We start from the raw sequence: 144,179 nt of genomic DNA, 5'->3' as shown, positions 1-144,179 counted from the left end.
TAAACAAACCAAAATAAATTTACTATAATTAAATAAATTATTCCTATTTAAAACTAAATACTTACCTATAAAATAAACCCTAATATAGCTACAATATAACTAATAGTTACATTGTAGCTATTTTAGGATTTATATTTATTTTGCAGGCAACTTTGTATTTATTTTAACTAGGTACAATAGCTATTAAATAGTTAATAACTATTTAATATCTACCTAGTTAAAATAATTACAAAACAACCTGTAAAATAAATCCTAACCCAAGTTACAAATACACCTAACACTACACTGTCAATAAATTAATTAAATAAATTAACTACAATTATCTAAACTAAAATACAATTTAACTAAACTATAATAAAAAAACACTAAATTACAGAAAATAAAAAAAAACATTACAAGAAGTTTAAACTAATTACACCTAATCTAAGCCCCCTAATAAAATAAAAAAACACCCAAAATAATAAAATGCCCTACCCTATCCTAAATTACAAAGTAATCAGCTCTTTTACCCGCCCTTAAAAGGGCTTTTTTGCGGGGCATTGCCCGAAAGTAATCAGCACTTTTACCTGTAAATAAAAATACAATACCCCCCCCAACATTACAACCCACCACCCACATACCCCTACTCTAAAACCCACCCAAACCCCCCTTAAAAAAACCTAACACTAACCCCCTGAAGATCTCCCTACCTTGAGTCTTCATCCAAGCGGGCCAGAAGAGGTCCTCCATCCGGTTGAAGTCTTCATCCAAGTGGGGCAGAAGAGGTCTTCCATCCGATTGAAGTGTTCATCCAAGCGACATCTTCTATCTTTATCCATCAGGAGCAGAGTGGCAGCATCCTGAAGACCTCCGACGCGGAACATCCATCCTGGCCGACGACTGAACGACGAATGATGGTTCCTTTAAATGACGTCATCCAAGATGGCGTCCCTTGAATTTCGATTGGCTGATAGGATTCCATCAGACAATCAGGAATTAAGGTAGGAAAAATCTGATTGGCTGATCCAATCAGCCAGTCAGATTGACCTTGCATTCTATTGGCTGATCGGAACAGCCAATAGAATGCGAGGTCAATCCGATTGGCTGATTGGATCATCCAATTGGACTGAACTTCAATCTGATTGGCTGATTGAATCAGCCAATCAGATTTTTCCTACCTTAATTCCGATTGGCTGATAGAGTCCTATCAGCCAATCGGAATTCGAGGGACGCCATCTTGGATGACGTCATTTAAAGGAACCGTCATTCGTCGTTCAGTCGTCGGCCAGAATGGATGTTCCACGTCACAGGTCTTCAGGATGCCGCCGCCCCGCTCTGGATGGATGAAGATAGAAGATGCCGCTTGGATGAACACTTCAATCATATGGAAGACCTCTTCTGCCCCGCTTGGATGAAGACTTCAACCGGATGGAGGACCTCTTCTGGCCCGCTTAGATGAAGAATTCGGCTCGGCTGAGTGAAGACGACTCAAGGTAGGGAGATCTTCAGGGGGTTAGTGTTAGGTTTTTTTAAGGGGGGTTTGGGTGGGTTTTAGAGTAGGGGTATGTGGGTGGTGGGTTGTAATGTTGGGGGGGGTATTGTATTTTTATTTACAGGTAAAAGAGCTGATTACTTTGGGGCAATGTCCCGCAAAAAGCCCTTTTAAGGGCTGGTAAAAGAGCTGATTACTTTGTAATTTAGGATAAGGTAGGGCATTTTATTATTTTGGGGGGATTTTTTATTTTATTAGGGGGCTTAGATTAGGTGTAATTAGTTTAAACTTCTTGTAATGTTTTTTTATTTCCTGTTATTTAGTGGGGTTTTTTTTGTATTATAGTTTAGTTTATTTAATTGTATTTTAGTTTAGATAATTGTAGTTAATTTATTTAATTAATTTATTGATAGTGTAGTGTTAGGTGTATTAGTAACTTAGGTTAGGATTTATTTTACAGGTATTTTTGTAATTATTTTAACTAGGTAGATATTAAATAGTTATTAACTATTTAATAGCTATTGTACCTAGTTAAAATAAATACAAAGTTGCCTGTAAAATAAATATAAATCCTAAAACAGCTACAATGTAACTATTAGTTATATTGTAGCTATATTAGGTTTTATTTTATAGGTAAGTATTTAGTTTTAAATAGGAATAATTTATTTAATTATAGTAAATGTATTTTGTTTTATTTAAATTATATTTAACTTAGGGGGGGTTAGGGTTAGACTTAGGTTTAGGGGTTAATAACTTTATTATAGTAGCGGTGACATTGGGGTCAGGAGTTTATGGGTTAATAATTGTAGGTAGGTGGCGATGATGTTAGGGAGGACAGATTAGGGGTTAATAAAATTTATTATAGTGTTTGCGAGGCGGGAGTGCGGCGGTTTAGGGGTTAATACATTTATTATAGTGGCGGCGATGTCTGGTCGGCAGATTAGGGGTTAATAAGTGTAGGTAGGTGGCGGTGACGTTGAGGGGGGCAGATTAGGGGTTAATAAATATAATATAGGTTTCATCGATGTTAGGGGCAGCAGATTAGGGGTTCATAGGGATAATGTAGGTGGCGGCGATGTCCGGTCGGAAGATTAGGGGTTAAAAATTTATATTATAGGGTTTGCGATGTGGGGGGGCCTCGGTTTTGGGGTTCATAGGTAGTTTATGGGTGTTAGTGTACTTTGTAGCACTGTAGTTAAGAGCTTTATGTTCCGGCGTTAGCCCATAAAGCTCTTAACTACTGACTTTTTTTGCGGATGGAGTCTTGTCAGTAGAGGCTCTACCGCTCACTTCTTATAAGACTTGTAATACCAGCGTTAGGCAAATCCCATCGAAAAGATAGGATAAGCAATTGACGTAAGGGGATTTGCGGTAGCCTCGAGTCGCGGAAAGAAATTGAGCAGTAGACCCTTTCCTGCCTGACTCGTAATCCCAGCGTTAGATAAAATGCAGCATTAGGACCCCTTAACGTTGCTTTTTAACCCTAACACAGAACTTGTAATCTAGGCGAATATATATTGTGATCTAAGTATCATTATACTCTTCGACACAATTCATTTTCAAACATTATTAATACTATTTACTACAATGACAGATTCAAGGGGATATGAAACTCTATTTTTTATTTCGTGATTCAGACAGAGCATACTACATATTTTTAAAAAGTTTCACATTTTCTTCTATTATCAAATTTGCTCTGTTCCCATTATATTCTGTGTTGAAGAGATATCTAGGTAAGTGTCTGAAGCACTAAATGGCAGGAAATAGTACTGCCATCTAGTGCTCTTGCAAATGGAAAACATTCTTGCAAAACTGCTACCATATAGGGCTCCAGAAATTGTATGGCTCCTAAGCATACGTCTGTGCTTTTCAACAAACGATAACAAAAGCATGAAGAATTTTAAAAATAAAAGTAAATTAAAAAGGTTTTTTTTAAATGGCATGCTCAAACAATTAAAATTGGGGATAGCCCCTGGCCCAGATGGCTTCACAGGATGCTTTTACAGTATATGTGGAAATCTTCTGAGTCCATTATTATTAAGAGTCTTTAATGATATAGCCTCTTCTGGAACAATACTAAAAGAATATCTAGAGGCCACTATAAAAACATTACTAAAACCCACTTTTGTGCGGTAGCTATAGGCCGATCTCCTTACTCAACCTGGACACCAACATTTACGCCAAAATCAAAGCAATCCAGCTAGTTAATGTTATCACTAGCATAATTCACAATGACCAAGCGGGCTTCATCCCAGGGTGGAAGGGACCAGATAACATGCGGTGCATGCTACACATCTTAAATGAAGCAAAGAAACAGGAGATCCAATTCTTGGCCCTGTCTCTAGATGCCAAAAATGCGTTCGACAGGGTCAGATGGGATTACTTGTGGGAGATGGGATTACTTGTGGGAAGTGCTCAAATCTTTTGGGTTCCCCACATGATTCATATCAACAATACAAGTTATCTCTTCTCTTTGCATTATATATAGTGCCCCTAGCTCAGACAATCAGATCCCATAGTCAAATTTTTGGCTACCACACTGTGGAATCTTACCACAAAATTGCACTTTTTGCAGATGACATGACCTTACTGTTGACATCCCCCCTCCAGATCAATGCCCGCAATGCTTGATATAATTAAGAGGTTTGGTATGTTGAGCTTTTATAAACGCAATATAGGTAAAACTGAGGTTCTTCATGTGGTGGTAATTAGTACCAGAATATTAAACCAAAGGGGTTGTCCACTTTTTTAAAATTATTTTATTTGAAGACAAATAATATAGGTATGAAGATTAACAATTATCTATAAGCTACAAAATATAAAACAAGTCTGAAGAAATACCAAGAGCTACAACATCCAGTCCAAATTATGCAGGGCAACTGTGTCTTAAGCAAACCCAGAATAAGCAATATTAACTAAACATAGTGAACAAGAGAATTTTTCCCAAAGTAAATGCATAAGAATGCTAATATACTCAGCCAGTTCAGTCCTCCAATGCTCTCTCTCTCTCTCTCTCTCTCTCTCTCTCTCTCTCTCTCTCTCTCTCTCTCTCTCTCTCTCATCAGTTGCTTCAAGGAGTTGAGGAAGATAAAAAAAATGTGCATAGTAATTGTTGGCTCCCATTGTATACTTAATTCACTTAAGGTGTGTCCTATTAAACACCAATCAAAGGCTACATGGGAGTGTCCTTCTTAGACAAAGACTAGGCCAAAGGCCTAGTCTATATTTTAAAATATGTTTGTAAATTTAAGAATTAACTACTTGAACACTCTAGGGATAAATTCTCTGGTTTTATGACACCACATTCCCCCACTTTAATTTCTCTTATGTTGCCCCATTTTCTATTTATACCCATTAATACAGAAGAACCCAGTGGGAGCGAAAACCTTATAGGAAAAATTCAACCGACCATCCCTCTGGAATAAATCCCTTGGCAACTTGAGCTCTTCTATTCTTTCCTAGGACTGTCAACTGCTAACCTAAATGTTATACAATTAATAATAAAAAAACTAACTATTATTCTAAACACAATCCAAACAAATTTATACAAGTCAGAAAAACAAATTATCAGAAGATAGAGAGACATGTGGGTGCATGATGGTGGGTTTGGCAAAGCATACTTACCTGATGAGGGATGTGTATTTGATTGTAAGTGTGAATTTATGGATAAACTTTATTAGAGTATGCAGTCGTGCCTGAACAACAAGAATAACACTTAAATAAAGTCAATTTGTTTCCTTGCTTTCAGCTTCCTCTTCATCTTCTTTAATGTCACATAAAAAATACAGTATCACAGCTGTTGTTGGATAAACATAAGTATTAAGGAGAGAGTTCTCATTATCGGGTGTGTTTCTACATCAATGAGTACTCCCCACCATGGATGGATAACTTCTTCTTTAGTTTTTTCAAGTTCATTATTTTGTTGCTTAAGCAAATTGCTGATGGGGTATAGCTGCTGTTTAGTACGTTGTACTAGTTCATGTAACTGCAAAGTGAGCTTAGGAATAGGAGGAAAAAGCTTCAAAGTCCAATTCTCCCAGACAGTGTCCTCAGTAAAATTCATGTAGTCAGTAGTGAGGTTCCCTGATGGAAAGACAGCATGTGTTCCAACATGGAGGGGTGTTGTTACCCTAACACATGTCCCTTCTTCCACTGGGCATGTCTCATCTGATGTTTTGTATTCCTTATGGCCTATGAAACAGGCCATATCTCCAATATGAATGACCTCGTGTACCAGCTCAGCTTTTGTTAACTGCGGCCATCCATTCTCGATGTCTCTAGTTTCCCAGGTGCAGGTACATAGCCATCGATGTTGAACTTTCTTACAACAGCCTTCATCAATTACTACTTCTGTAATTGTTGCCAATTTTTTGAAGGAAAATGTTGCTTGTATTTGCTTTGGCTAAAAGTACCAATACTATGCACAAAATTCAATGGTTCCGCTTCTCCTTCCCAACGTGGAATTGCTAGGATTAGTCCTACTCTCCCAGATTCAGATTCTTCCGGTAGCCATTGTCCTGGTCCCTCAATATATGCATGTTTTAAATTGTCCTCTGTAACTATCACACCTTTTTTCCTTAATGTTGCTATGATCTTAGTTGCATTAAGTTTTCCTGTCCACTTGTTTCCTTTTATATCATTTATAGTATCCTTCAGATCAGATAATAGTTTATTCCCGGTCATGGAGCAAAAGATGGCAGCTCCTATGTCGGAAATGTTCTCCTCCACTAGTTGTAAATTGTGGGCAATGGTGTGTATGTCATCTACATTGTCTCCCAACTTCTCTACAATACTCCACCTGTTTTCATGGCATGGCAAAAACCATCTGTCAGAGAGTTAATTCTGCTATTAAGTCCTATGATATCAGCTGAGTTCCACAACCTAATCCGGTTCCGACTCCTCCCAAAATTGTTGCTATGGTATCTCGCTTGTCCCTTCTCTTTGTTTCTGTCCACTCATCACTAATCTCCTGTGTCCTTCCTTTGAACCATTCACGCTGCTGTCTTGAGCACCTTAAAGGAATCATGAAATAATTAAAATCTAACATTATAGGGTAATATGTCCATCCCACACCTTGTACCACAGTTTCATGTGTAGGGACTACGATTCCCCTTTTGGTCATGGAATTCTTATCTGATCTTCACAATGTTACCTTTTCTGTACTGAAAGTGTTACATCATCTACTGTTAATACACACCCCTCTCCAGTGTAAAGATATCATTTCAATTCTTTATTGGGATGTGAAGCTATAGTGGCAATCTCCCATTCACCACCCTCATTTAAAGAAATGTTGCTTACTATGATATTAATATGTTTATAGTGTCCTTGGGAGGTTGAAGTCAATTTCCCACTATCTATAAATATTCCATTAGCTGTTACCTGCCCATTTCTAACCACCTAGTTCCATTCTTGTCCCATGGGCACATTTATTGATGCCCTAAGAGCTAACCCCATACTATAATTTGGCAACATGATATTCAAATTTAAATCACCCATTTCTTTTGCTTTTAACTCCCTCAGCCAAATAAATCTATCTGCCTGTATATATCTATCCTCTATTCCTTTTAAAATAAGCCCCTTATATGCTGTATATGCTGTATCCTCTGGTCTAATTGGTGGTCTCCCTCTTCCCATTCCAATACAGTTTATACTCATCAGTTGTGCCAGAAAAAGACACTATCCTCCTTGGCTAGGTTTCATTTCTTCTGAACTCAATCTTCTGACGAGCCTGTGAATAAACTAATAATTTGTAATTAGTGAATGAGGAAATATATTTTTCTCATTTTCTTCTTATTTTTTCTGTATTTCCCTGGGTGAAAGAGAGAGAAGATATAAAAACAAAACACAACACAGGACCACAATATAGTTAGCATATAAACATAAGGCATAGAAAACAGGAAATGCACAGATCCTTATAGGAACTTCATGGTATGACTATTAAAATCATTTTCATCACTCTTCATTTTTATTTATTTTTTGCTACCCACATACTCAATTTCCCAAAATTAATTATCATTTGCTGCCTTTAACTTATACCCATTTTATTTTCCTGTCCTAACTATTATGATTTCCTAGGTCTTAGGGTGTATGTATACTTACTAAGGCATGTTGTTTGCTGGGTCCCTAACCTTGTCTTTTTTAAAAAAAAAAATTAATTGACTTGCATGCAGCCAGACATCTCCTTTTTCTGCATGGTCAATCAGGTATACTGCAGCCTCTAATCTATCTATGACTGTATATGGACCCTTCCATCTTGCTCTACCCCATGGTAGAAGTTCACCATGGTTTTGTACCATTATCCTGTCACCAGCCTGGTATATCTCCTGAGGCATCATGCCATCTCTTCTGTTGCTGGTACTGATTCTCATCTTCTACTGCTGCTGCTTTGTGCACAATTTCTAGATGTGTGGCAAGCTCTTTTACCCATTCATCTGTGATGGCTGCAGTTTGTAATGCCACTGGTGCTGGAATGGTCATTCAGTTGGTCCAGGATGGCATTGGCCTCCCCATAAGGATTTCATAGGGTGAAAATCCTGTAGATCTAGAGGGTCTGGCTCTAAGCCTTGCACATTCCAAATGTACATAGGTGTCCTAGGCTGACCGATGTTCTTCAACCAATTTCATAAGTTCTCTTTTTACAGTCCCATTCATCCGTTCAACTTGACCTGCTGCCTGTGGATGGTAAGGTATGTGATATTTCAGATGATCTATTCCAACCATTTTGCACATTTTCTTCATTACATTTCCAATAAATGCAGCTCCATTATCACAATCAATTACTTTTGGGACCCCCCAAACAGTAATTACTTCATTCACTAGTTTCATGGCAGTTGTTACCGTTGTACAGTTCCTTGTTGGGTTTGCGATCATCCATCTTGAAAAACTATCCACTAAAATCAAAATGTATTTATTCCCTCGTGTGGTTCTTGGCCGTGGTCCAGTATAATCGATTTGAATTATATCCCATGGTGGCTGTCTCATTAGTTCTCCCCTTTTCTTTCTGATAGATAGATCAAATCTAGCACAGTTGAGGCAGCCGTCCAAAAAATCCTCAAGGTCCGTATTCTGTCCATGCCACCATCCCATCTTCTGTATTTTTTTCCTTTGCTTCCTTTATCTTTGGGTGTCCTCCTGCTTGTGACCCATGTATCCATCTAAGGATGTCTTTCCTAATATGGAATGGTACAACCCAGACAGGAAGGCCATCTTCTAGTACACAAACCAGATCCTTTTCTTCCACTACCATTTTCCCTTTTTGATGTACTTCCTCTCCTCTTCTTATCCTCATTCTAAATTCTTTAATTTCAGCATCTTCATCTTGAAGTTATTGCAATTCCTGCATTCTCTTTTGTATCACTTTAGATTATCACCTTGTTGTTGCAGCTACAGTTAGCTTTCTTTCTTCATAGACTGGTTTCCATTCCTCAGCCCACTTTGCTGCTTGTTTTGCTTGATGATCTGCAAGGTTATTTCCTATTTGATGAGGCCCTGTTCTTTTGTGGGCACGTACTTTAATGATATTGATTCTTTGAAAGTTATGGGATAAAGTCTCCACAAGACCATGAAATTTCACTGTTGATCCATCTGTAGCCAAGAATTTATTGCTAGCCCACCATTTCAGCAACAGACATGTTCCTCTGAAACCCAGTCACTGTCCAACTTCACATTAACATTCCCCAGGTAGAATTTGCTCAGCTCTGTATTAACTATCCATTCCAGTGGTCCCAGTGTTACCTCAAACACTTGGGGATACCCTTATCAACCTAGTCATAACAAAAAACTATAGTGACCGACTGGCTGAATTAAAAAGAATGCTTGCAGGATGGGAATATAGGGAACTCTCGTGGACGGGGTGCATAGCTGCTATAAAGATTTTAGCAAAACTAACATACCTATTTAGATGTATCCCCTTAACCATCCCGAAAACCATTCTTAACAAACTACAAGGAATGATCTCTATTTCCATCTGGCAGGGATAGAAACCGAGAACCTCCAAGTCAACTATACAAAGACTCATATGACCCAAAAGCAGCAGAGGTCTGGCATTTCCAAATATTCTGCTATACCACGATGCTGCTCACCTAACTCACTTAGCTGGGTGGAGCTACACAACTTTACATCACAGGTGGCAGGAAATAGAACAGACATTATTACCGACAGGCTTTCGACTTTGGGATCTGCCATGGATCCCACCTTATGTCAGAAAGTCTTTGAAAATAACCCACCCAATCATACTAGACTTATTAAAGCTCTGGGATGATAAATGGCATACCCTTACTATCTCCCCCACCCCTCTCCAATTCAAAACATATATAGTTCCTTACTCTCCCTAAAACCAGCTTAGCTTTCTGTTCAGACTCATTAATCTTGTATGTTCAGGATCTCTACGAAGAAGCTGGACTTATAGATTTCCCTGGGGTACAGAGCAAATTCAAATTTTTACCCACACTTTTTTTTTCAAATTCATAAGACTACAAGACAGATTAAGGGCATAGGGATTCCCTAAGAAAGATCTAAGAGATAAGACAGCATGGGAACAGAGATGGTATGAAGGCTTACACATAACAGGGTCTCTGTCTCTATCCTACAACTAGAACCTCCTTATTTCTTCTTCAAGCTCTTCCAAGCCTACTCAATACATAGGCCTAGATTTAGAGTTCGGCGGTAGCCGTCAAAACCAGCGTTAGAGGCTCCTAACGCTGGTTTTGGGCGCCCGCTGGTATTTGGAGTCATTGATTAAAGGGTCTAACGCTCACTTTTCAGCCGCGACTTTTTCATACCGCAGATCCCCCTACGCCATTTGCGTAGCCTATTTTTTCAATGGGATCTTTCTAACGCCGGTATTTAGAGTCGTTTCTGCAGTGAGCGTTAGAGCTCTAACGACAAGATTCCAGCCGCAGGAAAAAAGCAGGAGTTAAGAGCTTTCTGGCTAACGCCGGTTTCTAAAGCTCTTAACTACTGTACCCTAAAGTACACTAACACCCATAAACTACCTATGTACCCCTAAACCGAGCTCCCCCCACATCGCCGCCACTCGATTAAAATTTTTAACCCCTAATCTGCCGACCGCCACCTACGTTATACTTATGTACCCCTAATCTGCTGCCCCTAACCCCGCCGACCCCTATATTATATTTCTTAACCCCTAACTTGCCCCCCACAACGTCGCCGCAAGCTACTTAAAATAATTAACCCCTAATCTTCCGACCGCAAATCGCCGCCACCTACGTTATCCCTATGTACCCCTAATCTGCTACCCCTAACACCGCTGACCCCTATATTATATTTATTAACCCCTAATCTGCCCCCCTCAACGTCGCCGACACCTGCCTACACTTATTAACCCCTAATCTGCCGAGCGGACCTGAGCGCTACTATAATAAAGTTATTAACCCCTAATCCGCCTCACTAACCCTATCATAAATAGTATTAACCCCTAATCTGCCCTCCCTAACATCGCCGACACCTAACTTCAATTATTAACCCCTAATCTGCCGACCGGAGCTCACCGCTATTCTAATAAATGTGTTAACCCCTAAAACTAAGTCTAACCCTAACACTAACACCCCCCTAAGTTAAATATAATTTTTATCTAACGAAATAAATTAACTCTTATTAAATAAATGATTCCTATTTAAAGCTAAATACTTACCTGTAAAATACATCCTAATATAGCTACAATATAAATTATAATTATATTATAGCTATTTTAGGATTAATATTTATTTTACAGGTAACTTTGTAATTATTTTAACCAGGTACAATAGCTATTAAATAGTTAAGAACTATTTAATAGTTACCTAGTTAAAATAATAACAAAATTACCTGTAAAATAAGTCCTAACCTAAGATATAATTAAACCTAACACTACCCTATCAATAAAATAATTAAATAAACTACCTACAATTACCTACAATTAACCTAACACTACACTATCAATAAATTAATTAAACACAATTCCTACAAATAAATACAATTAAATAAACTAGCTAAAGTACAAAAAATAAAAAAGATCTAAGTTACAGAAAATAAAAAAATATTTACAAACATAATAAAAATATTACAACAATTTTAAACTAATTACACCTACTCTAAGCCCCCTAATAAAATAACAAAGCCCCCCAAAATAAAAAATTCCCTACCCTATTCTAAATTAAAAAAGTTACAAGCTCTTTTACCTTACCAGCCCTGAACAGGGCCCTTTGCGGGGCATGCCCCAAGAATTTCAGCTCTTTTGCCTGTAAAAGAATAAATACAATACCCCCCCCCCAACATTACAACCCACCACCCACATACCCCTAATCTAACCCAAACCCCCCTTAAATAAACCTAACACTAAGCCCCTGAAGATCTTCCTACCTTGTCTTCACCATACCAGGTTCACCGATCCGTCCTGAAGAGCTCCTCCGATGTCCTGATCCAAGCCCAAGCGGGGGCTGAAGAGGTCCATGATCCGGTCAAAGTCTTCATCCAAGCGGGGCAGAAGAGGATCTTCCATCCGATTGAAGTCATCATCCAGGCGGCATCTTCGATCTTCTTCCATCCGGAGCGAAGCGGCAGGATCCTGAAGACATCCAGCGCGGAACATCCATCCGGACCGACGACTGAACGACGAATGACTGTTCCTTTAAGGGACGTCATCCAAGATGGCGTCCCTCGAATTCCGATTGGCTGATAGGATTCTATCAGCCAATCGGAATTAAGGTAGGAATTTTCTGATTGGCTGATGGAATCAGCCAATCAGAATCAAGTTCAATCCGATTGGCCGATCCAATCAGCCAATCAGATTGAGCTTGCATTCTATTGGCTGTTCCGATCAGCCAATAGAATGCGAGCTCAATCTGATTGGCTGATTGGATCGGCCAATCGGATTGAACTAGATTCTGATTGGCTGATTCCATCAGCCAATCAGAAAATTCCTACCTTAATTCCGATTGGCTGATAGAATCCTATCAGCCAATCGGAATTCGAGGGACGCCATCTTGGATGACGTCCCTTAAAGGAACAGTCATTCGTCGTTCAGTCGTCGGTCCGGATGGATGTTCCGCGCTGGATGTCTTCAGGATCCTGCCGCTTCGCTCCGGATGGAAGAAGATCGAAGATGCCGCCTGGATGATGACTTCAATCGGATGGAAGATCCTCTTCTGCCCCGCTTGGATGAAGACTTTGACCGGATCATGGACCTCTTCAGCCCCCGCTTGGGCTTGGATCAGGACATCGGAGGAGCTCTTCAGGACGGATCGGTGAACCTGGTATGGTGAAGACAAGGTAGGAAGATCTTCAGGGGCTTAGTGTTAGGTTTATTTAAGGGGGGTTTGGGTTAGATTAGGGGTATGTGGGTGGTGGGTTGTAATGTTGGGGGGGGGGTATTGTATTTATTCTTTTACAGGCAAAAGAGCTGAAATTCTTGGGGCATGCCCCGCAAAGGGCCCTGTTCAGGGCTGGTAAGGTAAAAGAGCTTGTAACTTTTTTAATTTAGAATAGGGTAGGGAATTTTTTATTTTGGGGGGCTTTGTTATTTTATTAGGGGGCTTAGAGTAGGTGTAATTAGTTTAAAATTGTTGTAATATTTTTATTATGTTTGTAAATATTTTTTTATTTTCTGTAACTTAGATCTTTTTTATTTTTTGTACTTTAGCTAGTTTATTTAATTGTATTTATTTGTAGGAATTGTGTTTAATTAATTTATTGATAGTGTAGTGTTAGGTTAATTGTAGGTAATTGTAGGTAGTTTATTTAATTATTTTATTGATAGGGTAGTGTTAGGTTTAATTATATCTTAGGTTAGGACTTATTTTACAGGTAATTTTGTTATTATTTTAACTAGGTAGCTATTAAATAGTTATTAACTATTTAATAGCTATTGTACCTGGTTAAAATAATTACAAAGTTACCTGTAAAATAAATATTAATCCTAAAATAGCTATAATATAATTATAATTTATATTTTAGCTATATTAGGATGTATTTTACAGGTAAGTATTTATCTTTAAATAGGAATCATTTATTTAATAAGAGTTAATTTATTTCGTTAGATAAAAATTATATTTAACTTAGGGGGGTGTTAGTGTTAGGGTTAGACTTAGCTTTAGGGGTTAATACATTTATTAGAATAGCGGTGAGCTCCGATCGGAAGATTAGGGGTTAATAATTGAAGTTAGGTGTCGGCGATGTTAGGGAGGGCAGATTAGGGGTTAATACTATTTATGATAGGGTTAGTGAGACGGATTAGGGGTTAATAACTTTATTATAGTAGCGCTCAGGTCCGCTCGGCAGATTAGGGGTTAATAAGTGTAGGCAGGTGGAGGCGACGTTGTGGGGGGCAGATTAGGGGTTAATAAATATAATATAGGGGTCGGCGATGTTAGGGCAGCAGATTAGGGGTACATAGGGATAACGTAGGTTGCGGCGGTTTACGGAGCGGCAGATTAGGGGTTAAAAGTGTAATGCAGGGGTCAGCGATAGCGGGAGTGGCAGATTAGGGGTTAATAAGTGTAAGGCTAAGGGTGTTTAGACTCGGGGTACATGTTAGAGTGTTAGGTGCAGACGTAGGAAGTGTTTTCCCATAGGAAACAATGGGGCTGCGTTAGGAGCTGAACGCTGCTTTTTTGCAGGTGTTAGGTTTTTTTTTCAGCTCAAACAGCCCCATTGTTTCCTATGGGAGAATCGTGCACGAGCACGTTTTTGAGGCCGGCCGCGTCCGTAAGCAACTCTGGTATCGAGAGTTGCATTTGCGGTAAAAATGCCCTACGCTCCTTTTTTGGAGCCTAACGCAGCATTTGTTTTAACTCTCGATACCAGAGTTAAATTTATGGTGCGGCCAGAAAAAAGCCCGCGGAGCGTTAACAGCCCTTTTACCGCCAAACTCTAAATCTAGGCCTTAGTGTGGGAAAGATACTTAAATGTCACAGCGGAGGCCAAGACATGGTATTGGGACCAATTGTTAGCTAGAAAAATTCTGCATTGTTCCACACTTTGGGAGCTTTACTATAAGATAACAGTAAGGTGGCATTTAGTACCCACAAGACTCTTCAACATATATATTTTAGCTTCTCCATTATGTTGGAGAAATTGTGGAGTGCGTGGAACTGTGACCCACATATGGAAGGAATGTCCAAAAATTAGGACACTATGAAACATTACGTTCACAACCGCCCATACACTTGGAATTCGAGTATATCCTGCCTCTGAGGTGGGTCTCCTGCATCAAGGTATACCAAATACCCTGAATTCAAGTGATTACCTGTTACAGTATCTTCTTATGGCAACAAAGTTGGTCATTGCAATAGCCTGGAAACAACTTAACTACCCTTCCTTTACTCAAGATACTTCATTAATGAAGTATTTCAAGTACATGGTTTATATACTTTGATTTGGACTCCTTGGACTAACATTTATGAAGGTCAAATTTACAAGTAATTTAGACCCAAGAAAAGCACCCAGATACCCTTAATAATATATTCCTCACCCCTCTTTTTGCCCCCCTTCTTCCCTCCTTTTTTTTCTCCTATACTATTTCACTTGCTATTATATATATATATATATATATATATATATATATATATATATATATAAAATACTGTATATGGCTCTTTAGGCTGCAGGGATCAATTGATGTACTTGACTTTTTAGTGTAAGTCATGAATATTGTTATCATAAAACAAATATAATACAACATTCATCAGAGTTAGGGTAATGCAGTGTTTCTAAACTCCTGTCCTCAAGTACCCATAACAGGACAGATTTACATGATATGTTAACTATTGCACAAGTGAAATAATCTGCTGATCAGTAACTTCTTTTCATCCATCAGCTGATTATTTCACCTGCACTCTAATTAAGATATCATTAAAATCCAGCTTGTTAGGGGTACTTGAGGACTGGAGTAAATATGTTTAAGGGCTAGATTTATTAAAGCTGAGACGTACAGGGGTGCGTATACGCGCCCCTGTATGCCTCAGCTCACCTGTGGTGGGGCGAAAATACCCGCAGGTATTCGGCATTGCCCCCTGCCCGCGCACAGCCAATCACGCGTGGGCAGGAGCTGTCAATCTCCTCGGTCTGACTAGACCGAGGAGATTGAATTTCGCCACATTAGAGGTGACGAAGAAGCTAAGGAAGTCTGGTGACCGCTGCTTGATAAATGACGGCGAGCAAATTCTTGAGAGAACTTGCTGCCTTATGGGCTTAATAAATCTAGCCCTAAGTGTTTTATATTCCTCTATTCATTATTTTCTCTAAGTAGAGGCTATACAGGTAATTTATTTTTATCACGCTTTACAATCAGTTATTTCAATACCCAGACAACTGCTGGCAAATCTGAATTAATTACTCCTAAGTTTGAGTGCATTTCTAATAACTTCCGTAGCGATCGTATTTGCTAATTATTTGTGAGGATAAATATAGCTATAATTATTCAATACTGAGTATGAACTGAGAATAGTAATTTGACTTTGAATAAGTGTCCATTGAACTGAATAACTCATACCTAAACTGATATGTTCTTTAAATTCATACATTTAAGGTTATAGCAACAAAAGAACTCTGCAGATGGGGTACACCCTTGGAACTTGCAGGGCCGGCTTAACCATGGGACCAAGTGGTTCCAATGGACCCAGGCAGCACTTGATAAGGGGAAGCACTTAATTGACTGAGTCAGTCACTGTCTAGCCCAGACCACTCCTGTCTTCTCTCTCCATGTAAGAATTCTTAGGCTTCCAGTAGCATAACATCCCCATGCACAAAGACACAGAATCAATCCCATTCACACTTATGCCGCAATTGTACATAAGCATTGGTTGCATGCAGGTAGGCAGGTCAGCGGCCAAGCTAGTAGGATATATGTTAATCAGTGATGTTACTATTGAGGAGTATCAAAGTATTCTCGGACCCAGGAAGCACAATGTATTGATCAGGCCCTGGGAACTTGCAGATTTGTAGCAAGTTGTGAACAAGCAAGAATGCCAATATTCCCTATAAATTTAGAGTTTGTTTTGGAATGAAAAACTTTTAGAAGGGTTGTGAGGATTTAGATGTTTTATACTCTGTACCTGTAAATAAACTATTTTTGTTTTTATCATTCCTAAATCGACACCTTTTATTTTAATATAGGTGACTCTCATATATAAATAAATAAATATGTTTTAAATATTATTCTAATTGCAGAACCTCATTCTATACCTCGTTCTACATTTTAATTAATTGTAGTGTGAATTAAACACAGTAGTGGGGATATATATGTAAAACATCATAATTTATAATAGTGGTTTATTGAAAACTCAGTCTTTGTCTGAGGAATTATACATTTTGGATTAAGTTTAAAGTTTATGAAGGTAAAATTAATTCTTTATAATGTTCAAATTGTTTTCAAATCTTATGGGCTCTATGACAACATTGACAAACAGCTTTGCATGGGTTTATTAGCGTCCCTCAAAATGAGAACAGAAAGTGTTTCTAACCCAACTTGATTGTTACCTCCATTAACATATTTGGTAGAAAAAAAAAAATCTTACTGTAAATATCATCCCAGATATTCAAGTTTACCTTATGCAGAGGTTATAATGATCCAAAACTTTTAGTTAACCTAATTTAGAAATAAACAATTTAATCATCTCAAAGTGCTTTTGTCTCTGTGGGATCACTTTACTTTGCTGTTTTTTGTTTGTTTGTTGTTGTTTTTTTGTTTTGTTTTTATGTGTGTGTATGCATACTAGTACTAATAATACTATTAATAATGATATAATAATAATAAAAATATATAATATAAATGCAAAAGAAAATCTTTCAATGTAGCGGCAATGACATAAAGTAAAAGTAACGAGAATTGCTTTATAGAGAATGTTAAGTTATTATTAAATATATACACACATGCTAAGGAGGAGTTGTAATCAATGAATGCCTTTCGATGCCACCTTGCATGCCTCCTTTGTAATGCTTAGGATTGAATGAGTGACCTAAACATCATCAGGGAAAAGAAAAACAGTACTCAAGACCATGTAAGTTTAATTAGATAATTATGAATACTTAAAGGGAGAGTCTAGGATAAAATAAACTTCTATGATTCAGATAGGGCATGTAATTTTAAACAATTTTCCAATTTACTTTTATCACCAATTTTGCTTTGTTCTATTGGTATTCTTAGTTGAAAGCTTAACCTAGGAGGTTCATATGCTAATTTCTTAGATCTTGAAGGCCACCTCTTTTTAGAATGCATTTTAACAGTTTTTCACCACTAGAGGGTGTTAGTTCACGTGTTTCATATAGATAACACTGTGATCATGCACGTGAAGTTATCTGGGAGCAGGCACTGATTGGCTAAACTGCAAGTCTGTCAAAAGAACTGAAATAAAGGGGCAGTTTGCAGAGGCTTAGATACAAGATAATCACAGAGGTTAAAAGTATATTAATATAACTGTGTTGGTTATGCAAAACTGGGAAATGGGTAATAAAGGGATTATCTATCTTTTAAAACAATAAAAATTCTGGTGTAGACTGTCCCTTTAAGTGTATTTTACCCATAAAATAAAAGCATGTCTGTTTTAATAAAAAGCTATTATTTATAATACTACTACAACTTTAATACCAAAATATCATTAGATGAAAATAAACACTGAAAAAAGCAAATGTAATACATATTTATATATGTTCTTAGTCAAGAAAAAAATGCTAATATTTTATTTTGTTTATGAATAAAATAAATCATATACACTGTGTTATCAAGTTTTGGAAAGATGCCTAAAATATCTTCAGATGTATTGAGAATAAAGTGAAACAATGCTTTCTTTTGTTAACTTGGTAGCACACAACACAGAGTAATTAGCATTTTAAATTTACTCTAAAAAGGTCTGGCAGATTGGATTATTGATTTGTCATGAATGGACAGAAAAAATATTGATCTAAATAAACATTTGAGAACAAAATAAGAAATTGTTATCTACATAAAGAAATGTATTTGTCACATTTATAGCCCACCCCCACCCCAGTAAATATGAAAAACAACATTTTTAAGTATATAACTTTGGAATGATAAAAATTCTACAATTCTAGCATGGTAATTTTATTTTTTATTACTAAGCTTTCAAAAAAAGTTTGCGTACCATAATGCTACAATCACCTGCAAAGCAATAAAATTTAAATCACAAATCAAAGTCTTACTAGAAATATTATTAAAGTATAGTATTAAATAAATGATTTCTGAAATACGTACTATAAAAGTTCATTCTAATTTGTGGTATTACAAGAAGTATGGACTTGACATTTAGAGAAAAATCAGCACAGCTTTGTGCTTGTTATGTTTGACTAACATGCCTATAACTTTGCAAAGTTAAGGACATTTCTATCTTTAGAACTTTATGTAAAAATAAAAATTGGCAATTAAATTATTTTATTCAATTATACATTGGATTATGGTTTTCTTAACAATAGAAATCATAGAGATAATATGATTAAAGAGTGAATGCAGAGAACCATAAAAAACAGTGCTTAAGTCATTCAGCAACTTCAAATAGGTTGTATCCTGGCAGAAAAGGGGATATTGATATCATATTAGAAATTATAATTCTGACAAAAATATACTTTGTGAGCTTTTATCTTTAAATAAAAATATTTGTCAAACTTTCTCCAAAAAAATATTGGCAGTGAAAGTTGTCAGAGATAGGTAACAAAACTAATAAGTAGATGTCAGTAAACCTGACTGGAATTAAAAGCTAAATCGTTGTCTAAACATCTTTAAAAAAATGCCTGTTTAAAATATATGTATGTGTTTTTAACATTATTATATTTAAAAAAAAGATCATAAAACTTGTATTTTTTGTAGAAGCTAGTAATCTTTCAAACTATACTTGAATACAAAGCAATGCTGCACAACTTCTTGTTTAGTATTTTATTGCTGTATTACTCCCAAAGATGCATGGTAGAGCAATGTTTCTGCCCCTGTAGGTTCCCTTTATAAAGCTGCGTATGCTGCTTTGGAGCCCATTAGCGAACCTACATTCAATAGTTGAGAACTACTATCTAGTTAAAAAAAAAATACTTTACAAATATTTCTAAAATATATATATATATAGCATCTACAGTATAATAGCAATGAGCCCCAATTATACAGTTTTATACATTTTTTAATTTATAGAGAGGAAACATTTCAAATAGTGGTAAATCATTTTCACTATTTAATCCCCTAGGGCATTAAGTATTTAAGGATTTAATCTATTTAGATTCACAAAATAATAGCTCTTATAGTCTACTTCCCCCTCTTCTATTCATTTCAACTTTTTCAAGAACCTGATTATTTTTAAAAATAACCTAAGTATTTATGGTCACATTTTGTGATCATTTCTACTTAATATATTCCTTATTTATTATTATTGGTTATTTTTACTTTATGTTAGCTATTCTGTAACATTTCTACTGCTTTTGCAAATCATTGTTATTATTTTTATTTTATTTTTATTATTTTTACAATTATTATTTGATTGGAGTTATATGTATGAGCTGTTTTCTAATTTGTATGTATTTAGCTAATTTTTCATTGTTAGTGAGTTTATCATCATGTATCAATATACTGCTGTACACATAGATATATGTATATATATATATATTTGCCACTCTCTGTCTTTAAGGGGGTGTGTTAGTTATCCTGCTTTTCTATTGGTGCAGCTCAGCTTTATTAGGGACTCACCTGTGGTGTCTTATCACCTCTGATGAAGCGCAGGTACGCATGCGCGAAACATGTCAGGTGTTTTTCTTTGCTGACTATGTCCTGTCTGGATGAATAAACGCTTTTGTTATTAACAGCACCTTGGTCGCCTAAGCAGTGTTTGCTTTTGTTTCTTATTTGGATTAATCCTACGGCTGCTGAGAGCTGTCACTGCACTGCCTGTGCCATAACTACCTAAACAAGTTCTGTTCTTGGAGGAACGCCCTACTCGTTACTCACCCCATAAGCCATTGTTGTGGTTTCATTGCCCTGTTGCCGGTCACGTACTCAGCTCCTGGTCGGACTTGGAGGACCCACCCCCGAGACGCAGGCGCGTTGACGTCATTGTGACGTATCGGCAACCAGTGTAGAAGACGCCGGGGCTATACCTGACGCCTCCATACTGGTGAGGGACTTACTCCAAACCCGGACTAGGCAGAGGGTGAGTTGAGAGACTGCTCTACCTCGTTAGAGAATATTATGGTATCACATTGTTCCATGAACATTAATACGAAGTTAATCTAACTCTGGACTCCCATAACTATCCGCCTATAAAAGGATAAATTGAGCTATCCGGTCACCTGACCTCTCAGCCTGGATATTAGACTTTTGTTTTTGGGAGCAGTTTACTTTTGTGGGACTTTAATTATTTTCACTGGAATTAACACTTGGCTCTAACTTTGTAATTGCTTTGGACTATTACTCAACCACACAGAAATGTTATATACATTATAAGGATTTATTTATGAGCTTTTCACATTGCCACCCCCCCCCCCTTTTTTGCATTTGAATCAAAGATTCTTACTCTGGGCATTTGACTAAGCTCACCTTGTTATTTACCACGGTGCTTTACTTATACATCCTAGTATTAACTATCTTTACTTTATTGCTTTATTCCCAGTTTGTATGTTGTATATTTTATACTAAAGTAACAAGTATTGTGACTACAAAATACAGATATAATATACACCATTCTAGTTAGGATATACACTCTATCAATTATTTTACTATAGACAAATTTATCTTTATCCTGAACTAGTTTTTTAGCTCAACATAATAATGGCTACAGAACATATACCCACAGGGGTTATAGATGTTACCAAACGTAAGACTATTATGTTGAATGCTTTAAAGGGACATACTCAGATCTCAGATTCCATATGTGAGGAAGATATATCCATGGTGTTCTCTTCACTAGAAAACTTGAGATATAGAGAGACTAATTTATGGTGGGATATTGAGTTTCTTGAATTATATATTGCTGAACACAGAGTACCTAGGGGACTTAGGATGAAAAAATTCCCCACTTTTGCATTGACTATACCTGAATTTATGGAGGAATGGAACACCAACTTAACCAATTGCTCTATTATATGTATGAAGCAATTGGTTAAATATAAAAAGAATGAGAGAGACACTATTTTGGTAGAAATAGACAGATTGTTTGGTTTACTCAAACCTTTTGATAAAACCAAACAATATAGTGATTACCATCTACAATTAGATGAAACTATTAACAAATTGGACTCTGATCTATCTGAAAGAAAAGTGAAAAAATATCAAAGGGATGTTAAAGATTATGAGTTAGATATTGTGTACTCTTGGCAAAAAAACATTAGGAAGAGTTACCAAACCACCAAGGACAACACTAACTCCAACCCTGACACTAAAAAAGATAATACACATAAAAATACGAGTAAAAATAAGAATAAAAATAGGAAACACAAAAGACATCAAAGACAACAATCCAAGAAAGTCACATTCTCTAGTATAGACACTGACCATCAAGACATTGAACCTACAACATCAGTAGAGAGTGACCAAACCGATGAGGCACCTGAACCAAGTAATAGTAACCCACCCATCAGACAAGATCTTAAGACACTTGTTCAACAGCCACAACAGACTAGCACACCAAAAAAGGGAGAGGACAACTACAGATACCCCAGCAGAATTCGGAAAAATTACAAAAAATAGGGGCTGTAGTTAACCTCTCCAAATATGAATTGAATGATGCACAAATGACACTATTGAATAAAGGTTTAAGTTTCTCACCAGTCACTAATTTTGACTTATTTCACACAATTTTAGATGTGAACAACTTTATACGTAAAATTGTTTTAAAAAAACATTTCTCTAATGCTGACACTGCAATTTTTGAGTCCCAAACTACCCCACCTTCACTTTCTCCCTCAGTAGGTTTAAAATACACAGAACTTAAAGATCTTACACATTTGATCACTTTATCTGCACAATCTACTATACACAAACAAATTACTTTGGATCACAAATTTAACTTTAAAACAAATCATACTTCTACCCGGTACATAATCGTGATAGTCATATAGATATGTACCAAAGGGCAGTTGAAAGGGATCTCATATCCCTTAATCAACATATACAAACTGAGACATATAAAATAAGAGATAACCTCTAGAGGTGAGAGAAGAGCACTATTTTCACTCAAAAATAACAAAGACATCATCATTACTCAGGCGGACAAAGGAGGAGCAGTTGTTATCCTAGATAAGGAACAATATCACAATGAAGTTATGTCACAACTTAATAATGCAAATCTATATACGAAATTATCGTACAATCCTACTTTGTCCTACAGACAAATCATGATGTCTTTGTTAGATACTGCATTGGAATACAATTACATGGATAAGGAATTGGTTGATTATCTATCAGTGGAAAATCCCAGAATACCATACTTTAGGATTACACCAAAAATACATAAAACTACTGTTGACCCTCCAGGGAGGCCAATAGTGGCTAGTAATGGCTATCTGTGAGAGACTTGGTGAATGGCTGGACCATATACTACAACCAGTTGTTCTAGCTCTTCCGGGCTATATCAGAGACAGTTCTCATCTAATACAACAACTCACAGAGATAACATGGGAAGAACAATATCTATGGTTAACAATAGATGTAACTGCTCTGTATTCCAACATTCCCCATGATTTGGGCCTTGAATCTCTATCTAATATGCTCTACAGACACACTGACTATGATAGCAGTTTTATAACTTTCATCATTACAATTGCTGAGTTCTTGCTATCACATAACTATTTTGTCTACAGAGAAGACTACTATCTACAAAAAAGTGGTACAGCCATGGGGGCAAAATTTGCCCCTGCCTTTGCAAATATCTACATGGGCTGGCTTGAATATTGTCTAATTTTCTCTGACCACTGTCCCTTTGCAGACAATCTAGTTATGTATGGCAGATTTATAGACGATCTGATAATAATATGGAAAGATGTAGGTTCTTATACTGTGGACAACTTTCTTGGGTATATGAATGCTAATAAATTTAACCTCAAATTTACCAGTCTCAGCAATAGGACAGAAAATAGACTATCTAGATATTCATCTTAACATTGATACTAAAAACCAAATAATGACCTCAATATATAGGAAACCCTTAGCAAAGAATACAATACTACATGCAAACTCTTGTCATATACCACATGTAAAGAAAGGTATACCCAAGGGCCAATATTTGAGAATACGCAGAAATTGCTCCAATTTGGCCATATACTTAAAACAGGCTGATGAATTGACTGATAGACTAATACTAAGAGGTTATAATAGACAAAGTCTTTTACACATACAACAAGTAGCAAAAATTGACAGAAATACTCTATTTCGTAGTACTAAGAATATTAGAACTAAAATACAGGATGACAATATATTATTTATTACCAAATATAGCCTACAATATAAAGAGATATGTGATATCATCTCCAAAAATTTACCAATATTACATGTGGATGACAATCTAAAATCTATAACCAATCACAGAAAATTAAAATTTATAGCGAGAAGAGCCCAAACTTTAGGTGATCTGACCAAAAGAGATATGTCAGATAGAGAAACCATTGAACCAAAATCAAAATGGCTCAATCGTACAAATGGCTTCTACAAATGTGGACACATACCATGTAAAAGCTGTGCATATACTCGAAAAGAGACCACTTTCAGTTCAACACATACAGGAAAAATATATGATATAAGAAGTAGAATTGATTGCACCTCCCAGTATGTTATATATTTGATCACCTGCCAATGTTGTTGTCTCCAATATGTAGGTATTACTACTAGAAATTTAAAAGAAAGAATTAGACAGCATCTCTTATCCTTGGAAGAGAAAGAACCTAAGACCCCAGTAGCTAAACATTTTAGAATACATGGCAAAGGAACTAAACATTTCTCATTTGTTGGAATAGAGAGTATACAGAAAACTGCTAGAGGAGGTAATAGAACAGATCTTCTACTCAAGAGAGAAGTTTTTTGGATAATTGAATTAAATATGAGAATTCCTTATGGTATGAATAAGAGGTTGGATGTGGATGCATTTATTGCATAAATAATTTTTATATCATTATGGATTGGTATTTACCGTGTTATATGACTATGGATTAGTATTTACCGTATGACTAAAATAGAAGTATCAGTTTTTACTAATAGCTCGAATATTCATTCAAGAATAGGGTGATAGTTACTATAATCTACCAAAAAGGTCTTATACTTACTGTTTTTACTGCATTGAGAATTTCAGATAGTCAGATATTAAGCTATATTATATGTTTAAATTCTCCAAATGAATATTTTGTTAAATCCTAGGTACTTCAATTTTTTGGTTGGTTTGGATGGACACATATAGATAGACAGAGTCTATTAATAACTAAGAGATTGTTTCACCAAGGTCTATATATATCAAACTTATCTTCATCAATCCCCAAATAAGCAAATCCAAATGATGAAACATAAAATAAAATAAAGCAAGATCAAATAGAATTTCTGATAATATCCCATGCACTTAATGTTAATAATAATCTTCTCTTCTCACCAATTCTTTGATATATTATATTATGATAATATACACACACATATAATGGTGTGTACAGTATATGGTTATATCTTCTTATCCCATTAATTTAGCTTTAATAGCTAGTTAGAGTTGAATTTAGTTAGAGGCATATACATACATTATAATGAAGTTACCATTCGACACACATCTTTCTCTTTGAGGTTAGTGTAGATTTATGTTTTTGGTATTTTTTTACTAGTGAATATATATATTTCTTTTACCAATTAAATCTGTTAGCAACAATTAGAATTAATATACCATATACAGATTACTTGCTAACCATTGGTATAGACTCTATATGCTTTATAACTATTATAATTTATTTTTATGTGATGTTTTCTTTTTTCTCATTTTTAAAAATAACCTAAGTATTTATGGTCACATTTTGTGATAATTTCTACTTAATATATTCCTTATTTATTATTATTAGTTATTTTTACTTTATGTTAACTATTCTGTAACATTTCTACTGCTTTTACAAATCGTTGTTATTATTTTTATTTTATTTTTATTATTTTTACAATTATTATTTGATTGGAGTTATATGTATGAGCTGTTTTCTAATTTGTATGTATTTAGCTAATTTTTCATTGTTAGTGAGTTTATCATCATGTATCAATATACTGCTGTACACATAGATATATGTATATATATATTTGCCACTCTCTGTCTTTAAGGGGGTGTGTTAGTTATCCTGCTTTTCTATTGGTGCAGCTCAGCTTTATTAGGGACTCACCTGTGGTGTCTTATCACCTCTGATGAAGCGCAGGTACGCCTGCGCGAAACATGTCAGGTGTTTTTCTTTGCTTACTATGTCCTGTCTGGATGAATAAACACTTTTGTTATTAACAGCACCTTGGTCGCCTAAGCAGTGTTTGCTTTTGTTTCTTATTTGGATTAATCCTACGGCTGCTGAGAGCTGTCACTGCACTGCCTGTGCCATAACTACCTAAACAAGTTCTGTTCTTGGAGGAACGCCGTACTCGTTACTCACCCCATTTCGTTGCCCTGTTGCCGATCACATACTCAGCTCCTGGTCGGACTTGGAGGACCCACCCCCGAGACGCAGGCGCGTTGACGTCATTGTGACGTATCGGCAACCAGTGTAGAAGACGCCGGGGCTATACCTGACGCCTCCATACTGGTGAGGGACTTACTCCAAACCCGGACTAGGCAGAGGGTGAGTTGAGAGACTGCTCTACCTCGTTAGAGAATATTATGGTATCACATTGTTCCATGAACATTAATACGAAGTTAATCTAACTCTGGACTCCCATAACTATCCGCCTATAAAAGGATAAATTGAGCTATCCTTATATATATATATATACCATCTACAGTATAATAGCAATTAGCCCCAATTATACAGTTTTATACATTTTTTAATTTATAGAGAGGAAACATTTCAAATAGTGGTAAATCCTTTTCACTATTTAATCCCCTAGGGCATTAAGTATTTAAGGATTTAATCTATTTAGATTCACAAAATAATAGCTCTCATAGTCTACTTCCCCCTCTTCTATTCATTTCAACTTTTTCAAGAACCTGATACCTTAGCAGGCTCACCCGATGCCCCTACACAGCAAAATGTGAAAGTACCATAATTGTTGTAATTTTGAGTTTTTAATATTTGATTTTTGTTATTTTATGCTATTGTTTTGCCCTTGCACTAATCTGTCAGTGGGGGTTTCTAAAACTTTAGAATATGTGGATACATGTCTTTGTAAAATTTCTGAAAAAAATAAATCCTTCTTTAAGTATAATTATCCCTTTTGCTTTATTTACACCATGCAATTGTTTACTATTCTATTCAACATTTGAATTTCCAGTTTCTTCAAATTATTTAGACATTTCCTTATACCGTATTTCTAGGTTTTCTGGTTCTAACACCCTTATATAGGAGACCTCATAAAATGGGATTTGGGAACTTTTTTAAACAGGTGTTTTTGGAGCAATCTCTTTCATCCAAACAGGTTTTTAATAATATTCATAGAAAAGATAAAAATATTTACCTTTACAACCGTATCCAAAAAATCTATCTTGTTTTTGTCATAGTTTGTTACTATCCTTAACTCTGGATTTACCTTTTCAGTATGTAACCTTAATTCCTCCATGTATTAAATGTCCCATCACATAATTATGAGCAAATCATCTATGTATCTTAACTACATAAAACACTGTTCTTTAAATATTTGTGATATATACAAAGACTACTCATTAACCTCTTCATGCCATTAGGACACTCCATGCTGTCCTAACCACACTGGCTTTAACTCCTTTAGGACGGCATGGAATGTCCTACATTTTTTGGCATCCTGAACCTTTCAACTTTTAAACAATGAAAAATACCAATGGGGGCATGCCTAGCATCATAGGCAGTCCCCCATGATCACATCTGGGCATTAAAATAATGTGATCAAATAGACAATTACCTTATTTTCTTTTTCAAGCAAGTGTTTACATTGGAACTTTGTTCCAATCTTCAGCACTTTGTTAATTGTGCTCATGAAAATAAGAGCAAAAGATAGGGTGGAATTTGATCCTATAGTGATATGCCTAATTTGCAAGAAATGTTCATTATGAAACTGGAAAACGTTATTGGTCAAAATAATTTATAAAAACTCCATAAAAATTATTTTGTTGTCATTAAATGTTAATTTTTATTGGAGTGCAATGTAGACACTATTCAGACTATTGTTGTGGGAAATAATTGTATAGAGAATAGTCATATCCCATTTGGCTAAAAATGTAATAGATTATACATATTTCTGCTTTTATTCTAAAAAATCCCCATTTGGGTTTGATAAATCTACCTTTATTAAGTAAAGGGATCAAATTTGAGCTATTGGACTAGAGTTCATACTAGATATTAAAGGATGGGTTGGAGGATTTAAATTGTTGTTATGGAGTTTAGTCAGAACACAAATAAAAGGAGTTATGGGATCCATTTGTTGTAAAAATAAGATAATTTATGTGTAATGATCCCTCATTTAGTGCCTTATTTAGCAACTCCCTCTTCAGTAATTGAAATATTGCATTTGGATCAGCAAGTAGTCTTTCTTATATATGGATGTCTGCAAGCTGTCTTTCTATTTCAACTATACATTTCGATCTATCTGCCCCAACCACCACAATACTTGTATCTACTGGTTCAATGGTGGATTTGTCTTGTGTTTAAGAATCCCTGGCTCTTCTCTTGATTAATTACACTGTGCGTTAATGATTTATTATTAAATGCAAAAAGATTTGTTATTTTTCCACCAATTTTTTATGAAAGTCACTATAGCATAATCTGTGACAGTTGGATTAATCTGACTCGTTTGTAAAAAATCCTACATAATCTAAATCCAAAATCCTCAGCGCAGACCTGTCATGATGTCCTATAGAATATTTATCCATACGCATTTTCAGTTTTAAAGTCCAGAAAAAAAACATTGGAAGTCTGTATCTAGTTGGAACATATCCAGGGTTTGTAATGGGCAATATTATAAGCTTTTTATTTAATACTGCACATTCATGTTAAGAGACAGTACATGCAGACAAATTAACTACATTTTAATTTGTTCCTTTTCTTCTTTATGGACTACTGTACTGGTTTGTTTTTTAGACCTCTTGCCGCATCCCTTCTGTGTGTGACGTCTCCACAGTTGAATATTTCTTCCCCAGAAATCTTCCAAGGTATAAGCATTTTAAAAGGACACAAAACTCAACATTTTCCTATCTTGATTCAGATAGAGCATACAATGTTACACAATTTTCCAACTTACTTTTATTATAACATTTGCTTTATTTTCTTGAATGTTGTTAAATGAGCAGCAATGTACTACTGGGAGCTAGCTGAACACATAGCGTTAGCCAATGACTAAATGCTTATATGTGCAGCCACCAATCAGCAGCAAGCTCGCAGTAGTGCAATGCTGTTTCTCTACCTTTATAGGTATGCTTTTCAACAAGGGATACCAAAAGAACAAAATAAATGAGATAAAAGAAGTACATTGAAAAGCTTTTGAGAATTGCATCTTCTTTCTCTGAATCATAAAATGTTAATTTTAAACTTTATCATGGAGGAGGATCAGTATTTATATTATACAATATAATTTTACAGCACCTATTAATACTGCATACATGAACAAAAGCAGTTCAAATTGTACAGAAAGAAAGAGGATGAATGAGTCTTGTGCATTTTGAACACAGCAAAACACTTTCAATATTTCCTAAGATTTTTTTTTGTCCATCAAAGTTGATTTCAGATGAAAACATAATCCTTTTTTAATTTAACTTATTACAACTGATTTTTTGACTTTATCTAGACTTTATATTTATACAATCATTTTGTTTATAAGATTACTGGATCCTAGGAATTATTTAAAACCTTAAATAGTGCAAAAGGTATAAGCAATGGTTCTACATTGAAGAATCTATAGTAAACAATCCTTGGGGGTATCGTTAGTTAAAACCTGGTTTCAGAAGCTGATAGATAGGGAATGAAGAATTGCTTTGTAGACTGACACCAGTCAATCTTTATCCAACAGGACTTGTAGCCAGTGGTGTCACTAGGGTTGGTGTCACCCGGTGCGGTAAGTTATGGTGTAACCCCCCTCCACCCAAAAAGCAGACACACACAAACACAAAAACACAGGCACACACACATACAAACACTCTCAGACACACTTAAAAACACACTCAGGTGCACACTCAAACACTCCGAAACACACTCAGACACACACACAAACACACACACAAAAACACTGACACACACACAAAAACACTCTGACACACACACACAAACACTTAAACACACACACACAAACACTCTGACACACACACACAAACACTCTGACACATACAAAAACACCCTGACACAAACACAAAAACACTCAGACACACACACAAAAACACTCAGACACAGACACGCACACAAAAACATTGACACACACACAAAAACACTGAGACATACACACACATACAAAATATGTAAACTGCACTGCATTAATTATAGAGTTCAAGCCTAGAGCTGCTCCCTTGCTCAGCAGTGCATCAAATGAAAGATAAACAGAGCACTCTAAAAATAAATCACTAAAGAAAAGGTTTAGGCACGCAAACTATGAAAATTCTGCTCTCTGACTCTGTTCCAAGTCTGTCAGTGCACAGTCATGGGCTGCGTGCCTACTGCTTCTTATGGCCAATCACCTCTGCACTCTGCCCACCCCCAGACCCCCGCCTGCCATCCCCTCCTACCTCTTCAGTGTGCACTTAGTGTACCATAACTATACCAGTCTGGTGGGCATCATACATGGCTCCTTCACTTTAGAGACAGTGTCAGACAGTCATGCGGTCAGTTGCCAGGCATCCCCCTCATGATTTCCCGTTTAGAGAGACAGCACAGCAGTGAATGACTCCACTGCTCCACACGTCACTGAGCAGTGTGCACAGATAGGCAGGCAGGTTAAGGCCAGCAGCGCAACTTTCGCAAGCCCTACGGCACGCTCACAGCATTCATAGTGAAGTTGGGCAGGGGAGGAGCAAAGTACAAACAAGCAAAAGCAGCCGGGAAAACTGTTTGTGGAAATTGCAGTGCTGGCTCAAGAGGCAAAAGAAATTAAGTGTCTACAACTTCCCCAGTCCCACTAATGTTCACAAATGCTGGCCCCTCTAATAAAAAAATCTATGCATCTCTACATTGTATTTCTTTGAATTTAAATAAAATTTATAAAAAAAAAAAATTGGGTGGTGTCACCCCCTGGAGGGTGTCACCCGGTGCGGCCCGCACCCCCCTAGTGATGCCACTGCTTGTAGCTAAATAATAAGGAAAATCCACATTTTTCGATTAAGTGTAAGCAGAGAAAGATTAAATAAGAAAACATGTTTTCTGGAATTGAAAAACTGCTAGAAAATAATATATCTTCTGTTCCACCATTCCAATGTTAATTACATTGATTATTTGTGGAAAGTTCATCCATATCTCTTCAAGGATAGTCTTCCAAGAAAAGAGATCATGACATGCATCAAGAAAACAATAACTGTCTCAAAGATTTAATTAAGTTATTTTAAATGAAAATAAATTTTCTCATACAATAAAACCCTATAAGCCTATAATTTATGTGATGAGAATGACTCTCAATCATCTTTCACAACTAATCTATGCTTGCACTTGATCTATGTTTTTCAGTCTGAGTGCAGAGAATATAATCCTTTTTATGATAATTATACTATCTTAGAACAGATTCTGAGGAAACATTCAGTAGACTTTTTACATGTTAGAGGGTCATTTCATGCCATTTGCAGACCAGAATAAGAGGATTTGTACAGTTTCCCTTATTTATAAGGAATATAGAGAAGTTGTCAAGAAAATATTGCTAATCAGAGGAAGTAAACTTTAAGACTTAGGGCTCCATTTTACTAAGCATTGAAGTTACCCTTTGTGTGTAATTTTGTTTCGAAATCCACGTGCGGATCAAAAATCATACATACAAAACTGCGATCTAAGCTGAAATGAATTATTTTTCAATAGCGAGCATCCTTTTCCGCAACTGCTCGATCCGGGCCCTTTTTTCACAAAATAAACCCTTGATCGTCATCAAATCTGCTATTAACAAAAATGATCAATATTACAACTAATCCGTTCACTCAAACTTTTGCGTTAACTTTGTGTAATTTGCTTCATAATCATTTAGATAATGAACACATTAGAAAACTATAGGGGTATGAGACTGACACCAGGTTGAGTATTATAAATAAGCGGCTGGACAATTCAAAATCAATTATTTGTTTGCCAGCAGTGAATGAAGATGGAGAAACTATTGCATTTGTTTATCTTTTGTTTTATTCAACTACAAGGAATAAGGGCTATCCAGGTACCTGTGGAAAATAACAAAGAATTGTATGATGATTTTTAAACCTTAAGAAATCGTCCAATAGGCCATAAACAGCTTTGTAACTTTGTACTTTTGTGCCAAGTGAAGCTTTAAAGTTATCAATAATCCAATTGTCTTTGAGACAGATTAGATGCAATATTTTACAGGTTGATTTTTAGCACCTTCATGTAACAAAGTTGATTCTGCTATGTGTGAATGCCGGTGGGTAAATTCGATACGTCTAATGCAATTTTTTTTTACGCCTTAGTACATGGGGTCCAATGATCATAAACTTGCCAGCATCGAGAGAAATTACATAAAATCTTTTGATTTTTTTTAGACCTTATATTGTAATGTAGGTTACTCTCCTTCACATTCAGATTCCAGCATAGCTAAATAAACATCTCTAAATCCACAATTTACATTTCTAGAATTCTATGAGATACCTCATCATACTGATGAGAAAAAAAGGCTTCTAAATGACAACTAAATATGGTACTTAAATCCTCTTTAAGGCATTTTGAATGCCTTTCATCAATAGTAGAAGACAGTCACAAATATGTAAATGTAAGAATTATAGGCTAGGCTACTGACTGCATCCATGTAGCCCTAAGACCTCTACATAGCAGGTAAGGTTAAAGGATTACAAGTAATTTCAGTTTCTACGCAAGAATTCCCTGTGTTTTTCCATTGTCCTCATACCTTTCAACACTCATTTGAGAAAAGTCTTGCTCCAGATTTGGATTATAATTTGGTGCCCTAAAGCAAAATTCTCTTGCTTGTATCATTCTGGTCAAGTTTTGAAATATGAATAACAAAAAGTGTCAGACAAGGCATGATACTTTTGTATTGTAAAATATGACATTTTTTTAGAGTGGACTTGGAGAAAACAATATAATCTTCAGACAAAAATGAAGAAGATGTGCAGAAAATGTGCCAGCTTAGTTTATAGAGGTTGGAACAACATCTCATATAGCAAACAATTTTATCTTCAGTATTGGATATTTCTTTTATTGTGTCTAATACTTTATTTCATTTTAAATGCTTCTAAATTTACTGAGTCCAAAGATTATTCTAATCATGTCATAATAATTAAGCTTAATTAAAATTGCTTAAATCCATGTTTATAATATCAGTCAGTTTATTAACTAAAACATAAATCTATATTTAATTTTGAAGCAATAAATAATTTTAAATTGGAAATATGAACTACAAATATACACATTGGCTATTGGGAAGTTCAAATACAACTGAAATTATTAAAGAAACTGATTCACTGAGTTTCAAATATCAATAAAAATAAAATTTTGTTCAAGTTAATCCTAGAATATTTTTTTTCTCTCTTTTTTCTCTTTCTGGTTTTAAATTGTGCATAAAATACTTGCTACTGTTTATCACTGTATTTTATTTCTAACATTTAAATTTATTTTTAGGATTATATTGTTAAAGTGCAAGATTTATAACTCAATACTGTTTGTCACTTCTCAAAAAGTTATTTTAGCAGATTTAGAATAATTTAAGTTATCAATATTATTTTCATTTGTTGTAATGGTATACTATTAATTAAATCAACCTATTACATATTTAGTTATGCATAATGAAACTAGTTACTTTCAATATTTATTTTGCCCCTATTTCTTGTAATTTAGCTCAGAAAATTGAGGATTTTCTGAATCCCAGTACTTGAAATGTACCCTGCTGAAGATTAAAAAAAAACTAGCCCACTTTATACAAATGTAATCACATTGGTTAGCATAGCAGAGTTTGACTATAGAAAAACAATCTTAGTATAAACAATGTCCATTTGTTTTAATAAAGTTTAGACATGCCTATAGGAATACAACAAAAAAATGTCTTGTAATTACAAGGTGTTTACTTACGCTTTAAATATTGGCAACATAGCCAGATATCATCTGACTTATGTGGTACTGGTTATTTAGCCAAATTTGCGCTACTTGAACATACTCTAAATTGTGATTGCTAGCTACACATAATGCCCTAGATGCAATAAAACATATTTTGAAATAAAATATATTGCTAAAAAAAACAAACATTGCAACTGGAACATTGTGGAATTTATGAAGATGTGTAATAGTGCTTACAGCACATAACTTACTTAATTCAAGCAAAAATCGCTCTAATAAACAGTCTATTCTAACATATCCACAAAAGAAAATGTGAAAACTGTCAAAAAGAAACAAAATAAAAATGGGACAAGATTATAAGATTTGAAATAGCAAGACTCAAATGCAAGACAAGATCTTCAACAGGGCAGACTTTATACATTCCACATGTTTGAACAAGGTGTAGGTGAAAAACCATGAGCTCACCTCCAGGACTCATCAGTATCCTGAAGGTCAGCCCCGTGTTCCAATCTACAAGGTTTCTGAAATGCCTTTCATTCAATCCTGAGACACTAATAAATAAACATGCACATATTTTACAAAGATTTATGAAACGTCTGTTTCTGAAGTGTTGCAGTTGTAGTTGTTCCAAATTGCTACAAGCATATTTTTGCTATGCAATATATTATGTAGTGGGGCATGTATCACAGATATATACATTATTGGCAATAGCACCGACTAACAAAATGCAGGGGAAGATAAGTAAATTATTTCCGGTCAACCATGTGCTTATTCATTGTAATAATGCATGCCTCTTTTTTTCTGTTGAGACATGTGAATGTTCCTAATAAATTACTTAAATAGAAAAAGAAGATAAGTTAAGTGAGCTTCAATTAATCTTGAACACCACCTCACCTTAACAATGAGACTCCTGTAAAAACCTAACCCAATAAGACAAGCCTTTTTGCTCAAAAGATAGTACTTACCTGAAACCAATAACAGCGCAGCTTTAGTTTCACTTGGTAATACATTTTATATCATGAAATACTGTTCATATTGAGTTGATTGGGACCAATATTTTTGAATTTACCTATTCCAATATTCCAAAAAGGTATGCCCTCAGCTTACCATAACACAAAGCATCTTTTAATTAGCATCAGTTAGCTTAATAACATTTTCATAGTTTTCTATTAAGGCAGTTCAGAAACATTTTGCTCACCTTGGTCTGGGTTACTACCATGAGACAGGAATTGATGGTGGCACTGATTCCTTTTTATCTCACTCCAATGGAGTTCTCTGCTATGAACCTCTTATCTGTCATAATGCATTAGGTGTGTGAGGAGATTCTGCCTTCTGCTTATCAGCAGACTGATATTGTAGATACATCAAGAGAATATGTTGGTCTAGCAGACCAGCAGGCTAATACCCGAGTGACACCAACTGGATGGGGTGAATATGCAGGTGAAAGAGCTCACTCTTTCTTGTTTTCCTAACATCACCATTGCAGACCTAGTTTGGAGTTTTGGAATTTAGATTTTTGGTTCCTGAATCCACTCGTATTGAACAGAAGTAAGGTTGCTAGAAATATTATTTTCTGGCTGACTAACTTGGGACCATGTCAGTTTGCTGTGTATTATATTGGAGCTGCAGTTTTGACCTCAATTACAGTATATACCACATATTATTTGAATTGCTGATCTTATTCTTTATGCCTACCAAATAACTTTTCTGACCACATTTCTGCTGGGAGGACTGAAGGTAAAAGTAAGCTCCAGCTGTTGGGACTGAGCAGTCTGATTAACCAAATGCAAGAAAGAAAAAATATATTTTAAAAAAAATAAAAAAAATACAGTTCTGTTTTGTATGTTTCAGGAGTTTTTGGAAAAACATATGGATTACAAAGTATTTCAGTAGTTATTCATATTCATATGAAAGTATAATATAATATTCTTAGTGCAAAAATGTACTTGAACCTGTAAAATGGCTTACACTGTAGTCCCAGATATTTAAACTATATATTTTATTATTGCCTAGTATTGCAATATCCAAAATGAAAATATGAATATTTCACATTCCAATTTTCTTCAAAAACAAGAATATGTTCTATTTATTCATAAATAAATATTTATTTCATGTAATTAGCAAGAGTCCATGAGCTAGTGACGTATGGGATATACATTCCTACCAGGAGGGGCAAAGTTTCCCAAACCTCAAAATGCCTATAAATACACCCCTCACCACACCCACAATTCAGTTTTACAAACTTTGCCTCCCGTGGAGGTGGTGAAGTAAGTTTGTGCTAGATTCTTCGTTGATATGCGCTTCGCAGCAGGCTGGAGCCCGGTTTTCCTCTCAGAGTGCAGTGAATGTCAGAGGGATGTGAAGAGAGTATTGCCTATTTGAATACCATGGTCTCCTTCTACGGGATCTATTTCATAGGTTCTCTGTTATCGGTCGTAGAGATTTCTTCTCCTACCTCCCTTTTCACATCGACGATATACTCTAATATACCATTACCTCTACTGATTCTCGTTCCAGTACTGGTTTGGCTATCTATTATATGTAGATGAGTGTCTTGGGGTAAGTAAGTCTTATTTTATTATGACACTCTTAAGCTATGGTTGGGCACTTTATTTATAAAGTTCTAAATATATGTGTTTAAACTTATATTTGCCATGATTCAGGGTAATCAGTATTCCTTATTTCAGACAGTCAGTTTCATTATTTGGGATAATGCATATGAATGATTATTTTTTCTTACCTTAAAAGTTTTTCAATTGACTTTTTTCCCTGTGGGCTGTTATGCTCGCGGGGGCTGAAAATGCTTCAATTTATTGCGTAATTTTTGGCGCAGACTTTTTTGGGCGCAAAAATTTTGTCATTTCCGGGGCCCTAATTTGACGCCGGAAGTTGTTCTTGGTTGCGTCATTTTTTTGACATTTTTTTGTGTTCAGATGTTTTTTTGCGCCAAAAATGTGGGCGTTATTTTTTTCAGCGTCGCCGGATGTGGCGTCATACTTAGCGCCAAAAAATATAGGCGTTGTACTTAGCGCCAATAATGTGGGCGTCATTTTTGGCGCCTAAAAATGTGGGCGTCATTCTTGTCTCCACCTTTTTTTCACATTATTTTAGTCTCATTTTTTATTTGCTTCTGGTTGCTAGAGGCTTGTTCATTGGCATTTTTTCCCATTCCTGAAACTGTCATTTAAGGAATTTGATAATTTTGCTTTATATGTTGTTTTTTCTATTACATATTGCAAGATGTCTCAACTTGACCCTGGATCAGAATCTAATTCTGGAAAGACGCTGCCTGATGCTGGTTCTACCAAAGTTAAGTGCATTTGTTGTAAACTTGTGGTAACTGTTCCTCCGGCTGTAGATTGTGATGAATGTCATGATAAACTTGCTAATGCAGATAGTATTTCCATTAGTAATAATCCATTACCTGTTGTTTTTCCCTCAACATCTAATGCTCAGGATGTTCCTGTTAATGTAAAAGAATTTGTTTCTAAATCTATTAGGAAGGCTCTGTCTGTTACTCTTCCTTTCAGTAAACGTAAAAGGTCTTTTAAAACTTCTCATATTTCAGATGAATTTTTAAGTGACCGTCATCATTCTGACTTGTCTGTTTCTGATGAGGATTTATCTGGTTCAGAAGATTATGTCTCAGATATTGACACTGATAGATCTTCATATTTATTTAAAATGGAATTTATTCGTTCTTTACTTAAAGAAGTGTTAATCGCAATAGATATGGAGGAGTCTAGTCCTCTTGATACTAAATCTACTAAGCGTTTAAATTCGGTTTTCAAACCTTATATAGTTATTCCAGAAGTTTTTCCTGTCCCTGATGCTATTTCTGAAGTAATTTCTAGGTAATTTCAAAGGTTTAAGAAATTGTACCCTGTGCCATCTGATAGCTTAGAGTTTTGAAACAAAATCCCTAAAGTTGATGGGGCTATCTCTACTCTTGCTAAACGTACTACTATTTCTATGGCGGATAGTACTTCCTTTAAGGATCCTTTAGATAGGAAGCTTGAATCCTTTCTAAGGAGAGCTTATTTATGTTCAGGTAATCTTCTTAGACCATGAAGTGTCAGACCATAATACTCATAGCATTGTTAAACTTCTTCAACATGCTAATAACTTTATTTGTGATGCCATCTTTGATATCATTAGAATTGATGTCAGGTATATGTCTTTAGCTATTTTAGCTAGAAGAGCTTTATGGCTTAAAACTTGGAATGCAGATATGACTTCTAAGTCAACTTTGCTTTCTCTTTTTTTCCAAGGTAATACATTATTTGGTTCTCAGTTGGATTCTATTATTTCAGCTGTTACTGGGGGGAAAGGAACTTTTTTGCCTCAGGACAAAAAATCTAAAGGTAAATACAGGGCTGCTAATCATTTTCGTTCCTTTCGTCAGAATACGGAACAGAAGCCTGACCCTTCCCCTAAAGGAACGGTTTCCATTTGGAAACTCTCTCCAGTCTGGAATAAATCCAAGCCTTTTAGAAAGTCAAAGCCAGCTCCCAAGTCCACATGAAGGTGCGGCCCTCATTCCAGCACAGCTGGTAGGGGGCAGGTTACGATTTTTCAAATATATTTGGATCAATTCGATTCACAGTCTTTGGATTCAGAACATTGTTTCACAAGGGTACAGAATAGGTTTAAAGGTAAGGCCGCCTGCGAGAAGATTTTTTCTCTCTCGCATTCCAATAAACCCAGTGAAGGCTCAGGCGTTTCTGAAATATGTTTCAGATCTAGAGTTGGCTGGGGTAATTGTGCCAGTTCCAGTTCTGGAACAGGGTCTGGGGTTTTACTCAAATCTATTCATTGTACCAAAGAAGGAGAATTCCTTCAGACCAGTTCTGGATCTAAAAATATTGAATCGTTATGTAAGGATACCAACATTCAAAATGGTAACTACAGGGAGTGCAGAATTATTAGGCAAATGAGTATTTTGACCACATCATCCTCTATATGCATGTTGTCTTACTCCAAGCTGTATAGGCTCAAAAGCCTACTACCAATTAAGCATATTAGGTGATGTGCATCTCTGTAATGAGAAGGGGTGTGGTCTAATGACATCAACACCCTATATCAGGTGTGAATAATTATTAGGCAACTTCCTTTCCTTTGGCAAAATGGGTCAAAAGAAGGACTTGACAGGCTCAGAAAAGTCAAAAATAGTGAGATATGTTGCAGAGGGATGCAGCACTCTTAAAATTGCAAAGCTTCTGAAGCGTGATCATCGAACAATCAAGCGTTTCATTCAAAATAGTCAACAGGGTCACAAGAAGCTTATGGAAAAACCAAGGCGCGAAATAACTGAGAAAAGTCAAGCGTGCAGCTGCCAAGATGCCACTTGCCACCAGTTTGGCCATATTTCAGAGCTGCAACATCACTGGAGTGCCCAAAAGCACAAGGTGTGCAATACTCAGAGACATGGCCAAGGTAAGAAAGGCTGAAAGACGACCACCACTGAACAAGACACACAAGCTGAAACGTCAAGACTGGGCCAAGAAATATCTCAAGACTGATTTTTCTAAGGTTTTATGGACTGATGAAATGAGAGTGAGTCTTGATGGGCCAGATGGATGGGCCCGTGGCTGGATTGGTAAAGGGCAGAGAGCTCCAGTACGACTCAGACACCAGCAAGGTGGAGGTGGAGTACTGGTTTGGGCTGGTATCATCAAATATGAGCTTGTGGGGCCTTTTCGGGTTGAGGATGGAATCAAGCTCAACTCCCAGTCCTACTGCCAGTTTCTGGAAGACACCTTCTTCAAGCAGTGGTACAGGAAGAAGTCTGCATCCTTCAAGAAAAACATGATTTTCATGCAGGAAAATGCTCCATCACACGCGTCCAAGTACGCCACAGCGTGGCTGGCAAGAAAGGGTATAAAAGAAGAAAATCTAATGACATGGCCTCCTTGTTCACCTGATCTGAACCCCTTTGAGAACCTGTGGTCCATCATCAAATGTGAGATTTACAAGGAGGGAAAACAGTACACCTCTCTGAACAGTGTCTGGGAACAGATCAAAACACTGACAGAATCCATGGATGGCAGGCTTTTGAGTGTCCTTGCAAAGAAAGGTGGCTATATTGGGCACTGATTTGTTTTTGTTTTGTTTTTGAATGTCAGAAATGTATATTTGTGAATGTTGAGATGTTATATTGGTTTCACTGGTAAAAAGAAATAATTGAAATGGGTATATATTTGTTTTTTGTTAAGTTGCCTAATAATTATGCACAGTAATAGTCACCTGCACACACAGATATCCCCCTAAAATAGCTAAAACTAAAAACAAACTAAAAACTACTTCCAAAACTATTCAGCTTTGATATTAATGAGTTTTTTGGGTTCATTGAGAACATGGTTGTTGTTCAATAATAAAATGAATCCTCAATAATACAACTTGCCTAATAATTCTGCACTCCCTGTATAAGGACTATTCTGCCTTTTGTTCAGCAAGGGCATTATATGTCCACAATAGATTTACAGGATGCATATCTTCATATTCCAATTCATCCAGATCACTATCAGTTTCTGAGATTCTCTTTTCTGGACAAGCATTACCAGTTTGTGGCCCTTCCATTTGGCCTAGCAACACCTCCAAGGATCTTTTCAAAGGTTCTCGGTGCCCTTCTCTCTGTAATCAGAGAACAGGGTATTGCAGTATTTCTTTATTTGGACGATATCTTGGTACTTGCTCAGTCTTCACATTCTGCAGAATATCATACGAATCAACTTGTGTCGTTTCTTCAAAGACATGGTTGGAGGATCAATTCACCAAAGAGTTAATTGATTCCTCAGACAAAGGTAACCTTTTTGGGTTTTCAAATAGATTCAGTGTCCATGACCTTGTCTCTAACAGAAAAGAGACGTCTGAAATTGGTTTCAGCCTGTCGAAACCTTCAGTGTCAATCATTCCCTTCGGTAGCTTTGTGCATGGAAATTCTAGGTCTTATGACTGCTGCATCGGACGCGATCCCCTTTGCTCGTTTTCACATGTGACCTCTTCAGCTTTGTATGCTGAACCAGTGGTGCAGGGATTATACAAAGATATCACAATTAATATCCTTAAATCCCAATGTACGGCACTCTCTGACGTGGTGGATAGATCACCATTGTTTAGTCCAAGGGGCTTCTTTTGTTCGTCTAACCTGGACTGTGATCTCAACAGACGCGAGTCTGTCAGGTTGGGGAGCTATATGGGGATCTTTTGTTCGTCCAACCTGGACTGTGATCTCAACAGACGCGAGTCTGTCAGGTTGGGGAGCTATATGGGGATCTCTGACAGCGCAGGGGGTTTGGGAATCTCAGGAGGCGAGATTACCAATTAACATTTTGGAACTCCGTGCGATTTTCAGAGCTCTTCAGTTCTGGCCTCTTCTGAAGAGAGAATTGTTTATTTGTTTTCAGACAGACAATGTCACAACCGTGGCATATGTCAATCATCAAGGAGGGACTCACAGTCCTCAGGCTATGAAAGAAGTATCTCAGATACTTGTATGGGCGGAATCCAGCTCCTGTCTAATCTCTGCGGTTCACATCCCAGGTGTAGACAATTGGGAAGCGGATTATCTCAGTCGCCAGACGTTACATCCGGGCGAATGGTCTCTTCACCCAGAGGTATTTCTTCAGATTGTTCAAATCTGGGGACTTCCAGAAATAGATCTGATGGCCTCTCATCTAAACAAGAAACTTCCCAGGTATCTGTCCAGATCCAGGGATCCTCAGGCGGAGGCAGTGGATGCGTTGTCGCTTCCTTGGAATTATCATCCTGCCTATATCCTTCCGCCTCTAGTTCTTCTTCCAAAAGTGATTTCCAAAATTCTAATGGAACGTTCGTTTGTACTGCTGGTGGCTCCAGCATGGCCTCACAGGTTTTGGTATGCGGATCTCGTTCGGCTGGCCAGTTGCCAACCTTGGACACTTCTGTTAAGGCCAGACTTTCTATCTCAAGGCCCTTTTTTCCATCAGGATCTCAAATCATTAAATTTGAAGGTATGGAAATTGAACGCTTGATTCTTAGTCATAGATGTTTCTCTGACTCAGTAATTAATGCTGTGTTACAGGCTCGTAAATCTGTGTCTAGAAGATTTATTATCGAGTCTGGAAGATTTACATTTCTTGGTGTTCTTCTCATAAATTCTCCTGGCATTCTTTTAGAATTCCTAGAATTTTACAGTTTCTTCAGGATGGTTTGGATAAAGGTTTGTCTGCAAGTTCCTTGAAAGGACAAATCTCTGCTCTTTCTGTTCTTTTTCACAGAAAGATTGCTAATCTTCCTGATATTCATTGTTTTGTACAGGCTTTGGTTCGTATCAAACCTGTCATTAATTCAATCTCTCCTCCTTGGAGTCTTAATTTGGTTCTGAGGGCTTTACAAGCTCCTCCGTTTGAACCTATGCATTCTCTGGACATTAAATTACTTTCTTGGAAAGTTCTGTTCCTTTTGGCCATCTCTTCTGCTAGAAGAGTTTCTGAATTATCTGCTCTTTCTTGTGAATCTCCTTTTCTGATTTTTCATCAGGATAAGGCAGTGTTGCGGACTTCATTTACATTTTTACCTAAGGTTGTGAATTCTAACAACATTAGTAGAGAAATTGTTGTTCCTTCATTGTGTCCTAATCCTAAGAATTCTCTGGAGAGATCTTTACATTCTTTGGATGGAGTAAGAGCTTTAAAATATTATGTTGAAGCTACTAAAGATTTTAGAAAGACTTCTAGTCTATTTGTTATCTTTTCTGGTTCCAGGAAATGTCAGAAGGCCTCCGCCATCTCTTTGGCGTCTTGGTTAAAGTCTTCGATTCATCATACTTATGTAGAGTAGGGTAAATCTCCGCCTCAAAGGATTACGGCTCATTCTACTAGGTCAGTTTCTACTTCCTGGGCATTCAGGAATGAAGCTTCTGGTGATCAGATTTGCAAAGCAGCAACTTGGTCTTCTTTGCATACTTTTACTGAATTCTACCATTTTGATGTTTTACTCTTCTTCTGAAGCAGTTTTTGGTAGAAAAGTACTTCAGGCAGCTGTTTCAGTTTTATTCTTATGCTTATAATTTCAGTTTTTTTCATTATTAAGATTAAAACTTTTGTTTTGGGTTGTGGATTATTTTTTCAGCGGAATTGGCTGTCTTTATTTTATCCCTCCCTCTCTAGTGACTCTTGCATGGAAGTTCCACATCTTGGGTATTTATTATCCCATATGTCACTAACTCATGGACTCTTGCTAATTACATGAAAGAAAACATAATTTATGTAAGAACTTACCTGATAAATTCATTTCTTTCATATTAGCAAGAGTCCATGAGGCCCACCCTTTTTTGTGGTGGTTATGATTTTTTGTATAAAGCACAATTATTCCAATTCCTTATTTTTTATGCTTTCGCTCCTTTCTTATCACCCCACTTCTTGGCTATTCGTTAAACTGAATTGTGGGTGTGGTGAGGGGTGTATTTATAGGCATTTTGAGGTTTGGGAAACTTTGCCCCTCCTGGTAGGAATGTATATCCCATACGTCACTAGCTCATGGACTCTTGCTAATATGAAAGAAATGAATTTATCAGGTAAGTTCTTACATAAATTATGTTTTCTAGATATATCTGATGGTATTTTAGTACAATATATCTTTATACAGATATATATGCATGATTATATATAGGTAACTTTAGATATATACAGATATAAATAGGAATATCTATTTAAAAATATACATAGAACATGGACATGCTAAATATTTACAGTAAACACAAAATATTTTTCTACATGTTTTCATCTACTTGAAAGGCTCCAATGCATTTATACATAAATATGTACACACACACACACACACACATATATATACACACAGTTGTAATCATAATTTTTCAACCCTCATTGCAAATCAGGTTTATTGTCAAAATTTGCAGATTTTTAATTGTTTGCAATGAACAAATCAAACACAAGCAATTAAAATAGCTCAACACAACGAATGCTTCAAGTGGTTTCCCCAAATTCAACTGAAAATGCAACTTTTAATGAATTCTGCAGTCTCAAATTGATTCAAGCATCTTCAGTAGAGCATCCTTTTGCTGTAATGACCTGCTGCAAACAAGACATCAGCTTCTGGCAGCATTCCTGGGGCATATTAGCCCATTTGTCATGAGCATTGGCCTCCAATCTGTCCTTCATACCCCACATCCAATCGCTCTCTTCATCCTGTCGCAACCACCTACACAATATCTCCAATATTCATCCTTTTCTGAGTGCTGAAACTACTAAAAAACAGATCCATTCCCTAGTAATTTCCTGGCTTGACTATTGTAACAACCTACTAGCTGGCTTTCCTCTCTCCCGCCTCTCCCCGCTTCAATCAATCCTAAATGCCTCTGCTAGACTAATCCACCTCTCTCGATGCTCTGTATCCGCTGCACCCCTCTGTGAGTACCTTCACTGGCTCCCCATTCACAGAAGAATTAAATTCAAAATTCTCACTCTGACCTACAAAACCCTTACCAATGCAGCCCCCCCTATCTGTCCTCACTCATCAACAAATATACTTCCGCCCATCCCCTAAGATCCAACAACGATCTACTCCTTGCCTCTTCTACCATCACCTCCACTCATGCTAGAAAATAAAAATAAATTGGATGCGCCTTCTCATAAAAAAGTGTATTATTTATACACTACAATCACACCAGGTGGTGCAAATCTGACTAAATCTGTGCAGCAATATGCTGTCAGGTCTAGCTATATAGAGAGTATATGTGTAGTGGCTCTCTGCTATAAATTTGGTCAGATATCAATATATATATCATCAAAACAAATGTATAGATACAAAACACTGCTTGTGTATACAATCACACACAAATGTGCAAATCTAACATATAGTGCAAATCAAACAAATAGTGCAACGATATAGTACCAGATCTAACTCAATATAGAGTATATTATTATTGTTCGCTATTAGATACTATATAAATATCCATAATGAGTACACAAATCATACATAAAAATGTGTAACACTGTTTGTATAAAGAGTCACTTATCAGTTCGAAATGTATCTCCACTCCAGCAATATAGTGATGTCCCCATGTATTAATAGATAATAACGATGCTGTCACACTTCTAGTAGGGAGAGGGTCTGTTGCTTCTTCAAAGAGTAGTTGGTGTACAATTCTGCAGTGTCAAAGAAAGAGATAAAAAGAAGGCGCCACAATAGTGCCGGGTCAATGGTGTCAGGTATACCCCTACTCCAATAGACCGTACTTACAGAATATAAGGCACTTGAGAAGTGCTACAAACGCCTTCTGGGCTCTTACAGTCGCCCAGCAAACTGCTCCTCATCACTTCACGACTTCTCCGTGTTTGTTACTCAATTTCCACTGAATCAACCAGTGTTGGATCCTTATAAATCCCAAAGCTCTATGTGTGTCCAAAGTGTGTAAGACAATCACACAGTGAGGATATTCGTAGAGTATAGTTCTAAAATATAAAGTATACAAGTCTGTGGCAAGTCTAATAGAATAAAAGACTTTATTAAAACAAAGTAACACAAAAAAGTGTTACTTTGTTTTAATAAAGTCTTTTATACAAGCAGCAGGTGGGATCCGGTTACCCAACTGCATACTCACACTACTGAAACCCGGCAGAAAAGCCCTGAGAAGGGGGAAGCATTATAGCATACAAGTTTGTATTTCAACAGTGGGATAACTTTTTTTGCACATTCAGCATCAACTGAGGTGTAAAGATTTATACTGGAAACACCCACCTATGGGATCACTGAAACCATTTTACTGATTCTTGGAAAGCTATTTACTATATACACTGTAGGGGACACAGTTTTCTTCTTTCTTTCTACTACTTTCATAAACAGCGCTGCATGTAAGATCTTTCACAGGACATGCTGAGGTAGAGACGCTTTTCATTATCCTCTCGGCTTTCAACTTTTAATGGTTGGCTTTAATATTTTACCAATACGTGCCTGTAAATGCTAATGGACAAATTCTTGACTTCACAAAGGATGTCGCACAGAAACAGGCCGCAATAGAGAAAGGGGAAGGGAATCCCTGAATCTATATTACAATCACCATCTGCGACGAATGATAATGTCCAAACTGAGGTTCCTTCACAACCGCCAGAGCAGCAGGTGAATTTTTTGCTTTTGACCAAGCTAGATAACTTACAAAAAGGTATTGACAACCTCACAACTGAAGTTAAGCAGTTTAATTCTAGACTGACAATTGCGGAACAGTGCATATCTGATCTAGAAGATGGTTATAACTCCACTTATAACCAATTACAAGATTTGATCCAACAAAATACTTTTCTCCATCAGAAAATTGATGATTTGGAAAATCATTCTTGCAGAAACAATGAAAGACTGGTGGACCTACCAGAGAAAATTAGACCCTCTGAGTTTCTATATTTTGCAGAACATTCCCTTCCTAATCTTCTAAATGTTCCAGCTGAATTTATCCCAATGAATTCAGAGAGAGCGCACAGAATTGGAGGGGATAGGACCCACTATTCTGAAAAGGATGCCCCGCCAAGAGGGGTAATGATCAAGTATCTGAACTTCAAGTCTAAAATACAGCTCTTAAGGGCCTATTGTAAAATTCAAATGCTCATCTATGATGATAAATGTCTCTACTTGTTTCAAGATTACTCATCCGAGGTAGTGAAAAGGAGAAAAGAGTTTTCACCACTGTGTACCCTACTTCACAAAGAGAATCGACAAGCTATGTTGCTCTAAAAACGGAAGGGGACTGCACTCTCAAACCGGACTGGGTACACATCCCATGACCCTGCAACATGCACAGCCCTGGGTACACAATAGCACTCTCAGGATGCTGCTCTGTCCCCAGAGTCACAGGCAGTTAACCCCAGACAGGTCTGGGTGCAAGGCCCATAGGATAATTACAAAACAAATTAAAACAGCACACAGAGAAAGTCCAGCACTCACTAAGATTAAAAGCAAAAATGGAAGAATTAGTTACCACATCTGGCCAAATGGGATAAGCCCAGGTACCACATCAAGGTCTCTTCCAAAACCTGAGTCCGTAAACAGCCACACAATGCAAGCTCTCAATCCAACAAACTGAGACAGTGCAGTTTCCTGAGGTTAACTGCCTGTGACTCTGGGGACAGTGCAGCTTCCTGAGAGTGCTATTGTGCACCCAGGGCTGTGCATGTTGCAGGGTCATAGGATTTGTACCCAGTCCGGTCTGACAGTGCAGTCCCCTTCCGTGTTTTGTATATGTCTAGGGTAATTACATAAGCCTGTGCACCCTTCACTTGTTCCCAGATTGTTGGATTGAGAGCTTGTATTGTGTGGCTGTTTAGGGACTCAAGTTTTGGAAGAGATCTTGACATGGTACCTGGGCTTATCTCGTTTGGCCAGATGCGGTAGCTTACTTTTCCATTTTTGCTTTTAATCTTAGCTGAGAGCTTGTAAGTGAGTGCTGGACTTTCTCTGTGTGCTGTATTAATTTGTTTTGTAATTTTCCCTATGGGCCTTGCACCCAGATCTGTCTGAGGTTTATTGCCTGTGACTCTGGGGACAGTGCAGCTTCCTGAGAGTGCTATTGTGCACCCAGGGCTGTGCATGTTGCATGTTCATGGGATGTGTACCCAGTCCGGTCTGAGAGTGCAGACCCCTTCCGTGTTTTGTATATGTCTAGGGTGATTACATAAGCCTGTGCACCATTCACTTGTTCCCAGTTTATTGTATTGAGAGCTTGCATTGTGTAGCTGTTTAGGGACTTAGGTTTTGGAAGAGACCTTGACGTGGTACCTGGGCTTATCCCATTTGGCCAGATGTGGTAACTAACGCTTCCATTTTTGCTTTTAATCTTAGCTGAGAGCTTGTAAGTGAGTGATGGACTTTCTCTGTAAGCTACGTTGCTCTACCCAGCCTGTCTTTGCATCCACACATTACGGGGTTCATGACTCTTCGACTCACCCAAAGAATCGCAACAGTTTCTGGACCAGCACAGGAGTGCCCTTTCACATTCTTCAGAGCACCAACGGGACTTTCCTGATTGATGCTTGAGATTAAACATTTACTCTTACACAATACAGCACCCCACTGATGGGGTAAGTTGGAAATACTCTACTTGATAAACATTTATGGAAGATGATCCTTTAAGGTCGTATGAAAGTATATATATAAATTGTTTGTTATGTCTTGTGTTGTTTAAAATGTTTTGGTTAGCAAATGGTTTAGATGTGAGAGATTGCCGGTTACTGAATAACAAATCCCTGACTGCCCACCTTTTCTGGAGGACCGGCGACAACACCCCCGGATGCCCTGTACTTATACTTATGCCTATATTTTTACATGATCAATTGTTAATACTATTCCAATGACGACTAAAATCATATCCTGGAATGGAGGAATAAACTCCCCTATTAAAAGAAAAAACAATTTTGGCCTATATTAAAAAAATCTAAAAGGTGAAGACAAAAACAAGAAAGCGCCTCATGGTGTGGTAATCACAAACAATTGTGAGAAGGTGTAATGAAAGCAAGTGAACAGGTACTCACAAGCGAGGTGGCACTCTTAATATAAGAAGTGCAAACAAGCAGGCTGGCCTTTATACAGCAGCCAGTACGCTGGATGGACGAATCTTGTTGATAACAAGGCAAGCTATTAATTTTCCACAGCCGAATGATTTGCTCCTGCAGTCTGTGTGTAGTTGAAGGATAGGCTCCTTATGCTTGCTGATACTTTGCTTGCTTATATGAACTTTTCTTTGGGACGTGTCTATCGGCACACAGGAGCCTACTAGATCACATAGGTCTGGCTTGTACTTTTTCTACCGCAGCACAGTCAGCGTTGTTTTCTCCTCCCCTGCCAGGAGCCTATCCTTCAACTACACACAGACTGCAGGAGAAAATCATTCGGCTGTGGAAAATTAACAGCTTGCCTTGTGAGAGGCGCTTTCTTGAGACGCTTTCATGAGGGGCTTTCTTGTTTTTGTCTTCACCTTTTAGATTCACTGACTCACCATTAGCCTCAAGAAAAGCTGCCCACATTTGAACTTTTTTCTTTACAGAGGATTCTCACGCTATCACCATTAAACTTTTTTGTTTGGAATATTATTGTATATTTTAAGTTTATTATAATCCTTCTCTACAGTGCACTCATTATCTCTTAATATTACTGTGTTTATATATACGAATATTTAATTTTGAAATCACTGTTCTATTTTTCCACGGTATTCCGATCTTCAAACAGACAAATAGGAATTGTTACATTGTATGTTTTATCCTTTTTTCTATCGATTCACATTATTTTTCACATATTTTTATATTTTATACATCAATATATTTAGGCGCACCCTATTTTTATGCTTTTAGTATATTTTTCTTATATCTTAAAAATCCCATGCAGATATAATGCTATTGCAAGAAACCCACCTTAATGCCCTTGAACATGAAAAGCTTAAAACAAATTTGATATCTGAAATTATCTGTGCCCCTTATAATAACTCCAGTAGAGGTGTGGCAATGTTACTACACAGCTACTTTAAATGTGACATTGAGGATAGGATTATAGATCCGAATGGCAGATTTACTATAATCAAATTTAAATGTCCAAGACCAATGATACACTGTGTGTAATGTTTATGGTCCTAATCAGCACAGTCCAGGTTTTCGGCAGACACTAATTCAGTTCTTAGTTCCTTTCTTAGACACTAGGCTTATCCTTGCTGGAAACAATAATATAACTCCTAATTCTGTACTTGATAGGTTTAGAGACACAGAGAGGCCTCATGTAGCATCACAGTCCTATACTCCAAACACATATTCACAGAAGATGTTTGATACTTTATATTCCACACTGGGTGTTCAGGATATTTGGAGAAAACAAAATCCTACAGAGTGAGATTATACATGTTCTTCTAGAGTGCATAACACACTTTCTCGTATAGATCTTATCTTGACATCAATCTCATTAGAACTCCTCATTACTGAAACTAAGATACATACTATCACCATCTCAGACCATGCCTCTGTTTCGATGAGACTATTCCCTTCCCCTCATCCCACCAATAAAAGAATATTTAATTTCCCCACATACTTACTGACCTCCCTGGAATTTCCCTGGGATGACTTTGCAAATAACAACATATCACATGTATATACCCCTTAACTCTATTGGGAAACTGCTAAGTCAGTTCTTAGAGGAGACGTCATTGCCTACCTTACTAAAAAGAAGGAAAGTAAGGAAAAGCACTATAATGAGGCAATGATGAGGGCCTTTTTAAAATACCGTTAATCTCCAAACACAACAAGAGACTTGAATATTTTCAAAAGAAAAAAGAAAGAGATGCATTTCTTCTTTAAAACACTATATACCAGGAAAATAGGAAACAGGGTAGATTCTTAAGACACGGGTACAGAACAGGCAAATTCCTTGCCTCGCTAATCAAAATTAAACAAGCCAATAGGGGTATTCCAGTGATTAAAAAGAGGAGACTCTTTAACCCACAATACAACTGACATAGTGGCTGAATTTACAGAATATTATACAAATCTATATTCATCACAACCGAAAAATCTAGAAGCTAAAAACAACTTTTGGAACAAAATTGTCCTGCCCAAACTATCTTCCGACCAAAATGATAAACTTAATGCTCCAATAACATTGAAGGAGCTGCAATTTACAATAAAATACCTAGCTTTGGGGAAAGCACCAGGCCCTGATGGACTCCCTACAGAATTCTATCGTATGCTCACTGATCAGATAACTCCTACAATAACTTACTTATTTAACCACTACTTTACTCACTCACAACGACCTTCCATGCACTTCTCAGCAGCCAACATATTGGTTATCCATAAATCGGGGCGTGACCCCACATCAACTGAATCCTACAGACCCATTTCCCTCCTTAATGCTGATTATAAGTTACTAATGAAGCTCCTGGCCAACCATCTTAATTTTTTTTACCTACGGTCCTGTATGCCGATCAGATGGGCTTCACAGTCCGTCGTACCTCTGTTACCAATATTGGATGCGTTCTTCATGCTGTTGGCCACTATTGGTTAGCAAACAGAGGGAAAAATAGTTTAAATTTGCCGGAGGCCTTCCTGCTGTCACTTGATGCAGAGAAAGCCTTTGAAAGAGTAGAGTGGAATCACTTGTTCTATGCCATGGGAAACTTTGGAATTGGTGACTGCTTCCTTGACTTTATAAAAATATATACACTAACCCCATTGCATACCTACTAATTAATAATCAATACTACACAGAGGCACCCAACAGGGATGTCCCCTATCCCCACTTCTATTTAACTTAGTCCTCAAACCCTTAACAATTTATTTGAAAGATATATTCCCAGGTATTAAAATACAGTCCAATAAAATGCAGATTGCTCTCTATGCTGATGACATGCTTTTGTTTGTCTCAGACCCTGAAATCTATATACCTAAAATACTAGAGGCCATTTAGATGTTTGGAGAGTTCTCAGGTTATAAAGTGAATATTGGCAAGTCAGAGATATTATGGCTTCGATATAGGAGGAAAGTCATTTTCATCTCCCTTCCATACGGTTGATAACTACTTAACTTATCTAGGGATCCACATCTCAGCTAACCCTGCCAAATGGTATAACTTTACCCCGATAATACGTAAAATAAAAAAATACTTAAATAATTGGCAGCATTTGCCTCTCTCACTGATGGGAAGAGTGCATATAATTAAAATGAATGTGCTGCCCAAACTACTTTATCCTATGCAAATGCTCCCAATTCTACTAAAACAAGGGGATACAGCAACTCAACAGCATGTGTACTGCACCTTTTTGTGGAAAGGGGGAAAACCGAGAATCAGCCTGGCTAAATTATATTTACCTTATATGAAGCAAGGTTTAGGCCTCCCTAACATCACATACTATAACTGGGCAGCCTTGACTAAATTCACCCTAGACTGGCTACTAAGCACACAGCACTTTTCCTCTGCACAACTGGAGGGAATATCTCTCCCACAGATTTCTTTATCTTTCATACCACACGCCTCCTATGCGTAACTACCCCAACAGATACAATCCCATCCTATGTTTTGAGATATAGTACGAGCGTGGACTTAACTGCATAAACATATAGGGATAGATTTGCACCAGGTTTGATATACCCAGTCTTCCATAAGTGGGAGCATTTGGGTATCACTAATATTAGCGTACTTTTGGATACTTCTACGAAATCTGTATTGCCATTTGACACACTATGCAGAAGGCATTCTATTGTTCCAAATCAAAGATGCACTTATTTTCAGTTATGCCATTATATTAATCCAATTTTACAAACATGTACTACATTTTGGAGTACTACAGATTTAAAATGAATAACTTTGCCATTTCCCCAATATATGAATTACTGATCCAGTACAGCTATGCCAAATCTCAGCAGGAAATGCTGCACACTTGGAATAAACATACAACACATATACACACAGCGGATACAATATACTTTAGTTTAAAATCAACTTGGGCTGCCACATTGGCGGCAAATCTTAGGGAATCTCAGATTAGTGTCATATATCAGGACTACCTCACCCCAAATAGACTGAGTAAACTTCTCTAATGTCTGTGGCAAATGCTCTTTCCAGACCCTGACTTTTTACACTATATGTGGTATTGCCCTAAAATTCGCAGATACTGGAATTGTGTTTCTTTTTGGCTATCAAAACTCATGGGTCGATCACTCTCTCTCACGTTGCATAATATATTGTTCTTAGATATGCAATCAGATGAAAAATGTAATCAGAAACTGTTGACTGTGTACTTTTGGCTAGAAAATTTTTATTTTGTAAATGGGTGCACAGTTGTGCACCATCCATTTCACTCTTGAAACACATGATACTGAAATATGTAATGTATGAAGAGCAGGACACCATGTCCAACATAACCCCGAGAACCCAATGCTTTCTGACTAAGTGGAAACTTTATTTAGAGAGCCTATAAATATCACTTAGGAGACAACTTTTAACACCCTTTAAAAATACGACATATATGTTGGAGGCAAATCTGAGAGGAGAAGGGGATATTTGGGGCGGTTAGTTAGAAGGTTTATATATAACAAATGTACTTATATATGTGATCCGGTGATTTCTCACAGTCTTATTAAATTTATTGAATTCAATTAAAGTTTTAGATTTAGTTTGAAGATTTATTCTAGGACAGATTGTACTGTCTTTGTTTGAGATGTTATCTAATATCTAATGACCTGCGCATAATGTTAGTGCAGAGTCTATTGTTATGTTCATTTATAAAAAAAAAAAAAGCATGTCAATGGTTGGTCTTACATTCCTGAAGACATTTGAAAGACACTTAATGACTCTAAAGGCTTATGAAGAGAGTGCTCTTTGCCTCTACCATATGGACTCTGTTTAATATCAAACTGATTTCGAATGTGGGTCATTGATACTGTATACTGTATACAATATATACAACTGTTTGAAGTGTCAAAATTAAAAGTTAAAAATAAATAAATAAAACTAAACAAAACTACCAGAATGCTACTTTGTTGAACATTTATTGGTAATGCGGTCATTATCTTGGTTTTCTTTACAGAAAAAATATTTGACGAAAATAATTTATTGTATAGGTATCATGTCAGGACATACATGCACAGGAAAGAAATGTTTAAAGGGGCCGTCTACTCCAGAATTTTTATTGTTTAAAAAGAGGGATTATACTTTTATTACCCTTTCCCCAGTTTTGCATAACGGTTATATTAATATAATTTTTACCTCTGTGATTACCTTGTATCTAAGCCTCTATAGACTGCTTGACTTATCCCAGTGCTTTTGACAGACTTGCATTTTAGCCACTAAGTGCTGACTCATAAATAACTCCACGGGAGTGAGCACTGTGTTATCTATATGGCCCACGTTAACTAGCGCTGTCTAGCTGTGAAAAACTGTCAAAATGCACTGAGATAAGAGGCGGCCTTCTAGGGCTTAGAAATTAGCATATAAGCCTACCTAGGTTTAGCTTTCAACAAAGAATACAAATTTGATGATAAAAGTAAATTGGAAAGTTGATTAAAATTGCATGCCCTATCTGAATTATGAATGTTTAATTTTGACTAGACATTCCCTTTAAGAAGGTTTTCAGACTTTAGAAAGGGAGAAAATAAGTACCTTATGCAGGCAAAAAATGTCTACCAAGAATGTGTAAGCACATATAAATAATAATCATATATGTTTAAAGGGACATTCCAGCCAAAGTTGGAATCCACATGAATGCATTTCAGTTTTTTTTTTTTTTTAAGTTTCAAACAAGCTTTATTGATGACAAGAGGAAGGTTACAATGTGTTTCAGCACGTGGTAGTGCAAACAAAAAGAAACATAAGTTATAACATTGTGTTAGGAGCCTCACAAGATTGCAGATCCAAATGGCAACAAAAGAGTAACTAAGCCTCGGGGTTAGACAGTGAGTCTTAGAAAAGTATAATATAGCTTCTCTCTCCTGTCAATTTTTAATCTATTAATAGTCCATTGTCCTTGAGCTTGCTATATTGAGCAGAAGTGCTCGTGGTTTATAAGGTTAGTAAATACAGGCAGATTATTGACATATAGTTTGTACATCAGGGTTCTATACAATAACGAGAGGTATTCAGCATAAATATCACACAGAGCTGAGTATATCATAACACCTGATGTTTGCACATTCACTTGTGCGTTAGTAAAGAGACAGAGGTGAGGAGGTGCGAGAAGGATATTAAGGGTATGAAAAAAAAAGGAAAGGGGGAGGAATAAAGGGGAGGGGGGATGCGCGGTAGATGGGGCAAGGTTAGATAAAGGTAGCGATGCAGTCCGGATTGCACTCAAATTCTAATGGTTACAACCCCTTACCCTCCCAGGTCAGTACCATCATCTCGTGTGTAACTAGCTTACCAATTTTAAGAAAATGATAGCGTTCCAGTCTAAGCAGATCCCCCACCCTGGCCCTCCATTCCTGTACACTTGGGGTCTGTGGGCTTTTCCAGTGGGCTGGTATGAGCCCTTTAGCACCGCTTAGCATCAGTAGAAAAAGAAGATATTTGTCCTCCCCTATTATTTTAGGGAACCCATGGAAAATCAAGTAAGTTGGTTTTGGGGGGATTATAATTCTGAGAAGTTTGCTCATTTCTCCCAGCACCCCCTCCCAGAAAGGTCTTATACGTGGGCATGTCCACCAAATATGGAGGATTGATCCCTCCTCTCCACAGCCTCTCCAGCACTCCCCACTTGCATGGGGGTACATTGTGTGTAGCCTTAGAGGAGTCAGGTACCACGGCTTAGAAGTTTATAGTGTATTTCTTGCACTTTCGCAGATATCGAGGCCTTCTTGGCTCTCATAAAAATATTTGTCCACTCCCTAGCTGATATCTCCAGATCTAATTCTGTCTGCCACGCCGCTGCGTACGTCGGGAGCGCTGCTCCACCCTTATACAAAAGGATTTAATATAATTGCGAGATAAGGTGTGATGGGGTCTGCTGCATTGTACATAACACCTCAAACGGTGTTCTGCTTCTGGTCAGAGCCCCCCGCTCCCTATGAGTGTTTAGATAGTGTGTCATTTGTGCACATCTGAACCAAGATGCAAAAATAGTCCGGTCCCATTCTATCAATTCCGCCTGAAATTTAAGTTTATCTTGTTGTAAGATATTGGAGACTGATGCCTCCGCGAGGGTGTATGTATCTCCCTGGATGTGTGGCCCAGTTTCCATTCCCATGTCTGGGTTTTCCCGAATTGGTATGTTTGGTGACGCTATTGCGGACACATAGGAGCCCTCCGTCAATATCTTGTCCCAAGTCTTAAGGGTTTCAGCTATCATAGGATAAAACGACGATGTAGGCGCCGGGCAGCCGCCCGCGGAGATCCAAGCCAATGTCCCCACGTTTCCACGTCTAAGAAGCTCGTTATCTATTTGTATCCACCGTTTATCACTAGCATTCCTGCTCCACTCCACAATCCTCTGGAGAAAGATAGCTCTTTGGTATTCCCGCAGCAATTGGACCCCCAGCCCCCCCCCCTGTCTCTGGGCAGATATATAGTGTGCCGTTTGATTCTGGGTTTAATCCCATTATATATATACGTCTCCATGGCTGCTTGGATTTGTTGAAGATAATGAGAAGCCGCCAGAGCCGGGACCATCTGCATGATGTACAGGACTCTTGGTAAGACATTCATCTTAACCACCCCGATACGACCCATACATGAGATGGTTTTATTTTTCCAATAAGAGAGGTCCTTGATGATCTCGTCCCAAATATTTTTATAATTCAGGTCGACTATCTCCGATGTACTGGGCGTGATTGTGATGCCTAAATAAGTAATTTTTTGTTTGGCTATTTTTATCGGACAATTAGAGCTGTGGGTGGCAAAAGTATCAGCTGGTTCTGAAATGTTTAAAATCTCAGATTTCAGGGGATTGAGGAGAAAGTTTGAGACATTTCCATAGCTCTCTAACTCCGCCAAGGCCACCCCCAACGAGCTGGCTGAGTCCGAAAGTGTGAGGAGGATGTTGTCGGCATACATTGCCAATTTATGTTCAACACCGCCAACGAGAATTCCCCTCACTGCCGGGTTGGCTCTGATTTTAGATGCTAGGACCTCGATTGTGAGAGCGAATAGGAGAGGTGACAGGGGACACCCCTGTCTCATCCGATTTTTGATCAGGAAGGTTTCTGAGAGGGTGCCATTGACTCTCACCTTTGCATTTGGGGTCGAGTATAGGGACATGGCTCTATTTATGAAACCAGGCCCAAAGCCAAATTTTTGCAGTGTAAACCAGATGAACGACCAACTGACCCGGTCGAACGCCTTTTCCGCGTCTGTCGTGACCAATGATAGCGGCATGTTACATACGTGAGCATGGGTTATCAACTGAAGAACCTTAAGAGTATTATCCCTAGCCTCTTGGGCAGGGACAAACCCAAATTGCTCAGTGGAGATCAGACCAGTGAGGCATCTATTCAGGCAGGAAGCCAAGACCTTTGCAAGTATCTTCACGTCCGAGTTGAGTAAAGATATAGGCCTGAAGTTCTCAGGCCTATCCAAGGGCTTCCCCAGCTTGGGAATCACTGTGATGTACGCTTCCAGCATGGAGCTCGGAAGGAGCTCATCCACCAGGGAGTTGAATATGCTTGTTAGTTCCGGGACAAGAATATACGCATAAAGTTTATAATATTTTAGGCCGAAGCCATCAGGTCCCAGGGATTTACCCGACGGGAGATCTTTAATAGCTTTTTGCTGTTCCTCGTTTGTGAACGGGGAGTCCAAGAGTTCTGAGTCCTCAATTGTAAGTTTGGGGAGTTCAACACCCTCAAGGAATTCAAGGATGTCGTTGTCCCCCTGCCCAGTAGCGGGAGCACCCCCCCCCACTCGATCTGAGCTGTGTAAGTTATATAGGGACTCAAAATAAATCCTGAAAACCTCCGCAATGGAGTCCCCATCAGCCTTAGTCTGACCCTGTACACCTTTCACATGGTGCACATATGCTTTCAGTTTTTTCCTTGCAATTGCTCTAGCAAGGAGCTTTCCCGGTTTGTCACCTTGGTCAAAATAAAGTTGCCTCAGGAGTAGAGTCTGTTTTTGGTACCCTTCCTGCAGGAACTGAAGCAAATTTTTCCTAGCTAGGTTCAGATGGCCTAGCCCGGCTTCGTCTTGCAGATTGTTTTTGTGAAAAAACTCTAATTTTTCAACTTGGGATAATAGAGCGTTATATCGCTCTCTTTCAAGTCTCTTAAGCCTTGCTCTTTGCTTGATCAGAAGTCCTCTGATAGTGCACTTATGCGCCTCCCAGATGGTAGTACCTCTCAACTGGTCATTGGCGTTAAGGGGAAAGAATTCAGTTAAGGACTTCCGAATATCAGAGTTGAATACTGGGTCTTCAAGGAGCGTATCATCTAATCTCCATACAAAGGGGGTGATAGGGACATTAGGCCACTGAATAGAACAGCTTACAGGGGCATGATCAGACCAAGTAATTGAAAAGCTATTACTACTTTTTGTGATTATTAGGCCTGTTGAGTCCGTAAATAGATAGTCGATCCTGGAATATTTCCTATGCGGGTGCGAATAAAAAGTATAGTTTTTAGCCACCGGGTAATGTATGCGCCATATGTCATGTACTGCAATCTCCACCAGTGAGGCAACCATTCATTTCCGAATTTTCTGAGGAGCGCTGGAGACGCCATTAGAAGTGTCAAGAGAGGGATCAAGAGAAGCGTTAAGGTCCCCACCCAGAAAAAGAACACCCATCTGGATTTCAAGAATTTTGCGGGTGACTTTCTGTAAGAAGGGGTGCTGGGAAACATTGGGGCAATAAACATTTGAAAACGTGATGGGCCTACCGTACAGGACTCCAGCGAGTAACAAAAATCTGCCCTCCGGGTCCTTATGAATCTGCGATAGTTGAAACTGCATTCCTTCACTGAAGAGGATTCCAACCCCATTTTTTTTTTCAGGACCCAAAGCAAAGTATGCTGTCGGATAATGACGGCTGAACCATTTTGGTTCATTTGTGGCCGAGAAATGGGTCTCTTGTAGAAATATGATATCGCCTCCCATTCTCTGTAAATCTTTTAGCACAATTGAGCATTAAGGCCCTTCATATTTATGGATATGAGCTCAACTGGGTGAGGCCTATGCCTTAATCGCTGCCGCGCCATGTCGCGTGTTTGGTTTTTGCGATGGCAATGGGAGGGAAGAGTCGGGGAAAGGCGTGCACAGAGGGGAACTGAGAGAGAATAAAAAAAAAACAACAAAAAAAAAACCCTTTCTATAGCAAGGTAAGAAAGAGGGGAGATCGGAAAGATAAGAGAAAGTGGGTGTAAAAAGGGGTGACCTAAGAGTAGATAAGATGAAGAGAAAAAGAAAAGAGAAGTAAAGAGTGTCCCCTTAAAGGAGGACCAGGCTTACAGAGTGCAGATGTTATATATTATAGAACAAACCAAATAACTTAGAGTATCAGCAATTACCAAGAAGTTCTATATGAATAGAGAACTGTTTCAACTACTTAACCAATTAGGGGTAGTTGTCCCTGTGTTTCTTGCTTTTAACATAAACAGATAACCTTAACTTTGTAACTCAGAATAATCTATGATAACTAACTAAATGACACAGCCAATTCCCCAACAGCAGCATGATTGGGACTATGTGCATGAGAAGTCCATGTTTTCTTTTCCATCATTATGTATGTGTCTACTCCTGGGATGCTCTAGTTGGCCTCCTCTATCCTAGTTGGCCTATATGTCATGTTGCGAGTATGCTTGGGCTTGTAACAGAGTTCCATTTCTCTGAGGAAACGGCACGTACAACTGAGGCAATGTTTAATAATATAATGATGAGTACAATACCTGTCATCAGTCCATGTGCTTCTCGGACTAAATCCAAATTTTATTAACAACGCCCCAATGAGGCCCCTTCTAGGTCTTTTAATCCAGAGATTCCCTTTTTAATTATAACTAAGTGTCTACCTAATTGCCTAATTGAGGGCCTTCAAAATCGTTTGTCTCCCTCCTGTTGTTTTTTTTTTGCTTCCCCCCTTTTTAATTTACTATATGATGGGTCTAGTACATTAATAGGTGGGATAAGACATAATTTGTGCAGTCAAGATAATAACCTATAGTCATTTAGAAGAATTATCACAATATTGAGCTAAGGTACTAGTCTTATACAGGTGATTGCCATAAGATAAGTAAAAAAAAAAAAACAATACTAAATCATCAGTTGTACATGTAAGGAAACAAAATACACATTTACGACAATACAGGAGAGTTCTATTCACATACGACCTGAAGGCTCATCGAAGATATCCAGCACACAGTCCCGAAAAGGAAAGAAGTATGACCCACTGGGGTCGGTTTCTGGGGGTCCTGGGAATAGGAAGATCAATGAAACAAAATCCTGAACAAGGATACTAAGGGAGAAAAAAAAATCAGTCTCGCGGTTGCTGAGCTTCCCCCTGACCCCTGTCAAGAGGGACATGAAGAGCCACTTCATCTTCCCGGGGAGGCCTAATATCAAGGCCTAGTGCTTGTGAAAAGTTTGGGAGATCCTCCAGTGTTCAGAGGGTGTGAGTTGTATTATTTTTGGTGGCTATTAAGCAAGTGGGAAAACCCCACCTGTAAGGATTTCTCTTTTCTCTCAGGACAGATGTAATATGTTGCATGTCTCTTCTCTTTTGCAATGTTGTAGGGCACAGGTCTGAGAACACTTGGATCTCAGTTCCCCTGAATACTATAGGATGCTTTGCCCTAGCCATTTTTAGAACATCTTCCTTATCCCTAAAGGAAAGAAACTTCATTATATAACGTCTCTTGGAGGAGCTCTATTTGGTGGTTTAGGGTGCAAGGCCCTGTAAGCTCTTTCTATTTGTACATCCTGCGCTGATGCGTTGTTTTTGAGATATCTGATAAACTCTTGAATATACTGTTGCAGAGCAGGAGGGTCCACAGCCTCGGGAATGCCCCGCAGCCGAAGGTTGTTCCTCCTGCTCCTATTCTCAAGGTCTTCTATACGGTCCATGAGAGTTTGCACTGTACCCTCCTGAGCTTGTAAATAGCTAGATTGCTGTTGCATGTCAGAGTTAAGGGTCTCCTGTTTTTCTTCGACTTGGGTGACTCGCCTGTCTATAGCCGTAATATCTCTTTTAAGCTCCCCAAACATGCTCTTAAAATCCTGCATAGCGTTCTTTATATCCTCTTTGGAGGAAAGGTGAATAATGTCATTTTTTGTAAGATAGGCATGTGTCTGTATACCCTGCTCGTGTTCATGTATCTGGGCTGTGATGAGTTGCCCCGCCGCCTCATGGGCTGTCTTGCTGGGGGGCATAACTGAGTCTGCTGAGATCAAGAAATTATCCATTACCGAAGAATGTGCTCCTTTGTGGGGTTTAAGGTTCCTCTTGCTGGCCATAATTATGAGTAAAGACTTCCACAAAGGTGATTACGTTCTTGCAGAAATAACGAGCAGGGAGAGGAGAGGTATATGGTATAAAACTTCGGTTTATTTCATCATTTAAAAGCGATTACAGAGCACAGCAGATCAGAAATTACAGCTGACGCGTTTCCTGCCTCCACGGCAGTTCATCAGAGCTGTTATACAAGCGTCCTATGCAGCTGTTATATTATCATGGAGGAGAGTAGGTGTAACCAATCACAATACATTCTTTATTCACACCCTAAATTAACTCCAACTCTCCCTAAGTGCCAAGGTATTTTCATTTCATGTAAAGCACTATCATAAATATAGACTAGCTGCATGGTCACTCGCTAAAACCAAGATAAAATTTGTTGAATCTGAAATTGGAATTTGGGAAAGATTACAAATTACCAAACGTTTGTTAATGTATATTAATTCTTACACACTTATTTCAAATATGTGGCAGGGCTAATATGTAATGAATCACACAATTCAAACAAACAACGACAACTGTACTGTATATAAGTCAAATGCAATTATTCTATTATCATTGTTATGTTCATGTGCTAGATTACACATAAGTCTCTATCACATATATATACATGCTAACTTAGGTTTCAACATGTGGCCATGTATGTACAGATCACAATATAGAGTTAATTTGTTTATTCATGGAACTTTTAATTTCTTGTCTGATATATAGTGAGGTGTAATCATTCACTATCTATGGCCCACATTAAGATGTTAATTCTTGGATAACAAAACTAGTGTCAGATATTAAGATGTATCAAGTTTTAATCTATATCAATAAATAATTTTACCTCACTGATTTTATTTATGCCTATTGGAAAACCTGTTTTCAGAGTATAAATCCAATATATTTCTTTCCTACTCAGAGCATGGTACCTGTCTCCTCCCCTAGGTCCTAAGGTGACATATTCTATTCCCTGGAAGCTGAAATATCTCAAATCAATATTGTGTAGTGCAAAATGTTTTGCCACCGGTGTTTTAGGGATCTCAGCCTCTATGGAAAGAATCCTGTCTTTCAATAATCTAGAGGTAAGTCCTACATATTGAAACTTGCAATATTGACAAGTAATAAGATATATCACATAAGTGGAATTACAGTCTATTCTATTCCTAATCTTATATATATTACCTGTATTGGTTGAGGTGAAAGTATCTCCTTTTTTTGCAGATTCAAAACATTTACAGGGTCTACCTCCACATTTATAAAATCCAACTTTTTTAGAAAGCCAATTCTTTTTGTTCTCTTCTCCAGTTTCTTGGCTTTTTGAGCCAAAGTTTTTCATTATTCTCTCTCCTATTGTTTCAGATCTTTTTGATACATATTTACACATAGTGGAGATAGATTATAAATCTTTATCATTCTCTAGTATTGGCAATCTTTTCTTTATGATACCACATATATCATTGTACTGTTTACTGTAACTGGTTATAAAATGTATGCCAGTATTTTTTATATTCTTGCTGGAATTATCTTTCAATAGGTTTTCTCTATTAAAATGTGAGACTTGTTCCGATATCTGTCTGAGTTTATTTTCTTCATAACCTCTATTTATCAGCCTCACTGTTAGATCGTTAGCATGTCTCCAATAGTTACCTATATCTGTACAGTTATGTCTTAATCTAATATATTGTCCCTTGGGTATTCCTTTCTTTAAATGAGATGGATGTAATGAATCTGCTCTCAGGATGGTATTACCCGTTATTTCTTTTCTATGCACTTCTGTACAAACTCCACTACCCAAATGATAGATTGAAACATCTAGATAAGATATTTGATTTTCTGAGACTTCATATGTGAATCTAAGGTTACCTTCATTATCATTTATAAAGTACAAAAATTTCTCTAATTGTTGATTGGAGCCATCCCAGATTATCAGGATATCATCAATGAATCTAGTGTACATTTTAATGTTACCTCTAAATTCATTGTCCTGATTAAATATGGTCTCCATTTCAAAGTTGGCAAGATAGAGATTTGCATACGATGGGGCGAAATTCGCCCCCATCACAGTACCCCTCAGTTGTAGGAAAAATTCTCCATTGAAGATGAAGAAATTATGATCTAATAGGAAAGAAATTGCTTCCACAACATAAGTAATCAAGTCTACATCATACTCAGAGTATTTCTCTAACATTGTTTTTACTGCAATAATCCCCAACTCGTGTGGAATACACGAGTATAGTGAAATAACATTGATGGTTACAAATTTGTAACCATCTTCCCACATACAGTTATTTAGTTGTCTCAAAAGATGCTTAGTATCTCTTAAGAAACCAGGAAGTGACTGTACCACCAGTTGTAATTGTGTGTCCACCCATTGTCCCAGTTTCTCTCCCAGGGAGCCAATGGCTGAAATAATTGGTCTCCCTGGAGGATTTACCAAAGATTTGTGTATCTTGGGCAATATTTTGAATACTGGGACCCTGGGTGATTCCACATAAATAAATTCTCCTGTCTTTGTGCTAAGTATCGAATTCTCCATTCCTACATCTAAGAGATGTCTTAAAGGGACACTGTACTCAAAAATTTTCTTTCGTGATTCACATAGAGCATGCATTTTTAAGCAACTTTCTAATTTACTCCTATTATCAAATTTTCTTCATTATCTTGGTATGTTTATTTGAAAAGCAAGAATGTAAGTTTAGATGCCGGCCCATTTTTGGTGAACAACCTGGGTTGTCCTTGCTGATTGGTCAGCACCAATAAACAAGTGCTGTCCATGGTCCTGAAGCAAACATTTGCTGGTTCCTTAGCTGAGATGCCTTCAGTTTCAAATAAAGATAGCAAGAGAACTAATTAAAATTGATAATAGAAGTAAATTAGAAAGTTGCTTAAAATTGCATGCTCTATCTGAATCATGAAAGAAAAATTTTGGGTTCACTGTCCCTTTAACCCCTTAATGACCGCAGCACTTTTCCATTTTCTGTCCGTTTGGGACCAAGGCTATTTTTACATTTTTGCGGTGTTTGTGTTTAGCTGTAATTTTCCTCTTACTCATTTACTGTACCCACACATATTATATACCGTTTTTCTCGCCATTAAATGGACTTTCAAAAGATACCATTATTTTGATCATATCTTATAATTTACTATAAAAAACATTATAAAATATGAAGGAAAAATGGAAAAAAACACACTTTTTCTAACTTTGACCCCCAAAATCTGTTACACATCTACAACCACCAATAAACACCCATGCTAAATAGTTTCTAAATTTTGTCCTGAGTTTAGAAATACCCAATGTTTACATCTTCTTTGCTTTTTTTGCAAGTTATAGGGCCATAAATACAAGTAGCACTTTGCTATTTCCAAACCACTTTTTTTCAAAATTAGCGCTAGGTACATTGGGACACTAATATCTTTCAGGAATCCCTGAATATCTATTGACATGTATATATTTTTTTTTAGAAGACATCCCAAAGTATTGATCTAGGCCCATTTTGGTATATTTCATGCCACTATTTCACCGCCAAATGCGATCAAATAAAAAAAATTGTTCACTTTTTCACAAATTTTTTCACAAACTTTAGGTTTCTCACTGAAATTATTTACAAACAACTTATGCAATTATAGAATAAATGGTTGTAAATGCTTCTCTGGGATCCCCTTTGTTCAGAAATAGCAGACATATATGGCTTTGGCTTTGCTTTTTGGTAATTAGAAGGCTGCTAAATGCCACTGCGCACAATACGTGTATTATGCCCAGCATTGAAGGGGTTAATTAGGGAGCATGTAGGGAGCTTCTAGGGTTAATTTTAGCTTTAGTGTAGTGTAGTAGACAACCCCAAGTATTGATCTAGGCCCATTTTGGTATATTTCATGCCACCATTTCACCGCCAAATGCGATCAAAGTAAAAAAAAAAACGTTAATTTTTTCACAATTTTAGGTTTCTCACTGAAATTATTTACAAACAGCTTGTGCAATTATGGCACAAATGGTTGTAAATGCTTCTCTGGGATGCCCTTTGTTCAGAAATAGCAGACATATATGACTTTGGCGTTGCTTTATGGTAATTAGAAAGTCGCTAAATGCTGCTGCGCATCACACGTGTATTATGGCTAGCAGTGAAGGGGTTAATTAGGTAGTTTGTAGGGAGCTTGCAGGGTTAATTTTAGCTTTAGTGTAGAGATCAGCCTCCCACCTGACACATCCCACCCCCTGATCCCTCCCAAACAGCTCCCTTCTCTCCCCCACCCCACAATTGTCCCCGCCATCTTAAGTACTGGCAGAAAGTCTGCCAGTACTAAAATAAATTTTTTTTTTTTTTTTTTTTAAGAAAAAAAAAAAAAAGCATATTTACATATGCTGTGTTTAGGATCCCCCCCTTAACCCCCAACCTCCCTGATCCCCCCCAAAACAGCTCTCTAAGCCTCCCTCTCAGCCTTATTGGGGGCCATCTTGGGTACTGGCAGCTGTCTGCTGTCATTTTGAACAATCAAATGTTTATTTTTGTTTAAAAATGTTTTCTGTAGTGTAGCTCAATCACCCACCCCACCCCCCCCCCCACCTACATCACACCTAAGGGCTTTTTTATTTATTTAAATTTTGTCCCACTTTTGACACATTTTTTCCGTAGTGTAGCGGTTCCCACCCGCTCCCTCCCCGTGCACGCGCCCGCCCCCGCCCCCTCGTGCACGTGCGCGCGCACGCGCACGCCCCCGGGCTTACCCGCCCACGATCCCGCCCCCCTCCACATGACCAGGGCCATCGATGGCCGCCACCCACCTCCCACACCGGCTCCCACCCACCAACGATACCGGCCATCGATGTCCGGTGCAGAGAGGGCCACAGAGTGGCTCTCTCTGCATCGGATGGCCGTGAAAGGTTATTGCAGGATGCCTCCATATCGAGGCATCACTGCAATAACCGGAAAGCAGCTGGAAGCGAGCAGGATCGCTTCCAGCTGCTTTCCACACCGAGGACGTGCAGGGTACGTCCTCAGGCGTTAACTGCCTTTTTTCTGAGGACGTACCCTGCACGTCCTCGGTCGTTAAGGGGTTAACTCTTTTTGGTATTTGTCAGTTGGATTAAATGTTAATTTCTTATATGTATGGGTATCTTCCAATTGTCTATATACCTCTGTTAGATATTGTTTCTTATTCAATACTACTATTGATCCACCTTTGTCTGAGTTGAAAACCACCAAATCAGAGTTATCTTTTAATGTATTAAGTGCATCCCTTTCTTTTTTAGTCAAGTTACTATGTTTATGTGTCTCTCTCTGATTTCTTCTATTGATTTCTTCAGCCAATGCTATAAGATCCTGTTCTAATGTAGAATGAAATATTTATATTCTTTCATTACGTGAGTTTATTGGATAGAAATTGCTTTTTTTGCTGTCTTTTATACGTTGTTGTTTACCCACACCAACTGCCCTTGGATTACCATCCTGTGGATCACATAAAGCAACAATATCACATAATGTTTCAAAATCACAATTATCATTGACACTTGGCACATTATCACAATTTTCATTGACATCATCTAATGCATTATGATATTTAAAATGCTTTTTAAGAGTTATTTTTCTTATAAACTTATTTATGTCCAATATAGTATTAAACAAATTAAAGTCCTTCGTGGGTGAGAATCCCAAACCTTTTGACAGTACACTCTCTTCATAATGATTTAAAGGTATACCAGATAGATTAATTATTTTTAGTTCTTGTTTTTCTTTTTCCACTGTGTCCTGCGACTCGGGTAGCGGGGCATCTGTGTGGCATTGCCCTCTGGGGGTACTTCTTTTATCCCTCCATTGGTTTTTTCGATTGATTTCTTGTTGCCTACCCTGTTTTTTGGCTTTGCCCCCAATTCCATCTGTGGTCTGATTGGTGTTGAAGTTGTAGGACTAATAGAAGTAGACATACTTGGTATTTCTATGGCAGTTGTAGTTTCCGCTGTTGATTCATTAGTGCCTGTTGTATTCTCAAAGCTTGAGAATGTTACCTTCTTTTGTTGTTTTTTATTATTATTCCCTTTGTTTTTGTTCTTTTTATATCTTTGATCTCTTCTTTCGATATTCCAATTGTATACTATTCCTAGATCATAGTCTCTACAATCTCTTTCGTATTTTTTATACTTATTATCTGATAACTCCACACTCATTTTTTCAAGTGTCTCATCTAGTTGTTTTTGATATGATGGCATTCTCTCATCTTCAGTAAATTCCTCCAGTTGTTTATCCATTAATTCTATTTCATTCAAAATTCCATCTCTTTGGTCTTTCTTAAATTTTACTAGTTTTTCCATAAGTATTAGTGAGCAATCAGACAATGATTCATTCCAATCTATCATGAATTCGGGATATTCTTTATAGAATGCTGGAAACTTTTTCAACCTTAGACCTCGCAGTACTTTTTTTTCCTCTAGGTAATGTTCCAAGAATTCTATATCCCACCAAAGTTTTAACTCTTTTATATGAATTTTTTCTTTATGTGAAAAAAGTGTCCCCAATTCCAAATTAACATGTTCTCTTGCTGTGCCTTTAAATAGTTGCTGAAACCTCTCTCTCCTGCTCTTATTATCCATTTTAGCCATAGACAAACAACGTCCTTGGATATGTATCTTTAACACTGTGAATGACCAACGGAGTAAAACAAATGCAGAAAATATTCAAATTTGTTACTCAGTCAGAGCGTATTATGATTTAAGTGTAATTATACAGTGTTTGTTCCTCAGTCTAGAGTTCCACATATGCGGTAACACACAATATCCTACTTTCAATAATCCCCACTAATAACACTCTTATTAGAGCCCCACAGTCGCGGGTTTACATACGGGGTAGAAGTAGAAGTTCAAATGATTATCAATTCCAAGTTCATTGAAAAATGTATAAGTGTTAGAGGCTTACCCCTTCCTTGGCTTGTCACCGGGAGTACGGACTGTACCGCAATATATTCCCCCTCTGATGTTGTAAGTTTTACAAGCTCCTCTGTAGTGGTGTGTATCGCCAAACTCCTCTGTGAAGTGGGCAGCCTCGTTCCAAAAGCCGGTATACGTCATCCAGCACGGCTGAGCCTGTAAGAACGTGGGGATCCTCCACACCCCCAAAACAAAGACAAATGCAGTAAAGACTTCCACAAAGGTGATTACGTTCTTGCAGAAATAACGAGCAGGGAGAGGAGAGGTATATGGTTCAAACAAACAACGACAAATGTACTGTATATAAGTCAAATGCAATTATTCTATTATCATTGTTATGTTCATGTGCTAGATTAACATATGGAACACATTCTTTCCATAGAGGCTGAGATCCCTAAAACACCGGTGGCAAAACATTTTGCACTACACAATAGTGATTTGAGATATTTCAGCTTCCAGGGAATATAATATGTCACCTTAGGACCTACGGGAGGAGACAGGTACCATGCTCTGAGTAGGAAAGAAATATATTGGATTTATACTCTGAAAACAGGTTTTCCAATAGGCATAAATAAAATCAGTGACGTAAAATTATTTATTGATAGAGATTAAAACTTGATACATCTTAATATCTGACACTAGTTTTGTTATCCAAGAATTAACATCTTAATGTGGGCCATAGATAGTGAATGATTACACCTCACTATATATCAGACAAGAAATTCAAAGTTCCATGAATAAACAAATTAACTCTATATTGTGATCTGTACATACATGGCCACATGTTGAAACCTAAGTTAGCATGTATATATATGTGATAGAGACTTATGTGTAATCTAGCACATGAACATAACAATGATAATAGAATAATTGCATTTGACTTATATACAGTACATTTGTCGTTGTTTGTTTGAATTGTGTGATTCATTACATATTAGCCCTGCCACACATTTGAAATAAGTGTGTAAGAATTAATATACGTTAACAAACGTTTGGTAATTTGTAATCTTTCCCAAATTCCAATTTCAGATTCAACAAATTTTATCTTGGTTTTAGCGAGTGACCATGTAGCTAGTCTATATTTATGATAGTGCTTTACATGAAATGAAAATACCTTGGCACTTGGGGAGAGTTGCAGTTAATTTAGGGTGTGGATAAAGAATGTATTGTAATTGGTTACACCTACTCTCCTCCATGATAATATAACAGCTGCATAGGACGCTTGTATAACAGCTCTGATGAACTGCCGTGGAGGCAGGAAACGCGTCAGCTGTAATTTCTGATCTGCTGTGCTCTGTAATCGCTTTTAAATGATGAAATAAACCGAAGTTTTATACCATATACCTCTCCTCTCCCTGCTCGTTACTTCTGCAAGAACGTAATCACCTTTGTGGAAGTCTTTACTGCATTTGCCTTTGTTTTGGGGGTGTGGAGGATCCCCACGTTCTTACAGGCTCAGCCGTGCTGGATGACGTATACCGGCTTTTGGAACGAGGCTGCCCACTTCACAGAGGAGTTTGGCGATACACGCCACTACAGAGGAGCTTGTAAAACTTACAACATCAGAGGGGGAATATATTGCGGTACAGTCCGTACTCCCGGTTACAAGCCAAGGAAGGGGTAAGCCTCTAACACTGATAAATTTTTCAATGAACTTGGAATTGATAATCATTTGAAATTCTACTTCTACCCCGTATGTAAACCCGCGACTGTGGGGCTCTAATAAGAGTGTTATTAGTGGGGATTATTGAAAGTAGGATATTGTGTGTTACCGCATATGTGGAACTCTAGACTGAGGAACACACACTGTATAATTACACTTAAATCATAATACGCTCTGAATGAGTAACACATTTTAATATTTTCATAATTATGAGTAATAAAGTTCCCCAGGGTATACTGCTGACCCTTGTTCTGTATAAGTCTCCTGTCTGTCTAAGATCAGCAATTGTATTGGTGCTTGGGTTACTGTGACATGCCACGCTGTTAGGTGAGGAAAGCGGCCAAAGACCCACCAATATAGAGTACCCTGTTTGCTATCCCCCCTCCAGGGGCTACCTTAAATATGTGCAGGGCCGGAAGAATTATGTAGCTCTTGGGGCTGTATCTATTCCTTTTCCCGATAAGTGATAAAATTGAAGGCCCACTGTGCTCCTCTGTTGCCCCTGCTGTGTACAAGGCTTACCGGTCTTATGCGTTAGGAGCTCCTCCTCGAGCTGTCCTTTAGATTATGCCAGCTGACCGGCGAAGAGTTGCAAGCTATGAGGGATCAATCCGCAGCACACGGGCAGCTCCTGTGCTGGGCCTCCAGGTTCAAGGCCTAGGCTGCTGACGTCTCAGGTAGGCCACGTGGGTTCGGCCCGTTAGCTTCTGATGCAATCAAGGGATTGCGAAAGTTCACCTGATGCCGTGGATCTGCAGAGCTCTGTCTCCTCTGTTTTACCCTCAGTCAGGGATTGTGCATATGAGGCTCGCTCCCGGTCATTCAGGCAAGTATATACTCTTGGGCTGTGAGTATTGTGCTCCGTGAGCAGCACCCTGCTCGCGTTGATCTATGCAATAACGGATCAGCCGTGCCAGTTAGATGCACAGCGGGGTATCTGTGAGTGGGGGAATTATCACTAGGTGCTTTGGGGGGTTTTTAGGCTAGTTAATCATACTGAGTTTTAGCAAGTTATACTAGGGACCACAGAGCACTAATGAACAGCAGCCATCTCCGTTGATGGCTAGGCTCCGCCCCGAATGCATTTCAGTTTTTAAATGAAAAAGCATGTTTGTAATATACATGTATTAGCAAACATTATTCTAATAAAAGCTATAGCTGTTTCACTGTTTTTAAAGGGATAGTAAATAAAAAATTAGACAGTCATGATTTAGACAGATCATACAATTACAAACAACTTTCCAATTTACTTCTATTATTTAATTTGCTTCCTTCTCTTGTTATCCTTTGTTGAAATAGCAAATAACCTAGGTTCTAGCTGCTGATTGGTGGCTGCTTATATATACCGATTGTTATTGGCTCACCCATGTGTTCAGTTAGACACCTGTAGTGCATTGCTGCTCCTTCAAAAAATGATACCAAGAGAATGAAACAAATTTGATAATAGATGTAAACTGGATAGTTGCTGACATGATGCAAGCCCCACTGGCGCTCTGAGAAGCTGCAGTATTTAAAATGCTGGTGCACTGAGAATATCTAGTAATGCACATGCACATGCAGAGAAAAATGTTAACACTTAAACAGTGATAACTTTTACTAGAAGCATTTTTGCCAATATATGTATATTGCAAATATGTTTCTATTTAAAGATGTAATTCATCTATGTGCATTTCAATTTTACCTGCAATGACCATTTAAGTCTTCTATTTATCTGGAAGTTCAAAGTTACAGTAAAGGGAAACATCATAGCATAAAATGTACATAAAGGCCGACATTTAAGAATTCCTGGGCAAGGCTAGCTCCAGCAAACCTGTCCACTTGGTATCAAGGCCAGTGGGCAGCAATACGCTGCCCACAATTATTATTGCACCAGCAGCTGCTAGTGCATTGCCAACCCTTGCTAGCGGGTGGCCAATTGCTCGCCAACAGAGGCTGTCAATCACCCCAGTCAGACTTGTCCGTGGTGATTTTAGTCTGCCAGCTAAGAGCTGGCGTGCAGGTTATTAAGCAGTGTTCTATTGGCTCACTTATATGACCCTGCACAGAAGCAACATAAAGCTGCATTTTTTTAAATTTTACCCAAAAACTAACCTTATTATTATTATTATTTGTTATACATTTTAATATGAATAATGCTAAATAGTTCCTGATGTTTCTTTGGCTTTAAAATTCTGTAATATACATCAGGAATGTTATACTAAAATCATTTTTTTTTCCTTTTATGCAGATTCCATGCATAAGTGTGTAACTGGCAGAAAGCCTCTCAGCTTCTTTGATCTTTTTATTATTCTGATGCCAAATAGAATAATGACATCTCATCACTGCATGAATCACTCACGTATAAAGTGAAACTTATATTTCCATGACATTGGTGCAAAAGGACATGGATAATGAAGTAGCTTGAGAAACGTCAAACTCAAATTATAAAACGATCTTGCAATAAAAGTACACTTTTTTTATTTTTTTAGTAAAAAATACCAGTTACTTATCTTTTTCCATTTGTTTTCCAAATCATAGTGAAAGAAAGCCTAATGTTCCTGGTATAACTATATTGCACAAAATGTTTAAGAAAATAAATATACCTATCCCTCTATACATCTATCCCTCCATCCCATCCCTCTATCCCTATTCATCTCTATCCCTATATCCATATCCCTATTTACCTATCCATCTATCTCTATCCCTCTATCCATCTAGCCCTATCCATCTACCCCTATCCATCTAACCCTATCCCTCTATCCCTATCCATCTCTATCCTTCTATCCCTATATCTCTATCCCTATCAATCTTTATTACTATCCCTATCCCTTTATCCCTATCCATCCATCTATCCCTCTATCCCTATCCCTCTTTCCCTTTATCCCTATCCATCTATCCCTCTATCCCTATCCCTCTATCAATCTTTCCCTATCCCTCTATTTTAATCCCTCTATCCCTATGCCTCTATCCCTCTCCCTCTATCTCTATCCCTATCCATATATCCCTATCCCTCTATCCATCTATCCCTATCCATCTATCCCTATACCTCTATCTCTATATCTCCATAAATCTATCCCTATCCCTCTATCTTAATCCCTCTATCCCTATGCCTCTATCCCTATCCTTCTATCCCTATCCCTCTATCCCTATCCTTCTATCCCTATCCCTCTATCCCTATCCCTCTATGCATATCCCTCTATCTCTATCCCACTATCTCTATCCCTTTATCCCTATCCCTTTATCCCTATACCTCTATCCCTTTATTTTTCTGCAGTGTAGGATCCACCTAACCCTACAGCCGCCCTAATTCCCCCTCAAACAGCTCTCTAACCCTCCCCCTCTATCTATTGCTGCCATCTTAGGTACTTATTTTTATTTATTTTTTCTGTAGTGTAGTGGTCCAACCACCTCCACCCTCCCGTGATTGCCATTTATTCCCGTACCCCGCACATATTGTTCTCCGGCTCCATATGCGGCAGATTCCTGGAGCTTCAAAAACTCCAGCTTTGAGAGTGCTGGAGCTTCCTGAAGCTATCTCACGCTTACGGTTAAGGCCAGGTGTTGTGTTTGTCTGATGCAGTCATGCACAGTAGAGACTGCTTGAGGAAAAACACACCTGTCCTTTTATAATATAGGATATACAGGCTTGAAATTTCCAGTTGTGCACGACTTAGAAATTGCTGCAGGCGACTTAGAAATTTGAATCCTTCCTATATTTAACATTGAGTGGACTAGTAACTTTTTCCTTTTGGGCTATATATATATATAGGACAATATTAAATAAGAATATAAGAAGGATGAGTAATTCCTTCTTAATAAAAAAAGGGAATTCAGCACTCTTTTATATTAAACACCATCTGCTAGATTATGAGTCTTGCGTTAGCCTTAAAAAGCAGCGTTGAGAGGTCCCAACGCTGCTTTTTAACGCCCGCTGGTATGACGAGTCTTGAAGGTACAGGTGTACCGCTCACTTTTTCGGCCAGACTCGAAAATACCACAAATCCACTTACGTGTCTGGAGGACCACTTTGCCCAGCTTCGTTGAGGACTTCGGCCCGGTTGGGTGAAGACTTCTCAAGGTAGGGTGATCTTTAAGGGGTTAGTGTTTTATTAAGGGGGGATTGGGTGGGTTTTAGAGTAGGGTTGGTTGTGTGGGTGGTGGGTTTTAATGTTGGGGGGGTATTGTACGTTTTTTAAAGGTAAAAGAGCTGATTACTTTGGGGCAATGCCCCGCAAAAGGCCTTTTTAAGGGCTATTTGTAATTTAGTATAGAGTAGGGCTTTTTATTATTTTGGGGGGCTTTTTTATTTTATTAGGGGGGGATTAGATTAGGTGTAATTAGTTTAAAAAAACTTGGAATTATTTTATTATTTTCTGTAATTTAGTGTTTGTTTTTTTCGTACTTTAGATAATTGTATTTAATTGTAATTAATTTAGGGAATTAATTTAATTATAGTGTAGTGTTAGTTGTAATTGTAACTTAGGTTAGTGTTTATTTTACAGGTACTTTTGTATTTATTTTAGCTAGGTAATTATTAAATAGTTAATAACTATTTAATAACTATTCTACCTAGTTAAAATAAATACAAAGTTGCCTGTAGAATAAAAATAAACCCTAAGCTAGCTACAATGTAACTATTAGTTATATTGTAGCTAGCTTACGGCTAGATTTAGAGTTTTGTCGGTAAGGACCCGCGTAGCTAACGCCTGCTTTTTTCTGGCCGCACCATAAAAATAACTCTGGTATTGAGAGTCCACATAAAGGCTGCGTTAGGCTCCAAAAAAGGAGCGTAGAGCATATTTAACGTAGCTTCAACTCTCGATACCAGAGTTGCTTACGCAAGCGGCCAGCCTCAAAAACGTGCTCGTGCACGATTCCCCCATAGGAAACAATGGAGCTGTTTGAGCAGAAAAAAAACCTAACATTTGCAAAAAAGCCGCGTTCAGCTCCTAACGCAGCCCCATTGTTTGCTATGCGGAAACACTTCCTACGTCTGCACCTAACACTCTAACATGTACCCCGAGTCTAAACACCCCTAACCTTACACTTATTAACCCCTATTCTGCCGCCCCCACTATCGCTGACCCATGCATATTATTATTAACCCCTAATCTGCCGCTCCGTAAACCGCCGCTACTTACATTATCCCTATGTACCCCTAATCTGCTGCCCTAACATCGCCGACCCCTATATTATATTTATTAACCCCTAATCTGCTTACTAACCCTATAATAAATAGTATTAACCCCTAATCTGCCCTCCCTAACATCGCCGACACCTAACTTCAAACATTAACCCCTAATCTGCCGACTGGAGCTCACCGCTATTCTAATAAATGTATTAACCCCTAAAGCTAAGTCTAACCCTAACACTAACACCCCCCTAAATTAAATATAATTTAAATCTAACGAAATTAATTAACTCTTATTAAATAAATTATTCCTATTTAAAGCTAAATACTTACCTGTAAAATAAATCCTAATATAGCTACAATATAAATTATAATTATATTATAGCTATTTTAGGATTTATATTTATTTTACAGGTAACTTTGTATTTATTTTTACCAGGTACAATAGCTATTAAATAGTTAAGAACTATTTAATAGCTAAAATAGTTAAAATAATTACAAAATTACCTGTAAAATAAATCCTAACCTAAGTTACAATTAAACCTAACACTACACTATCAATAAATTAATTAAATAAACTACCTACAATTACCTACAATTAACCTAACACTACACTATCAATAAATTAATTAAATACAATTCCTACAAATAAATACAATTAAATAAACTTGCTAAAGTACAAAAAATAAAAAAGAACTAAGTTACAAAAATGCCCCAAGAAGTTCAGCTCTTTTGCCTGTAAAAAAAAAACATACAATACCCAAGCCCCCCAACATTACAACCCACCACCCACATACCCCTAATCTAACCCAAACCCCCCTTAAATAAACCTAACACTAAGCCCCTGAAGATCTTCCTACCTTGTCTTCACCTCACCGGGTTCACCGATCTGTCCAGAAGAGCTCCTCCGATGTCCTGATCCAAGCCCAAGCGGGGGGCTGAAGAGGTCCATGATCCGGCTGAAGTCTTCATCCAAGCGGGGCAGAAGAGGTCTTCCATCCGATTGAAGTCTTCATCCAAGCGGCATCCATCCGGAGCGGAGCGGCAGCATCCTGAAGACCTCCGACGCGGAACATCCATCCTGGCTGACGACTGAACGACGAATGACGGTTCCTTAAATGACGTCATCCAAGATGGCGTCCCTCGAATTCCGATTGGCTGATAGGATGCGAGTTCAATCTGATTGGCTGATCGGATCAGCCAATCGGATTGAACTTGATTCTGATTGGCTGACTCCATCAGCCAATCAGAATATTCCTACCTTAATTCCGATTGGCTGATAGAATCCTATCAGCCAATCGGAAATCGAGGGACGCCATCTTGGATGACGTCATTTAAAGGAACCGTCATTCGTCGTTCAGTCGTCGGCCAGGATGGATGTTCCGCGTCGGAGGCCTTCAGGATGCTGCCGCTCCGCTCCGGATGGATGCCGCTTGGATGAAGACTTCAATCGGATGGATGCCCGCTTGGGCTTGGATCAGGACATCGGAGGAGCTCTTCTGGACGGATCGGTGAACCCGGTGAGGTGAAGACAAGGTAGGAAGATCTTCAGGGGCTTAGTGTTAGGTTTATTTAAGGGGGGGTTTGGGTTAGATTAGGGGTATGTGGGTGGTGGCTTGTAATGTTGGGGGGCTTGGGTATTGTATGTTTTTTTTACAGGCAAAAGAGCTGAACTTCTTGGGACATGCCCCGCAAAGGGCCCTGTTCAGGGCTGGTAAGGTAAAAGAGCTTTGAACTTTAGTAATTTAGAATAGGGTAGGGCATTTTTTTGTTTTGGGGGGCTTTGTTATTTTATTAGGGGGCTTAGAGCAGGTGTAATTAGTTTAAAATTGTTGTAATATTTTTCTTATGTTTGTAAATATTTTTTTATTTTTTTGTAACTTAGTTCTTTTTTATTTTTTGTACTTTAGCAAGTTTATTTAATTGTATTTATTTGTAGGAATTGTATTTAGTTAATTTATTGATAGTGTAGTGTTAGGTTAATTGTAGGTAATTGTAGGTAGTTTATTTAATTAATTTATTGATAGTGTAGTGTTAGGTTTAATTGTAACTTAGGTTAGGATTTATTTTACAGGTAATTTTGTAATTATTTTAACTATTTTAGCTATTAAATAGTTCTTAACTATTTAATAGCTATTGTACCTGGTTAAAATAAATACAAAGTTACCTGTAAAATAAATATAAATCCTAAAATAGCTATAATATAATTATAATTTATATTATAGCTATATTAGGATTTATTTTACAGGTAAGTATTTAGCTTTAAATAGGAATAATTTATTTAATAAGAGTTAATTTATTTCGTTAGATTTAAATTATATTTAACTTAGGGGGGTGTTAGTGTTAGGGTTACACTTAGCTTTAGGGGTTAATACATTTATTAGAATAGCGGTGAGCTCCAGTCGGCAGATTAGGGGTAAATGTTTGAAGTTAGGTGTCGGCGATGTTAGGGAGGGCAGATTAGGGGTTAATACTATTTATTATAGGGTTAGTGAGGCGGATTAGGGGTTAATAACTTTATAATAATAGCGGTGCGGTCCGGTCGGCAGATTAGGGGTTAATAGGTGTAGGTAGCTGGCGGCGACTTTGTGGGGGGCAGGTTAGGGGTTAATAAATATAATACAGGGGTCGGCGGTGTTAGGGGCAGCAGATTAGGGGTACATAAGGATAATGTAGGTGGCGGTCGGCAGATTAGGGGTTAAAAAAATTTAATCGAGTGGCGGCGATGTGAGGGGACCTCGGTTTAGGGGTACATAGGTAGTTTATGGGTGTTAGTGTACTTTAGAGTACAGTAGTTAAGAGCTTTATAAACCGGCGTTAGCACAGAAAGCTCTTAACTACTGACTTTTTTCCTGCGGCTGGAGTTTTGTCTAACGCTCACTTCAGACACGACTCTAAATACCGGAGTTAGAAAAATCCCATTAAAAAGATAGGATACGCAATTGACGTAAGGGGATCTGCGGTATGGAAAAGTCGCGGCTGAAAAGTGATCGTTAGACCCTTTTTTGAGTGACTCCAAATACCGGAGGTAGCCTAAAACCAGCGTTAGGAGCCTCAAACGCTGGTTTTCACAGCTAACGCCAAACTCCAAATCTAGGCCCTTGGGTTTATTTTATAGGTAAGTATTTTGTTTTAAATAGGAATAATTTAGTTAATGATAGTAATATTTATTTAGATTTATTTAAATTATATTTAAGTTAGGGGGGGTTAGGGTTAGACTTAGGTTTAGGGGTTAAGAACTTTAATATAGTGGTTGTGACGTTGAGGGCGGCAGATTAGGGGTTAATAAGTGTAGGTAGGTGGCGGCGACATTGGGGGTGGCAGAGTAGGGGTTAATAAATAAAATGTAGGTGTCGGCGATGTTGGGGTAGCAGATTAGGGGTTCATAAGTATAATGTAGGTGGCGGCGGTGTCCGGAGCGGAAGATTAGGGGTTGATAATATAATGTAGGTGTCAGCGATGTCGGGGACGGCAGATTAGGGGTTAATAAGTGTAAGATTAGGAGTGTTTAGACTCGGGGTTCATGTTAGGGTGTTAGGTGTAGACATAACTTTTATTCCCCCATAGGAATCAATGGGGCTGCGTTAGGAGCTGAACGCTGCTTTTTTGCAGGTGTTAGGTTTTTTTTCAGCCGACTCTCCCCCATTGATTCGTATGGGGAATTTGTGCACGAGCACGTTTAGCCAGCTCACCGCTAACGTAAGCCGCGCTGGTATTGAGGTGAGATGTGGAGCAAACTTTTGTTCTCCGCTCACTTTTCTGCGGCTAACGCTGGGTTTATAAAAACCCGTAATACCAGCGTTGTCTGTAGGTGAGTGGTGAGCATAAACTGCTCGTTAGCACAGCACCCCTGTTACCGCAAAACTCGTAATCTAGGCGCATATATTTTATTATTCAATAAAACAACCAAAGAAGTCTCTTTGTTACACATTCTATAAAAAGTTACTTGCAAACCCAATTGTACATTTCTTAGCATCTAGAAACATATAGGATAACTAATGTTTCACATTAAACCACCTATTGTTGCAATCTTATATGAGCCGTATAAAAATCCTCTAAATTCAACAGTATAGTACAGTGTCCCACATTATATTAATACTTTAGGCAGAGTAATGGCAGGTGAATAAACGTCCAGGTTAGATGATTAATATAGCCATTATATGCACAGAATTATAGATGCCCACTTCTTCCGGTATGCACAACCTCGGTTATCACCGCACTTTAGGTTAAACAGGACTGTGTTAGAGCTAGCAAAGTCAGTATTGTAATATTTACGTGACCAAAGTGCTAGAAGCGGCTTATATTCCCCTCCTGGGACTCCCTTTCATGGGAGCTCGTACACACACGATTTAATCTGTTAAGATACAAATGAAACCTGCTCAACGGAGCGCCCCTGGGGTATGTAAAAACAAATCCTGAGAATATGATAGGCACTAATAGAGTGAGGGTATATGTGAAAAAATATATAAATGATATCCTAGGCGGCAAGCAAATATTCCCAGTGCATCTGCACACGCACAAAATAGCAACAGTCCATCCAATGTAGGGAAAAATAAGCGCTCCAAGCCCACAGATATATAAAAGTTCAATTTTATTCCAAACTTGTTAAAATCATACAAGATAGATTAAAAAGTGGTAAGCACAGTAGTGCAAAAACAGGTTATAGAACAGGTGCAAAAAACAGCAAACGTTTCGTGCTCCATGCACTTGGGCACTGCTAATTGATGCACCTGTTCAGAGCTCTATTTATACCAAATTTCTTAAAGTGATATCACAAATTTTCATTAACCTGTACTTTGCCATTTTGTAAGGGAGCCTATGACAAGAAACATTTATTTACTTTTTCCTTTTCATGTACATAAAGTGTTACAATATAAATATGCAGGTTGATATTTGTTGGTTAAGGCGTGACTATGTTTTGTGAAAACAATCTATTTTGAAATATATTTAAATCATTACATTTATGAAAAGAAGCATACACATCGCTCTATAAGTCATTACCTTCAGTGTTAAATATAATCAAAACCATGTTTATATTGGGATATTGTTTAAACTACTCTTAATATAAAAATCCTTAATTTGAAAAGTATGAAATTAGATATGCAATAGATGAGCCTATGACAAGAGTCTGATTTCCTAAGACATCAAAATAAGAGTATGTATAGTAATCTATTTTCTCTCTCATAAAGGAAAAATTGGGTTGGCAATAATAGTGAGAAAATGTCTCATATCAACATATTTTCTTATTTCTTAATTCTTTTTAGGGGAATGAGCCCATGACAAGAGACATACCTATAAATTCAAAAATTTCCCAAAAACATTAAATGATTTATTAAATTTTCCTATTTCTTAATTCTTTTTAGGGGAAAGAGCCTATGACAAGAGGCATATCTATAAATTCCAAAAAAAATTCAAAAATTTCTTTTTAAAATAAATTACTATTTTTTTTTTTAGATATTTATTATTTGGTGAATAAGTCTAAATCCCTTCTCATGTTGAGGCCCTCAGGGTGTGTAGTCTGTAGATTGAACATCCACATAACTTCTCTTTTGTCAAGTGTTGTCTCTCTATCACCTCCTCTTCTCCATTGTGGGACAAAATCTATCCCCTGTAGGATAAGAGCAGATGTATCTGCATTGTGTAGAACCTTAAAGTGCCTTGATACAGGTGTGTCTGTGTTCTCATCCTCTATGGAGCGCAAATGCTCCAAGAACCTCTCTTTTAACGGTCTCTTTGTTTTTCCTGTATATTGTTTGTGGCAAATTTTACATGTGAGAAGATAAACCACATGTGTGGTAGAACAGTTGATATAATGATGTATCTTATAAGTCTTATTGGTAATAGTAGAATTAAATTCCTCTCCTTCCTTAACAAAGTCACATGTTGTACATATTGGGCGTCTACACTTATAAAAACCCTTTCTCTGTTTTAACCAGCAGGATGTTTTTTTGGTTTTTACATCAGATGGAGAAATAAAATCACAACCTTCTTTGAGAATCTCCTTAAGGATAGGGTCTGAGTACAAAATTGGTATGGAATCTTTAATAATATTGCACAACTTAGTGTATTCCATACTGTAAGTTGTAATAAATTTGATCTTGCTATTTTCTGATGTTCTTTTCTGTTTATTCCTATATTTTAGCAAGTCTTGCCTGGGAATTAAATCTACACTAGATTTTGCCTCTTTAAGTAACTTCTCACTGTAGCCTCTATCCCTGAACCTTTGTTTTGCCTCTTTTGACTTCACCTGATATTCATCCTCATTTGTGCAATTTCTTTTAATTCTGGTATATTCCCCCTTAGGGATACCCTTCACAACATGTCTTGGGTGGCATGAAGTGTACTTGAGGATGGTGTTCCCAGCTGTAGACTTTCTATATATAGTAGTTTCAACTGTATTTTTGTCTGTGCTTATTAATGTGATATCAAGAAAATTAATTTCTTTATCACTCTGTTCACTGGTAAAGTTTAAGTTGAGGTTGTTATTGTTCAAATATTTACAAAAATCCTCTGCCTCTTACTGATCTCCCTCAAACACAAACAACAGATCATCTATGTATCTGTAAAACTGGATAATCCTGTCCTTGAAGGGGTTTTTATCTCCAAAAACGTGGGACTGCTCCCACCAACCCATAAAGAGGTTGGCGTATGAGGGGGCAAATTTAGCCCCCATGGCTGTCCCATGTTTCTGGAGATAAAAGCTGTTCTGAAACAGAAAAAAATTGTGACTCAAAAGATATTCAATTGCCCTTAATATAAATATTTTGGTAGGATATGTAAAATTTGTATTCTGTTCCAAAAAGTGTTCTATTGCTTCTATCCCCTTCTCGTGTTGTATAGTTGTATACAATGAGGAAACATCTGCTGTGATAAATCTATATGTAGATTTCCATTTTAGATGTTGTACTTTGTTTAAAAGGGCCGTGGTGTCCTGTATAAAACTGGGCAAATCCCTAACTAGGGGTTGTAAGAATGAATCAATTAACTCTGACATAGGTTCATTCAAAGAATCAATACCCGCTATAATGGGTCTACCCTGTGGGCTCTGTAGATTCTTGTGTGTTTTGGGAAGGTAATGAAAAACAGGAATGACTGGTAGTTTAGGAATAATTCTTTCCTGAACAGATTTATTTATGATGTTATTATATCTTGCATATACAACAAGATTAGTCAGTTCATTCCTGTATTTCACTGTAGGGTTGTCACTCAGTTTAATATACACTTCCCTGTCGTTTAGTTGTCTCATGGATTCTGCAATGTAGTCATCCTTATTTAGGACGACCACATTGCCTCCCTTGTCAGATTGCCTGATGACGAGTGAGTCATCAGATGCCAAACTTTTTATTGTGTCTCTCTCCTTTTGTGTAAAGTTAGATGGAAATGTATTTCTCTTTTGGGCAGTTTGTAATCCCCTTAATTTCTCCTCCACTGTTTTTTGAAATATATCCAAAATTTTCGGTCTAGTATGTATAGGATAAAAATGACTTTTATTTTTAACATGACTAAGTGATATATCTGTCTCACACAATAAGCCATCCATATGACTATCACCCTCATGTTGTAACTGTTCCAGGTCCAAAAGACTACAGATATCAGAAAAATCATTTAACCCCTTAGGTTCACATTTAACATCTTGGCTAGCCTTGTTTACATTCTGTTCCTGATCTTCATTGAAACCAAAATAATGTTTGCGCAAAGTTAAATTGCGTACAAACCTATTAATGTCAAGAATAGTTTCAAAAATGTTAAAATGATTATCAGGAACAAAATTCAAGCCCTTAGACAAAACCTGTATATCAGTATTAGTGAGATTTTTACTAGACAAATTTATAACATCATTGTTTAAGCATATTTTTTCTGAACATTCTGAGACCGTGTGGGATAAGTCTTGTATGTCTTGTTCTTTCCTTCTCCTTTTCTGGTTGGCTTGATTGCTCTTTCTCCCTTTCCCCCTTCTGCCTCGGTGGGTTGTTTTTTTCTTACAGATGGTGCAGTTTGGCGCGTCTCGTTTTTTGAGACTGTAATATCTATTTCTTCTACCACAGACTGTCCTTCTCCTTCTAACATGAGCGCATACGATTCTTCCCCCGTTTCTCCTTCAGAGGAGTCATATTCATACTCAGTGTCTGTGTCTGCAAATGTGACTGCTTTACTCTTTTTATTGGAATTGTTGTTTTTGTTCTTATTATATCTTCTGTTATACCTGGGTTTAGTCTGATCATCCTGACTCCAGCGATACACCTGTTTTTGATCATAATCCCTCTTATCTCTGAGCATTTTTCTGGATTTGAATTGCCAAAGTTCTTGTTTAAAGGCAATCATATTTCTTTCAAACTGTTGATCATATTTTTTAAAATTTTGATCATGTTGGTGACATCTTAATTTATTCTGTAATTCTTTTAATTCAATCATAATATCTCTCCTTTGTTCTTTTTTATATTGAATTAACAAATCCATAAGTGCAAAAGAACAAGTGTCCAGTATTGTGTTCCACTTACTAATGAACTCAGTGTTATTAACTGTGAAAGAGGGAAACTTGCGTATCCTTAGTCCCCTAGGTATACGCTTTTCATGTATGTATAATAAAAAAGACCTTGTGTCTAATTCAATTTAATATCCTTTTTGCGCAGTTCATCTATATCAAAAAACAAGCTGTCCAGTGTATATGCTATATCTTTATATAACTCTAAAGTTTCTTCTTTAAAATCACCCAAAACATATGAATCTTCTGTTTCTTGATCCATGCTGGATACCCTTTCAAAAACTGTATAAAAAATATTGTGCTATACCACTTTATGTTGATCACTTATTATGAATAATCCTACCCTCCTCGTCTTCAGCCTATATCAATCCCTTAATATCTCCTTAATTCCTCTCTGTATTGTGTCTTTATAATGCCTCCTATGCAAGCATATATTACATTGTTAATTGTGTGTGCTTTATATGTGCACCAAATAATCCAGGCAAGTAAGAAACAGTAGAGCTGATTTATAAGGGAATGATTACCTTATCCATGTCCAGCGACCTTTGTGAACACAATGAGCGCTTCCTCTATGTCCTCAGCCGTAACTTCGTTATAACACTGTGATGTTTTTCTTCGTCTGCATCACTGTGTAAAAATCATGCTCCGACCTTCTCTGCAGTCTAGCAATACTGCTGCGGCATGTGTTGATGACGACTTCCGGCTTCCGGTTACCCCCGGCTGCTCCTAGGCAGGTGTTGCAGAAAGATCCAAGATACAAATGAAACCTGCTCAACGGAGCGCCCCTGGGGTATGTAAAAACAAATCCTGAGAATATGATAGGCACTAATAGAGTGAGGGTATATGTGAAAAAATATATAAATGATATCCTAGGCGGCAAGCAAATATTCCCAGTGCGTCTGCACATGCACAAAATAGCAACAGTCCATCCAATGTAGGGAAAAATAAGCGCTCCAAGCCCACAGATATATAAAAGTTCAATTTTATTCCAAACTTGTTAAAATCATACAAGATAGATTAAAAAGTGGTAAGCACAGTAGTGCAAAAACAGGTTATAGAACAGGTGCAAAAAACAGCAAACGTTTCGTGCTCCATGCACTTGGTCACTGCTAATTGATGCACCTGTTCAGAGCTCTATTTATACCAAATTTCCTAAAGTGATATCACAAATTTTCATTAACCTGTACTTTGCCATTTTGTAAGGGAGCCTATGACAAGAAACATTTATTTACTTTTTCCTTTTCATGTACATAAAGTGTTACAATATAAATATGCAGGTTGATATTTGTTGGTTAGGCGTGACTATGTTTTGTGAAAACAATCTATTTTGAAATATATTTAAATCATTACATTTATGAAAAGAAGCATACACATTGCTCTATAAGTCATTACCTTCAGTGTTAAATATAATCAAAACCATGTTTATATTGGGATATTGTTTAAACTACTCTTAATATAAAAATCCTTAATTTGAAAAGTATGAAATTAGATATGCAATAGATGAGCCTATGACAAGAGCCTGATTTCCTAAGACATCAAAATAAGTGTATGTATAGTAATCTATTTTCTCTCTCATAAAGGAAAAATTGGGTTGGCAATAATATTGAGAAAATGTCTCATATCAACATATTTTCTTATTTCTTAATTCTTTTTAGGGGAATGAGCCCATGACAAGAGACATACCTATAAATTCAAAAATTTCCCAAAAACATTAAATGATTTATTAAATTTTCCTATTTCTTAATTCTTTTTAGGGGGATGAGCCTATGACAAGAGACATATCTATAAATTCCAAAAAAAATTCAAAAAATTCTTTTTAAAATAAATTACTACCAAAGTGCTAGAAGCGGCTTATATTCCCCTCCTGGGACTCCCTTTCATGGGAGCTCGTACACACACAAGTAACTTGATTTAATCTGTTAAGCCCTCCTACTTCTCTGACATCACTGAACAGCGTGTAAAGAACTCCGGTGTAACGTACACCAAACTGACTTGTATTCTAGAGGCACTGCTCAGTGGGAGGTAAATAAATGAAAAATTGTATTTTCCTCTCAAAGGGCCATCTCCAATTAGGGTGCCAAACCAGGGTAAAACCGAATCCAGTACAGTCCTGGTATATGTTTACACCAACATCCAAATGAAGTTACACTTGATCACCATACTCTGTATTAACGGTTCATAAGAATCCAATGCATTTAGGGTATTGCATTTAAAAGATGTTCAGACTCAATCTGTATTGCAGCATGATACGGAAAGCCTTTTTTGCCAACATCATATGTGTTTCACCCCTATGGCAGACTCACACTGGGACTTCGTCAGGGCTGTTATCTACTAGACTCAAAACAGCCTTTTTAAGCCTTAATTGGCCCAGCCTACTTTGTGCAGTTTTACCTATTGCTCTTAAAGGTAAATATCGAAATTATTCTCACATGTTATAAAATCATATTTACATCCTACTATTTCCAAAATTGGAAAAACCTAAAAACTTCTAATAGATTATGGTGCACACCTCAAAATAGATACCATTCATTATAACCTTTTTTACCTTTGATGTCATATAAGGAAAATTGTATTTCAATGTCAAAAGACCCACAGAATTAAGTATATATCCTAGATCTCATCTAACAACTATAAAAAGCAGGCATAATTTACTTTATCATTAAGGCCTAGTGGAAATCTTGTCTTTAGCACAAAGATCCACCTTGCTTCTTTTTGAAGTAAAATTTGTACACATCCTCCCCTCTATTGCTTAAATCTCCCTTATAAATGGCAGTAAACTTTAAAGAACATGGATCTCCTGCATTATACTTTTTAAAGTGTTGCGCAACATTGGTATCTCTTTTATAATATATATCATCCCTATGTTCCTGAATCCTATCTTTAAGGATACGTTTTGTTTTCCCTACATAGAACCGGGGTCAGTCACAGTGTAAAAGATACACCACCCCCACTGAAACACAATTAAAAAAACACGTAATGTCATATTCTCTATTCCAATTACCGGAGAACCTATGGCTTCTTTCCATATACAATAAGCGAGGGGGCGGAGCCAACTACTACTGGGGCAAGACGCACATTCCAAGAGCTCCTAATTCATATAATTATTTTTACAGGATGTATTACCTATTTTACCAATTTCTACCCCAATCTGGAGATTCAGTTGGTGAGCTATCTTTTTGCTACTTTTGAGGAAGCTTAGCAGTGTCAAGCACTACTTACTAATTACCACGAATATACTGAATGTGTGAAGACATGGCCGCGCTCCTTATCAGCCAAATGAAGGAATTACTGGACCACTACTGCAACGCTTTTTTAGTCACAGGGGTCGAGCCTATTCAGCCCTTCACCACCCATACTGTTGCTTTGATCGCCCTAACTGACTGTGAGGAGGAGTGCGCAGCAAGTGCAATCAACCTACGACAGTCGCCATCTTTGATGTTTAATTCAGGGCACTCCTCACTACCTTGCGCTATGCAGGAGACAGAGGGGCAGGGTGATGGCGACGAATTGGACAGTGTTAATGAGCCGCATGACTTAGCATTGACTGTGCCCCATAGAGGAGATACGCTATTAGCAGATTTGTTCCAGCGCACTAATGGGTGGATTTGGGTGTGAGAGCCGCTCGTGACTTTCGTTTGTAAGACACACTATCAAAGTCCCTCTAAGGTACATGGATTACTTTGCAATAATAAGTCGGGGCTGGATGGCCTTAAAACCTGTGTGCCACAACTGCGCGGGGTCCTTCAGCACCCGACCAATGTGGCAAGTTGGTGGTCATTGCTGAGTTCTATGCAGCACGTACAGTGCGCTCCCTATGGCCTTAGAAGAGGCATTGGTTAATTTACTCACAGTCTCAGTGCACATAACAAGAGAAATGTTTGCGGTTGCAAGGGCATTTCTATGAACTTGAACTATACAATACTTCACTTTATTATGGCTAGGGAGTGGGTCCTCACCTACAATTGGGACAGCCCTTAGAACGCTATCTACACATGTTGAAAACATAGAAGATTTATTATTGAAGTGCTCACATGTACTTGATTATACCTTTGGAGGCACTGTTGATTTATATGCCATGTGTGGTTTGCCTGTGCTTTGGGTTGGTGTGGGTTAGTGGACATGGCTGTAATCTATAATGAAAGCACTGTTTACAACTGCTGGAACTGATTTGCTGTACAAGTGCTGCAGCTGCTGCCTTTGTTGCTTTCCCATGCCTTATCTGCAGGCCTTAGCATATGTTTATTAGGTCAACTAGTGGGATTGAACGAGAAAACTGACATTCCTTATAGATATATTGAATAGAATTATTGGTTTTAGGGGAGACCAACCTTAGACTTGATGCCCTAGCACACTACTGATACCTCCAGTCTTGTGTTATTTAGATAAAATACATTACTCTATGTCATACACTGTCCTAAACCTTTCCATAGTTAGTTACTTAAACACAGTGTTTTACAGACAAGATTGCATCTCATAATAACAATCGGCTAGATTTAGAGTTCTGCAGCCAAAGGTGTGCGTTAGCTACGCTTGTATTTTTTCCACCGCACATTTTAAATACCGCTGGTATTTAGAGTTCACAGAAGGGCTGCGTTAGGCTCCAAAAAAGGGAGCGTAGAGCATATTTACCGCCACTGCAACACTCAATACCAGCGGTGCTTACGGACGCGGCCAGCTTAAAAAACGTGCTTGTGCACGATTCCCCCATAGGAAACAATGGGGCTGTTTGAGCTGAAAAAAACCTAACACCTGCAAAAAAGCAGCGTTAAGCTCCTAATGCAGCCCTATTGTTTCCTATGGGGAAAGTCTGCACCTAACACCCTAACATGAACCCCGAGTCTAAACACCCCTAACCTTACACTTATTAACCCCTAATATGCTGCCCCCGCTATCGCTGACCTCTGCATATTATTATTAATCCCTAATCTGCCGCTCCGTACACCGCCGCAACCTACATTATACCTATGTACCCCTAATCTGCTGCCCCTAACACCGCCGACCCCTATATTATATTTATTAACCCCTAATCTGCCGACCCCCAACATCGCTGACCCCTGCATATTATTATTAACCCCTAATCTGCCGCTCCATACACCGCCGCAACCTACGTTATCCCTATGTACCCCTAATCTGCTGCCCCTAACACCGCCGACCCCTATATTATATTTAATAACCCCTAATCTGCCGCACCCGCTATCGCTGACCCCTGCATATTATTATTAACCCCTAATCTGCCGCTCCGTACACAGCCGCAACCTACGTTATCCCTATGTACCCCTAATTTGCTGCCCCTAACACCGCCGACCCCTATATTATATTTATTAACCCCTAATCTGCCGACCCCCAACATCGCCTCCACCTACCTACAATAATTAACCCCTAATCTGCCGACCGGACCTCACCGCTACTCTAATAAATGTATTAACCCCTAAAGCTAAGTCTAACCCTAACACTAACACCCCCCTAAGTTAAATATAATTTAAATCTAACGAAATAAATTAACTCTTATTAAATAAATTATTCCTATTTAAAGCTAAATACTTACCTGTAAAATAAACCCTAATATAGCTACAATATAAATTATAATTATATTGTAGCTATTTTAGGATTAATATTTATTTTACAGGCAACTTTGTAATTATTTTAATCAGGTACAATAACTATTAAATAGTTAATAACTATTTAATAGTTACCTAGTTAAAATAATTACAAAATTACCTGTAAAATAAATCCTAACCTAAGTTACAATTAAACCTAACACTACACTATCAATAAATAAATTAAATAAACTACCTACAATTATCTACAATTAAACCTAACACTACACTATCAATAAATTAATTACATAAAATACCTACAAATAAATACAATTAAATAAACTAACTAAAGTACAAAAAAATAAAAAAGAACTAAGTTACAAAAAATAAAAAAATATTTACAAACATTAGAAAAATATTACAACAATTTTAAACTAATTAAATCTACTCTAAGCCCCCTAATAAAGTAACAAAGCCCCCAAAAATAAAAAAATGCCCTACCCTATTCTAAAATTAAATTAGAAAAGCTCTTTTACCTTACCAGCCCTTAAAAGGGCCCTTTGCGGGGCATACTCCAAAGAATTCAGCTCTTTTGCCTGTAAAAAAAAACATACAATACGCCCCAACATTACAACCCACCACCCACATACCCCTAATCTAACCCAAACCCCCCCTTAAATAAACCTAACACTAAGCCCCTGAAGATCTCCCTACCTTGTCTTCACCACACCGGGTCCCGATCTGTCCAGAAGAGCCTCCGAAATCTTCATCCAAGCCCAAGCGGGGGCTGAAGAGTGACGTCCATCCTCCGGCTGAAGTCTGGATCCAAGCGGCGGCTAAAGAATTCCATCTTCGGGCAGAAGTCTTCATCCTATCCGGGCAGAAGAGTCGATCCGGACCGGCAAACATCTTCATCCAAGCCGCATCTTCTATGTTTTTCCATCCAATGACGACCGGCTCCATCTTGAAGACCTCCGGCGCGGATCCATCCTCTTCTTGCGACGTCCTAAGTCCGAATGAAGGTTCCTTTAAATGACGTCATCCAAGATGGCGTCCCTCGAATTCCGATTGGCTTATAGGATGACTGACTCCAAATACCAGCGGGTGGTAAAAACCAGCGTTAGGAGCCTCTAACGCTGGTTTTGTCGGCTACCGCCAAACTCTAAATCTAGCCGAATGTGTTTCTAACTGCTTGAGCTGAGCTACTATTACTGTAGTTATCATATAGTGTCTGTTTAACCAGTTTTTTTTTGCCCTAGCTACAGTTCAATTTAGCATATATATTATGTTCCTGTGAATTAGACCACGAGGCTTAGACCTTAACATACTGTATGTGTGTTTACACACATAGTGAGATATACTATATCAATATGCACAGGAGAGAAATCACTGTTTAATTTTTGACTGCTAATGTATAAATATATTTTATTCTCAAAGTGTTCAATTTAGGGCAATGCCTTAACATAATTATCTGTGGATCAGGAGTCTTGTATGGTTTAGCTCCATGTATTTTTATGACTGTTATATTATCTTGTTGTTGTCCCTCACCAGTTTTTTATGTTTCACAATATGAGAATAACAACAATGCCTAAGAACCCGAGAACAGATTGGTCACCTAGCCATATCTACAGCCATTGTACTGCAAATAAGATTATACTAATTATCCTGTCCATGTGGTACACAAACAGAAACCACTAGTACCATAATGTTTAGGGTAGCATGTTGCATTTAAACCTCACAATATATGATGTATGTTTTCCCCTCTAGACATTGGATATTTATCTAATGTTAAGACATACTTGTGCTGGGTATAGGGCCCATACCCGGCCAGCAAAGTTCAGCTATACTAGCAAGAGGGAAAAAAAAATTGTTTCTCTTGCTATGGTAGGGAGATATATATAATTTACCTCTCAGCAGCACAGGTCATCCTATGGTCACCCTATGGTACTCCTTACACTATGAAGACAGGTTCAGTGTCACATCATATTCACAGATTATATCTCTGTCTTGGGTGGACAGATGGAGACTCATTCAGAATTTTTATATCTTTCACACTTTTAGACACATTCGTGAAATTTGCTAAATATTCTCACTCAATACTAACTAACGTAAATATATGCTGTAATCTTTTTGTAATATGACAGTAGCCCCCTGGAAGAAAACTTATGATCTTCACATATGAGAAACATTTTTTAGCAATACTAACCCACAACCTCACCTCTCCTGGCCTAATAGAGTTCCCTTATAGGTATTGAATGTTTATATTCTCAGCTCTGTTCTTCCTATTTTGATAGTGACCTAGTATACTGAGCCCTATATTGACACGCAACGTTTTCAGCTCATCTAGGATTTAGGCCTTTCATTCCTGGTCTGGGTGTATATGTAACCTCTTAATATTAAGCAGTTCTCTTTGCTCCCATACACACCTTGACGGAAGGTTTACCCCAGTCAGCAAATCAAGTTACCCACATACATACAAACTCAGCATTTCGTCAGTATCACTATAGTAGTTTTTCGAATCTGCAGCGCCCATCATATAACACATTTTTCTTAAAGCCTTGCTTACTCTATTTTAATTACCACCCCCCCATGTCATAATGAGTCTCTTAGTTATAAGAGAACTAAATATGCGGTTTCTCTTGTACATACCGCACCTCCCATCACTCCCTTAGTATTTTTCTCTTTTATATCATACAACGGCATAATACAGATTCAATCTAGCTCCCTCAGACCAGGAGATATGCTCAAATAATAACTGGATATTTTTTGTCTGGCGGATTCTATTTATTACTAGAGGAGTTTTCACTATATTCTACAAAATTTATTACATCCTACATATTATACTATAATTTGTATTTTGCTCTTTTTTTTTACAACATAATTCCTAAAGGAAACTCTGTATTATACTTATATCATACTATATTATATACTATGCATTGTTTTCTATACCCTATTAGTTTTCAGAAAGTTGCAGATTGCCTCCTGTGTCATACTTTAAACTTCTTTTTTTAGGACCAATGAGTGGCCCTCTGTATCTTAGGAGGAAATTACATTGGTTAAAAATGAGGTTCTACTCTTAAAGCATGTATTAACATTTATACTGTTATTACGTTTTCTCTCTTGTCAAGATGTTTTCATAATGTACCAGTTAAGCAATATGTATCTCCCAATATTTGCTGTATAGGATTATACAATTGTAATGTTGAAAACCTCAATAAAAATATATTTAAAAAAAAAAAAACTACAATAAGCAAAATTGTTCAAATTAATAAACGCCTAGATTACAAGTCTTGCGTTAGCCTTAAAAAGCAGCGCTGAGAGGTCCCAACGCTGCTTTTTAACGCCCGCTGGTATTACGAGTCTGACAGGTACAGGTGTACCGCTAACTTTTTTTCTGCGATTTTAACATACCGCAAATCCCCTTACGTCAATTGCATATCCTATCTTTTTAATGGGATTTGCCTAACGCCGGTATTACGAGTCTTGGAAAAAGTGAGCAGTACACCCTCTCCTGTCAAGACTCCTAACGCATTTAAAAGTCAGTAGTTAAGAGTTTTAGGGGCTAACGCCACAATATAAAACTCTTAACTAAAGTGCTAAAAAGTACACTAACACCCATAAACTACCTATTAACCACTAAACCCCTAATCTGCTGACCGGACATCACTGCCACTTAAATAAATGTATTAACCCCTAAACCACCGCACTCCCGCCTCACAAACACTAGTTAAATATTATTAACCCCAAATCTGCCGTCCCTAACGTCACCGACACCTACCTACATTTATTAACCCCTAATCTACCGCCCCCAACCTCTCCACCACTATACTAAATTGATTAACCTCTAAACCTAAGTCTAACCCTAACCCTAACACCCCCTAACTTAAATATAATTTAAATAAAACTAAATAAAATTACTATTATTACTTAAATTATTCCTATTTGAAACTAAATACTTACCTATAATATAAACCCTAAGCTAGCTACAATATAACTAATAGTTACATTGTAGCTAGCTTAGTTTTTATTTTTATTTTACAGGCAACTTTGTATTTATTTTAACTAGGTACAATAGTTATGAAATAGTTATTAACTATTTAATTACTACCTAGCTAAAATAAATACAAAAGTACCTGTAAAATAAACCCTAACCTAAGTTACAATAACACCTAACACTACACTATAATTAAATTAATTACCTAAACTAACTACAATTAATTACAATTAAATAGAATAAACTAAAGTACGGGGAAAAAAACACTAAATTACAGAAAATAAAAAAATAATTATAAATTTTTAAACTAATTACACCTAATCTAATCCCCCTAATAAAATATAAAGCCCCCAAAATAAAAAAAATTCCCTACCCTATACTAAATTACAAATAGCCCTTAAAAGGGCCTTTTGCGGGGCATTGCCCCAAAGTAATCAGCTCTTTTACCTGTAAAAAAAAATACAATATCCCCCCTAAACATTAAAACCCACCACCCACACACCCAACTCTACTCTAAAACCCACCCAATAGCCCCTTAATAAAACCTAACACTAACCCCTTGAAGATCACCCTACCTTGAGACGTCTTCACCCAGCCGGGCACAAGTGGTCCTCCAGAGGGGCAGAAGTCTTCATCCGATCCGGGCAGAAGAGGACCTCCAGACAGCCAGAAGTCTTCATCCAGGCGGCATCTTCTATCTTCATCCATAAAGAGCGGAGCGGGTCCATCTTGAAGCCAGCCGATGCGGAGCATCCATCCAGACCAACGACTACCCGGCGAATGACGGTTCCTTTAAATGACGTCATCCAAGATGGCGTCCCTTGAATTCCGATTGGCTGATAGGATTCTATCAGCCAATCGGAATTAAGGTAGGAAAAATCCTATTGGCTGATGCGAATCAGCCAATAGAATTGAGCTTGCATTCTATTGGCTGATTGGAACAGCCAAGAGAATGCAAGCTCAATCCTATTGGCTGATTGGATCAGCCAATAGAATTGAAGTTCAATCCTATTGGCTGATCCAATCAGCCAATAGGATTGAGCTTCCATTCTATTGGCTGTTCCAATCAGCCAATAGAATGTGAGCTCAATTCTATTGGCTGATTGCATCAGCCAATAGGATTTTTCCTACCTTAATTCCGATTGGCTGATAGAATCCTATCCTCTTGGATGACGTCATTTAAAGGAACCTCCGGGTAGTTGTCAGTCTGGATGGATGCTCCGCATCGGCTGGCTTCAAGATGGACCCGCTTCGGATGGATGAAGATAGAAGATGCCACCTGGATGAAGACTTCTGGCCATCTGGAGGTCCTCTTCTGCATGGATCGGATGAAGACTTCTGCCCCTCTGGAGGACCACATGTGCCCGGCTGGGTGAAGACGTCTCAAGGTAGGGTGATCTTCAAGGGGGTAGTGTTAGGTTTTATTAAGGGGGGATTGGGTGGGTTTTAGAGTAGGGTTGGGTGTGTGGGTGGTGGGTATTGTATTTTTTTCTACAGGTAAAAGCTGATTATTTTGGGGCAATGCCCTGCAAAAGGCCCTTTTAAGCTATTTTAGGTTTTATTTTATAGGTAAGTATTTAGTTTTAAATAGGAATAATGTAGTTAATGATAGTAAATTTATTTAGATGTATTTAAATTATATTTAAGTTAGGGGGTGTTAGGGTTAGGGTTAGAGTTAGGTTTAGGGGTTAATAACTTTAGTATAGTGGCGGCGACATGGCGGCGGCAGATTAGGGGTTAATAAATTTAATATAGTTGCGGCGACATGGGGGGGCAGATTAGGGGTTAATAACTATAATGTAGGTGTCGGCGATGTTGGGGGCAGCAGATTAGGGGTTCATAAGTATATTGTAGGTGGCGGTGGTGTCCGGAGCGGCAGATTAGGGGTTAATAATATAATGCAGGTGGCGGTGATGTCGGGGGGCAGCAGATTAGGGGTTAATAAATGTAAGCTTAGGGGTCTTTAGACTCGGGGTTCATGTTAGGGTGTTAGATACAGACATAAAATGTATTTACCCATAGGAAACGCTGCTTTTTTGCAGGTGTTAGTTTTTTTTTCAGCTGAATCTGTCCCATTGTTTCCTATGGGGATATCGTGCACGAGCATGTTTAGCCAGATCACCGCTACCATAAGCAACGCTGGTATTGAGGTGAGATGTGGAGCTAAATTTTGCTCTCCGCTCACTTTTTAGAGGCTAACGCCGGGTTGAAAAAAACCTGTAATACCAGTGTTGTTTGTAGGTGAGCGGTGGATCAGCCAATCGGATTGAACTTGAATCTGATTAGCTGATTCAATCAGCCAATCAGATTTTTCCTACCTTAATTCCGATTGGCTGATAGAATCCTATCAGCCAATTGGAATTCGAGGGACGCCATCTTGGATGACATCATTTAAAGGAACCTTCATTCGCTGTTAGGACTTTGTTAAAAGAGGATGGATCTGCGCCGGCTGCTTCAAGATGGACCCGCTCCAGATGGAAGAAGATAGAATATGCCGTCTGGATGAAGACTTCCGACCCTCTGGAGGACCTCTTCCGGCCGGATAGGATGAAGACTTTGGACCCTCTTCTGGACGGATCGGATGGTACCCGGCTGGGTGAAGACAAGGTAGGAAGATCTTCAGGGGCTTAGTGTTAGGTTTTTAAGGGGGGTTTGAGTGGGTTAGATTAGGGGTATGTGGGTGGTGGGTTGCAATGTTGGGGGGGTTATTGTATGTTTTTTTTAAAGGCAAAAGAGCTGATTTCTTTGGGGCATGCCCCACAAAAAGCCCTTTTAAGGGCTGGTAAGGTAATAGAGCTGTTAACTTTTTATTTTAGAATAGGGTAGGGCATTTTTTGGGGGGGGGGCTTGGTTATTTTTTTAGGGGGCTTAGAGTAGGTGTAATTAGTTTAAAATTCTTGTAATCTTTTTTTATTTTTTGTAATTTAGTGGGTTTTTTTTGTAATTTAGTTTAGTTGATTTAATTGTAGGTAATTGTAGGTAGTTTAGTTAACTAATTTATTGATAGTGTAGTGTTAGGTTTAATTGTAACTTAGGTTAGGATTCATTTTACAGGTAATTTTGTAATTATTTTAACTAGGTAGCTATTAAATAGTAAATAACTATTTAATAGCTATTGTACCTGGTTAAAATAAATACAAAGTTGCCTGTAAATTAAATATAAATCCTAAAATAGCTACAATGTAATTATTATTTATACTGTAGCTATATTAGGGTTTATTAGACAGGTAAGTATTTAGCTTTAAATAGCATACATTTTTTTAATAAGAAATAATTTATTTAGTTAGAATAAAATTATATTTAATTTAGGGGGGTGTTAGGGTTAGGGTTAGACTTAGCTTTAGGGGTTAATACATTTATTAGAGTAGCGGCGAGGTCCGGTCGGGTTAATACTTGAAGTTAGGTGTCGCAGATGTTAGGGAGGGCAGATTAGGGGTTAATAAAATTTATTATAGGGTTTGCGAGGCGGGAGTGAGGCGGTTTAGGGGTTAATATATTTATTAGAGTAGCAGCGAGGTCCGGTCGGCAGATTAGGGGTTAATAAGTGTAGGTAAGTAGCGGCAACATTTGGGGGGGGGCATATTTGGGGGTTAATAAATATTATATAGGTGTCGGCGGTGTTAGGGGCAGCAGATTAGGGGTTTATAGGGATAATGTAGGTGGCGGCGGTGTCCGGTCGGCAGATTAGGGGTTAAAAAATTTTATTAGAGTGGCGGCGATGTGGGGGGACCTCGGTTTAGGGGTACATAGGTAGTTTATAGGTGTTAGTGTACTTCAGAGCACAGTAGTTAAGAGCTTTATAAACCGGCGTTAGCCCATAAAGCTCTTAACTCCTGACTTTTTTCTGCGGTTGGAGTCTTGCCGGTAGAGAGTCTACCGCTCACTTCAGCCAAGACTCTAAATACCAGCGTTAGGAAGATCCCATTGAAAAGATAGGATACTTAATTGGCGTAAGGGGATCTGCGGTATGGAAAAGTCGCGGCTGGAAAGTGAGCGTTAGACCCTTTCCTGTCTGACTCTAAATACCAGCGGGCGGTAAAAAGCAACGTTAGGACCCCTTAACGCTGGTTTTGACGGCTAACACAGAACTCTAAATCTAGGCGTATGTTAAGCATAAATAAGGGCTAAGTGTTAGCCCAAAACTTTGCTGTTTTTCTGTGGACCCTGTGTGATAAATAAAGGTTTTTTAAATATATCCCAGCTGGAGAGATACCTTCTTTCATCGATATTTTGACAGGCATGGTAAGCCTTCTCTGTGTTCTGTGAACTGTGGGTGCTGTTTCCTTTTCTCCTATACACCTAGCAACATTTGGCCAAAAGCTGTAACTAACTTCAATTATTTTGTAAAATGATGATAGCCCACAGTCCTCCATAAAATATGGGATATATTTCCTGCCACTAGGAGGAGGTCAATAAAACATACAAGAGGTTAACATCCCTCCCACCTCGCATCTCTATCTTAGTTTTCTTCTTGGCCTGGTAGGGAAAAAATTGAGAATAGAAGTGTTCCAGCTACTTGCTTTATCATTCACAAAGAAGACAGAAGAGAAACTTCACAGCAGCTGGATGATACAGGGGCATAAGAATACCCTGTTATGGTACAGTATTTCCTTATGGGACTTAAGCCATAACTATCCTCAGATATCATGGGGACTTGTCCTTAGCCTCCCACTGAGGGACACAGGTTTTTCCTACTGCAATCCTTTGAGGTACCTGTACCCACTGGATGGGCTCTCTACTGGATACTGCTGCAGCTGCATTGACAAGGATTTGACATGCCTGGTAAGCCAATGGAGGGGTGCTGCTTAAGGTAAGTGACTTACCATAGCACACTACCATAGCACACACACACAGCCCAGAGACTATTTGTAGGTACCCAGACAAAGGTAGCAAAGCCAGAGGATTTAATGTGCTCACCTCATAACACACAATTTTTTTTTTTTAAATTCTTTTTATTGAGAGAAAGAACATGCATTCCAATAACATATCCAACATCCTTGATACAATGTTTATCAATACATATTTGAGCAGTTTCCAGTAGATTCTTAACCTTACAGTTATCCACAGTACACATGTAGCCAGCTCTCATATTTTGTCTGTTTATTAGAGAGAAACCCGCTTCTCTCTTAACCTCCCAACCCCTAATAACAAAACTAATCTAACCTTTTAAATAACATGTTCAACCATAGTAATGTGTGGGTTTGTAACTTAATGTGCTGAACACATATAGAGAGCTCGGTGGCCCGAGAGAACGGAAGAGAGGAAGGAAAAAAGAAAAAAAAAAAAAAAAAAAAAAAAAAAAAAAGGGGGAAGGGTGGAGGGGGAGGATCATCCAGAGACAGAGGAAAAAAGGGGGTCATTGAAATACAAGGTGATTCCATTCTCCCCGTAGGGAGTCCTCTAGAAATATACTAGTGTTACAGAAAGGTGCCAGTACCTGTCTCTGTATTTCCAATTCAAAAGTTAATATTAGCCTACGCCATTTTATCAAAAATAAATTCAGCCTATTTCCCACATCCACTCTAACATCAATTTGCTCTATGAATAGTTGGGTTTTCAGCATGTTCCTGAAGTAAGTCATGGTCGGGCCTTTGTTATCTGTCCAAAAATTAAGTATAGCTTTCCTCGCTAACAGTATAAGTAGAGTCAGTTCTGAGTCATGCTGTCCTTGTCGCTGCTCCCAGGACAGAAATATTATAACCTTGGGCGTAAAACCAACCTGTATACCCACTTTTTTATTGACCCAATATTGCACTTTGCTCCAGAACTGTCTAATCAAGGGACATTCCCAAACACAGTGCAACAGGCCCGGGGACTCCGCAGAACATTTAGAACATTTATTAGGCCAAGCAGGGATCCATCTAGCGAGACTTTTAGGGGTCATGTATGCTTTGTGCAAAAACCTTATCTGCGTTTCTCTCAGGTTAGCGGACAAAATGGCCCTCCTGATCTTTTCCAGCCCCCCCCGGGCCTCCTCCCATGTAACGTCCGGAAGGCCCCCTCTCTGCCACCCCACCAACAAGGCTGGTTGCAATAGGTGCAGCCTCTGCTGCAGAAGGGTTTGATATATCTCCGATAGTGAGAATCTGCCCAGTTTGAACAGAGATTGAGCGAGCCGAAATGGGGAGCCTTCCCAAAACTTTGGCCCTTCCCTAACTAATGAATCTACATAGTGGCGTACCTGCAGATACGCATAAAAGTGACCGTTCGGGAGATTGTATTCCCGTTGTAGCACCGAAAATGACTTAAAGGTCTTCGTCAATGGTTCCACTAGCTGACCTACATTACTCAAGCCAAGTTCTTCCCATTGACGAAATGGTTTAGAGTCCATGCCTGCCGGGAAATCAGGGTTGCCACCAAAAGGAAGGTAGGTAGAGCCCATATTCACTCTGGCTAGGAAGTTATGAGCCAGGTGCCATGCCCTAATGGGGTCTTTATATAACAAGTTCCCCTCAAACAGCTTGGCCACTTTTGACTTTGTCATGTGCGGTAAGTACGCCAGAGAAATTCCTCCCAAGGTAGCCCTCTCCAAATTTTGTCTATAGAAATGTTGCGTACCTAACTGCCAGTCAAGTACCAGGCGTGTTAAAGCTGCCCAATTGTAGAGCCTAAAGTCTGGCAATGCCATACCACCATTAGTGTAACTTAGGGTCATCTTAGCCATCGAGATACGTGGCCTGCCCCCTCGCCAGATGAAATACCGTAGAGCCGAGTTTAGAGATTTCACATCTCCTTTAGTAAGCAGCAGGGGCAACATGAGCATAGGGTAGAGTAGACGAGGCAAGATCACCATTTTAAGAAGGCTGACCCTACCCGCCAGTGAAATGGGGAGAGATCTCCAGCTCCTCATCTGGTTACACAATTTAGCACACAAAGGTGTCAGGTTAATCGAGTATAATTTATGGGGGTTCGTGTGTATCTGAATGCCCAGATAAGTAATTACCTGGTTCGCAATCGTAAACGGGTATTTTTGATCTAGCCCCTTACCTCCATGCAGCCACAAAATCTCAGATTTTTGCATGTTAGCTTTGTAGCCTGAGAAAGAGCCGAAGTCTTGCAACGTGCGTATAATGGCTGGAATATGGATCTTAGGGTCCTGTACAAATAAGAGCATGTCATCTGCATACAATGCGAGATGTTGGGAACACCCCGCCACTTCAATACCCGGAAATATCTGACGCAGTTTGACCGCAAGGGGTTCTAAAGCCGAGTTGAATAGTAGGGGGGATAGCGGGCATCCCTGCCTCGTACCCCTCTGCAGCACGACGTCAGGGGAAAATAAATTGTTGACACAAATGTTAGCGACCGGGGAGGAGTAGAGGTTCTCAATAAATGAAACAAAAGGGCCCGAGAAGTTGAACCTAGTCAATGTATGAATAAGGTGCTGCCATTCCACCTGATCAAAGGCCTTTTCTGCGTCCAAGGACAACAGAAAGGCCTCTGGGAGTTTTCCCCCTTCCCCCGATTGCTCCATGTTCCAGAAGTGCTGTAGGATCTGCAGTATCCTACGCACATTTGTCACCGAAGATCTTGCCAGCATGAATCCCATTTGGTCCTCGTGAATCAGATCCGGTAGGATAAATTTGAGGCGCTCCGCTATTAGTTTAGTTAAGATTTTATAGTCGGAGTTCAGCAATGATATTGGCCTATAGGACTCCGGGAGATGGGTATCTTTACCCGCCTTAGGGATAAGGGTGATGTATGCGGCAGAAAAGGCCCTGTTTGGTTTTGTCGCATCTAAGAAGTATCCCTCATAAAGTCTAGTCAGTATTGGAGCCACTCTAGAGTTCAGTAGTCTATAGAACTCTATAGGAAGCCTGTCCGGGCCTGCCGCCTTGCCCAACCTCAGGGACATGATCGTCTTATCTACTTCCTCTGTGGTAATGGGTGCGTTGAGCTTGTTGAGTTGGTCCTCCGTTATCTGTGGTAGATTAATGGAGCTCCAGAATTCCCTCATTAATTCCTCTGAGTTTCCCTGACTACTCACGTACAATCTGGAATAATAAGCGGCAAACGTTTCCGCAATCTGCTTGGGGTCTTTAATCAGTTTATTGCCATCCTTAATCACAGCTACAAAGCGCGTGGAGGATTTTAGGTTGACTAAAGAGGCCAATAGTCTGCCAGATTTGTCTCCGTATCTGTAATACCTGCCCCTGCTTCTCAGCAATGTTTGAGAGGCTTGATATGCTAACAGCGCATCATATTCTTTCTTAGCCCTAATGTAGTCTTGAAAGCAGCACCAGGTGGGCGTAGCACGGTATACACTATGTCTTCCCGTAATTTCTCGAGTCTTTCTGCATGCGCTTTTCTCCTACGTGAAACAAAAGCCAAGATATCACCCGCCAGCACTACCTTTGCCGTCTGCCAAAAAAGTTCTGGAGTCGACATATGTTGTGCGTTATTAGTTTGGAAGTCGTCCCAACAGTTTTCCATATATAATTGGAATTCTTGGGAGGTGAGTAAATATTGCGGGAATCGGAGGTTTCTGCGATTGCCTGAGCGCGGCAGAGTGTCCAAAAATAGCCCTATAGGAGCATGGTCCGAGACTATCACTTCTTCCTAGCCTCTACAACCTGTGGTATCAGGGAGGCAGAGATCAAAAATAGGTCAATACGAGACATAGTGGGGGAGGCCCGCGAGACACACGTGAAATCCTTGCCATCTGGATTAAGCTTACGCCATATATCTATCACATCCAATGATGATGCCAAAGATTGAAAAGTTTGGAATTCAAATTTGTAGCCAATTTTAGGCTGTGATCCTCTGAGTTGTCTACTATGGTCCCTGAGCCTGTCACAGTGAGGATTGGGAGGAAGGTTAAAATCACCCCCTATAATAAGTGGAGTATCCAAAAAGGGAGTTAGTACTCTAATCAGATTAGTCCAGAATGCTTTATCTTTATTATTGGGGGCATAAATATTGCACAGTGTGTATACTTTACCAGCTAATTGCACCTGGGCTACTATGTACCGTCCCTCTACATCAGTTAATACTGTCATGTCACCAATTTCTAAGTTTTTCCCAAATAAAATAGCTATACCTCTGCTGGCAGACTTGTAAGAAACAAATTCAACCCTCCCGACCCAATCCCGTTTTAGTTTGGCATGCTCTACATCATTTAAGTGCGTCTCCTGTAGGAACGCAATATCTGTGCCCTTTTTCCTAAGCTGTGTTAATATAGTCTTCCTCTTAATGGGGGAGTGTATACCCCCTACGTTCCAGGAGTAGATACTAAATATTAATAATCAAAAATACATTCAATGTTGTGCACCTCGAGGGAAAAAAAAAAAAAAAAAAGGGGAGGAGAAAGGGGAGAAGGGGGGGGGGGAAAGAGAGAAGCTCTCACCTTCCGTGCTCCCGGACCACCAGCTCAAAGAGGCCCCAAACAACCTGCTCTGAAAGAAAATAACGTCAGTAAGCCTCGTTGCAGAAGTTAGTGGTTAGAATAAGGGTTGGCGCTAACTGTAATCCTAAAAGCCTAGTTATGAAAACTACTCCTCCTTAGTAGTTTGATTAAAGTTAATAAAGAAAACTAGAGGTGAATAACTGGCGCTAAATGAATAGCTAGGATTACACTACCTAAGGTGGAAATAGAATCAATATCTATATATTAAATATCTGTGGTAAATAAAACTCGTATTACAAAAATAACATATATGTGAATTAACCTAGAAATGACAAGTGCACTTGCTACTTAGTGTCAAACCTTAAAAAGCAAATAATGAAACTCTGTGGTCTAATCCGTGCTATGGTGTGTACTAGAATCTAACAATAGCCTTAACTAGTATTATGATGCAGGAAAAAGGATACAGTTTGTAAAAATTAATCAAAATACAAATGAAGTGTTAAGCGGTCTGCTCAGTGAAACAAAAATCTGTTATAATGTATAGGTTCCGGAATATGCAAATAAATCTCTCTGACTATAGTTTAAAAATTATATATATATATATTTAATATTAAACATTAAACAATAAAAAATGTAGCTGACTGTTATAAAAAGACTCACACTAGGGACGTCTCCCTTAAGTGTAATAGGCAAGAAACAAATATTGGCTCCAAATAGAAAGAATATATCACACGGATGTCTGATATAACAAAGTTCCTGTATGATGGGAAAGTCACAGTTATATAACTAGTAAGGTACCTTACTGAACTCGGAGTTATGGGAGCTGGCAGCTCGACCATATGTTGATTCCTAGTGCTTTCTTCGGCGTCTGTGTCTTACGGGGTATTTCGCGGCTAAACAACAAACCGCCCGCTTTCGTAATGATTGGCGGTTTGGGCCACACACCCTTTTTTTGATAGGCCGGATGGATCCTCTTACTGAGTATGTGTGACGGTACCTCTGATGATAGGTGTAACAGTCCGGTCAATGTCACAACGTCACAAGGTGCCAACGTCACAAGGTGCCTGTGACCCTTAGATACGGTGAAAGTGTTCCTTAAAAACTGCACTCCATGCAGTATTAGCAGCAAAATAGGACAACTAATATTGGCGCTGATCAGATCCCTGGTCCTCAAGTGGCAGTTGGCTTTGTTCGTCCACAAGAGGGGGCTGGATCGCAGCTGTTAGTGTTATATAAGTCTCTTAGTGTCCAATATTAAAAACAAAAACACTGGAGTAAATTCTACGCGTTTCACCCCAGGAGGGCTTTATCAAGATTATATTATAGATTATATTATAGATTATACATTATAACAGATTTTTGTTTCACTGAGCAGACCGCTTAACACTTCATTTGTATTTTGATTAATTTTTACAAACTGTATCCTTTTTCCTGCATCATAATACTAGTTAAGGCTATTGTTAGATTCTAGTACACACCATAGCACGGATTAGACCACAGAGTTTCATTATTTGCTTTTTAAGGTTTGACACTAAGTAGCAAGTGCACTTGTCATTTCTAGGTTAATTCACATATATGTTATTTTTGTAATACGAGTTTTATTTACCACAGATATTTAATATATAGATATTGATTCTATTTCCACCTTAGGTAGTGTAATCCTAGCTATTCATTTAGCGCCAGTTATTCACCCCTAGTTTCCTCGTTGCAGAAGTTACAAACAGGTGATCATAAAACATTACAAACAATATGTTGTAAACTTGTACCCTCGCATCCCACTTATAGCTTTTACAGTTTTGCACCCGCATTTTCCACATCATGATGAAATACAGGAGCTCAGTGTAATACACAGTGTGATTCCAATTATTAAACACATAACGCCAAATCTCAACCAGAACTTTAAACCAAAACATCAAACCCATGCCCATGGCATAGGTACAGGGAATGTCCCCTTTACCTTGGGGTGGCATCCCAGATCTGATTTCAAAGACCAACATCTGAGTTGTGAAGCAAGAACCAAGTCTGCCTACACTCAAATATAGTTACCTAACCCTCCCCCCTATAGCATGCCCTGGACTCCTAGCTCCACCCTCTGCCTCTAGAAACTCTTGTGCTGTGTGTGGGGAATCAAAAAACTTAGGACCCCTTGGGGTGGCTAGTTTGAGCCTAGCTGGGTACAGTAGGTAGGCCTGTCTCCCTTCTCTGTGAAGTCTAGAACAGATGGAAGAGAACTCTCTACGCCTCCTCATCAGGTCTGCAGAGTAGTCTTGAAATATGAGAATCCTGGAGTTCTCATAGGACACCTCCTCCATCCCCCTATATGCCCTAAGCACTGCCATCTTGGTCTGAAAGTGTAAGAATTTGACCATTACAGGTCTTGCTTGTGCATTTCGATCTATGGCCGGCCTCTCTGGGCCCACTCTATGTGCCCTTTCTACACTGTGTGCCAGATTTTCTACAGGGATCTTAAGTAGAGATGGAAGAGTGTTTTCAACAAAGCGCAAGATATCAGCGGGCTTTACAGATTCGGGTATACCTAAGAGACGGACATTGTTCCGCCGTGACCTGTTCTCCAAGTCATCTATTTTTAGCTGTAGTTCTACAGTATGTTTCTCTAAAGCTGCTATTTTACCCGTATTGGTGTGCTGTGTATCCTCCAGGTCTGAGACCCTATTCTCTACCTCACTGACCATTGTTGAAAATTGTTTGACTTCTTCCGCTAATGTGTCTACACCTTTTTGTAAATTTTCTATTTTTGGAAGAAACAGCGTGGAGATTTGTTTGACTATTGGGTGTGGATCTAAGGTTGGCCTTCCTGCATAACTTCAAAGGATGAGGCCTGAGTGCCAATGTCCGCACTCGATTTAGTTCTACGGTCAGAGTTTTTATTACGGTTAGACATTGTGTTTGGGATAAGATATCTCTCCATACACCTCTAAGCTTACTACATCTAAAGTGGGTATTATTTCAGAAGGTTATAAATCTAGCAGAATCACCCACCACAGGCACTTATATCCACCACTCTGGAAGAAGTATTTGTATATCAATATCCCCTCCTTATGACAAATTATAAGAGGCCCGCTATATAATACAGATAGAGGTTAGTTGCAGCGTATATATATATACAATCAAGCAATACTTGTGTCATGAAACATTTCAAACCTATAACAGAAAGATATGGTTAAATCCAGCAGAAGAAAAAAAAAAAAAAAAGTTAAATCTGGGCCTGTCTATCGCAATACAGTTAACATCTAAAGTGGGTATTATTTCAAAAGGTTATAAGTCTAGCAGATTCACCCTCCACAGGCACTTATATCCACCACTCTGGGAGAAGTAGTTGTATATCAATATCCCTTCCTTATGACAAATTGTAAATTATACATTATAAGAGGCTTGCTATAAAACACAGATAGAGGTTAATTGCAGCATATATACATACAATCATACAATCTTTGTGTCACGAAACAGTGCAATCCTGTAATAAAAAGATATGGTCAAATCCAGCATAAAAAAAAAAAAGGTTAAATCTGGGCCTGTCTAACACAATACAGTTATGAGATATCTGTGTCATGAAACATTGCCCTCATGTAAGCAGAGAGATCCATTTAAGTCCAGCAAAGGTAGGGTTAATTTTGAACCTGTATGTTGCACCTATAAGTTATACAGTCATTCCAAAAAAAGAAAAAAAAAAAAAAAAAAAGAACCCAGTTGCAGTTCCAGTGGGGTGTCAGAGAGGACTCCGTGAAGTCCAGATGTGATTCAGACTTTGGCCTATGTTATATATGCAAACCTGCGCAGTGCGCTTCAGGTCTGTATTGTAAGGGAAAAAAAGAGAGACACAGTAGGCCAGAATATATGCAAAATACTTTCACATATGTAGGTCCCAATCCTCAAGGTCAGGACTTTGCTTGCAGACTCTCTTTGCTGTCTTTAATGGTCTATTAAGGTAGTGGAATATGTAAAAACAAACACAAATTGCTGCATGGGGAGAGGTGTCAGTATTTCTCAACCATTAACTATACCTCTGTGTGTTCCCCCTCCGGGTATACAGTTCCACTATCTACGCAGTTGCAGACAAATCACTGCAAAGTCTGTCATCTAAGCTGCTCCGGGAGTTCTACAGCCAAACTTGCACCCCTCAACAAAGATAGAATTACGGTGTGGGGCCCTTTGATTTTTGTAAACTGCTGGGCTAAGGCCGTAACAGGGAGGCAGTTCTTAATTATGTGCAATCCACTTTAACACCGGGACCAACATATATCCTAAACTTCAGCAGAGTCTTACCCACACCTGTACCGGGTCGTTCCTCTGGCCTGCACAGAGATGGCCAGATATGTCCACAGCTCCAAGTATGCTTTTCTGCGGTCGTGGAAGGTGCTCTGCCACTACCTTGATGCTACAAGTGCGCAGTACAATGAGGCCGATGCTCCCTAGTTCCTCTTAGCCTCTGTCACAGCCGGTGTTTCGGGTTAGCAGCGCGATAGCTGCCCCGCGTGTCTCCACTCACCCCTCTCCTCCGGCTCAGGATGGGCGATGTAAGCCAAAGATCCTACCCGAGCAAACGGGTTTGCAAGCCAGCCCAGGTGGTATTCGTAGAGAGATCCTGTAGGCACTTGCACCTCTCCTGCACCGCTGAGTGTTCCGCTCCGTGCCTTTTCAAGTACAGGCCAAGATGGCCGCCGTCACCTCCGTGCGCGTGTAGGTCTTCTGCCAGATAAGCAAGGTCTGGGCTTCGGTGGGGGAAGGTCGTTGAATCCAGTCCCTTCAATGCCCGGGCACGATACCTGCCAAGGGCCAACGGATTCAGGCTCCAAAATTTGCAATAAGCAAATATTAGCACACAGTCCTCACGGAGCTTTCCACCAGAGCTGCTGCTAAGAGGCCCGCCCACCGGAAGTCCATAACACACATTTTTACTTTTTTTCAAGTCCCCCTCTCCAGAATATTCTTATTAGGGACTTAGCCAGGTAAGACTGATGCCCTGGGGAAAAAAATATAACTTTTTTTAGAAAATAGGTGCCTGGCCCTTTAAGAAAACTACTAACTGCTTAGTGCAGTTGGTGGTTCTTTAGAGGACACTCTGGTAAGGCAGGGGAGCTTGTTTGTATAGCAGATGTGTGTTTGCTTGATGCATATTAATTAACTTTATTGGAATCAAAATGGCTTTAAAGCTTTCCCTGAAGCACTGGCTTCTCTCCCGGTGGAAGACCGACCCTCAGCTTCCGGGGCTTTATTATTCACTACAGAGCTACTCCAGGCCACAAAAGCAGCTCAGGGTTGTTTGGCAGCAGCTTCACAGTCACTTTTAACCTATTTCTATCTAAGAAAGGGGGTGAGTACCCATACGGGAGTTGCCAAGGCGTCTGTAGGTGGAGCATATCCATAATTTATTACATTCGATTTTAAAACCTCTGGAGATTTCTTTGGAAAAACCTGCTAAAAACAAACTTGCAGGTATTTCAGGTTCCTGATTTGGTCTCTGATTATATAGCCAAGGAATGAAAAAAGGCAGGTATGCTTTTTGGTCCTTCTGCCAGATTTAAGGAAATGTATCCCAGAACAGAATGTGGAAGTGTTGGAACCATTTCCTAAGATTTTTCCTGCCCTGTCAAATGCACAACTATCCCTATGGAGGATAACACTTTATTCAGAGACCCTGTGGACCAGAAACTTCAAGTAGGTCTTTTACTTAAGTCAACCGTGTCTCTCACCTCTGTGGGTATTGCAGGGACACTCTGGAGTTATTCATTTTCCTCTACTGAGATTACAAAATTGCCTCAAGGCCCTTAAAATGTCTCAAGCTTATGTGTGATGCTGTGGTGAACATCATCAAGAGTGATGTTTTGAATATGTCTATGGCAGTGCTGGCAAGAAGAGCCTTATGGTTAAAATGTTAGTCATCAGACATAATATCAAAGAATTTACTGATTACTTTTTCCTTCCAAGGAAATATTTTATTTGGTTAAGACTGTGACTCTATTATTAAGACAGTTACTGGTAGGAAAATTGCTTTTCTTCCTCAGGACAAGTAATTCAAAGGAAATAACAGACAAAGTAATCAGTTTTGTTAATTTTGCTCCACAAGAGATCAAAAGTCCTCCTCTACTCAGAAGTCTAAGCCATACAAGACAAACAGTCCAAGAAGTCAAACACCATTAGTAAATCTGCATAAAGGTGTGGCCCAAAGGCCAGAATCTGTTTTGGTAGGGGGGATACTTTTTCAGAAGGCCTGTTTTAGGTCAGTCCAGGATCCCTGGGTTCAAAACATTATTTCCCAAGGCTAGAGGATAGGCTTTTGGACCAGACCTCATTGCAGAACAATTCCTTCTGTCTCGTGTCCCCAAAAAGCATTCAAAGGCAGCTGCCTTTATGCATTTTTTTCAAGAACTAGATGATAATATGGGAGTAATTATCACAGTACCTGTGTCCCAACAGGGTCAATGGATTTACTCCAATCTATTTATTATCCGAAAGAAGGAAGGGATTCACAGACCTGTCCTAGATCTGAAAACCCTAAACATGTTTGTCAAAGCTCACACTTTCAAAATAGAAACAATCCGTACAATTTTACCCTTAATTCAACAGGATCAGTTTATGACTACTATACACCTCAAGGATGTTTACCTACATATACATGTCCACAAGGATCACTATCAGTTCCTGAGGTTTGCATACCTGTACAAAAACTACCAGTTTGTGGCTCTTCCATTTGGTCTGACAACAGCTCCACACATCTTCACAAAGGTGTTGGGTGCATTTTAAGTGGTAATCAGAGCTCATGGCATTTCAATTGCACTGTATCTGGACGAAATACTTGTTCAAGCGCTTTCTGTCTTTTCTCAAAGTCCACGGCTGGAAAAATTACTGTTTCCAAAAGCTCATTATATCCTACTACTAGGGTAACATTTCTAGGAGTCATAATAGATTCAGTCCTTATGCATCTGTTCATGATGGAACTGCACAGAATAAAGCTTCAGAGGTCATGTCTCTCCCTGCAAAATGCTATTATATTACATGCTGTTTAGAGGGCCAAGCAATCTCTTTGTGCATTTGTTTATTTTCAACAGTGTCTAGTCTTAGTCCTGTGTATTTTAATAAAGCTGTATTGTAACATGTTAAACAAAGACTATGTCATGTCTTGCCTGGGAAGCCAAGGGGCTAAAACCTACCTGCAATCACACTTAGAGTTGAGTTACAGATCTAATTAGTATAAGTACCTTATTTGAATTGGAAGTTTATATATATATATATATATATATATATACACACATATAGCACTATTGTTTCTCTCGCATTCCTTTACATACCCCCCTGGATAAATAGATATTGTACTTAAAATATATATATAAATAAATAGAACATATTTTGTTATGTGAAGAATATTGGAATGTGAAATTTTCATATTTTTATGTTGGGTTAGTGCACTTGAGAATATGCGATCGTGTTTGCGCGCGATTAGAGTGTTTGGTTTTTTCACTTTTTTTGCTTTGTTAACTTCTATGGGGAATACGTTATCTAAGTTAAGCATTTTACACTCTTCCTGTTAGTGCACAAGCAAAAAAAAACTGTTTACTTTCAACTTTTTATACGATCACTACCTGACAATCGTAAAAAGCTAACTTCTAGCGGAGTTAGCAGAATTACCACTTGTAATCTGGGCCAATTTTTTTAATAAGACCAAGGAATAGAATTGGAAAAGATTAGAAAATAAAGAACCTGCAGCCGAGAACACCGTTTCAAAATAAAAGGTCCTAAAGATACATTTTTATGTGTTAAGTACCCGGTTTCAGGATAAAAACTGGGGGGTTACACAAAACTGACATATACAATAGTCTTTTCACTCTTCTTAAGGTTATAGCAAAATACTTTTGAATTAACCTCTTTGTTCATAGTGTAAGGGTAAAATGTTTTTCATGTGTGATATTAACCTACTACAATCTGATTCCATCCTCACCAATTTGAAATTAACCTCTTTGTTCATAGTGTAAGGGAAATTCTTATTTACATGTGTGAGATTTATTATAATCTGATTACATTCTCACCACTGCTAAACCATCTGAATGCAATTTGTATATTGGCATAATAGGCATATTGGGCATGATTTCTCAATGGCTATACTGTCCCTTTTAATGTTTGACAAGTGTTTTTTTTTATAATATTTATTTTATTGTTTGTAACAGCACCATTTCCAGTATGAGATGATCTCAAAACAAGATGGAGACTATGGTGCATTGCCTATAGCAAAATCACAAAGGCACAATCTTATTTGATCATCCTCTGCAGATACCATGTTGTGAAGGAAGATCATTCACACTAACCAGTTTTAGTACTATTACAATTCATTATCATAAATCTTTTTAATAAAAAACTATAGTCACCATCTTGTTTTCATATTGCACCAAACTGAAACCTGTGCTTTTACAAACAATAAATGTAAATATTGTAAAAAAAAAAAAATACCTTTAAAAAAAAAAAAATTCCATTCAGACAATCGTGTCTAGTATGCCCATCATGTCAAGACACAATTAGTTAAGCAGTGATGAGTATGGATTCGGATTATAATAGGTTCCTTTTGAAATTATGATTGTAAAATCCAGTTTTGAAGGCCAGTTATGAAGATGCCTGTACTGTTAGTGACAATTAGTAAAGTGCAAGTGTGAATTTTAATCAAACATTAACAGAAATAGAATAAAACATATTCTTAAATTCCGGATTTTGCTGTCCAGTTATCTGATTTTTAATCAATTTCTTATACCAATAAATTTCAGTCAGTCTTAGACAAATCTTGAGTGTAGCAGGGTTTGAACTCAGTATACCAGACCATGGGAAACAATCATTTATGAGTTGCAATTTAGAGCTGAACAGTTTATTGAAATATAATTCAGCTACTGATTGTGTTGATTTTGATTTAACCAAAACATTGAATCTTGAGAATAATGCTAAATAGTGCTCTGAATGTGATTATATTGAACATGTGACAAGCTTTCTTGATTAATCAGAGCACTGTCAAGTTAAAGTACATGAAGTGTTAGAGAACACATTTTTAAGTGTTGTATTCCTAAGTTAAAGCTTATCTCATAAAAATAAATTCACAGAAGAACTAACAGACCTAAATGGGCTTATCAAAATGCACTCACTATGTTTCATATAACACATACATATGAACATGACCACAATAAAGTATTATGCTGTAACATACAACACTGTTCCATCAGCAAAGCATTAAGTTCTTTTAAAACATGTTTGGAAATTGCATAGACAATATATACCACCTATGCATGCACACTGATTGCACCAGGAAACTTTTAAAATGAGCAATGTTTAGCATGGTTGCAATATAAATTGAAAGTATAGGGCTCGCAAAAGGGATGTCGGCTACTCTAAACCTTCTCTAGTAATTTATTTTTACTATGGATTTATAATATCATGTCTCAATAACTTTCTTGTGCAGCCCTCCCAAGTCAAACAGGATTACTTTAGAGACCATACTGGGACTGATCATCAAACAAAGTAAAACATTTCTTGGTGATGACTTCAGAATAATTAGCAGATTCCCTTGCTGAGTACTTCACAAGGGTGAATAGCCAGTGATTGACTTTAAATTCATCCCATTTAAATATTTTGGCCTGTGGGCATACTTCAAGATGCCTTCTGATGACTATTCTAGAGTCACCAATTACTTCAGAATGACTCCAGGAAGATCATCCTTTTTGGCAAGGGCTGCTCTCACCTAACCAATTGCAAAAGATCTGGGTTTGCCAATCACCCCATATGAGTTTGGGATGCTTTCAATTCACAAACTTTAAGGCTGTGGAGAAGTTAAGAAGCAGCAGAGAGGTCCATAAATGGAGCCCATAGTGAATATGTGGAAAGGCCTTACCCCTTTTTTGGTTACCATTTGACATTCTAATTGAAGTTTCCTTCTGTGAACAGATAAACAACATTAGTTTTTGTACCTTGCATTTTGTAACTATTAAGGACACTTTTGGATTTAAAAAAAAAAAAAAAAAAAGAATTTTACAGTTAACTGGGCTAAATATGCTAAATGGACAGTTAACACCTTGTAAATGCAACAATTTTCAGCAGTCTGCACAGTCAGAACTATACTAGAAAATTGTTTTTCAAATGCCACACTCCACTTTCCATTTTACTTATTTGGAGAAGCCATTAAGACTTAAGTCTGAGATGAGAGGGTGTGCCAAAGTCATAAGCTTTAGCAGAAAAGATGAGATACCAAACTGCACATAAATATGTAGCATGTTTAGGATCGTAAAACCCGCCATGTACTACTTACTATGTACAAATAAACCTTTTATATTACAATCTCAATATGTTTACTACCCCTTTAAAAGAAAACCTTGACCAAAAAAATAATAATTTACATATACAATTTAAAGCTAATGCATTTTTTTTCACTGGAAACCTGAAAAATGTCAGATAGTTAAAGAACATAGGAAAAGCAAAATGGAAACTATAAAATACAAGAACTGTGAACAGGACACTGTTTATTTATAGCTACAGAATAGATAATACCATCACGTGTATTCTCTTAAGATTTTTTTTTTTTTCAAATTCATCTTTTGCTTTCATGAATTCAGCTTTGGTTGCTGTGCTACCAAACATTTAGAAAAGGGTAAACTTAGTTTAATAAAAGAGAATGCATTTTTATACATAATTTTGTGTTGCAGTGTGGATAATGGGCATTAATACATGTTTATATATCAGCACTTTTGTTACCATTTTAAAAGTGGTAGTTTTGTAATAATTATTTGAAGCTTCTTGTCTTTTATTTTTGTTTATGTAAAATCAAACAAAAAGGTCTAGTGTTAAAAAAAAAGAAAACAAACAAATAAAAAACATGATCATCACTCTTCAAGAAGCAAAAAAGTACAGGTAGCAACTTAATTCATTGGCAATATCCTATAATATAAAAGGCCAAGGGGGATATGTATCAAGCCGTCAACTGCAAATATGCCGGAATTCTGCAGCGTAATTGTTGCGAGATTGATCCGATCTAGTTATCAAAGCCTACAAACCGGCAAAAGTTGAAATTTGTGACGAAACATGCGATCTGCCGGTCTCAATCCAACGCAGATCGATGCTTATGTCATTACAGATGTTCCGAATACACATTCGGCTCTGACACTTTTTGCCAATGATCAAATTTCTAACAGGTACGCTCGGGGCTTTTCCGGCCCAGCATACCTGGTATTCAATCCGCCACCCTGGAGGCCGCAGATGCCATAGAAATCAATGGGAGTCTGAAAGCAGCGAGAGCTTATGTTCAATGCTGCCAGATATCCCATTGATTTATATGGTTGAAAACAAGTATCGTTTACACCTAACACCCTAACATAAGCCCCGAGTCTAAACACCCCTAATCTGCCACCCTCGACATCGCCGCCACCTACATAATGTTATTAACCCCTATTCCGCCGCTCCCTGACATCACCGCAAACCTACATAATGTTATTATCCTCTATTTCGCCACTCCCCAACATTGCTGCAACCTAAATAAGGTTATTAACCCCTATGCCGCCGCTCTCCCGGACCCTGCTGCCACTAAATAAACGTATTAACCCCTAACCTCTGGCCTCCCACATCACTACCACTAACTAAACCTATTAACCCCTAAACTGCCAGCCCCCCCACATCACCATACAGTAAATTAAGCTATTAACCCCTAAACCTAACAACCCGCTAACTTTAAATTAAAATTACAACATCGCTATCTTCAAATACATTTAAACTTACCTGTAGAATTAAAATAAACTATTTTAAACTATTAATTAACCTGCCCTAACTATTATACTACAATTAAATTAAACTACCAATTAAATTAACTAAATTACATATTAAAAAACCCTAACCCTACTAAAATTATTTAAATATATTATTTAACCTTATTAAAAGCGGGACTTCAAGAGCTGTAAGTGGATCGTTGGAGGTTAGTGTTAGGTTTATTTAAGTTTTTTTTGGGTGGGTTTTATTTTTAAATTAGGGTCTGGGCAGTAAAAGAGCTAAATGCCCTTAAGGGCAATGCCTATACAAATGCCCTTTTCAGGGCAATGGGAAGCTTAGGTTATTTTATTTTTTTATTATTTGGGGGTGTCGTGTGGTGGGTTTTACTGTTGGGGGGTGTTTGCATTTTTTTTTTACAGGTAAAAGAGTTGATTTCTTTGGGGCAATGACCCACAAAAGGCACTTTTAAGGGCCATTGGTAGTTTATTGTAGGCTAGGGTTTTTTATTTTGGGGGGGGGGGGTATTTTGATAGGGCTATTAGATAGGGCTATTAGGTGTTGTAATTTAGTGTTTTTTATTTTTTGTAACTTAGTGTTTATTTTTTTGTAATTTTGTAATTTTCAAATAAGGTTAAATAGTATATTTAAATAATTTGAGTAGGGTTAGGGTTTTTTAATATGTAATTTTGTTAATTTAATTGGTAATTTAATTTAATTGTAGTTTAATAGTAAGGGTAGGTTAATTAATAGTTTAAAGATAGTTTATTTTAATTCTACAGGTAAGTTTAAATTTATTTGAAGATAGGGATGTTGTAATTTTAATTTAAAGTTACCGTGTTGTTAGGTTTAGGGGTTAATAGCTTAATTTAGTTTATGGTGATGTGGGGGGCTGGCAGTTTAGGGGTTAATAGGTTTAGTTAGTGGTAGTGATGTGGGAGGTCAGGGGTATAGGGATTAATACGTTTATTTAGTGGCGGCGGGGTCCAGGAGCCGCAGGATAGGGGTTAAACATTTTAGTATAGTGGCGGCGTTTAGTGACAGGGTATAAATAAAGTTGGAAAAAAGCCTAATAGACGCGAGATCGAAGACTGTTAGTTAACAACAGTCCGATACTCATCACCCCGTACTTATTGCGTGTCTTTTTGGCGGCTTTTTTTATAAATATGGAGATTGTATTCAGGTCCGTGGCCGGCATGTTAGGCGAGCGTATCGATGCCATCAAATGCAACACAGTTGATGGCTTGATAGATATCAATCCAAGTTTGTTTGTCCGAAGCTGTCATGCGCAGTAGAGACTGCGTGAGGACAAACAAATTGGCCTTCAACAGACTAACCTCCTTGCATCTGGGGCCAACCGGGCGTGACAGGGGCGGGGACCGGGCATGACGCGGGCGGATGTCGCCTGGGCGGAGTCTTGTTGAGGGAGAGAGAGCAATAAAAAGAGAGAGAGAGTGAAAGAGGGGGGTTAGAGAGAGCAAAATAGAGGGGGAGAGAGACAGCAAAAGAGAGGGAGGAAAGAGATCAAAAGAAAGGAGAGAGAGAGAGCAAAACAGAGGGCGAGAGAGCAAAAGAAATGGGGAGAGAGAGCAAAAGAGAGGGAGAGAGACAGCAAAAGAGAGGGGGAGAGAGAGCAAAAGAGAGAGGGGAGAGTGCAAAAGAGAGGGGGGAGGGCACAAAAGAGAGGGGGAGAGAGAGCGCAAAAGAGAGGGGGAGAGAGAGAGCGCAAAAGAGAGGGGGAGAGTGTCATGTTCCAATGTATATGCGCTCAGGGCAGTGGTATGGAATTCGAGACACCGACCCCTGACCCGGGGAAGACTATCCTGGATGTGGATTGATGATATTCTGTGATTCATAGTTGCAAGAAATTATTGTAGAATTCATGGAGAGTGCAACATATGTATACAATATATTCTGGCTTCACTGTGTTAGCTAATAGGAGTAGCTGCTGGATTCATGAGAGAAAAATATAACAAAGTAGGATGTTCAAGCTTCAGAATAAACTGGTAAAAGATTGACTCATAGATGCAAACTAAGGTTTGTTGCAGGTTCACAGTACATAATGTTACATAGAGCTATATGTCAGTAATAAGCAGAGCAGCACAGATGATAGACAAGTTGCAAGTTTTAGGCATTAAATACTGTTTGTGCATATATTGGAGAATCACAGGAAATCTTTTTAACTGAACACATAGATGCAGAGTTCTGAATATATTAACATATTTGGAGGAGAATATTTCAGCTATGACAACTTGTAGCAAAAAATAGTTATAAAGTTCTGAGTAAGATGCTGTTGTAGTAATTAGAGAGTGATTTATAACCAAATACATACTTGTAATTTGGAATAAAGTTCAGAGTTTGTTAAGTAGCAGTGTCCAGGAAACAAAATGGAATTATATGGATACTTGTGATTAGATGATTTTAAGCATAGCTAAAAGGAAAGGCTGTAGCTCGAATACGCTGGTAAAATCCATCCAGGAACAGTTACAGTTCTCTGTTGTTCTGGAACAAAACTTTAAAGCTAATGCAATGCACATCAGGCCTGAGATGGTTTAAGAAGAGGCTGAGGGAATCAGGTGCATGAATGATTAATTAGGCAGGTAAGTTGAATGCAGATACTGCCCAAACCAGCATGATTGTCATTAGCAGGGAAGGCAATCTTAAAAGGACAGTGATATCAGGCAGGCATATGTTACAGAGAGAGAGATCAAAAGAGAGGAGGGGGAAAGAGAAAGCAAAATAGAGAGAGGGGGAGAGAGAGAGCAGAAGAGAGGGGGCAGAGAGAGCAAAATAGACGGGGGATAGAGAGAGAGCAAGGGGTGGAACCGCTGTACTGCAAAAAATGGCCCGTGTACACAGGCTTTAGGAGCACAGAGACAATATCAATAAAATGACATTACTGCAAATATAGGGGTCGATAAAAATCTAGCGCTGGGGCCTTTTTGTTCTTCTTCATGCACAAAATGACAAATTTTTGTTTTGATGTAATTACAATAGCACCTTTTCAACTCATTCTCACTTCTGTGATCGTGTTTTTGGATCCTCAATAAAAAACTCTATTTTTGCTATGGGGCCAAAAAGTTCTTGACAATCACAATCCATTTTTGAGAGATGGTTCAACACATTTTTGAGGCCAGTTTTGACTTTTCAAATGTAACACCTCAAGTCACTTGATAAAGCATTAAAAGGGCATTTTGGACACCTTTGCAAGTATTCCAAGACTAGTTTGAATCAGTCTATTATCTTGAACATGTGCAAGACACTCTAAAATGGCCACGGGAGACATTGTAAAGATGTATTAAAAGGACATGGAAACAAAAAAACATTCTTTATGTATTCAGATAGAGAATCCAATTTTAAAAACTTTTCTACTTTTCCACTCTTGTTAATGTATAACATTGTTGCAAAACTACTGCCATATATTTCTGCAGACATGTGCACACTCCTGAGCTTACATCCCTGCTTTTCAACACATGAAAACAAGAAAACAAAGCAAATTTGATAATAGAACTAAATTGGAAAGTTGAATATTCTATATGAATATGTTCCTTTAACACACATGGCATGGATTAATTAAATCTTCATAAATATACATGCATACATACATAAATGCTGAAATTAGAGCTTCTCTAGTGACATTTGTCCGTTTACAAACTGACAGCCTAAAAGGATTATATGACTGATCCGAATCACAAAAGTTTAGGCTCAGTTTCTGCTTCTGGCAGGCAGACTATAAAGACCGAAATGGTTGGTTACAACAGCATACCTGGAGATGCACCTTACGTGGGGAAAAACTATAATACATTGGTCCGGTATTGCTGAAAGTTCGAGCCACAAAACATTTAGGAGGTGATGTCACATACTAACCAGCTGACAATAAACATTCCATGTAGACCTAGAGTGCATAAGGAGCTGCGGTCATTACCTTGAATTCCCTTAGAGGATTTGTTATTGGCCAGCTGGGACAATCCCATCGGAGGAGAATCTACACATCACGTGACTGACGTTACGGCACACTAAATTGGGTGACTTGTGTAATACACCAGTTGTCCTGTGGAACAAGAGTGTGTAGGCTAACTGCCACACTAATCTGGGTGATTTGTGGTGTACACCAGGCGTCCTGTGGAACAATGTGTGCAGGCAAAAAAACTAAAAGTCTCCTTGTGTTGCCATTCAGGACCCTAGGCAGTGTGTGATCTAGAAAGTGTGACTTTTCTACCACCATAGATGCCCTGAGATTAGGATATCATATCTGCTAGTGCATAGATCAGAAGGAAAGGGATATGTTTACCTTTTTAATATGTATGTATTGTTTTTGATGTTTTGATGTTTTCCATTGCACCTTATAATACCACATTGGTAAATTACATATGATGTTTACTGCTGCCTAATATATTAATCCCTTTTAGCAACAATAAAGTATTTTGACTTTAAAACTTTAAAAGAGTGCTGAAATCCCTAGCTTTAAAATGGTTAAACTATACCCTATATCCTCTTTTCTACTTAACATTTTTTAAAATAATTTTCTATTAGAGGGTCTGCACCACTACTTAATATACCCTTTCAGACTCACTCCCTACCAAAAAGTTTTTTTATACATCAATAAATATACATATGTATACGTGTTGAGTATGTGATATTCTATATGGATACCTACAGGAAAAGTCACATCAGGACCACAACATCTACAAAAGGCTCTTTCTCCAATTGTTTGATTCCAGGGGATAGATTTATTAATGGTTGAGTGGACATGATTCACTGTAGCTGTGATTGTCAATTACAATACTGGCATTTCATATCTGGCCTTTAAAGGGAAATAGTGAAATGGTGAATTCAAAAGTACCCTATGGCAATCTGTTCCAATCATCAACCCCTACTTAACCACCTGAATGTCATTTATATGCTGGCCAACTGGGCACAATTGTTCAATTACTTTTAATATTTGACTGGCATTGAATTTAACAATATTTATTTTTGTTTTATAATACATCATTGCCAATTTTGCATGCTCCTAAAGTATGGTTGAGACTTTAGGGTTTTATTGAAAGGACCTATGATATCTTCTGGACTGGATTTTTATAGAGAATGCGCAATTATTCACATTAAGTCCAAACATGGTCAGGATCAGATTTTTTTGTTGTAATTCACTTGCAGACACAAAATCAAGACTCAGTGGGCTGACAGAAATAACATTGTACAAGTTGATGAAACTAAACGTCAGTCTTCTCTTTAAAGTGGGAGCAAAATTCCTTCATGAGGTAGCATCACAAGCCTCACCTGCAGCCAACGTGTACAAAAAGCAAGTCAGCAGTTTTTCTGGTCCTGCCAACCCCGGGCTGTTTTTGCTCCATGCTGCTATAGGGAAGCAGCCAACAAGAAGAAGACGCAGCGGTGAGCCTCCCAGGCCCCCAGTGTAACATGAGAGTAAGGAGAGCGGGTTATACCGCTACCCCTGGTCTCCTGCGACCGGGATAGGAGAGCCACTGTTGCCCATACTATCTATATACTGAGGATATGCTGATAAGCACGCCAACAAACACCTGTGGGGCAAGACACGCAGATATGGCATAAGATGCTGAGGAAGGTACATGGCCTAAGATGATGCATAATATAGATAAGTACATGTATTCTTTTTCCAATATATACATTCTAAAGGTGCATCTTTACTGTGTATACAGATGGTATTATACTATACTAAATTAAGACTTTGCCCATAGACTCTGCACTTGTTTATCTATTGAACCCAGTAAAGGATTACAAATAGAACATGCTGAACACTAGAAGTTCACTTTGCCCATTGTTAAACTCCTGCTCTGGTTTAATTACAGAAACTCTCTCTGCCAAGAGTTGCAGGACTTTTCCCACCAACCTCCTTTATAATGCAGGGGTAGTGCTAGAAAACCCTACGGACTGGGTTCTGTCTCCTATGTGCAGGCTGGGGCAATCCAACTATACAGAAATATACTAACCTCTCCTAAGCCTGTGCTCCTTTTCTCCTACATTGGTGTGTCCGGTCCACGGCTTCATCCTTACTTGTGGGATATTCTCATTCCCTACAGGAAGTGGCAAAGAGAGCACAACAGCAGAGCTGTCCATATAGCTCCCCCTCTAGCTCCGCCCCCCAGTCATTCTCTTTGCCGCTCTGAACAAGTAGCATCTCCACAGGGGTGGTAAAGAGTATGTGGTGTTAGTTGTAGTTTTTTATTTCTTCTATCAAGAGTTTGTTATTTTAAAATAGTGCCGGTTTGTACTATTTACTCTGCAGCAGAAAGTGAAGAAGATTTCTGTTGAGAGGAGTATGATTTTAGCACCAGTAACTAAAATCCATTTCTGTTCCCACGCAGGACTGTTGAAACCAGACAACATCAGTTGGGGGGAACAGTTTGCCGGCTTAACTGCTTCAGGTATGATCAGTCATTTTTCTAACAAGACCATGTAATGCTAGAAGACTGTCAGAAATTCCCTCTGGGATAGGTAAGCCATTTTTTCTTAGACTCTGTATAAAATGATGCCTTATATTTAGGGCTCTATGCTGGTTGACACTATTGTGGGCTTTAAAATCGATTGCTTTTTAGCATGTTTTTCACTATAAATAAGGTGTTTTTGCAGACTTTAAAACACTTTTGGGGTTTAATTTCAGCCTGGCACTTATTTGGACACCTAAATCTAGTCAGAAATGCCCCTCCACTCTGGAATGAAGAGGGAGGAGGCCTCATTTTCAGGCCTCAACTGCGCAGTTGATTTTGCCTAGGCAGTCCATGCAGCTTCATGTGGGGCATCAGAAATGATTTTCCTACTAAAATAATCCCTAAGAAAGGTAAAGGCTCCAGGGGAAGCTGGGGCTAGTACTGTAGTGTGTTAACTGGTTAATAACTGTTATTAGCTCCGGTTTGGGCATTAAGGGATTAATTGGTCTGAAAATTTGTGTGCAATCTTTTCTAAGCATTAAGGCTCTGTGGTGAAAATTTCATTAAAATCGGATGTTTATTTCATGGTTGTTTGATGTTTCAGTAATAATGTGTGCTCTTTTATTATTTAAAGAGACAGTAACATTTTTGTCAAAAATAATTTTTATTGCATTGTAGTTCTGTTTAAGCCTGTCAAACATGTCTGAATCTTCAGATAGACTATGTTCTGTATGTCCAAGGCCAAGGTGGTTCCCCCATTAAATTTATGCGTGCAGTGTGCCATAGCGTCCAACTAGCTTAAGGACAGTACAATCACACTTAAAAAATATAGCCCAAGATGATTCTTTAGCTGAAGATAGTGAAGATAGCTTGCTTTCCTCTCCTTCTGTGTCAACACCAGCTATGCCCGCGCAGGCGATGCCCAGTATATCTAGCGCACCAATTGCGATTACTATGCAACAATTAGCATTTTTTATCCAAACTGCCAGCCTTTCCTAGGAAGCATGATTGCTCAGTTTTAAACACAGACAATGAGCAAGCAGACGCAGAGGATAATTTATCTGTAGTGCCCTCACATCAAGCTGAATTGGCGGTGAGGGAGGGCCTGTCTGAGGGAGAAATTTCTGACAGGAAAAGTTTCTCAGCAGGCAGAGCCTGATAACATAACATTTAAATTTAAGCTAGAACACCTCCGCTCCCTACTTAAGGAGGTCCTAGCTGCACTTGATGATTGGGATCCTTTGGTGATCCCAGAAAAATTGTGTAAAATGGACAATTTCCTAGAGGTCCCAGTACACACTGATGCGTTTGCGATACCTAAGATGGCGGATATAGTGACTAAGGAGTAGGAGAAGCCAGGTGTTCCTTTTGTTCCCCCTCCTATATTTAAGAAAATGTTCCCCATTGTTGACCCCAGAAGGGACGCATGGCAGACGGTCCCTAAGGTAGAGGGGGCAGTTTCAACGTTAGCTAAGCGCACAACTATTCCAATAGAGGACAGTTGCGCTTTCAAAGATCCTATGGATAAAAAATTAGAAGGATTGCTTAATAAAATTTTTGTTCAGCAAGGTTTCCTTCTTCAACCAATTTCGTGCATTATTCCTGTCATCTTTTTGGTTCGATGAACTAGAAAATTCGCTCCAGAAGGAGACTCCATATGATGAAGTCATGGACAGAATTCACGCACTGAATTTGGCTAATTCCTTTATTTTAGATGCCGCTTTTCATTAGCTAAATTAGCGGCGAAAAATTCAGGTTTTGCAATAGTGGCGCGCAGGGCGCTTTGGCTAAAATCTTGGTCGGCGGATGTGTCATCCAAAACAAAATTGCTTATTATTCCTTTCAAGGGTAAGACCCTATTCGGGCCAGAATTGAAAGAGATTATTTCAGACATCACTGGGGGAAAGGGCCATGCCCTTCCACAGGATAGACCTTTCAAAGCAAAAAATAAGTCTAATTTTCGTTCCTTTAGCAATGTCAGGAACGGACCGGCTCCTAGCTCTACAGCCTCTAGACAAGAGGGTAACACTTCCCAGCCCAAACCAGCATGGAAACCATTGCAAGGCTGGAACAAGGGGAAACAGGCCAAGAAGCCTGCTGCTGCTACCAAATCAGCATTAAAGGATAGCCCCCGATCTGGGACCGGATCTGGTAGGGGACAGACTCTCTCTCTTTGCTCAGGCTTGGGCAAGAGATGTCCTAGACCCCTGGTCTTTAGAGATTGTCTCTCAGGGGTATCTCCTAGAATTCAAGGACCTTCCTCCAAAGGGAAGGTTTCACATGTCTCGCTTGTCTTTAGACCAGACAAAGAGACGGGCATTCTTACATTGCATAGAAGACCTTTTAAAAATGGGAGTGATACACCCAGTTCCAAAAGCAGAACAAGGACTGGGTTTTTACTCAAACCTGTTTGTAGTTCCCAAAAAGGAGGGAACCATCAGGCCAATTCTGGACTTAAAGATCTGAAACAAATTCCTCAGAGTTCCATCATTCAAAATGGAAACAATTCGAACAATTTTACCAATGATCCAGGAGGGTCAATACATGACTACCATGGACCTAAAGGATGCATACCTGCATATTCCGATCCACAAAGTTCACCATCAGTTCCTAAGGTTCGCCTTCCTGGACAAGCATTATCATTTGTGGCTCTTCCCTTCGGATTGGCCACTCTTCCAAGTTTTTTTACAAAGGTGTTAGGATCCCTTCTAGCAGTGCTAAGGCCAAGGGGCATTGCGGTAGCACTTTACCTAGACGACATCTTAATTCAGACGTCATCCTTCCACAAAGCGAAAGCTCATACGGATATTGTTCTAGCCTTCCTAAGGTCTAACGGGTGGAAGGTGAACGTAGAAAAAAGTTCTCTGTCCCCGGTCACAAGGGTTCCCTTCCTGGGAACAATAATAGTCTGAGTAGAAATGAAAATCTTTCTGACGGAAGTCAGGAAGTCAAAACTTTCAAATGCTTGTCGAGTTCTTCATGCGATTCCTCAGCCTTCTGTGGCTCAGTGCATGGAGGTAATCGGTCTAATGGTTGCGGCAATGGACATAGTCCCTTTTGCCAGAATTCATCTAAGACCATTGCAACTGTGCATGCTCAAGCAGTGGAATGGGGATTATGCAGATTTGTCTCCCCAGATACAAAGGGACCAGAAAACCAGAGACTTGCTCCTCTGGTGGTTGTCTCAGGATCACCTGTCCCAGGGAATGAGTTTCCGCAGACCAGAGTGGATCATTGTCAAGACCAACGCCAGTCTCTTAGGATGGGGCGCGGTCTGGGACTCCCTGAAAGCTCAGGGTCTATGGTCTCAGGAAGAATCTTTTCTCCCGATAAACATTTTGGAACTGAGAGCGATATTCAATGCGCTCCTGGCTTGGCCTCAACTAGCGGAGGCCAAATTCATAAGATTTCAGTCGGACATCATGACGACTGTAGCGTACATCAATCATCAGGGAGGAACAAAGAGTTCCCTGGCGATGAGAGAAGTATCCAAGATCATCAAATGGGCGGAGGATCACTCCTGCCATCTATCTGCAATTCACATCCCAGGAGTAGACAACTGGGAGGTGGATTATTTGAGTCATCAGACTTTCCATCCGGGGGAGTGGGAACTTCACCCGGAGGTCTTTGCCCAACTATGGGGCATTCCAGATCTGGATCTGATGGCATCTCGTCAGAACTCCAAGGTTCCACGCTATGGGTCCAGGTCCAGGGATCCCAAGGCGACATTTGTAGATGCATTAGTGGCGTCTTGGTTATTCAATCTAGCGTATGTCTTTCCACCGTTTCCTCTACTCCCCAGGCTAGTAGCCAGGATCAAACAGGAGAAGGCTTCGGTGATTCTAATAGCTCCTGCGTGGCCACGCAGGACTTGGTATGCAGACCTGGTGAATATGTTATCGGCTCCACCATGGAAGCTACTATTGAGACAGGACCTTCTAGTGCAACGTCCATTCGAACATCCAAACCTAGTTTCTCTGCAGCTGACTGCTTGGAGATTGAACGCTTGATTCTATCTAAGCGTGGGTTTTCGGAATCAGTTATAGATACTCTGGTTCAGGCTAGAAAGCCTGTAACCAGTAGAATTTACCATAAGATATGGCAGAAACATCTCTATTGGTGCGAATCCAAGGGTTACTCATGGAGTAAAATTAGAATTCCAAGGATTCTTTCCTTTCTCCAAGAAGGTTTGGAGAAAGGTCTGTCAGCTAGTTCCTTAAAGGGACAGATATCTGCTCTGTCTGTCTTGTTACACAAACGTCTGGCAGCCGTGCCAGATGTTCAGGCGTTCGTACAGGCGTTGGTCAGAATTAAGCCTGTCTACAGACCTGTGACTCCTCCATGGAGTCTAAATTTAGTTCTTTCAGTTCTTCAAGGGGTTCCGTTTGAACCTTTACATTCCATAGATATTAAGTTACTATGTTGGAAAGTTTTGTTTTTGGTTGCTATTTCTTCTGCTAGAAGAGTTTCTGAATTGTTTGCTTTGCAGTGTAATTCACCCTATCTGGTGTTCCATACAGATAAGATCGTTTTACGTACCAAACCTGGTTTTCTTCCAAAGGTGGTTTCCAATAGGAATATTAACCAGGAAATAGTTGTTCCTTCTCTGTGTCCTAATCCAGTTTCTAAAAAGGAACGTTTGTTACACAATCTAGATGTGGTTCGTGATTTAAAATTCTTTCTAGACGCAACAAAGGATTTCAGACAGACATCTTCATTGTTTGTCGTCTATTCTGGTAAGAGGAGAGGTCAGAAAGCTACTGCTACCTCTCTTTCCTTCTGGTTAAAAAGCATCATCCGATTGGCTTATGAGACTGCTGGACGGCAGCCTCCTGAACAAATTATCGCTCATTCTACTAGAGCTGTGGCTTCCACATGGGCCTTCAAGAATGAGGCTTCTGTTGAACAGATCTGTAAGGCAGCGACGTGGTCTTCTCTGCATACTTTTGCCAAATTTTAATTATTCGATACTTATGCTTATTCAGAGGCTATTTTTGGGAGAAAGGTTTTACAAGCAGTGGTGCCTTCCGTTTAGGTTACCTGACTTGCTCCCTCCCTTCATCCGTGTCCTAAAGCTTTGGTATTGGTTCCCACAAGTAAGGATGAAGCCGTGGACTGGACACACCAATGTAGGAGAAAACAGAATTTATGTTTACCTGATAAATTTCTTTCTCCTACGATGTGTCCGGTCCACGGCCCACCCTGGCTTTTAGTCAGGTTTAAAATTTTTGTTTTTGTACACTGCAGTCACCACTGCACCCTATGGTTCTCCTTATTCTCCTGACCGTCGGTCGAATGACTTGGGGGCGGAGCTAGAGGGGGAGCTATATGGACAGCTCTGCTGTTGTGCTCTCTTTGCCACTTCCTGTAGGGAATGAGAATATCCCACAAGTAAGGATGAAGCCGTGGACCGGACACACCGTAGGAGAAAGAAATTAATCAGGTAAATATAAATTCTGTTTTTTCTTTTTTTCTTTTTTTTCTAAGATGGGATTGTGTTCAGGTATTTTTCTTTTGTATGGAAAATCTGAAATTAAGTATTTTAGGCAGTAAGCCTCTAAAACAAGAGGTGGCTCTTCAAAGCAAACTGTACAGATACATTTTTCTTTTTTTTGCTAGAAGTCTTTCTATCATTCCAGGATAACAATATATTATCTCTTTATTACATCAACTTGCATAACTGTATTGAATGTTTATTTAGGACATATTATTATTGATCTAAGATACTACAAGTAGAAGGTTAACTCTTGAGGAGAAACTGTGCTTATCAATTTTTTGGAAAAACCGCTAAACCCAATTTAACATTTCGAATTGTATTTAAGGAGGCTCTTTGTGAAGCAATTAACAAAGGATCATTACAGCACTCTTAAAGCACTGCAATTAATATTATCCATTTATCTGTATAATTAACACATTTAGCTGGTGAGATTGTAAAACTATGTCATAGCTTAATGCTCATTGTTCTATTTGCTGGGTCTGTATCTCAGGTATCTATATATCTAGTAACAAGCGGGCTCCCCTTTGTAATTCTTGATATAATAAGTACTAGCCTCTAGATTATTAGGGTTTAAAACTTAAACAACAGTTGCAAAGGTTATCCTGATTGTTATTAAGGTGTAAACAGGGGGGGGGAAATCTCTCATTCTCTCTTTTTGTGTGTAGGAATACACTATATATAGGACTGTCTGGGTCTGCAAAAATCAACTCTTTTTTTTCTTCTTAAAATAGTGACCTGTTTTCTTGGAAAGCAGTGCCTCAATTAAATTTGTTTAGCATTTTCTCTAAAATATTAAATTGTGTTTTTCTCATTATAAGAGGTTACATTATTGGCCCTTGCTACCTATATTTCCCTAACGGGAAGGTGACTGCTGAGTTAATATAATCCCTGTGCCTTAATATTACACAGCTCGAGGGATAGTAGAGAGATACCATACAATAGCTCTTTGTCTGTTTGGTTTCCATCTTCACTACTACTGGTATACAAGTATTATAAGTAGAAGGCTAACTTCTGATGAGAATCTGAATTTATCAACCTTCTGGGAAAAACGCTAAACCCAATTTAATATATTAACTGTATTTAAGGAGGTTAATTGTGAAGCAACTAACCAAGGGTTAATACAGCACTCTAAAAGTACTGCAAATAATAATATCTGTATATTGGCATAACTAATACAATAAGCCAGTGAGAGTGTTCAATTATGTTCTAGCTTAACATTTACTGTTTCTTCAGCTGGGTTTCTGTCTCAGGTATTCATATATCTAGTGACAAGCTGTTTTCCCTTTGTAATACTTGGTATATCAAGTACCAGCCTCCAGACTATCAAGGTTTAAAACTCAAACAACAGTTGTAAAGGCTATCCTGATTGTTATTAAGGTTCTAACAGGGGGAATACCATTTGTTCTCCTTTGAGAATTCCTGTGCTTTAAATATAACACTGAGGGATAGTAGAGGGATTACATAAAAAATGTTTTGTTTTTTTCTTGTGTGTCTGGTTTTCATTTTCACGAATTAACACGCATTTGGCACACATTAGTACTGTGGCTATCAGTGCCTGACTATTTACACAACTATATTCACATTTTTCACCTTTCTCACATTTCCCACTTAGTATTTTTTTCACACACCCATCCAAGCTCCATATGCCCTAGCGTAGGACCTCTCTTCAATTCACTAACCCAATCACATCCTTTGAGTCTTTTCTTTTTCTTTCTCCTTTGTATTCAATCCCGCAATACTCCAGGCCCTTAGTTGATGAATAAGTTTCTATCAGCCAATAAAGCCACCCTGCCTAATATGCCTCCAAAACCTAGAGATAAGAAGCCAGGAAATAGCTTCGGTAGCTCAGACTTAGGTATTGAAGATAAGCCCTCTAGTAATACCACCGTTATAGATACTGACTCGCTTGTCAAACAAATCTCTGATATTTTCACACCCCAGTTTGAAGGGGTAAAAAAAGATCTTATCTCTCTTACCATCGAAAGCAAACAATTCTCTAATAGACTATCGGACATAGAAAGTAGAATAGACATAGACGAGCTACAACACTTTTAACAAGATTCTATTGATCATCAAACTAAAATGATACAAACATTACAGTTCCGTTTAGATGAATTAGAGGATAGAACACAAAGGAACAACCTTAAAATAGTGGGGTTCCATAAACCACCGAGTTTGCAGATCTTATGCACTTTGCCTCAGTGCTTTTACCACAAGCACTGGGAGTAGTTGAAGAGGCACTCCCACTCACTATAGAAAGGGTTCACAGATTAGGCTCCTCAAATACTAAAAACAACCAAACACCAGCAAAAAGACCAATCATGGTGAGGTACCTGAAATTCCAGGATAAACAAAAAATCTTGAAGCTATACCGTCAACATATGCTGTTTAATATTGATCAAAATTGTGTTCTGATCTTTCAGGACTTCTCTATTCAAACTCTAAATACAAGATTAATATTTGTGCACAGTTTATCGACCTAGGAGATAAGGTTACTATGATTTACCCGGCCAAATTAAAAAAATTTCATAACTCGAAAGTAGTCATCATAGACAGAGAAGAGGGAGTGAAGCAATTCATTGACAGAATCAAGGTTTAAAGACATACATTTTTCCTGAGATAACTGTTGAATCGTATGTCAATTTTTGTTCTTATTTGTTTTTTCCTCCTCTTTTGCCCTCCCAAAGTATTCAACCTGCTCAATTACTATATTTCTTAAACTACCATGAAGAACTCACTTAAGCTTCTTTTGTGGAATGAGGGGGGGATTATTTCCGCAATTAAGAGGAAAATAAGTGTTCAACACCTCAAAAAACTCTACCCAGATGTGGTGTTTTTTTACAAGAAACACACTTAAATAGTCTGGAGGCAGATAAAATGTGGATAGGATGTATAGGAGAAGTGATCTTGGTGTCGGCAGTGGGGAGGAAGAGGGGGGTGGCCTGTTTGCTTAATAAAACTTTGAATTTTAAAATGTCTGCTCAAATTCAGGATGTTGAAGGCAGATTCTTAATTTTGAAAATTGAAACTCAAGGCTCCTCCTTCACCCTATGCAATATATCTATGCTCCTAACAAATACCAACCTATTTTTTGGGAAAAATTATTTGCCAGATTAAAAGATTTTTCAGACTCACAATTAATTGTGGGAGGAGACTTCAATTGTATATTTAACCCATATTTAGACCAGCTCAGCACCCTTAATAGGAAGAGATATTTAAAGGAGGCCAAATTGCTTTCTAATTTTGCAAAAAAATTTAAAACTCAAAGACATATGGAGACTCCAGCATCCAGACGAGAGAGATTTTTCATGTGAATCAAAGGCATTTTAAACGTTCTCAAGGATTGACATTTTCCTAACTCACAAGTCTCTCCTAGGTGCTGAGGTCTCCACCAATATGCTTTATACATTCCTCTCAGACCATGCTGTTATCTCCCTTACCATTCAAATTGCCCCTAACTGGAAGAGAGAAGCCGGGAAGTTTTTTTCCCCTTCTTTCCTACAATCAAATGTAAACTTTAGAAACTGGCTCTCACACAAATGGAGAAAATTTAAAAAATTAAATATTGAATATATGCCCAAAACCAAAATATTCTGTGAGTCAGTGAAAGCCGTACTCAGAGGAGAAATAATTGCATACATGTCGAAAAGGAAAAAAATTACTAGTAAAGGAGAGCATCAACTAGCAAATCAAGTGAAGAACAATTATGCAACATATATAGAAAATCCTACAAGGGTGAATTGGTTGGCGTACCAGAAAGCTAAAAAGGAGATGGAGATTTTCTTTAATCAACAAACAATACAAAAAGAAATTAAAAATAGTGCAATATTTAATTTGGTATTTGCCAAAAGCGACAAAATTCCTGGCAAAGATAGCCAAGTCTAGGAAAAAAATAATTTTATTTGATTAATCACAATTGAAGGGATCATTCATAGTTTGCCAAAAGATATTATGGGGCCTAGTTATCAAGCCGTCTACTTTACCTGCCTTCGCCGGTCCAATACGCCTGCCTAAGCTCGCCTACCATCGCCGCCACAGACCTGAAAATTTTCGCCTAAGTTATCAAAAAAACTGTCAAAAAGCCGTGCACCAAGTACGGGGCGATGAGAAGTGGACTGTGAGAGTTATCACTCATCCGATCTCGCTGCTCTTCGGCTTTTTGACAGCTTTATTGCTAGCCTGTCACTAAGCACCCACACTAACTACACTGTTCTACCCCCTATACCGGCGCCCCCGGAGCCCCCCGCAACTAAATAAAGTTATTAACCCCTAAACCGCCGCTCCTAGACCCCGCCTGCAACTCTTATAAATGTATTGACCCCTAAACCACCGCTCTCGGACACAGCCGCCACCTACATTATACCTAGTAACCCCTATCTTGCACCCCCTATACTGCCGCCACCTATAATAAAGTTATTAACCCCTATCCTGCCGATCCCGGACCTTGCCACAACTAAATAAATAGTTTAACCCCTAAACCGCCGCTCCTGGACCCCGCCGCAACCTATATTAAACGTATTAACCCCTAATCTGCCCCCCCTACACCGTTGCACCTATAATAAATTTATTAACCCCTATCCTGCCCCCCCTACACCGCCGCCACTGTAATAAAATGATTAACTCCTAAACCTAAGTCTAACACTAACCCTAACACCCCCTAACTTAAATATGAATTAAATAAATCTAAATAATATTTCTCTTATTAACTAAATTTTTCCTATTTAAAAATAAATACTTAACTTTAAAATAAACCCTAATATAGCTACAATATAAATAATAATTATACTGTAGCTATCTTAGGATTTATTTTTATTTTACAGGCAACATTAAATTTATTTTAACTAGGTACAATAGCTATTAAATAGTTATTAACTATTTAATAGCTACCTAGTTAAAATAAAGATAAATTTACCTGTAAAATTAAAACTAACCTAAGTTACAATTACACCTAACACTACACTATACTTTAATAAATTATTCCTATTTAAAACTAAATACTTACCTGTAAAATAAACCCTAAGATCAGATAGAGCTCGCTTTCTATTGGCTGATCAGAACAGCCAATAGAATGCGAGCTCAATCTGATTGGCTGATTGGATCAGCCAATTGGATTGAACTTCAATCTGATTGGCTGATTCAATCAGCCAATCAGATTTTTCCTACCTTAATTCCGATTGGCTGATAGAATCCTATCAGCCAATCGGAATTGAAGGGACGCCATCTTGGATGACGTCCCTTAAAGGAACCTTCATTCATCGTTAGTCTTCGGGAAGAAGAGGATGGCTCTGCGTCGCCTTGTCTGAAGATGGCTCTGCTCCGGATGGATGAAGATTGAAGATGCCGCCTGGATGAAGACTTCTATCGGATGGAAGACCTCTTCAGCGCCACCTGGATGATGACTTCAATCGGATGGAAGACTTCTACAGCGCCCCTTGGATGATGACTTCTGCCGCTCCAGATCTCCTATTCGGTTCCATCGGTGGTCGGCTGGCTGAAGATGGCTCAAGGTAGGATGATCTTCAGGGGGGTAGTGTTAGGTTTATTTAAGGGGGGTTTGGGTTAGATTAGGGGTATGTGGGTGGCGGGTTTTAATGTTGGGGGGGTTGTATTTTTATTTTACAGGCAAAAGAGCTGTTTTCTTTGGGGCATGCCCGCAAAAGGCCCTTTTAAGGGTTGGTAAGGTAATAGAGCTGGTAACTTTTTAATGTAGAATAGGGTAGGGATTTTTTTTTACTTTGGGGGGCTTTGTTATTTTATTAGGGTGCTTAGATTAGGTGTAAGTAGCTTAAAATTGTTGTCATATTTTTAAAATGTTTGTAACTTATTTTTTTTATTTTTTGTAACTTAGCTTTTTTATTTTTTGTACTTTAGTTAGTTTATTTAATTTAATTTAATTGTAGTTATTTGTAGCTAATTTATTTAATGAATTTAATGATAGTGTAGTGTTAGGGTTAATTGTAACTTAGGTTAGGATTTATTTTACAGGTAATTTTGTATTTCTTTTAGCTAGGTAGTTATTAAATAGTTAATAACTATTTAATAACTATTCTAACTAGCTAAAATAAATACAAAGTTACCTGTAAAATAAATATAAATCCTAAAATAGCTACAATGTAATTATTAATTATATTGTAGCTATTTTAGGGTTTAATTTACAGGTAAGTATTTAGTTTTAAATAGGAATAATTTATTAAAGTATAGTGTAGTGTTAGGTGTAATTGTAACTTAGGTTAGTTTTTATTTTACAGGTAAATTTCTCTTTATTTTAACTAGGTAGCTATTAAATAGTTAATAACTATTTAATAGCTATTGTACCTAGTTAAAATAAATTGAAAGTTGCCTGTAAAATAAAAATAAATCCTAAGATAGCTACAATATAATTATTAGTTATATTGTAGCTATATTAGGGTTTATTTTAAAGGTAATTATTTATTTTTAAATAGGATTAATTTAGTTAATAAGATAAATATTATTTAGATTTATTTAATTAATATTTAAGTTAGGGGGGTGTTAGGGTTAGTGTTAGACTTAGGTTTTATGGGTAAATAATTTTATTATAGGTATAATGTAGGTGGCGGCGGGGTCCGGGAGCGGCGGTTTAGGGGTTAATACATATATTATAGTTGCGGTGGGCACCGGGAGCAGAGGTTTAGGGGTTAACATATTTAGTATAGCTTGCGGTGGGCTCCGGGTGCGGCGGTTTAGGGGGTAAACACTTTATTTAGTTGCGGCGGTGTAGGGGGGGGGGGGCAGATTAGGGGTGTTTAGACTCGGGGGAACATGTTAGGTTGTTAGGTGTAGAAACTACCATAGGAATCAATGGGATGTCTGGCAGCAGCGAACATGAACTTTCGCTATGGTCAGACTCCCATTGATTCCTATGGGATCCACCGCCTCCAGGGCGGCGGTTTGAAAACCAGGTACGCTGGGCCGGAAAAGTGCCGAGCGTACCTGCAAGTTATTTGATAACTAGCAAAAGTAGTCAGATTTTGCCGCACTTGTGTGCGGAACATCTGTAATGACGTAAGCATCGATCTGTGTCGGACTGAGTCCGGCGGATCGAAGCTTACGTCACAAAATTCTACTTTTGCCGGTGTCTAGGGCTTGATAACTAAGGCGAATCAGCCTCACCACAAATACACTGCAGAATTCCAGTGTATTTGAGGTTGACGGCTTGATAACTAGGGGCCTATGACTCATTTTCATAAATTGTTTCAGAAATTATATGCAGCCAATACACTCAACTAGAAGCTAAAGAAAGCTTCTGGCAAAAAGTTAACTTACCAAAACTATCACTAGAACAAGTGTCAGTATTGAACAGGGATATTACTCTGGAAGAAGTTATTCAAGCCATTCATAATTCAGCATACGGTAAGGCTCCTGGCCCAGACCAAATACCCGCCGAATTTTATAAAGTTCTAGAGGAGCAAATTTTTCTTCTTCTTGTTAATCTTTTCAATAAATACTTTATGCAAGGAATTAAATCATCTAGATTTTGTACTGCTTCAAATGTAACTCTTATCCTTAAAAAATATAAAGACCCTAACTCTATGGCTTCGTACCAACCAATATCCCTGCTCAATATTGACTCCAAATTACTAGCAAATATATCGAAAAGATTAAAAACAATTATTGGAAGAATAATAGATACAGATCAAACAAGTTTCATGCCAGGGAGAACCTCTCAGAAGAACATCAGACTAGCTATGGTATTAATTAAGCACTTTACATCTCTCCTCTAAAATAAGGTACATATCAAAGACGATTTTGTGCTACTTACCATTGATGCAGTTAAAGCCTTTGATTCAATATCCTGGGACCACTTATTCACTACTTAAGGAAAATTTGGTTTTACAGGTTGTTTTACTAGTTTCATGAGATCAATATATCAAAATCCAACATCACAACTAAGTATAAATGGGATTCTCTCACCAAATATAACTCTTTATAATGGTAGTAGACAAGGATGCCCTATTTCATCACTTCTTTTTAATTTGGCACTAGAACCTTTAGCTGTTCTATGCAGAAATACATTAGAGGGTATCCTACTCAGGAAGAAAATATATATTTTATCTTTATACACAGACGACATTCTCTTTTATATGGGGAACACTAAAATAAATATACCTTGTTTATTAGAGATTATATCTGAATTTAGTAAGATTTTGAATTATAAAATTAACCTTCAGAAGTTAGAACTACTATGGGTAGTTGAAAAGAAAGATAGTTTACACCTAAATCCTTTTATTCAAATGGATCAGAAAATTAAATATTTAGGCATTTTCCTATCTAAAAACCAATATGAATGGTATGAGCTTAATTTTATCCCCTTATGGAAGCAATGTTTTCTTCTTCTCAATAGTTGGACTAGACTACATGTATCTCTATCGGCTAAAATTGTCTTTATTAAAATGATCCTATTCCCTAAATTACTTTTTGTCATACAAAATGTCCCAATACTCTTTCATGCTCAAGATATCAGGAGATTAAACTCTAGCTGCACGATATTTTTATGGGGTAATAGGAAGCCCAGTATCTCTATTAATAAACTATAACACTCTAGAAAAGACGGGGGTTTTGCTCTCCCCAATATCAAGTTTTACAACTGGGCATCATTAACTAAGATTGCCCTAGATTGGCTCTCTGAATCGGACTTTATTACCAACTATGCAGAAAAAGAAGCTTTGGTCTCTCCATATTTAAGTCTCTATATGCCCCAAAAGTACTATCAATAAAGTTCCAATATTCTAAACATTACCCCCAAAATTGTTAAACGAATAAAAAAGATTTGTTCCAAAAACCCAATGGCAAATAAATCCGTGCTGCTGACACTCAGGCTGTGTAAAAGACATGAACTTTATTATGGTAATCCATGGACATACAGCTGGACACCAAGATTAAAACAAGGTGAAAAACAGTGTTTGACCGCTTTCGGTCCTCAGACCGTAGTCATAAACCTAAAATCATGCTACAAGTGCATGCTATTTAAAACAAATGAGCTGCTCTCATTGGATAATCTCAACACACCCTAAATTAACCCTTTCATTACTTGGCTGAAGTTTGAATATAGATATAAGTATAATTATAAACTCTGATACAAGCATACTAATATCTTCTCATTGTAGTTATTAATGCTGTAAAAAAGCTGGTGTGAGTAAAACCATCCAGTAAGACTTCACCCAGAATGGTAGATAAAAAAAACTATGCTTGTACTATGCTTACTTATATACTGTACTCATAGCTGGAGACTAGAATGTCTCTTTTAAAGCACACAAGTTGTTATTATTAGAATGCTTAGAAACATTGAACAGTTGACAAATATACCAATATATAGGGGATACACATAAATGCATACTGCAGTATTCAATTAATGTAAAATGTATGTATACATGTTGTGAGTAACAATTTTAGCTGAATAAATTTGTCAAAGTAAAAATACATTTAGCACAGTTGAAAAATGGAAACATACAAACATGTCAAGATGTCATAAATTATCACAAAATGTTATCAGATATTATAGTCGAACAGACTAAAGCGCCAAAAATATTGTTAAATATATTTTGAGCTGAATGCAAAACCTGTAATTTTCTTTCCCAAAATTGTTAGTCAAATATATCAGTTTAACAGTCCATACACACATTTCACAAAATAAAAACACTCATTTTATTTTAATTTTTAATTTTAATTTTTTCTTTTCTTTTCTTTTATTTTTCTTTTATTTTTATTTTTATTGATATTTGATTTTTTTACTTGCTTTATATAATTTCATTACACAGTGTCAAATATATGTTTATATTTTATATACCAAATTGAGTCCCAAAATACTTGTACCACCAAATATCAAAATGGGGAATTTCCCTTCACTCCTACTCCATCTGAAGCCAATTTGGAAATTAAGCAACAACCAATTCGAAAAGAATGAGCCCTTTATATAGAGCAAAGCATGGCATGACAGTATATGTCTTGATAAAGCCCCCTAGTGGTGAAGCGTGTTGACCTGGACCACACTTTGCTTTGCTCTGTGAAACTGTTCGATCTGTGAATCTGTTTGTAAGTACAGCGAGTTCTAAACTAGCACAACGGTAACTGTATGGCAACAGAAGTTAGCTACTATGAACTTTGCACTGAGCATTTACCTAGTATCTTTCAGGAGTTGGATCAAGTACTATCGCACCACTACTAGTGGTAGCCACTACCGACGAAAAAATCAAGCCTTTACAGCAAAATTGTTGCCTTTTACAAAATTGTTTCAAATTGTTGCCATTTTTTTCCAATACAATCAGCCTTTGATCAGGATGCCTAATGGCTCATCACGTGACCGCATTAAACTGAGAGGCCTACGAACCACCAGGATTACCCGTTTGGAGGTGGTGATACAAGCTGACCCAAAGTCTGAGGTATCTGTACAACTTCACTATCATCAATTGAAGAAAAGTACAAGGTATTATACGTTACTTAAAGAAGAAACTCCACTAATAAGGTACCTTATTTACAACATTTATTTGCATCAGACTATATTCAAGTTTAGCCTAAATGGACACATGATCTTAAACTGGGACTCTTGCTGTTTATATTTAGCATTTTAAAACCATCATCTCATCGATTATAATCCACTTAATGGTGGCCACTATCTTTATTCAGTAAGCATTTTATTGCATTACATTATATTGTATTTTAAGGGAGACGTCTCTTGTGTGTTTTAAAGAGATATTTATCCAACAGTAAAAGATCTATTTTTATTTTCCAAAAATATTTGTTATAGCCACATTTATAACTAATATATGATATATATACAGTATTTCCAAATACACGAATATTTGTAATATTTTATATTCATATAGACCTGTGTTTACTAGCGCTGCCACTCACTTTTACATTTACTCTCTGTATTCTATAAAAGCTCTCTTACATTTAAACAAAGTCACTCCTATTAAAAAGAAAATACCAAAGTATACTGTAGTATAAATAATATTCTTCTAGCATGAAACAAGGTCTGTAAGTCTTTAACAGTAGATAAAGATATGTCAATATATCTTCCAATAGTGGGTAATTCACAATTTGATATTGCCCTTAAATCTTCTACATTTAAGAAATGGGCACAAAATGGTCTTAAGTTTATATACCAATTAATTGATCCCCACATTAAAATGGTTAAATCATTTGAATCATTAAAACTAGAAAATAATATAGAGAATAAACATTTCTTTGTGTACCTACAGGTGCAACATTATATTAAATTCAATAGACTTCTAAATTGTATTCCTTGGTCGCTGGGGAATCTTGGTATTGCTGTCAACCATTTTAAATCGGGCTCCTATTCTATCTGATTCATATATAATCTTTTAATCTCACAGGAGGCAAGAGTTAAGATGACTGGTCTCTTCCACCAATGGTGCTTAGAAATTCCAAGTCTAAACTTTAATCGGTTTAGTGAAAGTTTTCTCAATATAACTAAATTTACAAAAGGAATCTCCTTCAGAGAAGCACATATTAGAATAAAAAAATAGATGCTATATTAATCCTAAAAAAATGGCCAAATGGTATCCCATGGGTAATAATGTATGCTCCAGATGTAGTAGACCAGCTTCAGACTTACTGCATGCTTTTTTCTTATGTCCTAAAATTCTGAAACTCTGGTCTCAAGTTACATTTTGGCTAAACAGATTCCTCCCTATTAAAATTAATTTGGATATTCAACTTGTATTCTTCCTAGCGATTCCTTGCAGTTCTCAAAACACCAAGCTAATTAGTCTGGCAATCTTAGTTGCAAGACAACTGATTCTAAAAACATGGAAGGACCATAAAGCTACAACCATAGCGGCTTTCATTAAAAACATTCTATATCAAATATCAGTTGAACAGCAAGATCCATTGATATACACTGATAACAAATTAAAATTGGAGAAAGTTATACTATCCCTTCCTACTGAGACACAAATGCAAGTCTTAAATCCCTTCCGCGCCTCCCCTCTCTCTTCAAATGTTGCAAATGGATTGCTTTCTGGCAGCAAAACTTGGTATAACGTTGGGAGCCCCCCACTTTTTTTTTTCTCTTTCTTTCTCTTTAATCTTGTCTTGTTTTTTTTTTTGTTTGTTTTGTTTTTTGTATGTTTGTCTAGTCCTGTTTTGATTTTATTTATGTACAGAAAATTATCCATTTTCGTTAGTTGACACTGTCTATCATGACAGATTATCTATTAAAATAAAAGGATAAGTTGTACAATTTTGTTTTCTTTTAGTATGATATCTAGAGGTGAAAATGTCTTTTGAATGATACATTAGTAAGGTCTTGTATAAATGTCATGATTTTCATTTGCTGCTCTTAGCCTTTGTTTTCTGTAAACGAAAATGGATGTTAAATAAAGATTTTCTTAAAAAAAGGAAATACCACTAAGGGTGCCCTGGCCCTCCACATTACAGGTGATTTTGTGTATAACATGTTTTACCGCCACTTGACAGATATTAATTTTCCAGGTGGAGAGTGCAATGCAGTAGAATTTTTAGGGGCACCTCTTTAGTCACCTGGGATCACATCTGAAGGGGTAGTGTGTACCACGGCATTAGTGAGCCAAATGTGTGTGCTATTGGCAACAAAAAAAGGATAAATAACTTCTCTGTGTGATTTACAGGCAATATAAGCGTTACATTTATGCTTTATCTGTATTAGTGTAATTTGGAACAGATTACGAGTGGAACGCTAATAGTTTTTCCCTCATATTACAAGTTCAAAATAAACTCGATTGCTTGAGCGCAATTGAAGTTAATGTGACCTCAGAGCTCTAGAATGTTAAAAGGAACTATTCAGAACTTAGTCAATACCACTATAACAATTGAATACACATATATACAAATACACATATATAAAACTATGACTGATATCAATAAAAACAGTAATTAATTACAATGTCCTTGTTGTAAACATATAAAGTCCTGTATAGACCTTGTCTGGGAATAGTATGAATGATACCTTAAAATTTCATTTTCATAAAACGTCCCCAGTGAATAGAAAAAAACGTATATGCAATCTTTGAGGGTTTTTATAATTATTTTAATCTATGTGGTCAGTCGTAATGTCCGTCTTTGCAGCTCCCTTAAACCCAGCCTTCCTTGCCAAAGGTTGTGGAATCCAAGAAACGTGTATACATAGAAAAAAAGAAGCGCAAAAAGAACAGATTCAAGTGTAATTTTATTAGACACAAATCATGCGCAAAGTAAAAAATTGTACTCACCTGAAGTACAAACAGTTATGCCTTTTTAAACAAGCCTTAAATTAAATTCAGTGTGTCCACGACATCAGGTTTGAAACAACCGGCAGCTGGAGTTCACATGTACAGGAAGAACCTGCAGCTGGTTAGTCCGGAATCCCTGCTCTCAGCTGTCTTCAAAGTCGTTTGCACAGCAGTATGGATGTGTCCTTATGCAGGAGTCACCATATATGTAACCCAACGCGTTTCCCCCGGTTCCCACCGGGCTTTTTCAAGGGGATTTGAAAAAACAACAATGCTGTCAGTTTGCTATAGCGTTAACCTTTTTTTCCCGTATATTGGATTACACTCCACCCCCAGGGGCACAGCTTAAGCTCACTCACAGGAGGAGCGGTTCATTAACTCTCTCTTATTGGGTGCATAAATCCAACACCAGCGTATATCTCTGGGGGGGGGAGGTGTAAAAACCTTTTTGAGCTCACATTTTTACAAAATAATTACAAATCTCATTTAAAAAACAATACGAGTATAAAATATAAAACATCTCAATATGAAAATTAATAAAAACATATTATTACAAACCCTCTCTGGTAATAAACGTAGCCCATATGTTACCTACGTTGTATACACCAGCTATGGGACCCAAATATTTTTAGATAGAATCTCAATCTGTGAATATCCTATTAGTTGGTTATCTTAAACCCATAATATAGCTACTATTCGAAACTAATAATACTAACCTAGCTGCATAATCCTATGATATATTGAAATTTTAGCTTGTTAGAAATCCCATGATTGACATGCACCCATATAAAATAATTAAAACGGCTGCAGGTTGTTCCTATACATGTAAACTCCAGCTGCCGGTTGTTTCAAACCTGATGTCGTGGACACTCTGACTAAATTTAATCTAAGACTTGTTTAAAAAGACATAACTGTTTGTACTTCTGGTGAGTACAATTTTATACTTTGCGCATGATTTGTGTCTAATAAAATTACACTTAAATCTGTTCTTTTTGATTTTTTAAAAAAAATCAAAAATACAATACAAAGAACAGTTACACTCATAAGAAAACCATCTAATAGATACATATGTGTGTATATATATATATATATATATATATATATATATATACATACAGTATATATACATACAGTATATATATATATATGCATGCATTGGAACCCTTTGCAGTTAAGTAGATAAAAACATGTAAATTCATATTTGTGCAATATTCATATTTAATAGGATTGAACTTAATATGTACTGTAAATATTTCACATAGTTCCATAGTATTCATAAATATATATGCCTATATATATCTATACCTATATATAATCATGTATGTACAGTATGTATATATATTTATAAATAAAGAATATATTTAAATATAAATATTGCATAAATATGCTTTTAAATGTAGCAAAGGGCTCTAATGCTCTTATATAAATGGCTGTATAAACAGTATATATCTACATATGTATTTATGTGTTTATATGTGTATATTCTTCTGTAAATGCATATATGCACATATAATTACATAAACACATATGTACACACAAATATACACACACATATGCATACATGTATCTCAATGCTAAAGCCCTTTGGCTGCCTTTTTTTCCTAACACCTGAGACCTCATATATTTGAGCCCTTTTTTTATGCAAAATTCTTTAGAAATATTTTTTATTAGCTGGTGTTATTATTAGTGTAACTGTACTTTATAATGTATTTTTGATGTGCTTTGTGACAGTGTATTTTTTTTGCAAAACAGTTAACTACAGCTCTGAAGATGTGCAAACTCATAGAGTGTTAACTTGATGTTATGCTCCACTTGTAATCTGGCCCATAATATGATGAAATAATAGATGTGGAAATTTAGATAAAAACCTATAAATTAATGAAGCTTAACTTATTTACAATTTTAGATCACTTTACCCAAAAGAGATAAATGCAGATATGCATTTAAACTATCTAATATAATATTACTGGGCTAAAAAGCTGCACCCAGGTGGTAAATCGCCATAGAACAGGCTAACAATGGTGTTGAACCAGTTGTTTGTTCCTGTGAGTGCACTTCTCTCTGTTTGTATTTAGTCTCCCAATGGGAAAAAGGGGCAACCAGACGTGGACTCCTTGCACAGTGTGCTTAGAAGAATACTGCTACACCTCACTGACGAGGCCCACAGAAGGCCGAAATGATTGCCTGAGGTTGCTACTCAGGCCTTTGGCTGGGATCAAGTGCAGTTTTCTGTGCTTGGTCTTGGTTGAAAGATTTGCTGCCTGGACACCTGCACCTTCGGCAACTGGGTAGTAGGGCCATCCCCTTGTTCTTGTGGCATCGTCCCTGGGCTTCAGCCACATGCTGTTTTTTGGGGGGCGCTCTGAAACCAGCCTAAAGAGGCAATAGGGCAATTATGGCTACCAATGTGCCAAACGTTCCCCATACACTTCTGGTGGTTTGGCTCATGTCCAGCATGTTGTTTTGGAGGGCGTTTTGAAGATGCCAAGAGCAAGTTTACATTGTGTTCAGTCTTTCCCTTCAAGAGGGATTTTTGATGTGGCTTTCACCGATGAGCATCATTTGCAGACCTGCTATCAATGGACTGATATGGCTGCTGCTCCAGAGTTGGTGGGCATGAGATTTGTTGCCTGTGTGCAGAGGGAGATAAGAATCCCGGTGACAGTACATATGTACAACCCTTGGGTCACTGATGTGGAAATTTGTCTGTTTCTTTGTCGCTACTTTGATGATGTTCAAGGAGGTAGAAAGCTGAAGAATCAGTTTGGGACTTTCAATGGAAAGCGCAGGTTCTGGGTGCATTTTGTGCCAGATGAATAAGGTATTAGTGGAAAGAAACACCCTCCACAGACTTTCACAATTGGTGAAAATAGAGGATTCCTATACTATGATGACATGCCTCTTTTTTGCCGTAGTTGCAACCTGTTTGGTCACATTGCTGAAAATTGCCCAGATGCCAGATGTAGAAATTACGGTGAGGAGGATCATCTTGTTGCCCACTGTAGTAAATGCCGGACCTGTGACCTTTGTGGTTCTTCAAGTCATCTGTGCAGGATATGTCCTTTGATGATGTTGCAGGGGCTTGATAGAGTGAAGCCTTCCTACGCTGAGGTTGCAAAAAAACATCTTCAGTCACGGTTGAGCCATCTGTGAATGAGGATGAGGTCTCTGATGAGGCATTGAACTCTATATTACCTCTTTTGTGTAAGAAATTTGCAGTTGGGGCCCCTGTCAGAGAGGTGTCTTATGTGCCTGTGGTGGTTCCTGTGGCTGAGAAGGTGGAGGAAGCCAATTTTATCTTCAGGAGGTGGATCTTGCAATATCTAATGTGATAGCTGCTGCCGATGTTCTTGAAACCCTGTTGCACAATTCTGTGGATGATACTGTTGCTGTTCCTGGGACAGAACATTTTTCCTTCACTGAGTCATCTTGTGATCCTGCTCCTGATGCTGTTCTTGGTGAAGGGGAGAACATTGATTGGTCTGCTGTTGTGTCCTCTGGTTCTGAGGAGGATATGGACACTGCAGGGAAAAAAACTGCTTCCAAGTGGAAAAAAAGGTGTGGATTCTGATGGATGGGAGAGTCCTGATTTGGATCTTCCAGTAGTTAAGAGTGCAGATCCAAATACTGCTAGTGATGCTGACTCTTTAATTTCAGAGTTTCCTTTTGTCTCTACTAAAGACGTTCCCTCTGACTCAAGACAGTGTATTGGTGACTTTTCTGATGCCTCTTCTGTTGGTTATCTAGATAAAAGAGATGTGAACCAACTTGCTGAAGATACTGGTTATGAGACTGGCAAGTGGCAGCCTAGGAGGTTGGAACATCACAGAGGCAGATTTAAAGGATCTCCTTTGAGTCCTAAGAAAAAGAAAGGAAAGAAGAAGTCCTGATGTTAATTCTTTTTTTGTTTTTCTTTAATTTATTTTTGTGATGTTTCTGGCCATTTTTAAGTTATTATCTGTATGTTCTGCTAATATTTTTTGTTTGCAGGAATGTGGTCTCTCTGACTGGGAATTAAGTCCTAAAGTATGGTCTTGTTCTTCTGATAGGAATGGGGGGGGGAGTTTTGTTTAGGGGTTTTGTTTTTCTATCCTTAATGTAGTTCATATTGTCCCAGATTGGGTTATTTTGGTTAGTTTTAGTTTTTGTGGGACTGTTTTTCATTTGTTTAATATTTATGCTTCTCCAAATAGGGTAGAACGTATGCTTAATTTTGAAACATTAAAGTTTTTTCTGCCAGGTCGGAATCCAACTTTTTTGTTTGGGGAGTTTAATTGTATTATTAAGAATGGGGACAGAGAGGGTGGGAGTGATTGTAGGGTGGATAACTCAGGGAAGTTTTTAGTTGATCTGCTTAAATCTTTCAGTTTGAAAGATGCCTTTGGGTCTGTTTCATTTTCAGGAGAGGGTTTTACTTTCTTTAGTGATAGTGGTGGGATAAAATCTCGAATTGATTTTTGTTTTTTATCTAAATTTCTATGTGTTGATGATTTTTCTTTAAAGCGGATGGCCTTTACGGATCATGCCCTTTTGATGTGTAAGGTGAATTGTGATTTAAAGATCAAGTATGGTAAGGGTGTTTGGAAACTGAATGTGGATTTGCTAGAAGATGAGAAGATTAAGCGTCAGTTTGTTTGGATGTATGAAAGGTGGCATGAAAGAAAGTGTGATTTTAGTAATGTGCTTATGTGGTGGGAATAGTTGAAGGTGGAAATAAAACGTTTTTTATTAAGAAAGGCTGTGAGAAAGCTAGAATGGAAAGGGAGTTTTATGATAAATGGTATCTGAGGTTGATGTATTTCTATGAATTGAGAAATTGTGGTATTGATATGCATGAGGAAATTGCTGAAGCAAGAAAGATAATTAAAAAGTGTATGCATGAAAAAGGAAAGAAAATTGTTTTTATGGCAAGATTGGAGAAAATGGAAAGGGATAAGTCTTGTAGTAAATATTTTTTTAAGAAAGCTTTATTTAATTAAAAACACTGTGAAATTAATGGTACTGATGGTGTTTTGCATGAAGTTCATGAGTTTTATAGTGAGCTATATAAAGAAAAGACAAGAGATGTTTTATTGGAAAAGGAGTTGTTGGAAGACATTGAGGTTAAGTTGTAAAAATATGATAATGATTTGTTAGAAAGGGATCTAAGTTTGCATGAGATTGCAGAGGTTGTTAGGAGTTTTAAAAATGGGAAGGTGCCTGGTTGTGTTGGTTTGCCTGTTGAATTTTATACTGTTTTTTTGGAATTTGATTGGGGTAGATATGTTGGATGTTTGTAAGTTTGTTTTGAGAATTAATGTTTTGCCTGTTTCAACGAGGAAAGGTTTGATTGTTTTGTTATTTAAAAAGTGTGATAAGAGAGATTTGAGGAATTGGAGTCCAATTACGTTGTTGAATGTTGACTATAAGGTTATTGCAAAGGTGCTGGCAAATAGAATTTGTGGTGTGATTGGTAAGGTTGTGGGTGAAGAGCAAGTGTGTGCTGTTCCTGGGCATCAGATTTCTGAAAGTATGTTGTTACTATGTGATGTACTGTGGTATATGAGGGAGAGGATGAGGTCTGTTGCTGTTACTATTGTGGATTTTGAAAAAGCGTATGATAGGGTAGTGCATGATTTTAT

The sequence above is a fragment of the Bombina bombina genome, chromosome 3, assembly GCF_027579735.1.
Source record: "Bombina bombina isolate aBomBom1 chromosome 3, aBomBom1.pri, whole genome shotgun sequence".
NCBI lineage: Eukaryota > Metazoa > Chordata > Amphibia > Anura > Bombinatoridae > Bombina > Bombina bombina.
This window is presented reverse-complemented; position numbering follows the sequence as displayed.